Genomic DNA, 144,179 nt, shown 5'->3' with positions numbered 1-144,179 from the left:
AAATTAGAAAGAAACAAAGGGCACTGAACCTTAGACGTTTCTTAAGAGAGAAAACCTAAGGAGTCGCCTCGGCTGAGGGACTCGGCAAGAAAAGAGAAAGAAACACAGTGCACTGACCCTTAGACGTTTCTTAAGAGAGACAGCCTAAGAAGTCGCCTCGACTGAGGGACTCGGCAAGAAAAGAGAAAGAAACAAAGGGCACTGTCCCTTAGCCGTTTCTTAAGAGAAAAAGCTTAAGGAGTCGCCTCGGCTGAAGGACTCGGCAAGAAAAGAGAAATAAACAAATGGCACTGCCGCATAGGCGTTTCTTAAGAGAAAAATCCTAATGAGCCGCCTCGACTGAGGGATTCGGCAAGAAAAGAGAAAGCAACAAAGGGTATTGTTCCTTAGACGTTTCTTAAGAGAAAAAGCCTAAGGGGTCGCCTCAACTGAGGGATTCAGCAAGAAAAGAGAAAGAAACAAAGAGCACTAACCTTTAGACGTTTCTTAAGAGAGAAAACCAAAGGAGTCGCCTCGACTGAGGGACTCAGCCAGAAAAGAGAAAGATACAAAGGGCACTATCCCTTAGACGTTTCTTTAAGGGAAAAAGCCTAAGGAGTCGCCTCGACTGAGGCACTCAGCAAGAAAAGAGAAAGAAACAAAGGGCACTGACATTTAAACGTTTCTTAAGAGAAAAAGCCTAAAGATTCGCATCGACTGAGGGACTCGGCAAGAAAAAAAAAAAAAGAAACAAAGGGCACAGACCGTTAGACATTTCTTAAGAGAATAAGCCTAAGGAGTCACCTCGACTGAGGGACTTGGCAAGAAAAGAGAAAGAAACAAACGGCACTGACCCTTAGACGTTTCTTAAGAGAAAAATCCGAATAAGTCGCCTCGACTGAGGGACTCGGCAAGAAAAAAGAAAGAAACAAAGGGCACTGACTCTTAGATGTTTCTTTACAGAGAAAGCCTAAGAAGTCGCCTCGACTGATGTTCTCGGCAAGAAAAGAGAAAGAAATAAAGGGCACTATCCCAAAGACGTTTCTTAAGAGAAAAAGACTACGAAGTCGCCTCGTTTGAGGGACTCGGCAAGAAAAGAGAAAGAAACAAAGGGCACTGTCCCTTAGACGTTTCTTTAGAGAAAAAGCTTAAGGAGTCGACTCGGCTGAAGGACTCGTCAAGAAAAGAGAAAGAAACAAACAGCACTGCCCCTTAGGCATTTCTCAAAAGAAAAATCCTAATGAGCCGCCTCGACTGAGGGACTCGGCAGGAAAAAGAGAACGAAATAAAGGGCATTGACCTTTAGACGATTCTTAAGAGAGAAAGCCTAAGGAGTCGCCTCGACTTAGGGACTCGGCAAGAAAAGAGAAAGAAACAAAGGGCACTGACCTTTAGACGTTTCTTAAGAGAAAACGCCAAAGGAATCGCCTCGACCGAGGGACTCGGCAAGAAAAGAAAAAGAAACAATGGGCACTGACCTTTAGACATTTCTTAAGAGAATAAGCCTAAGGAGTCGCCTCGACTGTGGGACTCGGCAAGAGTGGAGAAAGAAACAAAGCGCACTGTCCCTTAGATGTTTCTTAAGAGAAAAAGCGTAAGGAGTCACCTCGTCTAAGGGATTCGGCAAGAAAATAGAAAGAAACAAAGGGCACTGAACCTTAGACGTTTCTTAAGAGAGAAAACCTAAGGAGTCGCCTCGGCTGAGGGACTCGGCAAGAAAAGAGAAAGAAACAAAGTGCACTGACCCTTAGACGTTTCTTAAGAGAGAAAGCCTAAGAAGTCGCCTCGACTGAGGGACTCGGCAAGAAAAGAGAAAGAAACAAAGGGCATTGTCCCTTAGACGTTTCTTAAGAGAAAAAGCTTAAGGAGTCGCCTCGGCTGAAGGACTTGGCAAGAATAGAGAAATAAACAAACGGCACTGCCCCTTAGGCGTTTCTTAAGATAAAAATCCTAATGAGCCGCCTCGACTGAGGGACTCAGCAAGAAAAGAGAAAGTAACAAAGGGCACTGACACTTAGACGTTTCTTAAGAGAAAAAGCCAAAGGAATCGCCTCGACTGAGGGACTCGGCAAGAAAAGAAAAAGAAACAAAGCGCACTGTCCCTTAGACGTTTCTTAAGAGAAAAAGCCTATGGAGTCGCCTCGACTGGGGGACTCAGCAAGAAAAGAGAAAGAAACAAAGGGTATTGTTCCTTAGACGTTTCTTAAGAGAAAAAGCCTAAGGGGTCGCCCCAACTGAGGGATTCAGCAAGAAAAGAGAAAGAAACAAAGGGCCCTAACCTTTAGACGTTTCTTAAGAGAGAAAACGAAAGGGGTCGCCTCAACTGAGGGATTCAGCAAGAAAAGAGAAAGATACAAAGGGCACTATCTCATAGACGTTTCTTTCAGGGAAAAAGCCTAAGGAGTCGCCTCGACTGAGGGACTCTGCAAGAAAAGAGAAAGAAATAATGGGCACTGACTCTTAGATGTTTCTTTACAGAGAAAGCCTAAGAAGTCGCCTCGACTGAGGTTCTCGCCAAGAAAAGAGAAAGAAACAAGGGGCACTGTCCCAAAGACGTTTCTTACGAGAGAAAGCCTAAGAAGTTGCCTCGACTGAGGGACTCGGCAAGAGAAGAGAAAGAAACAAAGGGCACTGTCCCTTAGACGTTTCTTAAGAGAAAAAGCTTAAGGAGTCGCCTCGGCTGAAGGACTCGGCAAGAAAAGAGAAATAAACAAACGGCACTGCCCCTTATGCGTTTCTTAAGAGAAAAATCCAAATGAGCCGCCTCGACTGAGGGACTCGGCAAGAAAAGAAAAAAAAATAAAGGACACTGACACTTAGACGTTTTTTAAGAGAAAAAGCCTCAGGAATCGCCTCGACTGAGGGACTCGGCAAGAAAAGAGAAAGCAACAAAGGGCACTGTCCCTTACACGTTTCTTAAGAGAAAAAACCTATGGAGTCGCCTCGACTGGGGGACTCAGGAAGAAAAGAGAAAGAAACAAAGGGTACTGTTCCTTAGACGTTTCTTAAGAGAAAAAGCCTAAGGGGTCGCCTTAATTGAGGGATTCAGCAAGAAAAGAGAAAGAAACAAAGAGCACTAACCTTTAGACGTTTCTTAAGAGAGAAAACCAAAGGAGTCGCCTCGACTGAGGGACTCAGCCAGAAAAGAGAAAGATACAAAGGGCACTATCCCTTAGACGTTTCTTTAAGGGAAAAAGCCTAAGGAGTCGCCTCGACTGAGGGACTCTGCAAGAAAAGAGAAAGAAACAAAGGGCACTAATTTAGACGTTTCTTAAGAGAAAAAGCCTAAAGAGTCGCCTCGATTGAGGGACTCGGCAAGAAAAAAAAAAAGAAACAAAGGGCACTGACCTATAGACATTTCTTAAGAGAATAAGCTTAAGGAGTCGCCTCGACTGAGGGACTCGGCAAGAAAAGAGAAAGAAACAAACGGCACTGACCCTTAGACATTTCTTAAGAGAAAAATCCTAATGAGTCGCCTCGACTGAGGGACTCGGCAAGAAAAGAGAAAGAAATAAAGGGCACTGACTCTTAGATGTTTCTTTACAGAGAAAGCCTAAGAAGTCGCCTCGGCTGAGGTTCTCGGCAAGAAAAGAGAAAGAAACAAAGGGCACTGTCCCAAAGACGTTTCTTAAGAGAAAAAGCCTATGAAGTCGCCTCGTCTGAGGGACTCGGTAAGAAAAGAGAAAGAAACAAAGGGCACTGTCCCTTAGACGTTTCTTAAGAGAAAAAGCTTAAGGCGTCGCCTCGGCTGAAGGACTCGTCAAGAAAAGAGAAAGAAACAAACGGCACTGCCCCTTAGGCATTTCTCAAAAGAAAAATCCTAATGAGCCGCCTCGACTGAGGGACTCGGCAGGAAAAAGAGAACGAAACAAAGGGCATTGACCTTTAGACGATTCTTAAGAGCGAAAGCCTAAGGAGTCGCCTCGACTGAGGGACTCGGCAAGAAAAGACAAAGAAACAAAGGGCACTGACCTTTAGACGTTTCTTAAGAGAAAACGCCAAAGGAGTCGCCTCGACTGAGGGACTCGGCAAGAAAAGAAAAAGAAACAAAGGGCACTGATCTTTAGACATTTCTTAAGAGAATAAGTCTGAGGAGTCGCCTCGACTGTGGGACTCGGCAAGTGTGGAGAAAGAAACAATGCGCACTGTCCCTTAGATGTTTCTTAAGAGAAAAAGCGTAAGGAGTCGCCTCGTCTGAGGGATTCGGCAAGAAAATAGAAAGAAACAAAGGGCACTGAACCTTAGACGTTTCTTAAGAGAGAAAGCCTAAGAAGTCGCCTCGACTGAGGGACTCGGCAAGAAAAGAGAAAGAAACAAAGGGCATTGTCCCTTAGACGTTTCTTAAGAGAAAAAGTTTAAGGAGTCGCCTCGGCTGAAGCACTTGGCAAGAATAGAGAAATAAACAAACGGCACTGCCCCTTAGGCGTTTCTTAAGAGAAAAATCCTAATGAACCGCCTCGACTGAGGGACTCAGCAAGAAAAGAGAAAGAAACAAAGGGCACTGACACTTAGACGTTTCTTAAGAGAAAAAGCCTCAGGTATCGCCTCGACTGAGGAAATCGGCAAGAAAAGAGAAAGCAACAAAGTGCATTGTCACTTACACGTTTCTTAAGAGTAAAAGCCTATGGATTCGCCTCGACTGGGGGACTCAGCAAGAAAAGAGAAAGAAACAAAGGGTACTGTTCCTTAGACGTTTCTTTAAGGGAAAAAGCCTAAGGAGTCGCCTTGACTGAGGGACTCTGCAAGAAAAGGGAAAGAAACCAAGGGCACTGATTTAGACGTTTCATAAGAGAATAAACCTAAAGAGTCGCCTCGACTAAGGGACTCGGCAAGAAAAAAAAAAGAAACAAAGGGCACTGACCTTTAGACATTTCTTAAGAGAATAAGCCTTAGGAGTCGCCTCGACTGAGGGACTCGGCAAGAAGAGAGAAAGAAACAAACGGCACTGACCCTTAGACGTTTCTTAAGAGAAAAATCCTAATGAGTCGCCTTAACTGAGGGACTCGGCAAGAAAAGAGAAAGAAACAAAGGGCACTGACTCTTAGATGTTTCTTTACAGAGAAAGCCTAAGAAGTCGCCTCGACTGAGGTTCTCGGCAAGAAAAGAGTAAGAAACAAAGGGCACTGTCCCAAAGACGTTTCTTAAGAGAAAAAGCCTACGAAGTCGCCTCGTCTGAGGGACTCGGCAAGAATAGAGAAAGAAACAAAGGGCACTGTTCCTTAGACATTTCTTAAGAGAAAAATCTTAAGGCGCCGCCTGGGTTGATGGACTCGTCAAGAAAAGAGAATGAAACCAACGGCACTGCCCCTTAGGCATTTCTCAAAAGAAAAATCCTAATGAGCCGCCTCGACTGAGGGACTCGGCAGGAAAAAGATAACGAAACAAAGGGCATTGACCTTTAGACGATTCTTAAGAGAGAAAGCCTAAGGAGTCGCGTCGACTGAGGGACTCGGCAAGAAAAGAGAAAGAAACAAAGGGCACTGACCTTTAGACGTTTCTTAAGAGAAAACGCCAATGGAGTCGCCTCGACTGAGGGACTCGGCAAGAAAAGAAAAAGAAACAAAGGGCACTGACCTTTAGACATTTCTTAAGAGAATGAGCCTAAGGAGTCGCCTCGACTGTGGGACTCGGCAAGAGTGGAGAAAGAAACAAAGCGCACTGTCCCTTAGATGTTTCTTAAGAGAAAAAGCGTAAGGAGTCGCCTCGTCTGAGGGATTCGGCAAGAAAATAGAAAGAAACAAAGGGCACTGAACCTTAGACGTTTCTTAAGAGAGAAAACCTAAGGAGTCGCCTCGGCTGAGGGACTCGGCACGAAAAGAGAAAGAAACAAAGTGCACTGACCCTTAGACATTTCTTAAGAGAGAAAGCCTAAGAAGTCGCCTCGACTGAGGGACTCGGCAAGAAAAGAGAATGAAACAAAGTGCACTGTCCCTTAGACGTTTCTTAAGTGAAAAAGCCTATGGAGTCGCCTCGACTGGGGGACTCAGCAAGAAAAGAGAAAGAAACAAAGGGCACTGATATTTAGACGTTTCTTAAGAGAAAAAGTCTACAGAGTCGCCTCGACTGAGGGACTCGGCAAGAAAAAAAAAAAGAAACAAAGGGCACTGACCTTTAGATATTTCTTAAGAGAATAAGCCTAAGGAGTCGCCTCGACTGAGGCACTCGGCGAGAAAAGAGAACGAAACAAACGGCACTGACCCTTCGACGTTTCTTAAGAGAGAAATCCTAATGAGTCGCCTCGACTGAGGGACTCGGCAAGAAAAGAGAAAGAAACAAAGGGCACTGACTCTTAGACGTTTCTTTAGAGAGAAAGCCTAAGAAGTCGCCTTGACTGAGGTTCTCGGCAAGAAAAGAGAAAGAAATAAAGGCACTGTCCCTTAGACGTTTCTTAAGAGAAAAAGCCTACGGAGTCGCCTCGTCTGAGGGACTCGGCAAGAAAAGAGAAAGAAACAAAGGGCACTGTCCCTTAGACGTTTCTTAAGAGAAAAAGCTTAAGGAGTCGCCTCGGCTGAAGGACTCGGCAAGAAAAGAGAAAGAAACAAACGGCACTGCTCCTTAGGCGTTTTTTAAGAGAAAAATGCTAATGAGCCGCCTCGACTGAGGGACTCGGCAGGAAAAAGAGAAAGAAACAAAGGGCATTGACCTTTAGACGTTTCTTAAGAGAGAAAGCCTAAGGAGTCGCCTCGACTAAGGGACTCGGCAAGAAAAGAGTAAGAAACAAAGGGCACTATCCCTTAGATGTTTCTTAAGAGAAAATGCGTAAGGAGTCGCCTCGACTGAGGGACTCGGCAATAAAAGAGAAAGAAACAAAGGGCACTAACACTTAGACGTTTCATAAGAGAAAAAGCCTAAGGAGTCGCCTCGACTAAGGGACTCGGCAAGAAAAGAGAAAGAAACAAAGAGCACTGTCCCTTAGACGTTTCTTAAGAGAAAAAGCCTAAGGAGACGCCTCAACTGGGGTCTCAGCAAGAAAAGAGAAAGAAACAAAGGGTATTGTTCCTTAGACGTTTCTTAAGAGAAAAAGCCTAAGGGGTCGCCTCAACTGAGGGATTCAGCAAGAAAAGAGAAAGAAACAAAGGGCCCTAACCTTTAGACGTTTCTTAAGAGAGAAAACCAAAGGAGTCACCTCGACTGAGGGACTCAACAAGAAAAGAGAAAGATACAAAGGGCATTATCTCTTAGACGTTTCTTTCAGGGAAAAAGCCTAAGGAGTCGCCTCGACTGAGGGACTCTTCAAGAAAAGAGAAAGAAACAAAGGGCACTGTCATTTAGACGTTTCTTAAGAGAAAAAGCCTAAAGAGTCGCCTCGACTGAGGGACTCGGCAAGAAAAAAAAAAGAAACAACGGGCACTGACCTTTTGACATTTCTTTAGAGAATAAGCCTAAGGAGTCTCCTCGACTGAGGGACTCGGCAAGAAAAGAGAAAGAAACAAACGGCACTGACCCTTAGACGTTTCTTAATAGAAAAATCCTAATGAGTCGCCTCGACTGAGGGACTCGGCAAAAAAAGAGAAAGAAACAAAGGGCACTGACTCTTAGACGTTTCTTTAGAGAGAAAGCCTAAGAAGTCGCCTCGACTGAGGTTCTCGGCAAGAAAAGAGAAAGAAATAAAGGCACTGTCCCTTAGACGTTTCTTAAGAGAAAAAGCCTACGGAGTCGCCTCGTCTGAGGGACTCGGCAAGAAAAGAGAAAGAAACAAAGGGCACTGTCCCATAGACGTTTCTTAAGAGAAAAAGCTTAAGGAGTCGCCTCGGCTGAAGGACTCGGCAAGAAAAGAGAAAGAAGCAAACGACACTGCCTTTTAGGCGTTTCATAAGAGAAAAATCCTAAGGAGTCGCCTCGACTGAGGGACTCGGCAAGAAAAGAGAAAGAAACAAACGGCACTGACCCTTAGACGTTTCTTAAGAGAAAAATCCTAATGAGTCGCGTCGACAGAGGGACTCGGCAAGAAAAGAGAAAGAAACAAAGGGCACTGACTCTTAGACGTTTCTTTAGAGAGAAAGCCTAAGAAGTCGCCTCGACTGAGGTTCTCGGCAAGAAAAGAGAAAGAAACAAAGGGCACTGTCCCTTAGATGTTTCTTAAGGGAAAAAGCTTAAGGATTCGCCTCGGCTGAAGGACTCGGCAAGAAAAGAGAAAGAAACAAACGACACTGCCCCTTAGGCGTTTCTTAAGACAAAAATCCTAATGAGCCGCCTCGACTGAGGGACTCGGCAGGAAAAAGAGAAAGAAACAAAGGGCATTGACCTTTAGACGTTTCTTATAAGAGAAAGCCTAAGGAGTCGCCTCGACTGAGGGACTCGGCAAGAAAAGATTAAGAAACAAAAGGCACTGTACCTTAGACGTTTCTTAAGAGAAAAAGCCTAAGGAGTCGCCTCGACTGAGGGACTCGATAATAAAAGAGAAAGAAACAAAGGGCACTGACACTTAGACGTTTCTTAAGAGAAAACGCCTAAGGAGTCGCCTCGACTGAGGGACTCGGCAAGAAAAGAGAAAGAAACAAAGAGCACTATCCCTTAGACGTTTCTTAAGAGAAAAAGCCTAAGGAGTCGCCTTGACAGAGAGACTCAACAAGAAAAGAGAAAGAAACAAAGGGCATTATCCCATAGACGTTTCTTTAGAGAAAAAGCCTAAGGAATCGTCTCAACTGAGGGATTCAGCTAGAAAAGAGAAAGAAACAAAGGGCACTAACCTTTAGACGTTTCTTAAGAGAGAAAACCAAAGGAGACGCCTCGACAGAGGGACTCAGCATGAAAAGATAAAGAAACAAAGTGCACTATCTCTTAGGCGTTTCGTAAGAAAAAAGCCTAAGGAGTCGCCACGACTGAGGGACTCGGCAAGAAAAGAGAAAGAAACAAAGGGCACTGACCTTTAGACGTTTCTTATGAGAAAAAGCCTAAGGAGTCGCCTCGACTGAGGGACTCGGCAAGAAAATAAAAAGAAACAAAGGGCACTGACCTTTAGGCATTTCTTAAGAGAATAAGCCTAAGGAGTCGCCTCGACTGAGGGACTTGGCAAGAGAAGAGAAAGAAACAAAGGGCATTGTTCCTTAGACGTTTCTTAAGAGAAAAAGCCTAAGCGGTAGCCTCAACTGAGGAAGTCAGCAAGAAAAGAGAAAGAAACAAAGGGCCCTAACCTTTAGACGTTTCTTAAGAGAGAAAACCAAAGGAGTCGCCTCGACTGAGGGACTCAGCAAGAAAAGAGAAAGATACAAAGGCACTATCTCTTAGACGTTTCTTTCAGGGAAAAAGCCTAAGGAGTCGCCTCGAATGAGGGACACTGCAAGAAAAGAGAAAGAAACAAAGGGCACTGACATTTAGACGTTTCTTAAGAGAAAAAGCCTAAAGAGTCGACTCGACTGAGGGACTCGGCAAGAAAAAAAAAAAGAAACAAAGGGCACTGACCTTTACACATTTCTTAAGAGAATAAGCCTAAGGAGTCGCCTCGACTGAGGGACTCGGCAAGAAAAGAGAAAGAAACAAACGGCACTGACCCTTAGACGTTTCTTAAGAGAAAAATCCTAATGAGTCGCCTCGACTGAGGGACTCGGCAAGAAAAGAGAAAGAAACAAAGGGCACTGACTCTTAGACGTTTCTTTAGAGAGAAAGCCTAAGAAGTCGCCTCGACTGAGGTTCTCGGCAAGAAAAGACAAAGAAACAAAGAGCACTGTCCCTTAGACGTTTCTTAAGAGAAAAAGCTTAAGGAGTCGCCTCGGCTGAAGGACTCGGCAAGAAAAGAAAAAGAAACAAACAGCACTGCCCCTTAGGCGTTTCTTTAGAGAAAAATCCTAATGAGCCGCCTTGACTGAGGAACTCGACAGGAAAAAGAGAAAGAAACAAAGGGCATTGACCTTTAGACATTTCTTATGCGAGAAAGCCTAAGGAGTCGCCTCGACTGAGGGACTCGTCAAGAAAAGAGTAAGAAACAAAGGGCACTGTACCTTAGACGTTTCTTAAGAGAAAAAGCCTAAGGAGTCGCATCGACTGAGGGACTCGGCAATAAAAGAGAAAGAAACAAAGGGCACTGACACTTAGACGTTTCTTAAGAGAAAAAACCTAAGGAGTAGCCTCGACTGAGAGACTCGGCAAGAAAAGAGAAAGAAACAAAGAGCACTGTCCCTTAGACGTTTCTTAAGAGAAAAAGCCTAAGGAATCGTCTCAACTGAGGGATTCAGCTAGAAAAGAGAAAGAAACAAAGGGCACTAACCTTTAGACGTTTCTTAAGAGAGAAAACCAAAGGAGACGCCTCGACAGAGGGACTCAGCATGAAAAGAAAAAGAAACAAAGTGCACTATCTCTTAGACGTTTCGTAAGAAAAAAGCCTAAGGAGTCGCCACGACTGAGGGACTCGGCAAGAAAAGAGAAAGAAACAAAGGGCACTGACCTTTAGACGTTTCTTATGAGAAAAAGCCTAAGGAGTCGCCTCGACTGAGGGACTCGGCAAGAAAATAAAAAGAAACAAAGGGCACTGACCTTTAGGCATTTCTTAAGAGAATAAGCCTAAGGAGTCGCCTCGACTGAGGGACTTGGCAAGAGAAGAGAAAGAAACAAAGGGCATTGTTCCTTAGACGTTTCTTAAGAGAAAAAGCCTAAGCGGTAGCCTCAACTGAGGAAGTCAGCAAGAAAAGAGAAAGAAACAAAGGGCCCTAACCTTTAGACGTTTCTTAAGAGAGAAAACCAAAGGAGTCGCCTCGACTGAGGGACTCAGCAAGAAAAGAGAAAGATACAAAGGCACTATCTCTTAGACTTTTCTTTCAGGGAAAAAGCCTAAGGAGTCGCCTCGACTGAGGGACACTGCAAGAAAAGAGAAAGAAACAAAGGGCACTGACATTTAGACGTTTCTTAAGAGAAAAAGCCTAAAGAGTCGACTCGACTGAGGGACTCGGCAAGAAAAAAAAAAAAGAAACAAAGGGCACTGACCTTTACACATTTCTTAAGAGAATAAGCCTAAGGAGTCGCCTCGACTGAGGGACTCGGCAAGAAAAGAGAAAGAAACAAACGGCACTGACCCTTAGACGTTTCTTAAGAGAAAAATCCTAATGAGTCGCCTCGACTGAGGGACTCGGCAAGAAAAGAGAAAGAAACAAAGGGCACTGACTCTTAGACGTTTCTTTAGAGAGAAAGCCTAAGAAGTCGCCTCGACTGAGGTTCTCGGCAAGAAAAGACAAAGAAACAAAGAGCACTGTCCCTTAGACGTTTCTTAAGAGAAAAAGCTTAAGGAGTCGCCTCGGCTGAAGGACTCGGCAAGAAAAGAAAAAGAAACAAACAGCACTGCCCCTTAGGCGTTTCTTTAGAGAAAAATCCTAATGAGCCGCCTTGACTGAGGAACTCGACAGGAAAAAGAGAAAGAAACAAAGGGCATTGACCTTTAGACATTTCTTATGCGAGAAAGCCTAAGGAGTCGCCTCGACTGAGGGACTCGGCAAGAAAAGAGTAAGAAACAAAGGGCACTGTACCTTAGACGTTTCTTAAGAGAAAAAGCCTAAGGAGTCGCATCGACTGAGGGACTCGGCAATAAAAGAGAAAGAAACAAAGGGCACTGACACTTAGACGTTTCTTAAGAGAAAAAACCTAAGGAGTAGCCTCGACTGAGAGACTCGGCAAGAAAAGAGAAAGAAACAAAGAGCACTGTCCCTTAGACGTTTCTTAAGAGAAAAAGCCTTAGGAGTCGCCTCGACAGAGGGACTCAACAAGAAAAGAGAAAGAAACAAAGGGCACTATCCCTTAGACATTTCTTAAGAGAAAAAGCCTAAGGAGTCGTCTCAACTGAGGGATTCAGCTTGAAAAGAGAAAGAAACAAAGGGCACTAACCTTTAGACGTTTCTTAAGAGAGAAAACCAAAGATGTCGCCTCGACTGAGGGACTCGGCAAGAAAAGAGAAAGAAACAAAGTGCACCGACCCTTAGACGTTTCTTAAGAGAGAAAGCCTAAGAAGTCGCCTCGATTGAGGGACTCGGCAAGAAAAGAGAAAGAAACAAAGGGCACTGTCCCTTAGACGTTTCTTAAGAGAAAAAGCTTAAGGAGTCGCCTCGGCTGAAGGACTTGGCAAGAAAAGAGAAATAAAAAAACGGCACTGCCCCTTAGGCGTTTCTTAAGAGAAAAATCATAATGAGCCGCCTCGACTGAGGGACTCGGCAAGAAAAGAGAAAGAAACAAAGGGCACTGACACTTAGATGTTTCTAAAGAGAAAAAGCCGAAGGAATTGCCTCGACTGAGTGACTCGGCAAGAAAAGAGAAAGAAACAAAGCGCACTGTCCCTTAGACGTTTCTTAAGAGAAAAAGCCTATGGAGTCGCCTCGACTGGGAGACTTAGCAAGAAAAGAGAAAGAAACAAAGGGTATTGTTCCTTAGACATTTCTTAAGAGAAAAAGCCTAAGGGGTCGCCTCAACTGAGGGATTCAGCAAGAAAAGAGAAAGAAACAAAGGGCCCTAACCTTTAGACGTTTCTTAACAGAGAAAACCAAAGGAGTCGCCTCGACTGAGAGACTCAACAAGAAAAGAGAAAGATACAAAGGGCACTATCTCTTAGACGTTTCATTCAGGGAAAAAGCCTAAGGAGTCGCCTCGACTGAGGGACTCTGCAAGAAAAGAGAAAGAAACAAAGGGCACTGACATTTAGACGTTTCTTAAGAGAAAAAGCCTAAAGAGTCGCCTCGACTGAGGGACTCGGCAAGAAAAAAAAAAAAAAAAAACAAAGGGCACTGACCTTTAGACATTTCTTAAGAGAATAAGCCTAAGGAGTCGCCTCGACTGAGGGACTCGGCAAGAAAAGAGAAAGAAACAAACGGCACTGACCCTTAGACGTTTCTTAAGAGAAAAATCCTAATGAGTCGCGTCGACTGAGGGACTCGGCAAGAAAAGAGAAAGAAACAAAGGGCACTGACTCTTAGACGTTTCTTTAGAGAGAAAGCCTAATAAGTCACCTCGACTGAGGTTCTCGGCAAGAAAAGAGAAAGAAACAAAGGGCACTGTCCCTTAGACGTTTCTTAAGAGAAAAAAGCTTAAGGAGTCGCCTCGGCTGAAGGACTCGGCAAGAAAAGAGAAAGAAACAAACGACACAGCCCCTTAGGCGTTTCTTAAGACAAAAATCCTAATGAGCCGCCTCGACTGAGGGACTCGGCAGGAAAAAGAGAAAGAAACAAAGGGCATTGACCTTTAGACGTTTCTTATAAGAGAAAGCCTAAGGAGTCGCCTCGACTGAGGGACTCGGCAAGAAAAGAGTAAGAAACAAAAGGCACTGTACCTTAGACGTTTCTTAAGAGAAAAAGCCTAAGGAGTCGCCTCGACTGAGGGACTCGATAATAAAAGAGAAAGAAACAAAGGGCACTGACACTTAGACGTTTCTTAAGAGAAAACGCCTAAGGAGTCGCCTCGACTGAGGGACTCGGCAAGAAAAGAGAAAGAAACAAAGAGCACTATCCCTTAGACATTTCTTAAGAGAAAAAGCCTAAGGAGTCGCCTCGACAGAGAGACTCAACAAGAAAAGAGAAAGAAACAAAGGGCATTATCCCTTAGACGTTTCTTTAGAGAAAAAGCCTAAGGAATCGTCTCAACTGAGGGATTCAGCTAGAAAAGAGAAAGAAACAAAGGGCACTAACCTTTAGACGTTTCTTAAGAGAGAAAACCAAAGGAGACGCCTCGACAGAGGGACTCAGCATGAAAAGATAAAGAAACAAAGTGCACTATCTCTTAGACGTTTCGTAAGAAAAAAGCCTAAGGAGTCGCCACGACTGAGGGACTCGGCAAGAAAAGAGAAAGAAACAAAGGGCACTGACCTTTAGACGTTTCTTATGAGAAAAAGCCTAAGGAGTCGCCTCGACTGAGGGACTCGGCAAGAAAATAAAAAGAAACAAAGGGCACTGACCTTTAGGCATTTCTTAAGAGAATAAGCCTAAGGAGTCGCCTCGACTGAGGGACTTGGCAAGAGAAGAGAAAGAAACAAAGGGCATTGTTCCTTAGACGTTTCTTAAGAGAAAAAGCCTAAGCGGTAGCCTCAACTGAGGAAGTCAGCAAGAAAAGAGAAAGAAACAAAGGGCCCTAACCTTTAGACGTTTCTTAAGAGAGAAAACCAAAGGAGTCGCCTCGACTGAGGGACTCAGCAAGAAAAGAGAAAGATACAAAGGCACTATCTCTTAGACGTTTCTTTCAGGGAAAAAGCCTAAGGAGTCGCCTCGACTGAGGGACACTGCAAGAAAAGAGAAAGAAACAAAGGGCACTGACATTTAGACGTTTCTTAAGAGAAAAAGCCTAAAGAGTCGACTCGACTGAGGGACTCGGCAAGAAAAAAAAAAAGAAACAAAGGGCACTGACCTTTACACATTTCTTAAGAGAATAAGCCTAAGGAGTCGCCTCGACTGAGGGACTCGGCAAGAAAAGAGAAAGAAACAAACGGCACTGACCCTTAGAGGTTTCTTAAGAGAAAAATCCTAATGAGTCGCCTCGACTGAGGGACTCGGCAAGAAAAGAGAAAGAAACAAAGGGCACTGACTCTTAGACGTTTCTTTAGAGAGAAAGCCTAAGAAGTCGCCTCGATTGAGGTTCTCGGCAAGAAAAGACAAAGAAACAAAGAGCACTGTCCCTTAGACGTTTCTTAAGAGAAAAAGCTTAAGGAGTCGCCTCGGCTGAAGGACTCGGCAAGAAAAGAGAAAGAAACAAACGGCACTGCCCCTTAGGCGTTTCTTTAGAGAAAAATCCTAATGAGCCGCCTCGACTGAGGAACTCGACAGGAAAAAGAGAAAGAAACAAAGGGCATTGACCTTTAGACGTTTCTTAAGAGAGAAAGCCTAAGGAGTCGCCTCGACTGAGGGACTCGGCAAGAAAAGAGTAAGAAACAAAGGGCACTGTACCTTAGACGTTTCTTAAGAGAAAAAGCCTAAGGAGTCGCCTAGACTGAGGGACTCGGCAACAAAAGAGAAAGAAACAAAGAGCACTGTCCCTTAGATATTTCTTAAGAGAAAAAGCCTAAGGAGTGGCCTCGACAGAGCGACTCAACAAGAAAAGAGAAAGAAACAAAGGGCATTATCCCTTAGTCGTTTCTTAAGAGAAAAAGCCTAAGGAGTCGTCTCAACGTAGTGATTCAGCTAGAAAAGAGAAAGAAACAAAGGGCACTAACCTTTAGACGTTTCTTAAGAGAGAAAACCAAAGGAGACGCCTCGACTGAGGGACTCAGCAAGAAAAGAGAAAGAAACAAAGTGCACTATCCCTTAGACGTTTCGTAAGAGAAAAAGCCTAAGGAGTCGCCTCGACTGAGGGAATCGGCAAGAAAAGAGAAAGAAACAAACGGCACTGACCCTTAGACGTTTCTTAAGAGAAAAATCCTAATGAGTCGCCTAGACTGAGGGACTCGGCAAGAAAAGAGAAAGAAACAAAGGGCACTGACCTTTAGACGTTTCTTAAGAGAAAAAGCCTAAGGAGTCGCCTCGACTGAGGGACTCAGCAAGAAAATAAAAAGAAACAAAGGGCACTGACCTTTAGACATTTCTTAAGAGAATAAGCCTAAGGAGTCGCCTCGACTGAGGGACTCGGCAAGAGAACAGAATGAAACAAAGGACACTGTCCCTTAGATGTTTCTTAAGAGAAAAAGCCTAAGGAGTCGCCTCGTCTGAGGGACTCGTCAAGAAAACAGAAAGAAACAAAGGGCACTGAACCTTAGACGTTTCTTAAGAGAGAACACCTAAGGAGTCGCCTCGACTGAGGGACTCGGCAAGATAAAGAAAGAAACAAATTGCACCGACCCTTAGACGTTTCTTAAGAGAGAAAGCCTAAGAAGTCGCCTTGACTGAGGGACTGGGCAAGAAAAGAGAAAGAAACAAAGGGCACTGTTCCTTAGACGTTTCTTAAGAGAACAAGGTTAAGGAGTCTCCTCGGCTGAAGGACTCAGCAAGAAAAGAGAAATAAACAAACGGCACTGCCCCTTAGGCATTTCTTAAGAGAAAAATCCTAATGAGCCGCCTCGACTGAGGGACTCGGCAAGAAAAAGAGAAAGAAACAAAGAGCATTGACCCTTAGACGTTTCTTAAGAGAGAAAGCTTAAGGAGTCGCCTCGACTAAGGGATTCGGCAAGAAAAGAGTTAGAAACAAAGGGCACTGTCCCTTAGACGTTTCTTAAGAGAAAAAGCCTAAGAAGTCGCCTCGTTTGAGAGACTCGGAAAGAAAAGAGAATGAAACATAGGGCACTGACCCTTAGACGTTTCTTAAGAGAGAAAGCCTAAGGAGTCGCCTCGACTAAGGGACTCGGCAATAAAAGAGAAAGAAACAAAGGGCACTGACACTTAGACGTTTCTTAAGAGAAAAACCCTAAGGAGTCGCCTCGACTAACGGACTCGGCAAGAAAAGAGAAAGAAACAAACGGCACTGTCTCTTAGACGTTTCTTAAGAGAAAAAGCCTAAGGAGTCGCCTCGACTGAGGGACTCAACAAGAAAAGAGATAGAAACAAAGGGCACTGTCCCTTAGACGTTTCTTAAGAGAAAAAGCCTAAGGAGTCGCCTCAACTGAGGGATTCAACAAGAAAAGAGAAAGAAACAAAGGGCACTAACCTTTAGACGTTTCTTAAGAGGGAAAACCAAAGGAGTCGTCTCGACTGAGGGACTCAGCATGAAAAGATAAAGAAACAAAGTGCACTATCTCTTAGACGTTTCGTAAGAAAAAAGCCTAAGGAGTCGCCACGACTGAGGGACTCGGCAAGAAAAGAGAAAGAAACAAAGGGCACTGACCTTTAGACGTTTCTTATGAGAAAAAGCCTAAGGAGTCGCCTCGACTGAGGGACTCGGCAAGAAAATAAAAAGAAACAAAGGGCACTGACCTTTAGGCATTTCTTAAGAGAATAAGCCTAAGGAGTCGCCTCGACTGAGGGACTTGGCAAGAGAAGAGAAAGAAACAAAGGGCATTGTTCCTTAGACGTTTCTTAAGAGAAAAAGCCTAAGCGGTAGCCTCAACTGAGGAAGTCAGCAAGAAAAGAGAAAGAAACAAAGGGCCCTAACCTTTAGACGTTTCTTAAGAGAGAAAACCAAAGGAGTCGCCTCGACTGAGGGACTCAGCAAGAAAAGAGAAAGATACAAAGGCACTATCTCTTAGACGTTTCTTTCAGGGAAAAAGCCTAAGGAGTCGCCTCGACTGAGGGACACTGCAAGAAAAGAGAAAGAAACAAAGGGCACTGACATTTAGACGTTTCTTAAGAGAAAAAGCCTAAAGAGTCGACTCGACTGAGGGACTCGGCAAGAAAAAAAAAAAGAAACAAAGGGCACTGACCTTTACACATTTCTTAAGAGAATAAGCCTAAGGAGTCGCCTCGACTGAGGGACTCGGCAAGAAAAGAGAAAGAAACAAACGGCACTGACCCTTAGAGGTTTCTTAAGAGAAAAATCCTAATGAGTCGCCTCGACTGAGGGACTCGGCAAGAAAAGAGAAAGAAACAAAGGGCACTGACTCTTAGACGTTTCTTTAGAGAGAAAGCCTAAGAAGTCGCCTCGATTGAGGTTCTCGGCAAGAAAAGACAAAGAAACAAAGAGCACTGTCCCTTAGACGTTTCTTAAGAGAAAAAGCTTAAGGAGTCGCCTCGGCTGAAGGACTCGGCAAGAAAAGAGAAAGAAACAAACGGCACTGCCCCTTAGGCGTTTCTTTAGAGAAAAATCCTAATGAGCCGCCTCGACTGAGGAACTCGACAGGAAAAAGAGAAAGAAACAAAGGGCATTGACCTTTAGACGTTTCTTAAGAGAGAAAGCCTAAGGAGTCGCCTCGACTGAGGGACTCGGCAAGAAAAGAGTAAGAAACAAAGGGCACTGTACCTTAGACGTTTCTTAAGAGAAAAAGCCTAAGGAGTCGCCTAGACTGAGGGACTCGGCAACAAAAGAGAAAGAAACAAAGAGCACTGTCCCTTAGATATTTCTTAAGAGAAAAAGCCTAAGGAGTGGCCTCGACAGAGCGACTCAACAAGAAAAGAGAAAGAAACAAAGGGCATTATCCCTTAGTCGTTTCTTAAGAGAAAAAGCCTAAGGAGTCGTCTCAACGTAGTGATTCAGCTAGAAAAGAGAAAGAAACAAAGGGCACTAACCTTTAGACGTTTCTTAAGAGAGAAAACCAAAGGAGACGCCTCGACTGAGGGACTCAGCAAGAAAAGAGAAAGAAACAAAGTGCACTATCCCTTAGACGTTTCGTAAGAGAAAAAGCCTAAGGAGTCGCCTCGACTGAGGGAATCGGCAAGAAAAGAGAAAGAAACAAACGGCACTGACCCTTAGACGTTTCTTAAGAGAAAAATCCTAATGAGTCGCCTAGACTGAGGGACTCGGCAAGAAAAGAGAAAGAAACAAAGGGCACTGACCTTTAGACGTTTCTTAAGAGAAAAAGCCTAAGGAGTCGCCTCGACTGAGGGACTCAGCAAGAAAATAAAAAGAAACAAAGGGCACTGACCTTTAGACATTTCTTAAGAGAATAAGCCTAAGGAGTCGCCTCGACTGAGGGACTCGGCAAGAGAACAGAATGAAACAAAGGACACTGTCCCTTAGATGTTTCTTAAGAGAAAAAGCCTAAGGAGTCGCCTCGTCTGAGGGACTCGTCAAGAAAACAGAAAGAAACAAAGGGCACTGAACCTTAGACGTTTCTTAAGAGAGAACACCTAAGGAGTCGCCTCGACTGAGGGACTCGGCAAGATAAAGAAAGAAACAAATTGCACCGACCCTTAGACGTTTCTTAAGAGAGAAAGCCTAAGAAGTCGCCTTGACTGAGGGACTGGGCAAGAAAAGAGAAAGAAACAAAGGGCACTGTTCCTTAGACGTTTCTTAAGAGAACAAGGTTAAGGAGTCTCCTCGGCTGAAGGACTCAGCAAGAAAAGAGAAATAAACAAACGGCACTGCCCCTTAGGCATTTCTTAAGAGAAAAATCCTAATGAGCCGCCTCGACTGAGGGACTCGGCAAGAAAAAGAGAAAGAAACAAAGAGCATTGACCCTTAGACGTTTCTTAAGAGAGAAAGCTTAAGGAGTCGCCTCGACTAAGGGATTCGGCAAGAAAAGAGTTAGAAACAAAGGGCACTGTCCCTTAGACGTTTCTTAAGAGAAAAAGCCTAAGAAGTCGCCTCGTTTGAGAGACTCGGAAAGAAAAGAGAATGAAACATAGGGCACTGACCCTTAGACGTTTCTTAAGAGAGAAAGCCTAAGGAGTCGCCTCGACTAAGGGACTCGGCAATAAAAGAGAAAGAAACAAAGGGCACTGACACTTAGACGTTTCTTAAGAGAAAAACCCTAAGGAGTCGCCTCGACTAACGGACTCGGCAAGAAAAGAGAAAGAAACAAACGGCACTGTCTCTTAGACGTTTCTTAAGAGAAAAAGCCTAAGGAGTCGCCTCGACTGAGGGACTCAACAAGAAAAGAGATAGAAACAAAGGGCACTGTCCCTTAGACGTTTCTTAAGAGAAAAAGCCTAAGGAGTCGCCTCAACTGAGGGATTCAACAAGAAAAGAGAAAGAAACAAAGGGCACTAACCTTTAGACGTTTCTTAAGAGGGAAAACCAAAGGAGTCGTCTCGACTGAGGGACTCAGCAAGAAAAGAGAAACAAACAAAGTGCACTATCCCTTAGACGTTTGTTAAGAGAAAAAGCCTACGGAGTCGCCTCGACTAAGGGACTCGGCAAGAAAAGAGAAAGAAATAAAGGGCACTGACCTTTAGACGTTTCTTAAGAGAAAAAGTCTAAGGAGTCGCCTCGACTGAGGGACTCGGCAAGAAAAGAAAAAGAAACAAAGGGTAGTGACTTTAGACATTTCTTAAGAGAATAAGCCTAAGGAGTCGCCTCGACTGAGGGACTCGGCAAGAAAAGAGATAGTGGCACTGACCCTTAGACGTTTCTTAAGAGAAAAATCCTAATGAGTCGCCTCGACTTAGGGACTCGGCAAGAAAAGAGAAAGAAACAAAGGGCATTGACTCTTAGATGTTTCTTTAGAAAGAAAGCCTAAGAAGTCGCCTCGACTGAGGTTCTCGGCATGAAAAGAGAAAGAAACAAAGGGCACTTTCCCTTAGACGTTTCTTAAGAGAAAAATCCTAAGGAGTCACCTCGTCTGAGGGACTCGGAAAGAAAAGAGAATGAAACAAAGGGCACTGACCCTTAGACGTTTCTTAAGAGAGAAAGCCTAAGGAGTCGCCTCGACTAAGGGACTCGGCAATAAAAGAGAAAGAAACAAAGGGCACTGACACTTAGACGTTTCTGAAGAGAAAAACCCTAAGGAGTCACCTCGACTGAGGGACTCGACAAGAAAAGAGAAAGAAACAAACGGCACTGTCTCTTAGACGTTTCTTAAGAGAAAAAGCCTAAGGAGTCGCCTCGACTAAGGGACTCAACAAGAAAAGAGATAGAAACAAAGGGCACTGTCCCTTAGACCTTTCTTAAGAGAAAAAGCCTAAGGAGTCGCCTCAACTGAGGGATTCTGCAAGAAAAGAGAAAGAAACAAAGGGCACTAACCTTTAGATGTTTCTTAACAGGGAAAACCAAAGGAGTCGTCTCGACTGAGGGACTCAGCAAGAAAAGAGAAAGAAACAAAGGGCACTGACATTTAGACGTTTCTTAAGAGAAAAAGCCTAAAGAGTCGCCTCGACTGAGGGACTCGGCAAGAAAAAAAAAAAAAAAAAAAAAAAAAAAACAAAGGGCACTGACCTTTAGACATTTCTTAAGAGAATAAGCCTAAGGAGTCGCCTCGACTGAGGGACTCGGCAAGAAAAGAGAAAGAAACAAACGGCACTGACCCTTAGACGTTTCTTAAGAGAAAAATCCTAATGAGTCGCGTCGACTGAGGGACTCGGCAAGAAAAGAGAAAGAAACAAAGGGCACTGACTCTTAGACGTTTCTTTAGAGAGAAAGCCTAAGAAGTCGCCTCGACTGAGGTTCTCGGCAAGAAAAGAGAAAGAAACAAAGGGCACTGTCCCTTAGACGTTTCTTAAGAGAAAAAGCTTAAGGAGTCGCCTCGGCTGAAGGACTCGGCAAGAAAAGAGAAAGAAACAAACGACACTGCCCCTTAGGCGTTTCTTAAGACAAAAATCCTAATGAGCCGCCTCGACTGATGGACTCGGCAGGAAAAAGAGAAAGAAACAAAGGGCATTGACCTTTAGACGTTTCTTATAAGAGAAAGCCTAAGGAGTCGCCTCGACTGAGGGACTCGGCAAGAAAAGAGTAAGAAACAAAAGGCACTGTACCTTAGACGTTTCTTAAGAGAAAAAGCCTAAGGAGTCGCCTCGACTGAGGGACTCGATAATAAAAGAGAAAGAAACAAAGGGCACTGACACTTAGACGTTTCTTAAGAGAAAACGCCTAAGGAGTCGCCTCGATTGAGGGACTCGGCAAGAAAAGAGAAAGAAACAAAAAGCACTGTCCCTTAGACGTGTCTTAAGAGAAAAAGCCTAAGGAGTCGCCTCGACAGAGAGACTCAACAAGAAAAGAGAAAGAAACAAAGGGCATTATCCCTTAGACGTTTCTTTAGAGAAAAAGCCTAAGGAATCGTCTCAACTGAGGGATTCAGCTAGAAAAGAGAAAGAAACAAAGGGCACTAACCTTTAGACGTTTCTTAAGAGAGAAAACCAAAGGAGACGCCTCGACAGAGGGACTCAGCATGAAAAGATAAAGAAACAAAGTGCACTATCTCTGAGACGTTTCGTAAGAAAAAAGCCTAAGGAGTCGCCACGACTGAGGGACTCGGCAAGAAAAGAGAAAGAAACAAAGGGCACTGACCTTTAGACGTTTCTTATGAGAAAAAGCCTAAGGAGTCGCCTCGACTGAGGGACTCGGCAAGAAAATAAAAAGAAACAAAGGGCACTGACCTTTAGGCATTTCTTAAGAGAATAAGCCTAAGGAGTCGCCTCGACTGAGGGACTTGGCAAGAGAAGAGAAAGAAACAAAGGGCATTTTTCCTTAGACGTTTCTTAAGAGAAAAAGCCTAAGCGGTAGCCTCAACTGAGGAAGTCAGCAAGAAAAGAGAAAGAAACAAAGGGCCCTAACCTTTAGACGTTTCTTAAGAGAGAAAACCAAAGGAGTCGCCTCGACTGAGGGACTCAGCAAGAAAAGAGAAAGATACAAAGGCACTATCTCTTAGACGTTTCTTTCAGGGAAAAAGCCTAAGGAGTCGCCTCGACTGAGGGACACTGCAAGAAAAGAGAAAGAAACAAAGGGCACTGACATTTAGACGTTTCTTAAGAGAAAAAGCCTAATGAGTCGACTCGACTGAGGGACTCGGCAAGAAAAAAAAAAAAGAAACAAAGGGCACTGACCTTTACACATTTCTTAAGAGAATAAGCCTAAGGAGTCGCCTCGACTGAGGGACTCGGCAAGAAAAGAGAAAGAAACAAACGGCACTGACCCTTAGACGTTTCTTAAGAGAAAAATCCTAATGAGTCGCCTCGACTGAGGGACTCGGCAAGAAAAGAGAAAGAAACAAAGGGCACTGACTCTTAGACGTTTCTTTAGAGAGAAAGCCTAAGAAGTCGCCTCGACTGAGGTTCTCGGCAAGAAAAGACAAAGAAACAAAGCGCACTGTCCCTTAGACGTTTCTTAAGAGAAAAAGCTTAAGGAGTCGCCTCGGCTGAAGGACTCGGCAAGAAAAGAGAAAGAAACAAACGGCACTGCCCCTTAGGCGTTTCTTTAGAGAAAAATCCTAATGAGCCGCCTCGATTGAGGAACTCGACAGGAAAAAGAGAAAGAAACAAAGGGCATTGACCTTTAGACGTTTCTTAAGAGAGAAAGCCTAAGGAGTCGCCTCGACTGAGGGACTCGGCAAGAAAAGAGTAAGAAACAAAGGGCACTGTACCTTAGACGTTTCTTAAGAGAAAAAGCCTAAGGAGTCGCCTAGACTGAGGGACTCGGCAAGAAAAGAGAAAGAAACAAAGAGCACTGTCCCTTAGACATTTCTTAAGAGAAAAAGCCTAAGGAGTGGCCTCGACAGAGCGACTCAACAAGAAAAGAGAAAGAAACAAAGGGCATTATCCCTTAGTCGTTTCTTAAGAGAAAAAGCCTAAGGAGTCGTCTCAACTGAGTGATTCAGCTAGAAAAGAGAAAGAAACAAAGGGCACTAACCTTTAGACGTTTCTTAAGAGAGAAAACCAAAGGAGACGCCTCGACTGAGGGACTCAGCAAGAAAAGAGAAAGAAACAAAGTGCACTATCCCTTAGACGTTTCGTAAGAGAAAAACCCTAAGGAGTCGCCTCGACTGAGGGAATCGGCAAGAAAAGAGAAAGAAACAAACGGCACTGACCCTTAGACGTTTCTTAAGAGAAAAATCCTAATGAGTCGCCTAGACTGAGGGACTCGGCAAGAAAAGAGAAAGAAACAAAGGGCACTGACCTTTAGACGTTTCTTAAGAGAAAAAGCCTAAGGAGTCGCCTCGACTGAGGGACTCAGCAAGAAAATAAAAAGAAACAAAGGGCACTGACCTTTAGACATTTCTTAAGAGAATAAGCCTAAGGAGTCGCCTCGACTGAGGGACTCGGCAAGAGAACAGAATGAAACAAAGGACACTGTCCCTTAGATGTTTCTTAAGAGAAAAAGCCTAAGGAGTCGCCTCGACTGAGGGACTCGGCAAGATAAAGAAAGAAACAAATTGCACCGACCCTTAGACGTTTCTTAAGAGAGAAAGCCTAAGAAGTCGCCTTGACTGAGGGACTGGGCAAGAAAAGAGAAAGAAACAAAGGGCACTGTTCCTTAGACGTTTCTTAAGAGAACAAGGTTAAGGAGTCTCCTCGGCTGAAGGACTCGGCAAGAAAAGAGAAATAAACAAACGGCACTGCCCCTTAGGCGTTTCTTAAGAGAAAAATCCTAATGAGCCGCCTCGACTGAGGGACTCGGCAAGAAAAAGAGAAAGAAGCAAAGAGCATTGACCCTTAGACGTTTCTTAAGAGAGAAAGCTTAAGGAGTCGCCTCGACTAAGGGATTCGGCAAGAAAAGAGTTAGAAACAAAGGGCACTGTCCCTTAGACGTTTCTTAAGAGAAAAAGCCTAAGAAGTCGCCTCGTCTGAGAGACTCGGAAAGAAAAGAGAATGAAACATAGGGCACTGACCCTTAGACGTTTCTTAAGAGAGAAAGCCTAAGGAGTCGCCTCGACTAAGGGACTCGGCAATAAAAGAGAAAGAAACAAAGGGCACTGACACTTAGACGTTTCTTAAGAGAAAAACCCTAAGGAGTCGCCTCGACTGAGGGACTCGGCAAGAAAAGAGAAAGAAACAAACGGCACTGTCTCTTAGACGTTTCTTAAGAGAAAAAGCCTAAGGAGTCGCCTCGACTGAGGGACTCAACAAGAAAAGAGATAGAAACAAAGGGCACTGTCCCTTAGACGTTTCTTAAGAGAAAAAGCCTAAGGAGTCGCCTCAACTGAGGGATTCAGCAAGAAAAGAGAAAGAAACAAAGGGCACTAACCTTTAGACGTTTCTTAAGAGGGAAAACCAAAGGAGTCGTCTCGACTGAGGGACTCAGCAAGAAAAGAGAAAGAAACAAAGTGCACTATCCCTTAGACGTTTGTTAAGAGAAAAAGCCTACGGAGTCGCCTCGACTGAGGGACTCGGCAAGAAAAGAGAAAGAAATAAAGGGCACTGACCTTTAGACGTTTCTTAAGAGAAAAAGTCTAAGGAGTCGCCTCGACTGAGGGACTCGGCAAGAAAAGAAAAAGAAACAAAGGGTACTGACTTTAGACATTTCTTAAGAGAATAAGCCTAAGGAGTCGCCTCGACTGAGGGACTCGGCAAGAAAAGAGATAGTGGCACTGACCCTTAGACGTTTCTTAAGAGAAAAATCCTAATGAGTCGCCTCGACTTAGGGACTCGGCAAGAAAAGAGAAAGAAACAAAGGGCACTGACTCTTAGACGTTTCTTTAGAAAGAAAGCCTAAGAAGTCGCCTCGACTGAGGTTCTCGGCATGAAAAGAGAAAGAAACAAAGGGCACTGTCCCTTAGACGTTTCTTAAGAGAAAAAGCCTAAGGAGTCACCTCGTCTGAGGGACTCGGAAAGAAAAGAGAATGAAACAAAGGGCACTGACCCTTAGACGTTTCTTAAAAGAGAAAGCCTAAGGAGTCGCCTCGACTAAGGGACTCGGCAATAAAAGAGAAAGAAACAAAGGGCACTGTCTCTTAGACGTTTCTTAAGAGAAAAAGCCTAAGGAGTCGCCTCGACTAAGGGACTCAACAAGAAAAGAGATAGAAACAAAGGCACTATCCCTTAGACCTTTCTTAAGAGAAAAAGCCTAAGGAGTCGCCTCAACTGAGGGATTCTGCAAGAAAAGAGAAAGAAACAAAGGGCACTAACCTTTAGACGTTTCTTAAGAGGGAAAACCAAAGGAGTCGTCTCGACTGAGGGACTCAGCAAGAAAAGAGAAAGAAACAAAGTGCACTATCCCTTAGTCGTTTGTTAAGAGAAAAAGCCTAAGGAGTCGCCTCGACTGAGGGACTCGGCAAGAAAAGAGAAAGAAATAAAGGGCACTGACCTTTAGACGTTTCTTAAGAGAAAAAGCCTAAGGAGTCGCCTCGACTGAGGGACTCGGCAAGAAAAGAAAAAGAAACAAAGGGTACTGACTTTAGATATTTCTTAAGAGAATAAGCCTAAGGAGTCGTCTCGACTGAGGGACTCGGCAAGAAAAGAGATAGTGGCACTGACCCTTAGACGTTTCATAAGAGAAAAATCCTAATGAGTCGCCTCGACTTAGGGACTCGGCAAGAAAAGAGAAAGAAACAAAGGGCACTGACTCTTAGACGTTTCTTTAGAAAGAAAGCCTAAGAAGTCGCCTCGACTGAGGTTCTCGGCATGAAAAGAGAAAGAAACAAAGGGCACTGTCCCTTAGACGTTTCTTAAGAGAAAAAGCCTAAGGAGTCACCTCGTCTGAGGGACTCGGCAAGAAAAGTGAAAGAAACAAAGGGCATTGACCCTTAGACGTTTCTTAACAGAGAAAGCCTAAGGAGTCGCCTCGACTGAGGGACTCAGCAAGAGAAGAGAAAGAAACAAAGGGCAGTATCCCTTAGATGTTTCTTTAGTGAAAAAGCCTAAGGAGTCGCCTCGTCTGAGGGACTCGGCTTGAAAAGAGAAAGAACCAAAGGGCACTGACCCTTAGACGTTTCTTAAGAGAGAAAGCCTAAGGAGTCGCCTCGGCTGAGGGACTCGGTAAGAAAAGAGAAAGAAACAAAGTGCACTGACCCTTAGACGTTTCTTAAGAGAGAAAGCCTAAGAAGTCGCCTCGACTGAGGGACTCGGCAGGAAAAGAGAAAGAAACAAAGGGCACATTCCCTTAGGCGTTTCTTAAGAGAAAAAGCTTAAGGAGTCGCCTCGGCTGAGGGACTCAGCAAGAAAAGAGAAAGAAGCAAAGGGCACTGTCCCTTACACGTTTCTTAAGAGAAAAAGCCTAAGGAGTCGCCTCGGCTGAGGGACTCGGCAAGAAAAGAGAAAGAAACAAAGCGCACTGACCCTTAGACGTTTCTTAAGAAAAAAAATCCTAAGGAGTCGCCTCGACTGAGGGACTCGGCAAGAAATGAGAAAGAAACAAAGGGCACTGACCCTTAGACGTTTCTTAATAGAGAAAGCCTAAGGAGTTGCCTCTACTGAGGGACTCGGCAAGAAAAGAGAAAGAAACAAAGGGCACTGTCCCTTAGACGTTTCTGAGAAAAGAAAAAGCCAATAGTCGCCTCGACCTAGGGACTCGGAAAATGAAACAAGGGTTCCAGCCCTTAACTTTTCTTAACGAAAAAGAGATGTCACCGCCAATAGTCGCCTCGACTGAGGGACTCGGCGAGTGAAGTTAGAAGCCCGGGGTTCCGACCCTTAGACGTTTCTTATAGAAAATAGAAGAAGCTGCCACCGAGAGTCGCCTCGACTGAGGGACTCGGCGAATAAAGAAAGAATCAAGGGTCCAAACCCTTAGGGCTCGTTTGGTTCGCGAAAAATATTTTAATGGAAGTGGAATTGGAATTCCATGGAAAAACAATTACTAGGAAGATGAATTTCATTGTTTGGTTCATGGAAAAAGAATTACTGGGAATACTAATTCCATTGTTTGGTTAGATTTAGAATTGTAAGAAATAATCAGTATAAAGACCTATATGCCCCTACAAATTAATAAAAGTAATATAATTAAAAAAGAAAGCAAGGGTAAAATAGGCAATCTATTCACTTTTTCTTCACATCTTTCATGGAAAACAAAATCCTTGGTCCAACCAAGGATTTTGTTTCCCTCAAATTTGTGGAATTCATTTCCCAATGGAAAATGAATTCCATGAACCAAACACTATAAAACAACATTTTCCTTCACTTTAAGGAAAATGTTTTCCTTTGGAAAACATTTTCCATGAACCAAACATCCCCTTAGAAGTTTATTAGGGAAAGAAAAGTGACAGTCGAGAGTAAATTCGATGGAAGAAGAAAAAGGGGCTCGAAGTCAGAGGGTCACCTCCATTGAACCAGTCAGTTATATAGCAAACAAAAAGAAGTCAAGAGTATAGAATCAAGGAAATCATAGGAAATCCGGCCGTGATCCGGCCATTAAGATGGGGAGATTGAGGTCATGCAGTCTACATTGAAGAAAATCATATACTTTTAATTATTCAAGCTAGAGAGGGCTCAATATTGAAAAGTGAGGGACTAGTTGATGGGGTGTGGACCCAATGGTCTTAGGGCCCAAGAAGGGGAAGAAGACGCCCAAAGATAGACCCATGCCAGCACAAGTAGTCGGCTTGAGTCAAAGGTCGGGGCGAGCGCAAGGTCGGCACGAGTAGTAGGTCGGCCTGGAAGTAGCCGTTATTCTTACATTATCACCCATAAAACCTATTTACTACCCTATTATTACCCCACTTATTACCACTAGTTAATTACCTAATTATTAATATTATTATCCATAACCTCCCAATGTAAATATCATATTAAACACCCTACTAAATTACCCAACGGCTATAATCCCATCCTACTACTATAAAAGATGGTTCAAGGGCACAAGAGGGGGATCTCACTCATTCACCCTCACATGGGGGCACTCTTCCTACACCACTCTCCCAAGAAGACTCCATTTCACAATACACAAGAGAAAGACTCCATCATTCCCCCAAAGAGAAAGTACTCTTCCACAACCACTCTCCACTCATCTAAGCAAGAAAACCACATGAATAAGACTCCATTTTACCACATGAGAAGACCCTACCACTCTTCCACGCATGAAGAAGATTCCCTCTCAATGTACAAAGTATAGTAGCTCTATCTCTACACAACATCACATACACAAAATAGTTCTACAATATGTACAAAAGTACCTACAAAATACATAGTGAATTTAGGCTTGGCACTGCCCAAAAAGGCCCGTGGGTTTCATCTTTCGGTTTCCACATAAAAAATCATCGAGCCCATATTTTTAGCAATTTTAATTGAAAGGTGAATCCACCAACCAAGGTTGTGTTGGACCTCCCTGGGCCCAAAAACCCTAAAACCAAAAATAGACAAGCTTAGTATCTTTCCCTGGATTTGCATAACTTCGTGACATTTTGATGGGTTATAAATCATCAGATCTGCATAAAAAATTATCCCCAAATTGAGGGAAAGATGAAGTACCACAACTAAGAGATGACATCCTATAATTAATGGTTAAATGTTCATCAATACGGAGAATATAGATTATTTATTTAAACATATAAAATAGAGAAACAACTTACTGTGAATTTTGCAGTTTGGAAGTGGACAAATTTGAGATTTTAGAGCTTGGAGAAGAAAAAGACCTTCGATTATAGGTATAGGAAGAAAAGAATGATTGTTGCGCAATGGGTTTCAACATAAGAGGGTGATTATAATTTGAAATTCCTATTTTATCCCTCTATTATTAAATTACTTTTACATTTTCCATTAGCTGCAGACGGAATGTTAAGGCTAGGGACCAAACTCGCCACTTCGTTCATAATTGAGGGACTAAACTCGGATACAGCCATAACATATGAACTAAGTCAGAACTTGGTTATAACTCAGGGACTAAAGATGCAATTTTCCCTAAAAAAATTTACATAATTGTATAAAAAAAATGTACATAATTGTATACCATAATGTACATAATCGCGTCAACTTCCTACACAATTTAACAAAACGACGTCATTTTGAGAGGTGCAGGGCGCACAGTTCTGTGTGCGTCGTGGTGCAGCGTATAACGATTGATGTATCACTCTAAAAGAATTGTTTTTTTTTTTCTTAAAATTTATGGCCTAATTTAGAAAAAAAAATCATTTTTCATGTTTAAAATGATAAAGTTTTCCAATTTTTTTTCAGTCAAAATATTATAAAAATATGCCTAAATTTCACTATTTTTTTACTTATAAAAAATTAAATCATTTAAAATTCTATTAATTCGTTTATAAAAGTACATGAGTAATGGCATATCCCTTTTATATTCCTACTACAATCTTCTCATCTTGATGTGGCATCATTTTATTGGAGGAAAATTTTATAAGGGGTAAAAATCATTTTTCAAAGTACATATATTGATAGGAGTTCTAAGTACATGGACTCCCAATCTCTACTCCCTAATGTGACAAGAGATGATAAGTTATCTTCATCATGTGGATCCTAAGGAAAATGTCAACATCAAAAGTTTGAGTGTGGGGTAAAAATAGGGAGTAGAAATTTAGAGTCCAAATAGTATTTTCCTATTGATTTCCTAAGTTAGGATAACCTTAAGAACAAGTGTATATTACTAAAGAAATTGTGCCATAAGCATTGGTTTAGTGGATCAAAAGTCGTACTTAAGACTTGCTTCCAACAATATGGTGAGGATTTGATTTCTGCCACGAATATTAGGGATTTGAGTTTTGGGTTAGGTTCATTGTGAGTAGTGTTGGTTTTAGGGTTTTTGGGTCCACGGAGGTCCAACACAACCGTTGGTTGGTGGATTCACTGGAAAATATGCTTATGAGAAATCCCTTGAAAAACATGAAGGTAACTAGCGAAATAGGCTATTCTCGGCTATAGTTTCTGGATATTTCTTTGTATTCTTAGAGTTATGTTGCCTTTTTCATTCCGGGGAGGGGCCCTTTTATAGGTGACCCTCCTCCACTAATTAAATACAAGTTTAAATGTGCTATAATGAAGAATAAAGGGGCTAAGAGTCGTTGGGTCGCCGTTACATGACCCTCCCAACAGCTGGATTGGCTCGTATTAATGGCGGGCTTTTAAAGCAGCAACGGTCACTGGCTGGGCCGACTCTTGTTGCTGCCGCCCTGGACTCGGCTCCTCACTCGGCCGCACTTTCCTCAGGGCCTGCCCACGACCCTCAGCGTAAATTCCTTTTATCCCTTTTGGGCCTATTACGGCAAGCACATTCTGTTGGTCCATCTTTCCTTGGGCCCCGTAGCCCATTGGATCCATACCCTATCAACAAGTCCCTCACTTTCTAGTACTGAGCCCACTTGCACTAGTGCTGGAAAGTACTCGGCTCTTGAATACCCCGCTAATTTCCTCTTCCTTCACTTGGATTTGATGGCCTGAATCCCCTTTTTCCCGGCCATTTCGATTTGCAGCAATCTCCTCCTGATTGCCTGCATTCAATTTCTCTCCCTTTCTCTACTTATAAATTGGACAAGTGTTCTTCCTTCTTCCATCACTTCTTCCTCCCACTCCACAATAATCATGGGTCGTTCGAGCCTTGACGCCAAGAAGATCGATTTCGATTCCCCCGCGAACTCTCCAACTCCTCCCGCTAAGCGGGCAAAACTCAGCAAGAAAAAAGAGAAAAAGGCTCGAAGGGCGGCTTCTCAGAAGTGCTCCACATACCCCTCTTCAGGTTCCCGCATGGCTGAGGATGTACCTCCTCCCGGTACAAGCTCGCCTCGTCCGACTACTACCAAGGTCACCGCGGAGGACGGAACGTCGGTGGAAGTGGTCGTGCCCGAGCATATGATGTTTGAGATGACCTTCACCATCCCCCTGTATGACCCGACTGAAACTCCAACCGAGCGCATGTCTGATGCTGACTACGCTCACTTCCTAGAGACCTACACTGGGGTTGAGCTGAGTGTGGCGCCGCCGATGATGCCGGCATTCTGGGAGTCAATCTTGTGACAACCCAAAATATTTTTCCCCAAATTCCTATTTTATAAAGTTTCAAAATAAAATTATTTTATTTCTACGATGATCTATTCTAGAATGTTAACCCAAAAATCTATCTGAGACGAACCTGAGAAATCATGTTACAACTATCAAAGCCAAAACGCAATTGTATCTTATAATTAATCTTAAACCAATTATCTACCCCAAGTCCATGTATTTAATTCCTACCTAGTTTTGACCCAAGTATCTAAGACCAATATATATGTATTCTAGAGATGTTCTTGATCCAAAAGAAAATACCCAACCCAATTATCTTAGCCCAACCCAATATAATAATAGAAAACCTACTCTATTTGTGTATTGTGTATATGTTTGTATGCAATATATCTAGCTAGCATTTTCTTCCATCAGACAAAGGGCTACTCAGCAGCCAAATACCCCTCTTTTCCCGTCTCTCCCTCTCGGCCTCTCGTCTCTCTCTCTTGATGCCGGCAAAGCAGCCAACTCCAGTGACATTGGAGCCATTCCTCCGGCGACGACCAGCAACTTCACCAACGAGACCACCTCCCGGCGAGCTCCGCTCTCCTCCGTTCATCTTCTTCGCGACCAAATGCCGACCGGAATTGGTCTGGAGCCAATTGATAATTCTTCTTCTTCACAAAAGCCTTCCATTTATACTGCTTCCCTAACTAAACTCCACCATAATTTTTGTTCTGAATCTCTGGCCATAGCCGATGAAGGACCTCTTCTCTCGCAGTGTTGTTGACGGCTTCAGTTGAATCGCCGCACAAAGAGCTTCGACCGAGACTCAAAAGTAATTATTCTTTAACTTAAATAAATTAGAAATCAATTATAATAAGTCTATGTTTATTAAAGCTCCTATTATACTATTAAGACTATTATTATTATTATTAAATTAGGACCAAGGAATTATTAGACTGATAGAACTCAAATAATAAAATAACTTTAGTAATTAAAACAACCCAAAATTGAATAATATTAACAAAGTAACTTAATAAAAATAATAAATAAAAAAATATATAAATTAATTAATTAATACAAATTAACTATAAAAATATTATTAAAAATAACACTAAAAATAATGTTTATCAGTGGCTAGCAGAGTGACAGTGTCGGGCGAGCTCCAGCAAGGCTCCCTCCTTCTCCCCTGTTTTTCACAATTCGTGAAGTTCCTACCTCGCCCACGAGTTCAGAAAGAAAGCAAGAAAGAAGAAGGAAGAGAAAAGTGAGTCAAGAGACTCAACAGAGATCCTCCACAGAAAAATGTTTCTTTTTATATAAAGAGCGAGAGTATATCTATATATTTATAGCATCATATCCTTACTTGTATCACGATATAGCATATGTTTCATTTAGAGCATTTGAGAAGTACATTCTTATCGTTGTTTAAGTGTTAGCATGAAAGCATGATTTTATTTGTTAAGCTTGAGTTGTTTCTTTATCTACCAGCATGATTGTGAGTAGTGCATAGAAGACTATGGTTGGTTTATATCTGTTTATAACATGTGAATGTGTTTTAAGTATGAGTTATTAGTTAAAGCATGTTTATATGTTTTATAGGTTGCAAGCATATAGAAGTATTTATGCATATCTATTGAGATTCGTTGACTAAGTGTCTTGATTGCTTATATTCATACTTGAGAATATGTTTGAATGCAAAACGTTTTCCAATCTATATCTATAGTACTTTACAGGGTTGAGTGGCTTTATACTTAGCATTAATTGCTAACGGGTTTATTTTACTATATGTTTTATAACCCCTTTCAGGTGGGCCCAGTGCATGAGAGCGCGCGTTGATAGACTAGTGCGTAGCTCTAGTATAGTAGTAGCTAGACTAGTACCCCTCTTCCCTTAGATGTATTTTACTGATGGTTGTAGTAAACTACTTTACTGTTGTTGGTGCGTAGACACTGGGGATTGCTTCCCCTTTTTGTCGTTTTATTGAGATTGACTCTTTGACTTGTTAGTTTTGTTAGCCTGTGCAGTCACCCGCAAGTGGGTGACTGTGGTGGTGACACTCCCCTTAGTTATTGAATCGAGTTATTATTCTAGTTTATCCAACCTACCCTTGTTTAATTCCATTTAAGAATGATTATTTTCGGGTTTTAGAATTTAGAAAAAGGGGGTATCACAGGTCTGCCCTTCCCCCAGTGGCTCAGAGTCTCCAAACGATCTGTCGTTTCTGGACGAACTTTCTTCCCCGAAAAAATGAGAGTGCTGGTTGTTGGTTTGTTTCTAACTTGGGAAAGTGTCAGGGCTTTTAAATAAAGCTTTCCTAAGTACTGAATTTGTAAAGCCCTTTATTTAAATAAGATATAATCCCTTTTTATTATTGCCTTCTTAACGTTCTTTTGCTCGGGCGGATACGCCTTTACTCTTGCACGGGTATGGCATGTCGCGTACCGTGTACCCCCTTTAAGATGCGTCCGACCTCCAAACGTCGACTCTTTGAGGATTTCCTCGCTCGTTACCCATTCATTTCCAGAGGATCCCATGTTATGACAATCTTACCTAATCACGGTACTTCTCCATATCTATAGGAGATTTTATCTTCATTCAAGGCAAAAATATTCCTTACAAAGTTTTGATTGATGGAAACTTTTACTGATGAAGATTCTCGCCTTGATTCGCCTCCTTAATGCCGTTCCGCGCGCCTGCTTTAAAATGGCAAGCTCCAACTTTCGCTCCCTTGATTTTCTCCTCGGAAATCAATCCGCTCCTCCTATAAATGGAGCTCTTTGTCTCATTCTCTAACTGCACCGCTTTCCTTCATCTTTTCCTCTTTGCTTGCCCTTTTCCCTTACCTTATGAGTACCAGGGACGGTGGCCGGCGCTCATCCAAGCGTTTAGCAGAGAAGGCTCAGCGTGAAATGCTGAGGCAGCGTAAGTTGGCTCATGGGGGTCATGAGGTGAGAGACTCCTATTCAGACCCTATCATACTTTCACCGGACATGCTAGACGTGGTGTCTGTTTCCCCCACTGACCAACGAGTTGAACCATTCATGGAGGAGCTACCTTTAGGCGAAGAGGCGGAGTGAGTTGCTCCTCCCTTGTTTGGCGTGGCATTGTCTCCGAGCGCTCTAGAGACTCCCCTCCAGATGATTGACGACGGGGCGCCGTCGGTCTACGTGGTTGAGCCACCGAATCAGGCCCCAATTCCAGTTCCAACTCCCCCCATGCTTCTGCTTGAAGGTCCTCCACCGCCGGTGGTTGATCACCCCGACTGTCCGACTAAGAAGAAGGTCAATCCTTGATCTCGGCATCTCTCGCGTTTGCTTTATTTGATTGTTTTCAAATTTGTACGTCCGTTGTTTTCCTAGAATAAATGGAATTTGCAACTCTCGTTATTTTTTTTTTTTGCCATTGTTGTAGCAATTGTCCGTATCCCTAGGTGGGCTGACCGCCTGAGGTCCGAACGCTAAGTGGTCGGCCCAAGGGATAAGCGGGCTGACCTCACTGGTTCAGACTCTCAGTGGTCTGCCTCGAAACTAGGTGGGCCGACCACCCAAGGTCCAACGCTAAGTGGTCGGTCCAACGGATAAGTGGGCTGACTTTCTTGGTTAGACTCTCGGTGGTCTACCCCAAATTTGATGGGTCGACCGCCCAAGGTCCAACGCTAAGTGGTCGGCCCAACGGATAAGTGGGCTGACCTCCTTGGTTAGATTCTCGGTGGTCTACCTCAAACTACATAAGCTATCCTTCCTGGCTTCAAGACTCGCGGGTTGACTTCGTAACAGGCCGAGTCGTGGCGACGTTTTCGATCCGCCGGAGGGCTTCGTCGGGATCCATCTACATTCGGTCTGTTTCGATTTCCGAGTTCCACCCCATTCTTTCCTTTCACTCTTCTTTCGTTATTACAACATTGTCCCTGGGCAACTCGTCCCGAATTCGCACCGATTCCTCGTATGCTTCTTGACCCTCTGTCACTAGATGTACATTGAACCGACTATAGAGCTGTTTCGGCGAATATATGTCGTGGCCAAAGTTGGTCCTCATTCCCATGGTTTTGTCCAAATATCCCATTGTACGGGTTACGTTCTGTTCGATGGTCTTCTCGACTCCGTGAAAATTGGAAACCTTACTTCTTCTTTGTCCGACCGACTCCCCCACTTCTTCCTTTCGACTTTCCTACCGCATGGTCCTCTACTCTCTTTAAGTTGAACACTCGGCGGTCACGCTATACTGCAGAGGCGACTAGGGATGCCAACACCCTGAAGGAGCTGGAGCCTACCTGCTGGGGCGGCCACCACAGGTACCTGCTGAGCCTACCTGCTAGAGCTCTAGGATGGATTGGGGATTTGTGTTGTAATGTTCTTGATATATATTAGGTGGGAATTCACATGTTCGCGTGTTTTTTATGTTTAGAAGTCGTGATAGGATGAGTTATACATGATTCTTGCTTTTGATCCATTAATTGACTATGTGGTGTCGTTAATTGCGTTTAAAAGTTTCTAAGCATGGTTTCGGGTTCCAAAAAGGATCCCGGGACGAATTTGTGATGAAAGAGTCAGTAGGGGGTAGGGGTACCCGCAACCTACCCGCTGCCCGAAGATCACCGCCGGGCAGCGGGCAGGCGCCGGGCAGCGGGCAGGCGCCGGGCAGGCGTCCGCCCGCCGGCAACCCGCTGCCGGGCAGTGATCTCCGGCGGGCAGCTGGCGGGTGACCCTCCACCCACCGGCTACCCGCTGGCCCGTACCCACCCCGAGTCTTTGGCTTCCCCGTTTGATGTTCCCCATTCCCCGTGGTTTCCCAACGGACCCCGTTTGTCGTGCTTGAGTCTAGTTTGATGTTTCGGGTGCCGTTCGTAGGATAAAAGAGTCTTAGAAATTGCATGCTAGTTGAATCGGTAACCCGTTGACCTAGGTGGAAGTCATATGAACCCCTTAGGACTATTCTTAGTATGTGAATGATCACACGTAAACTTAATTATATGTCTCCCCCTTCCCAATGTGCTATTATGTGCTATTGCGTGTTATGTGATGCATGATTCCCCAACTTGGTTCCGATCAAGTTGGCTATACGGGCAGTTGAATGGGCTGAGAACCATCCCAAGTGTTAACCAGGCCGGTTAAGATCGGTCAGGTATATAAATATTATATACGGCTGCGGTCCACTATACGGGCAGTTGAATGGGTTGAGAACCATCCCAACTGTTAACCAGGCTGGTTGAGATCGGTCAGGTATATAAAGATTATATAGGACTATAGGTCCACATGGGCCTCGGTGATATGACCCACCGACCTGGACGCGGCAGGCGGTGTGTAGGGCCAATAAGCCGAGGAAGGCTGTAGTCCACCGACCTGAGTAATCAGGCGGTGTGTAGGGCTACGGCTGGCTACGATCCACCGAGTGATGGGACAGCGGTGTGTAGGGCCGTAGTCTCCGAGGATCTTCACCCACCGACTGAGTCCCTCAGCGGTGTGTAGGGATTGATCCGCTACAGTCCACCGACTGTACGCATCAACGGTGTGTAGGGTCGTAAGTCCCCCCTTGTAAAGGGGATCACGGTCCACCGACTGTGCACGTCAGCGGTGTGTAGGATTGTGGTCCGACGTTGAGTTTGTCAGCGGTCCTCTATGGGTTGGTTGCGATCAACTCCCTTCATGCCGTGGTATGAGGTAAGGTGCTGCGGGGCCGTGTTAATGCTATACGCATTAACCCTCATGTTCCGGGCATGCGATTGGTCCCGTGGCGCCAGTGCAGTGTGATTGAGTGTCACAAATGATGATTGAATGATGATTAAATGATGATATGATTGATGTGGATATAGACTGTGACCTTAGCTGCAAATTCTTTATGATGATCCTCCTTAACTATTATTATTGATTGTGTGCTTACCTTGTTTGCTGAGTCCATTCCTGCTTTTAAAACTAGTGTCTCTTAAGTATACATCTTCCTGCTTCAAAATGATTTTCGTATATCTATATATATCTATCTATAATGTATTTCAACGCATTGGAGTGGGTTACCAGCATCTCTCGCTGAACAGATATATTTGGCTTTCAGGCACAGATGAGTAGACACCGGAGCGCGCTAGAGACCCGAAGTGTAGAGTAGCTAGTTTCCCTTTTTGGCATGCGTACCATGCTCATATACTGGACATTATTTTGAGGATTTTAGTTAGTTTGCGTGTGCACCTGAGTTCTCTAGCTCAGGTGTGGCATAGCACCCCGCACACTTATGTTTAGCAATACTCTATTTTGAGATTTAATGAGAATTTACCTTTACTGTATAAGTTTTAAAAGATTCAAAATTTCGGGGTGTTACAAGTTGCTTCTCGAGGGGTCCACTCTTCACTCCTACCGGGTAAGCCAACCTTATGACCTTCTCTTTTTGTTTCTTCGTGTGTGCTACTGACACTTCTTCCTTATCCCTAGAACATTTCCTTCCAACTGGAACTGAGGAAGCGGATACAAACTCTGAAGGCCGGCACCGTAACCCTTCACTACCGGCTCCTCCAAGAGCGTGAAGGCCAAACGCAAGATCAAGAAGATTTCACTAAAGAGAGGGAAGCCTTTCTGAAAAAGCGAGGAGAGCTGTAACACCCCAATTTTCTAAAACCTTATAATTAAACACTTAACTTAAATAATGCAACTAAACATTCACATAAATTTACTAAGCATCAAAACAAAGGGATGTCACCGCCACAATCGTCGTACCCGGAGACTGCACAGGCTAAAAAGGAACTAACTATCCAGAACTTACTACATTAAGTAAACTTGGGGTAAAAATACCCCGGTGTCTATCACCAACAAAACAACAAATGTCTACATCCATAATCTCAAAAACATCAATATAGATCAAAAGAGTTTATACTAAATAGCAACTAACTACAGTAGTTTAACTTGAGCACTCTCAAGAGCTGGGCCCACCTGAAAGGGATTTTACAAATAGACAAATAGAAAACACACGTTAGCACGAAGCTAAATATAACTCCACTCAACCCTGTAAAGTACTACAATATATACTTTGGAAAAACATTTGTTCACATTTCCAAATTAAGCAATCTCAAACACTTAGACAAAACCTTATTATAAACCACAAAGCTTTCTATATGCTCACAACCTAAATTATCAAATAGGCATACTTCAACGATATCAAACCTATCAACATGCTCATACTACCACATAGTTAACATAGCGAAACTCAACCATGTATAACAACTCAATAACAATCTCATACTAACACATAAACTTAACAAACAATCCCATGCTACCAAGTTCTCGTCATGCAATCAGGTGCGATCAAATATCCATCGTATAGTCTATCCTATACATATCATACAAACTCGTACAATCACACATCTATATGCAATCTAGTGCAAACATTCTCGATATGCAATCTCGTGCAAGCATTCTCACTATGCAATCTAGTGCAAAACTATACTCAAATGCAATAAGATGCTATAGAATAAATATACATATACACTCGTTTGTAAATATAATACTTTTCTGTGGAGGTTTCTTAGAGTCACAATGACTCGCTTTCTTTCTCTTGAGTCTCTTGACTCAATTTCTTTCTTGCTCAAACTTTCTTATACTGCTCGTTTGTCATTTTGTGCGAGGCAGGTACTCCGCCGCAGCGAAGCCCTAGCGTACGGTGCAATCTCGTGCATCCGCCACATCTGTAGCTATGGAACCTCTAGCTCGTGGGGGATGTAGGACCTTCACACTCGTGAATGGACCTAAAAATGCTTGGCAATCTAGCCGGCTTAATACTCAACTCGCCCACAAAACCACTCTCTTGGTTCTTAATCTTTCTTTCTTGCTTGCTTCCTCTGTGGAATCAGGTATCGTACTTTTAGTGTGCACACCCCCTAACCAGGATTCCAAGCCTAGCGGGCAGTCTCCAACCTCGTAACGTGGGAATGCCCCGCGTTACATGATAAATCTGTCGGATTGCAATGTCCGTTTTCTTCCTCTCCGAAAGGACATTGTCCCAACGGGTCCTCCAAAACCTCACTTATATAGATAGCATAAATATCTCATGCAACTCGTCTACTTATGCATGTAACTTCTCAAAAAATTCTCAATGCAACAAGATAATGACTTTCCACATGCTCATGAGTTTTGGAAAATAATACTTAGGCTCACGTTGGCCACTTATGCACTTTTAAAACATGATATGCTTGAAATGCAATTTACTGTACAACATACTTTAATTCTGTATTACTGTGAATTCTCAAAAGACACATAATCATGCTTGAAATTCATAATCTGACAAATACCCTCATCAAACACTTAGCAATCATTCATCATGCATTTGGAACTCAACTACATCAACTTAGAGTCATTCTCTGGATGATAACATTCAAGACTAACATGCTCTGTACACTTCAATACTTGGAATTTGACAAATAATCTCTATGAATGATAACATACACCTTAGGCATGCTTTTTTAACAAGACTTAATCAATTAATGATCATCCTTCTCAATTTAACAATCAAATAGTATCAAGCAGTTCACATAGGCAAAACCAAGTCTGATACTTCTCATTTTCAAACACTGGAACATTACTATGACACATTTGCTTCACAAATTCTATCATAAAATGCTCATTTCTAATCCAAATTCAACGAAATCAAAGTCCAAACGTGCGTCATGACGGCCCCAAGGTTCCGAGCCACAAGGGCCAGCGACTCCCGGTCCGAAAAGACATGTAGCTGAGCTGCAAGGGCCCGGCCACTACACAGACAAAACCAAACGAAGCTTGCGGTGGAGCTAGAGGAGCCCCGCCGCCTGGGACCGCCCGGCGGCGGCCTAGGGCTACGGCTGTAACACCCCCGATTTTACCAACTTTTTAAAACTTAGATTCAAAGGTAAACAGCTAATCATCAAGAAAAACGTTAAGTGGAAGCTATATTAGAATCGGGAAAGCATTATGCCACACCCAAAAACCATGGGTGCACAGGCTAAAGACTATCAAAACATTAAACAGCAGAATTCTAGGCACACAGGCCACTAATCTAGGCACATAGGCCAACAAAAAAGATAAACATCTAGCATGGGATCTATACTATCTAGAGTCCACATCTAGCGCGCTCGGCATCTACTTAAAACCTGTAAAATCAAGGGATAACACCCGGTCAGCGAATAATGCTAGTAACCCATCAATACGCGTTAAATAGTATAATATAGATCTCTCTATTAAAAGGATGATTCCTCCTAGGCCGGAGTTTGGGGTAAGCTCGTTTCCTTCCTTGTTTGTTTGTTTGCCGGCTTGGTGGTCGTTGCTTGTTTAGTTGTGTGTTTAATTGTGCTCTCTTGTTTGCCTTGGTTGTAGCTTGTTATTTGAGTTGTTTGTTAGTGGCTTTGCTTTGTTCGAGTTTAGTTTTTTCTTGGCTTAGGATTAGTGTAGAAGGGTAATAGTTGTCCTTAAGGTTGTGTTAGTGGTGGTGTTGCTTGAGAAGTCTCTTCCGTGACCTTGAAACCTTGCATTCCTTGATTCTTGAAACTTTACATCTCTTGATCTTTGGAGCCTTGTTTATTGGTGTTTCGCTTTCTTTTGTCACATATTTGATTCGTTGTTATCTTTTGATTGTACCCGTCGTGCCCAAGCTTCGGGGATGAAACTTCCTGTTAGGGGGAGAGGATGTGACATCCCGTAAATCTAAACACTAATCGATGATTAATTGAAGAATTAATCCAAGTTCCCTTGCTAATTCATTTCTAAAAATCCTGAAATTTGATAGTCGATGGACTAGATTTTGACTAGTCACTTAAGTCAAAAGGGTGTACCTTGTGCTTCTTGAGTTATGCCATTGTTCCCTTGTCTTTCCAACAAGATGTGAAAAGAGCACAATGTAGCCAAAAGAGCACAATGCGTCAAGTCAAAGAAGCAAGAAGTGCCAAGTCAAACAAGTAAGATCTGATTTTTAAGCACAATGCGTCTCAAAGAAGCAAGATGACAAACAAGCAAGATGATCAGAAAATAGATAAATTCGAAATAATTTGTTGGTTCATCTCACATGTCACAAGAATCCAAATTGCCTGAAGATATGATCAGAACGGTGGAAAATTTATGAAGGCATGAATAAAAGATCTTATCCTAGAAATAAATTCTATCAGGAGGATTTATTGAAAAAGAGACGTTGGAAATTCAAAATGGACAAGGAAAATAATATTTTAGAAACAACTTGAAAATCAAGTTGAAATAAAAATATTATCTTGTCAGGCAAGTTGACAATTAAATCAAATTGAAGACCTACCATTGTCAACAATATCAGGCTACAAGATTCAAACTTCAAATATCAAAATATCCCACTCCAACGGATATATTTGATAATCTATAAAAAGGCCATGAAGACTTGAAGATACAAGAAGTGAAGCGAAGTGCGGAAAAGAGACTACAAGTATTCTATACGAGCAAAATTCTCTTGTGTCGAAATATTCTTTGAAATATCCAAAAGAGAGACTTAGTCTGACTAGTCTCAAAAATAGTTGGAGAGAGATACAATTACCTTTGTATTTGTAATTGTAGAAAGAGAATAGTTGTGTGCAAAATACTCTAGTGAGTGTAGTTGTGTGCGAAACACTCGTAGTTGCTAAGTGTAGCTGTGTGCAAAACACTTAGTTGGCGTTTGAGTATAGCTGTGTGCAAAATACTCGGAGTTGAGTGTAGCTGTGTGCGAGACACTCGGAGTTGGGTGTAGCTGGGTGCAAGACATCCGGAAGAAGTGCTTGTGTAGCGCTTATTCACTATTGTAACTGTGTGTGGAAAATAGTGAATTACTCCTAGAAGTGTATGGAGTAAAGTGGACTAGGAAGATTACGCCACTTCCGAACCACTATAAATTGCCTCTCTCATTTACATACCGCACTTACATAATTCTCTTTATCTATTTATCTTATTTGACTAACCCGTTTACTATTCACTGTTAATCCTAATCTTTCGGGTTTAGTGTGTTTTCACGTATGCATGTAACTCTAATGGGTGTCGATACCAACAAATAATAAATTACTTACTCTATAATTTGCAATAGTGATGAGTAAGGTCGTACCCACTGAGATTGGTCAGACTTATTTTTAATCAAAGATTTAATAAAGAAAGAGATGAGAATTGAAAATTAAATAGCAACCATAAAAAGGCAAACAATATGAAATGTCAAATAATAATAATAATAATCAATAGCAACTAGTATCCAACTCAAGGCATAATATCAATTTAATTCTAACAAGACTGATCATTGATTTCCAAAAATAAATTACTCTACTCTTTACCAAATTGGTTATGGTTATGAACAAGCTCAAATAACCTATCTTTCCTTACTTTGTCGATAATCAAAACAAGCTCTTTGATTACTTCCCTAGTTAATAAACAATCCTAAATAGGCTCTTAGGATTTAATTTACTAACAGCATTAAAAGAATTAGAAAGATTACCAATTCTAGCCAACAAACTCAAAAGCATGCTAGACTATATATCTTTATAACACAAAACTGAAAATCCATATATAATCAAATTGTGCTATTTGCTACCGATTTTAGAACACTTAAACAATTACGGATTCAAGGTTCTAATTAGCAACTTAACGACTTGACAATTGAACAACGGGCCCTTTGCAACAATTACTCAAGCAATAACTAAACTCATATAACAGGAGATAAATAAATAATAAAGTGTAAAGAATAAAATTAAGCTAAATAAATCTCACTGGTCTCGTAGAATCAAACTTCAATAATCCTTGAGTTGGAAAATCAATACTCAGCAGTACATTGCAGAGAGTGTTTACAGTAAAATAAAGTAATTTTCAAAAAACTGAATATCCTATACTGAAAAATTCAGCCCTATTTATACTAGTTTAGGATCCCTAATCAACTCAAAATAACCCAAATTTCCCTAATCATAGAAAATTAATAGAGTAGCTATTGTTGTTCCAACCTCTGCTTCAATTTGATTTCATCTGTTCATAGGAATTATTCGCGGACGAACGTGGCTACAAATCACAAACGACGAACACAGAAAAATTCACCGCAGTAGCCGAAGAAGTCATGGACGAACGAAGCAATCGCCGATGAATACGCTGCAAATCATGAACGACGAATGAAGTTGCTTTCTGGACCTCAATTACGAATTGCATACATAACTCACAGGGAAAGAAAAAAAAAAAACAGATTAAGTTTAGGCATAGGATTTGGGCTTAAAAATAAAATAACAAATAACATTTGGGTTGGGTCAAACTAAATAAGAAACATAAAGAGCTCACTTTAATCTACCTAGCCCAACTCTTATTAATAATGATATCAATATGTATATTCCTAAAGGTCCAAAAATAACATTTAAACTTAATTATTCAAATAATTATTATATTATTGCAAAATATAAAATAAAACACAAAATAATATAATGTAAAATAAATAAAACTAATTTATTATAAAAACTAATCAAAATTAAATATATAAATAGTGCTTATCAAAATTCCCCACACTAATCATCTGCTTGTCCTCAAGCAAAAACATTATTCAATAGAACTTAAATATATAGAAACTCATAACATTTCACGAACATTGGTCTCAAACACATTATAAATAATTAGCTAGAAATTTATTTGAAAATAGCGTTAACTAAATAACCAAGCTCTCACGGGAATATCACTCATATCGCACAAGTGTTTGAAAAGTGTGTATATTTCACTCAATTCAATTCCTATAGAAATGCTCTACCATAGGCTTGCATATCTTCTCATTCTCTACTACAAGATAACATGCATGATTAAATCATAAGGACTTTTTCATGGTTGTAATGGGGCTAGGGTAAAGGGTAGGAATTATTTTGGAAAGTAGTTCAAAAAAGCCTTCAAAACTAGAGCATAGATTGAATGAACATATAACTCAAAATAAAGACCAAGTGAACCAAATCTCTCTTGTTGTTTGATACTTCAACTCCAACCAATATTTTAGGCAAGGTTAAGGAAATCAATTTCAGGTATGAGGCTTATAATGTGGTTTCATAACAACAAAAATACAGTTAAAAAGGCTCAAAATGGCTAACAAAGGATAAATCAATCACGGTATGAATAGGCTATTTGGCTAGTGAGGCTAAAAATCAACGATGGCCCTAATCATATTTGATACTGCTAATTCTACGTAAGCAATATAAAATAAACCCGAGACCAATTAAAGCAAGTAAAATCTTTATTGATCACGGTAAAGGCCCTAAGTACAATCTACTTGGTTGCTCTGAGTACCGACTGACTGCGGTCGGGATTCTCTAGTAACAACCTATCGATCGTCCAAAAAGTCCTCTACACTGTAGCTACTGTGGGTATTTATAGCCGCTGTGCCGGGGACAAGAATCTGGTCGTTCGGCATGTTCTCCACGTAGCCACCACGTGTCCTCCTCCCGGGTGCCCTGTCTGTCGTCGTAAAGAGCTGCCACGTGTCCTTCGTCAGCTCTCTCGCCAAAGGGCTACCGCTCGGTGGTCGACACTACTGCTCGGGCAAATCCCGGTCAGATCCCGACCGGGTTCTTCGCATGAAGCCTGACCTGTTACCTGCAAAAACAAAGAGAGAAAAAACAAAGGCAAGTCGGTCGTGGTAAAGCTTATGTCGGTCGGGATATTCCCTACCAAAAGTCCCCCAGCCCGGGCCTTTTTTGACCGTCCGGGAAGAAACGGGACGGGATGAAGAAGCCCAAACGTCGGCCAACAAACCGACCGACCAGCTGTCATTCCTTCCCTCGCCATGTGTCGGCCACTGCTGGCCTCGACGACTGCAACGGTCGCCTCGGAATCAGTGCGGGTCGTGTCACGCAAGTGGATTGGTTTCCCGCCTAAATGCTCTCCTATAAATAGGCCCTTGAGGCCTTCAAATGAACTTTCCTCAATCTTCTGATCCAATCGGCACCCTCTAAGAGTCCCGAGTGAGCTACTCAGCAGATCAATCGAGCAACTTCTCAACAAACTTCAGCCAAGTTTCTCCAATCGGTAAACTCTCTACTCTTTAGCTTTTACTTAGCTTTTAACTTTGCGTAGGAGTAGCATAGAACTAACTTCGAACTAACTTCCCGAACCCTGTACTAACCTCGACCGACCTTTAGGTAGAACTAAATATGTCGGACTCGGATAGCCAGAACGCTTCAGTCGCAGACTACGACAACACGGTCGAGCAGAGCAGCGAAGAGGTGGACATCATGTCCTACTCTCCAGAGGTCGAGCAACGACCACAGCACATACCCGACCGAGCCCCCGAGCCAGAAGGGTCATCGAGCTCGTCGGGGACATCCAGGTCGAGCTCCAGCGGGTCGGGGAGCGATGAGACGTCCACAAGCGGACGAAATTCCCTGGATGCGGGCGTTAGGGAAACGCCTACGAGGGTAATAGGGGATTACCCTCAAGCTGAGCCCGAGGTGGAACACCAGGCAAATGAAGCGGAAGCAGTCGAGGAAGACTCGGCTGGGCCGGCGACGCCAAGCGAGGACGGGTTTGAGTTCCTCAACAGCGAGAGCGTCGAAGGCCAGAGGAGCTTGCTGACGAAAGGGGAAGCAAGCAGAATCGCGGCAACTCTCGCTGGTCGGGTCGAGTTCGACACCAGCAGGCAGCTCGGGAATATAATCGAGCGGCATCAGGGGAAGTGGATCGGGATGCATTACGATTCGTTAATGGCCCCGATCACTTTCCCCTTTTCCAGCCTCCTCACCGCATTCCTGGGCTACTACCAGGTTATGCCGGGGCAGATTTGCCCGAATGCACATCGTATGATCGCCTGTTTCCCCCAGATCTGCAGTCGGCACCACTTAGCCTGCACCATGGAGCTCTTCAACTATGTCTACCAGGTGAAGGTGCTGGCAGCCGCGTACGGGGGTGGATTCTTGATGACCTAGTCCCGAGCGGATAAATGCTCGATTGAGGGGCTGCCCGGGAACAACCGGGGGTGGAAGAACCGGATCTTTTCAGTGAAATACGATCCGTGGATCCTCCCGGTCGAGAGGGTCTGGAGTCAGCATTTTCGAAGGCAAGTCGTCCCAGTCGAGACCCAGGCCCTCATAGATGCGGTGACCAAGATCTCGAGCGAGATTTACGAGTACCGCATCTTCAAATTGCCCGAGTGCTATGAGGCGGCTCAGCTTCCCGCTCCGGTCTACGACCTGACCGAAAAATACAAGCCCGAGCCGGCGGGTGTAACAATTGTAAGGATGCCCGCTCGGGCCAAAAGGAAGGGTAAAGGTTCGAGGCTAACTACTTTCCCCGACCCTTTATATCCCGACTGCTCTTTTATCTTCTCGACCTAACTGTTTCTTTTTTATTTTGCAGAAATGGCCGGATTTGGGGATGACGACACTTCCCTTCCCCCACCCGTCAAGATTTCCCTTGGCGGTAAGAAGAAGGCGAAGGGGAAACCAACCGGGCAGAAAGAAATTCCGGTGGCCCGACCCCTGGGGACCTCGACCATCACGACGGCCGAGGGTTTTGTGGTTGAGCCCAGCGACGTGCTGGTCACCCGGGTGGAGGTCGCCCGGGACAAAGAAAAAGCGCCCGAACGGGGCGTAACTGAGGTGGGCGGTATGAAACGCCGCCGGGAGCAACATAGCCCGAGCCCGTCGACCGGGCGAAACCAGGACGAGTCGTCCATACTGGCCCGTATCGGGAACGCCGGGCCAGTCAAAGAAGATTTGGGGAAGATGACCCCAACTCAAGTGGCCGAACGGATTGGCCACGACCTGGCCGAGGTAAGCACCCTTTTCTCGTAAACATTTTTCAAGGGCTTCTGGTCGAGCTGACTAAACATTATTCTATTGTAGATCTCCCGAGCGGCTCAACTTCTTCAAGGTCGGGCAATGCTAGCTGGGGAAACTGACCGTCACAAGAAGATGGCCGCTCGACGTCTTCAGGAGGTTAAGGACGTCCAGGCCGAGCTGGAGAAAGTCCAGAAGGCCTTGAAGAAGAGTGAGGAGGACCGGGTCCTGGCCGAGAAGGTCGCCCAACGGGCGATCGGGGAAAACAAGGAGCTGAAGGCCCGGATGGAGAATCCGGACGAGCTGGCACAATCAGCCTTCAAGGATGACAAGGTAGGCTCGGCCTTCCTCACAGCCGCTCGACGGACCAAGGTCGGGGAGGATCTTATTCTGTCCTTTGGTCGGTGGGCCTTCAAGGCCGGCCAAAGGAAGATGCTGGAGAAGGCCCAAAAACGGTTGGGGCAAGCTCTCGAAGGAGACGACCTCCAACTCGTGTTGTCTGCGCTCCCTCCCGACTTGGCTGATCCCGGTCCTTCCCCTTTTGCCTCAAAGGAGATCACTGCCAACCCAACCACGTCAACGGGAGCCACCCCGAGCGAGGCGGGTACTTCTAGGAAGGAGGAAGCGAAGGAGACGAAGAAGTAGGATAGGTTGAATTCTGCTTCTTTGTATAAGTGATGTTAATCGGGAGCCCGGTCCCGAGTTGTACCGGGCACGTTATTTTTTTTATGAATGAATCTCTTTTTGTTTAATAACTTGTGCCGTTCATTTTTTACTTTATATCTTGGTTTTCAACGTGCGCACACCGACCGTAAATGCTCGACCTAACAGCCTTTAAGCCCGGTCGTGCACTATTCCTACTCAGTCGACATCCGACCTTGCGGCCTTATGGCCCAGTCGTACACCCCAGATCTCGACATCACATTGGCCTACCCGACCGAGTTTACCCGATCCTCAGACCTTGTCAAAATTTTGAGAGTAGGTAGGCCTACACGTTCAGGATATCCCCGAACGACAGACCTATGTCAGCGTCATATTGGCCAACCCGATCAGGTTTACCCGATCTCCTGGCCTTGACGAAATTTTGAAAATGGGTAAGCCCCCACGGTCGAGTTTTTCCCGAGCGATGGGCCTACAGACACTTCCTTTTCCCGAGCGATGGGCCTACAGACACTTCCTTATCCCAGCCCCCACACTATTGTGCTCTCGAGGCACGAGTGAGTGCGATAGTGGAAAGAAGTTGAGTGGGTCGGGGAATTATGCTGAATGCTCCTGGCTTCCCCGATCAAATGGCGTGACCCGAATGTCCGCCGAAGAGGAGCGTATTTGACCGGTCGATAAACTCGCTCGGTCGATGTAACTTGATCTGCATGCACTAAAGGTATAGAAAATAACCGACCGGGCCGCCGTATACAAACGGTCAAGCAATCACCGATCGTATATACATTAAACCTTCCCGCTCGCAGGCGGTTAATAAATATTTACAATAATAAATTTAATTACAAATGACGACAGGGACCAACTCGCAGGTTGAGCCCCCACTTCGTCCAAAGATTACAAAAAATAGGCTAGTGCCTAAACATAACGAGGTGCTCGGAATTCCAAGTCCCCTCGATTATCCGACCGGTTGTCGTTTCCAGTCGGTATGTACCCGGCCGTATGATAGCGCTGATGATGTACGGCCCTTCCCAATTTTGAGCTAGCTTTCCGCCTTCCAAAGGTTGACTGGCCTCCCTTCGTCGTAGAACGTAATCTCCCACCTGGAAATAACGAGGGTTGACCCGAACATCCTTTGAACTCTTGACCCGTTTCTGATACTCAGCCATACGCCGAGCGGCTAGCTCTCTTTTTTCCTCAACCCCGTCGAGATCCACGACCATCGCATGTTCATTCTCCTCCGCATTGTAGGTTCTCTCTCGATCGGTCGGGATCCAAGCCTCGATCGGGAGTCGGGACTCTGCTCCATAAACCAGGGCGAAAGGGGTCTCCAAAGTAGCTTCCCTCGGGGTCGTCCGATAAGTCCACAACACATATGGTAACTCATCGGCCCAACTACGACCAGCCGAGTGTAGCTTCTTTTTTAGACCTTCCAAAATCGTCCGGTTAACGTTCTCCACTTGTCCGTTTCCCTGCGGGTAAGCCACCGACGACCGGACGTGGGTCGTCCCGATCGTGGCCAAGAAATTTTGAAAATATTGGCTCACAAATTGGCGGCCGTTGTCGCTGATAAGATACACGGGCACGCCAAAGCGAGAAATCACATTGTGCCAAAGGAACCGAGCACACTGCTGAGAGGTGATCGTGGCTAAGGGCTCGGCTTCGATCCACTTGGAAAAGTAATCGATGGCGACAATCACAAACTTTCTCCGACCGGAGAGCTGAGGGAAGGGGCCCAAAATGTCTACTCCCCACCTAGCGAAGGGAATTGCAGTCGTGACCGGCTGATAGAAAGTTGCCGGTCGTCCAGGCATCCGGGCAAACAGTTGGCACGTCTCACATTCCCGAGCTAACTTCTCGCAGTCTAGCTGGAGGGACGGCCAATAGTACCCGATCAGCATGATACGACGGGCTAACGATCGCCCTCCTTGATGTGAAGAACAAATTCTGGAATGCAATTCCTTCATGACCAGATCGGCCTTAAATGCGGTCAAGCAACGCATAAGAGGTCCTCCGTATGATCGCCTGTAGAGACGACCGTCCAAGACTTGGAACCTTGGGGCTCTAAGCTTGGCCTTTCGAGCACGGTGGGGGTCGTCTGGGAGTCGACCGTGCTCGAGGAACTCCTTTAGATTGGTGATCCAACTGTCTTCTACCGGTTGGATTGGATTGACCGGTAGGCGATGGATGCTATGTCTCGGGATCACCAAAATTCGTGCTATCTTCGATATATGTTCCGGGGTGTCTTGAGCCAACTTTGACAAGATGTCCGCGTCGGCATTATCCAATCGGGGTATGTGCCGGACGGTATACCCCCGGAACTGAGCGAGCTTCTCCGTGGCTAGGTCTCGGTATAACTGCAGACGTTCTCCATTGACTTCATAATCTCCGAGAACCTGCCCGACCACGAGCGCAGAATCTGTTTGAGCTCGAATGTATTCAGCCCCCAAGTCCCGAGCGCGCTGTAAGCCATTAACAAAGGCTTCGTACTCGGCTTCATTATTGGTCGGATGGAACTGATACATGAGAGCAAAATAGACTTTGAATCCCTCCGGGCTCGTGACCACCACTCCTCCTCCTGCCCCTTTCTTGCTACTTGACCCGTCAGTAGCCAACGACCACCACTCAGCCTCGGGATCCGCAACCTCGGGGGGTCGGGTATCTCGGGCGGTGCACTCGACCAAAAAATCAGCCAAGGCCTGACCTTTGATAGCTGGTCTCGGTCGGTATTCGATCGCGTACTGGGTCAGCATTAGCGCCCACTTGACTAGGCGACCGGATGATGAAGCAGTTCGGAGGACTGGCCCGATCGGCTGATTGGTCAACACGTGAATTGCTCGACCCTGGAAATAGGGAGCTAACTTCTTCGCGGTAATGTATAATGCGTAGACGACCTTCTCTAACCGGGAGTACCGGAGCTCAAGACCATGTAGCGCGTGGCTTACATAGTACACCGGTCGCTGGACCCCTTCCAGATCGGTTCGGCACAAGACTGCGCTTACTGCACGATCGGAGACGGCGAGGTACACGTCTAGCTCTTCTCTGAGCTCAGGCTTTGAGAGCACGATTGGTGACATGAGATACTCCTTCAGCTCATCAAAAGCCGCTCGGCATTCTTCGTCCCAGACGAATCCATTAACCTTTCGCAATACCTTGAAGAAAGGTAAAGCGCGCTCGGCTAACTTGGAGAGGAATCGGCTAAGGGCTGCCAACAGACCGGTCAATTGCTGGACTTCCCGAACGGCAGAAGGTGGTTGCATGTCCAGAATCGCTTTCACTTTGGCCGGGTTGGGCTCAATTCCTCTCTTAGTCATCATATAGCCGAAGAACTTGCCGGTCTGAACCGCAAATGTACACTTGGTCGGGTTCAGCCGCAACTGGTACTTCCTCATGATCTGGAAGCACTCCCGGAGATCTCGAGTGTGGTCGGATCGGTCCCGACTCTTGACCAGCATATCATCAATATAAGCTTCCATCGTTCGGCCCAGCAGATCGGCAAAGAGCATATTGACCATTCTTTGGTAGGTCGCTCCTGCGTTACGGAGGCCGAACGGCATCACTCGGTAACAATACAGCCCGTCCGGGGTCACGAAGGCTGTCTTGCTCTCATCTTCATGGTGCATCATGATTTGATGATAACCCTTGAATGCATCCATGAAGCTCATCAATTCGGCCCCGGCCGTCTCGTCGACCATCTGGTGGATACTCGGTAGAGGATACGGGTCGAGCGGACAGGCCTTATTGAGGTCGGTAAAATCAATGCACATCCTCCAAGCTGGGGGCTTAGGAACGAGGACTATATTGGCCACCCACTCGAGATAAATCACTGGTCGGATGTGCTCGATCGCCGCCATCTTCTTGACTTCTTCTCTAACAAACTCACGGCGATCGGAAGAAAGGTGCCGGGTTTTCTGCACGACCGGCTTTGCTGCGGGATCAACGGCTAGCTTGTGGCAAATTACCGATCGGTCGATCCCGGGCATGTCTTCGGGCCCCAAGGCGAAGATATCGGCATACTCCCGGAGTATGGCCAAAATTTCTGCTCGGAGCTCGGGGGTGAGGGCCCGGCCAATCTTAATCTTCCTATCCGGTCGGTCCTCGGATAGGGGAGCTTCTTCTATCTCCTCGGAAGGCTCAGGCTGTTCCTTCCGATCTTTAGCCTCTTCTTTGGCTATGGTGTTCACCCGAGAAGATGAACCGGAGTCGCGTCTGTTGACCGCTCGGGTGTAACACTTCCGGGAGGATTGGACGTCGCCGCGGACTACACCGACCCCATTGGGGGTGGGGAATTTCATGCACAGGTGGGGCATTGAAATTATCCCACCGATCTTCATAATGGCGGGTCGGCCCAAGATAATGTTGTGGACACAGTGGAGGTTGACCACAACGAATTCTAGCTCCGTCTTGATCGACTTCGGGGCTGTGCCGATCTCGACCGGGGGCGTTATCTTTCCCTCGGGGTAAATAAGAGCCCCGGTAAAGCCAGACAGTGGTACACCAACCGGAGTCAGCTCCTTCCTGTCTAGTCCAAGCTTTTCAAACACGTCCAAATAGAGGACGTTCACACTGCTGCCAGTGTCAACCATAACCCTCTGGACATCCGTCCCTTTCACATCAATTGCGACCACGAGCGCCTCCATGCCGTGGTCGCCGCTGCTGGGTTGATCTTCCAGGGTGAAGGTTATGGGCTCCATCTTTTGCCTCTTCCCGGTCTCCCGGGAATCCACTATGGCGACCGGGCAATTACTCCGCGGTCGGGAAGCGTCTTCCAATCCACCGAAAGTGACATGGATGGTCGGCTTTCCTGCTGGTCGGCTGCTAGATGGAGGGTCAGGGTCCCGTAGGTCGTCGCGACGATCATCCCTTCGATCGTCTCTTCGGTCCTGACCTGACCGATCGGAGCGGTGATGGGGGCGCCGCTGATCTCTCCGATCGGTATTCCTCTTGGGGTCTTCTCTTCTCCCTACACACTTGTCCAACTTCCCAAGATTGAGAAAATCCTCCAACAGTTGGCGCAAGTGGGTACACTCTTCGGTGTCATGCCCAGCACATCGATGGTAAGCGCAATGCTTACTTTTGTCAGGACCATCTCGATCGGGATGGGGAAGCTTGATGAGATTGCAAGACTGGGCATACTGCATGGCCTCCGCTGCAGATCGGTTCAAGGCCGTAAACTCACCAGGCCTGGTGCGGGATCGGGGGTGGTCATCACCCGATCGGTGTTCCGCCCGCCCGGCCGGTTTACGGGACGAAGACCCGACCTCCTGCGAGCGCTTTACGGTGTTCGCCTCGCCAGCATTGGCATAATCTGTGACCCTTCGAAGGGCCTCCTCATAAGTGGCCGGGGGATGTAGAATAAAATCTTGATATAAATACCCCGCCCGGAGAGAGATGTGTAACATGTGAGTGGCGGTCGCATCATCCATGGGCTCAACCTCCCCGACTGCCGCCTTCCACTTGATGAGGAAGTCGGTCAAGCTCTCTCCTTCAAGTTGCTTGGCCTTCTCTAGATACATATAGGACTTCCTCACCACTTTGGAAGTAATGAACTTCCTCACGAACTTGATCGCCAAGGTGTCAAACCTGTCGATCGAGCCCGGCTGCAAAGTTCGAAACCATTCCGCCGCCCGACCGGTAAGCGTGGAATAAAAAGCCCTACACATTACAGCGTCTGACATGCCCTTCAGCGTCATATTGCTGTAGAAGTCATTAACGTGAGCCTCAGGGTCTGTCCGGCCATCATAACTCTTCTCTCCAGAGAGCTTTAAATCAAGCGGGTAAGGCTGAGCCATCACCGCCGCTGTGAAAGGCGTCTGGTGTAGGGTTGGTTGGTCGACCGGGGGTGCTGCAGGGTGTGCGTTTCTGAATTGCGCACACTCCTCCTGGAGGTTATAGAGTAATCCTCGGGTCTCATTGAGCTCGGCGGCTTGAGTAGCTTGGGCTGTATCCCGAGCGCGTCGCCGTCGGTGAGATCTCGACCCGCTATACCCGGATGAAGCCTCCTGGCTGGCCTCCTGCATTTGTACGTCTTCTGGCTGGCGGTTTGGGTCTTGGGGTCCCAAACGCTGACGCATCTCCGGTCGAAGACGATCAAAAGCTGCCGCTCGGGCAGTTTCTTCGGGGTCCTCCGCTTGGACGGGAACCTCGGCCGCTTGCTGGGCCTGCCCCGGTGCCTCCATCGCATCAGCACCCCCCGACCCCAACCGCGAACGAGCCGAGCGTCGAGCCCGGGAAGCGGACTGACGCTGCGGCTCTACCTGTGCGGTCGGGTAAACTGGAGGGGCGGCGGCTGGAGCTGTGTAAGCAGGCGTGTATGGCGGATACCCAACCCGGGGAGTGTAGTACATCGGTTGGCCAGGCCAATACCCGTACGGCGGAGGTGGGACCGGGTATGGATATTGGCCGGGATACATTACCGGCTGTTGTTGATACGGCTGACCGGGTGTTGGGTATCCCGGTTGAATGTAGTGTACCGGCTGTTGGGCAACCGGGTATGTGTTAAACGGATGCGGTGGTGAGAGATTAAGATTCAGATCCACCGTCTGACCTTGCTGTTGGGTGGCATGGTGCTCAGATGAACTCGCTGCATCCGCCTGGTCGTCGGCGAAGTTGTTGTAAGCCCACGGATACATGATTGCAAAGAGACCGGGTGCTCGTCAAAACGTTGCTTTCTCGCACGGGTCCCCACGGACGGCGCCAAAATGATACTGCTAATTCTACGTAAGCAATATAAAATAAACCCGAGACCAATTAAAGCAAGTAAAATCTTTATTGATCACGGTAAAGGCCCTAAGTACAATCTACTTGGTTGCTCTGAGTACCGACTGACTGCGGTCGGGATTCTCTAGTAACAACCTATCGATCGTCCAAAAAGTCCTCTACACTGTAGCTACTGTGGGTATTTATAGCCGTTGTGCCAGGGCAAGAATCCGGTCGTTCGGCATGTTCTCCACGTAGCCACCACGTGTCCTCCTCCCGGGTGCCCTGTCTGTCGTCGTAAAGAGCTGCCACGTGTCCTTCGTCAGCTCTCTCGCCAAAGGGCTACCGCTCGGTGGTCGACACTACTGCTCGGGCAACTCCCGGTCAGATCCCGACCGGGTTCTTCGCATGAAGCCCGACCTGTTACCTGCAAAAACAAAGAGAGAAAAAACAAAGGCAAGTCGGTCGTGGTAAAGCTTATGTCGGTCGGGATATTCCCTACCAATATTAAAAATCATGCATGCATCAAATTAGCTTTAAAGAGAATCAAGACAAGTTTTAGAGATACAAATCTATGGAAGATATCACACAAGAACAAAATAATTAGACTGAAGTGTTAGTCAAAGGCTCAAAATCTCACAGGTTCATGCTTGCTTAGTTTAGCCACCACCATATCAAACAAAATACTAAACTAAATAATCATAATATGCCAGACCAATTATTTAATTATGTTATGAATTCTAGTAAAAATACTATACTTTTTGAAAAATTCATTAGTAAAATTTTTTGAAGGGAAGAATTAAATATTGAATAATAGTTAAATCCCCTCCCCACACTTATTCTTAACATTGTCCCAAATGTTAAATAGAATTTAAAATTAAGGCACGTAAACAATAAAGAATGGATCAAACTCCCCTTGTTATATGTAGCATGTCATTGGTTGGACATCATATCTTTTCAATCTTCATAAACTGGGCACTGCAGACTAATTTCTTCAACATTATATGCCTGAAAACCTTCATAAAATGGCTTTAAATGATGTCCATTAACTTTAAAAAAATTTCCGGTCTCTAAACTGTGTATTTCAATTGCACCATGAGGAAAAACATTAGTGACAACAAAAGGTCCTACCCATCTAGAACGCAATTTACCAGGAAAAAATTTCAAGCTAGAATGATAAAGTAAAACTTTCTGACCAATAGCAAAAATTTTCCTAGAAATCTTTTGATCATGAAATTTCTTTTGTTTTTTCCTTATAAATTCTAGAGCTCTCGTATGCATCATTACGAATTTCTTCAAGCTCTTGCAGCTGCAACTTTCTCAACTCACCAGATTCATCCATCCTCATGTTACATTGCTTAACAGCCCAATAAGCCTTGTGTTCCCACTCAACAGGAAGATGACACGGTTTATCAAATACCAAACGATAAGGAGACATACTTATTGGAGTTTTGTAGGTCGTTCGATAAGCCCATAAAGCACCATCAAGTCGTGTACTCCAATCTTTCCTGTTCAGGTTAACAGTCTTCTCTAGTATGGACTTAATTTCTTTGTTTGAGATTTCTGCCTGTCCATTGCTTTGTGGATGGTAACCTGTAGAAACACGGTGAGTAACATCATATATTTTCATCAATGCTTCCACTACTCTGTTGCAAAAATGAGTTCCACGATCGCTTATCATTGTTCTTGGCATCCCAAACCTGGTAAAAATATTAGATTTAACAAACTCAACAACAACTTTAGCACAATCAGTCCGGGTAGCCTTAGCTTCAACCCACTTTGACACATAATCCACAGCAAGAATAATGTAAACATTATTGTAAGAAGAAGGAAAAGGACCCATGAAATAAATACCCCAAGCGTCAAATATTTCACAAACAAGAATAGGAGTAAGTGGCATTTGATCCCTATAACCCAAATTTCCAGTTTTTTGACATTGCGCACATGTTTTGCAAAACATATAACAATCACGAAATAAAGATGGCCAAAATAAACCACATTCCAACACTTTACGAGCAGTTCTTTTTGGACCAAAATGTCCTCCACACGCATATGAATGACAAAAATTCAAAATGGAAGGAATGTCTTCTTGAGATACGCACCTTCGGATTATTTGATCAGAACAATGCTTCCACAAATAAGGGTCATCCCAAACATAGTATTTAGCATCACTCTTTATTTTATCTTTTTGAGATTTAGATAAATCAACTGGTAATGTTCTAGTAACTAAGTAATTCACAATATCAGCATACCAGGGAATCGTCTTTTGAACAGAAAAAAGATGTTCATCAGGAAAATCATCTTGCAATGGCGAAGGTTTTTCACTTGTAATTATCCTACTAAGATGATCAGCAACTAAATTTTCTGCACCCTTTTTATCTCGTATCTCCAGGTTAAACTCTTGTAGTAAGAGCATCCACCGAATGAGTCTGGGCTTAGCTTCTTTCTTTGAAAGCAAATACTTAAGAGCTGCATGGAACTCAAACTCTTGCTGGCATCACACATAAGTTCGAATGGAAGATCCCAATTTGGTGGCTGAATTATTGGTGCAGATGTTAACATATCTTTTAGCTTATCAAATGAATCTTTGCATGCTTCATCGAACTCAAATGCCACATCTTTTTGCAACAATCGACACAATGGATTGCTAATCTTTGAAAAATCCTTCACAAATCTCTTGTAGAAACCTGCATGACCAAGAAAAGAACGAATCTCTCGCACACTAGCAGGGTAAGGCAAAGATTCAATAACTTCTATCTTAGCACTATCCACTTCAATCCCTTTAGAAGATACCACATGACCCAAAATAAGGAAGGAGTTTTGTGCATGACCCAAAATGATCTTTTCGAGTTGATGCATTTAATTTTCTGTAATCTACACACATTCGCCACCCATTTTGAATACGAGTGGGCACCAACTCACCATTATCATTTTCTATCACTGTTATACCTGTTTTCTTTGGGACAACGTATACAGGACTTACCCACCTACTATCTGAGATTGGATATATTATACCTGCATCAAGAAGTTTCAATATTTCTTTTTTAACCACTTCCATCATGGGTGAGTTCAATCGGCGTTGGGCCTGTTTAGAAGGCTTACACTCATCTTCCAACAATATTCGGTGCATACAAGTAGAAGGGCTCAATCCCTTATTGTCGGCTATAGTCCAACCTATAGCTTGCTTATATTCCCTAAGCACTCGGACCAATACTTTCTTCTTCCAATGTAGATAGTTTTTTGGAGATTAGCACGGGAAGAGTCTCTTCATCCCCTAAGAATGCATACTTTAAATGATATGGCAATGGTTTCAATTCTATCTTTGGAGCTTGAACAACAGAAGGAAGGAGTTTTGTGTCAGATATAGGCAACTCAATACAATAAGCATTATATTTCATTGGCTTAAGTGACTCCAACTCATGTACAATATCTTGCAAATCAAAATTCAAAGAAAACTTATTCATGATTTTCTTCAACCAATCAGGGGTAAGATTCATGTTTAGTGCAACCTCTAAGGCATTATTATCAGTCAAATAAGAAATTTTCTGCACAAAAGGGTCAACAACATCTACTAGAGAAACAGACGACACATCATCAGGATATTTCATAGCATTATAAATGTTAAACTTAATGAGTTCACCATCAAATTCCATTGTGAGTGTACCATCATGCACATCAATTTTAGTTCTAGATGTTTTCAAAAATGGCCTTCCTAATAAGATTAATGAAGAATAAGTAGAATTATCTTCTTCCATATCTAACACATAAAAATCAACAGGAAAAATCAACCCATCAACTTGCACTAAAACATCTTCTAAAACCCCCACAGGATAAACATTAGATCTATCAGCAAGTTGAACAATTACATCAGTTTCTTTTAAAGAACCAATATTCAAAGATGAATAAATAGATAAAGGCATCACATTAATTGAAGCTCCTAGATCTAACAAATTTCTTTCAACATTAACATTGCCAATTTTGCAAGGGATAGTAAACATACCAGGGTCTTTGCATTTAGGAGGCAACTTCTTTTGTAGAATAGCTGAAACATTTTCCCCCATGCTTACCATTTCATTGCCTTTAAATGTCTTTTATTTGTGCACAACTCTTTAACAAATTTAGCATATCGAGGAATTTGTTTAATAGCATCAAGTAAAGGAATATTTACCTCAACCTTTCGAAATGTGTCAAGTATTTCTTTTTGTTCTTCATCCTTTTTTGATTTTGCCAATGTACTAGGGAAAGGGGGAGGAATTACCACTGCCTCCGGATGTTCTTTGACAAGCTTTTGATCATTTTGGGGTGGATGGACTTCTTTTTCCTTTTCTTCATCTCAGTTGTGTCTGCTTTTCACTTGAGTAGGTTCTTGCAGCTCTTTTTGTAACACCCCGTGTTACGGCCTCTAACCCAAACTAATTATTTAATTGCTTACCCTAAAAACAGAATTAAATTCCATTAATTAACTAAGAAGGGTCCACCATAGACCATTGACCCTTATCCCTAAACCAATTCCTTAGTCCTATAAGAAATAGAAATAGCAACACATACCCCTTGGACCCTAATTAGGACTCATAGATATATAAATAGGGACATAAGAGGCACCTAGAAAGGCACACCACAATAGATATCACCACACAAGAATTCTCTTATCACCAACATAGGGTAAATCAAGAAGAGGAGACCTTAGAGAAAGACCCTTAATAGCCAAGGAATTTAATTAAGGCTAAGAGGTAACCCATGTCTCAACAAAACCTATTTTCCTTGCTATAATCTTCTTCTTTGGCTCCTTCTCTATTACTTAAAATCTTGATAAAATCTTTTATGATGATGATATGATCTTGATAATTGATGAGATGATTTTATGTGTTGATCTTGATAATCTTGATGATTATAAGAGGGTCTTGATGATTGTGAGATTTTCTTGATAAATCTTGATGTTCTTGATTTTAAAGATAAACTATGATTTGATGATTTGAATATGATTAGAGCCCTAGGATCAATTGGGGATTTCGTATTATGATATTATTGATATAATTGGGTGGGATTTCGCATGTTCGGGTGTTATTTATGTTTAGAAGTCATGTTAGGATATGTTCATTATGATTCTTGGTTTTGATCCATTATTTGACTACGTGGTGTCATCGTCTGCGTTTAAAAGTGTCTAAACATGGTTCCGGGTTCCACGAAAGATCCCGGGACCAAAATATTGAAAAAGAGTCAGTGGGGGTAGGTGGGGCTAGGGGGACCCGCCACCTACCCGCTGCCCAATTTGGACATCCCCGGCAGCGGGCAACCGGCGGGTGGTGCCGGTGGTTCTCCACCCGCCGGCCACCCGCTGGATTTCCCCCACCTTGGGGTGTTGGCTTCCCCGTTTGATGTTCCCCGACCCCCGTGGTGTCCCGGCGGACTCCGTTTATCGTGCCTAAGTCTAGTTTGATGTTTCGGGTACCGTTCGTAGGATAAAAGAGTCTTGTGTATTGCATGCTAGTTGAATTGGTACCCCGTTGACCTAGGTGAAAGATGCATGAACCCCTAAGATATTTCCTAGTATGTGGATGACCACGCATAGGCTTCGTTATACGTTTTCTCCCCTCATCCAATGTGTTAATGTGAATTGCATGTGCTTGCTACGTGTTATATATGCATGATTCCCCTGGTTGCGGTCAAATTGGTCTACTTGGGCCACAGTCCACCGACTAAGCTCGTCAGCGGTGTGTAGGGCTGTGGTCCATGGGCTGCAGTCCACCGACTGAGCTCGTCAGCAGTGTGTAGGGCTGCAGTCCACAAAGAGGGCTATAGTCCACCGACTGAGCTCGTCAGCGGTGTGTAGGACTATGGTCCGCCGCTGAGCTCGTCAGCGGTCTTACAGGGGCTGCGATCCACCGACTGAGCTCGTCAGCGGTGTGTAGGGTCGCAGTCCACAAAGAGGATAACAGTCCACCGACTGAGCTCGTCAGCGGTGTGTAGGGCTGTGGTCCGCCATTGAGCTCGTCAACGGTCTAATCGGTTGGCTGCGGTCAATCCCTTCATGCTGCGGTATGAGGTAGGGTGCTGTGGGGCCCTGTTTAGCGCTATATGCGCTAACCCTCATGTATGGGCATGCGATTGGTCTTGTGGCGCCACCAAAGTGTGCTTATATGATAAAGATGATTGGTTGAAAGATGACATGAATGAAGTGAAGTTAAATTGTGACCTTAAGATATAGAATGATATCTTTATATGCTTGATTATAATTGTTGAATGTGCTTATCCCTACCTGTTGAGTCTATTCCTGGTTTTAAAGCTAGAGTCTCCTAAGTATATATCTTCCTGCTGCAAAATGGTTTTCCTATATATATATATATATATATACCTATATTGTATTTTAACGCGTTGGAGTGGGTTACCAGCATTATTCGCTGAACAGATATATTTGGCTTTCAGGCACAGAGGATTAGCTACCGGAGTGCGCTAGAGGAACTCAGCTTAGATAGTTAGTCTTTCCTTACGGCCTGCGTGCCTTGATGATGTAATGACAATTGTTTGAGGATAGTTAGTTAATGTAGCTTGTGCATCTGAGTTCTCCAGCTCAGATGTGGCATAACACCCCAGACCCTTATGTTCAGAATACCCCATTTGGGATTAATTAATAGAATTTCTTTCATATTATAAGATTGAAAAGTTTTAAAAATTTCGGGGTGTTACAGATGGTATCAGAGCCTAAGTTTCACCCTAGGATAAGACTTTTAAGACAAGACTTTAGGACATTAGACTTAAACTCTAGGTATTTAGGAACATAGGATCAGGAATCTTAGGACGCGCGGTGAGATTGTGAGCCCACCTATCACACTTTATCTTTCATTAATTTAAAGAACCCCCTTCGCTTATCACATCAAGGTAAGGGTGCAACACACTAACTCATCGTTACAATAAACATTAGCCTTGTAGACCGACGACATGACACCAAACAGAAGACAGTCAAGGACTCCGGAACCCTCCACCCACGATCCCCTGGCTAAAACTCTACAGCAACTGACACAGGTCGCCCAAACACTAAGCGATGTAGCATTCCGCAATAACAACAGACCACCGCCACCACCAAACACAAACACGGAAATCACACGGCAAGTTTCAAACAATCGACCACCCATCTTTTCGGGGGAAGAAGACCCCGCAATCCTCGAAGAACGGATTCAAACCTTCGACAAGATCCTGAGATTGGCGGAATGCCCAGAAGAACGTCGTGTAGAGATAGCCTCGTTCTACTTCGGACACGAGGCTGATCTTTGGTGGATCCACGAAAGGCCCACTTACAGACAAGAACCAGGGTTCAACTGGGAGAACCTAAAAACACGACTACGAGAGCGGTTCTACCCAGCACACGTAAGAGCATCCATGTACGAAGAGTTCCTCCACCTAAAACAAAGAATGACCACCGTCATGGAGTACCATAAACGGTTTGTAACACCCCAAAATTTTTCAACTTTTAAGACTTATATAATAAAGGTAAATGCTCATTAAATCCCAAGATATAACATAAAGAGTACGGGGTGCTATGCCACACTTGAGCTAGAGAACTCAGGTGCATAGGCTAACTGACTAATATCCTCAATAATGTAAATGCAAAAGCATGGCACCCAGGCCGAAAGGGAAACTATCTACTTCTACGCTCCAAGACTCTAGCGCGCTCCAGTGTCTACTCCTCAGTGCCTGAAAGCCAAATATATCTGTTCAGCGAGAGATGCTGGTAACCCACTCCAACGCGTTGAAATACAGTACATATAGATATATACATAGATATAAGAAAAACCATTTCGAAGCATGAACATATATCCTAAGAGACTCTAGCTTTTAAAGCAGGGAATAGACTCGACAGATAGGGATAAGCACAGTCAACAGTCATACGATTCACAAGCATAGGGAACAGACTCGACAGATAAGCACAGTCAATAGTCATAACCAAGCATATACGATTTACAAGCATGTATCCTATGGTCACGATTTTATAGCATTTATAACATCAAACCATCCATATCTCATCACATAGTACACTTTGATGGCGCCACAGGACAAATCACATGCCCATACATGAGGGTCAGCGCATATAGCTCTGACACGGCCCCGTAGCACCCTGCCCCGTATCGCAACACGGAGGGGTCGATCGCAACCGACCGATGAACCGCAGCTCATCATATTGTTTGATCGCAACCAAACAGTGGACCACAGCCCAAGAGTAGTCATCTGACCGCAGCCAGGAATATGAACCGCAGCTCATGTAAAACGTTTGATCGCAACTCAACGGTGGACCGCAGCCCGATAGTGTAAATCTGACCGCAGCCAGCTTCTGAACCGCAGCTCAGGAATAACCAATTTGATCGCAACCAAATTGGGGTATCATGCACACATAACACATAGCAAACACATGCAACCCACATTGACACATCGGGAAGGGGGAGAAATCGCATAACGAAACCTATGCGTGATCATCCACATACTAAGAATAATCCTAAGGGGTTCATACTTCTTACACCTAGGCCAACGGGATACCAATTCAACTAGCATGTAATATATAAGACTCATTCATCCTACGAATGGCACCCGAAACATCAAACTAGACATAGGCACGATGGACGGAGTCCGTTGGGACACCACGGGGGTCGGGGGAACATCAAACGGGGAAGCCGGGATCTCGAAGTGGGACAATTTTCAGCGGGTAGCCGGTGGGTGAAGGGTCACCCGCCGGTGACGAATTTCCGGGCAGCGGGTGCCCGGCGGGCAGTCGCCTGCCCGCCGGCTGCCCGCTGCCGGCGACGCCAAACCTGGCCGCGGGTAGGTGGCGGGTCCCCTACCCCCACCTACCCCCCACTGACTCTTTTTCACAAATAACGCCCCGGGAACCTTTGTGGAACCCGAAACCATGCTTAGACACCTTTCAACGTAATTGATGACAACGCGTAGACAATTAATGGATCAAAAGCAAGAAACATACGGCACATATCCTATCATGCTTTCTAAACATAATTGACACCCAAACATGCGAATTCCCACCCAATATATCAAGAATAACACCACACGAGTTTCACGATACAACCTAGGGCTCTAATTATATTTAAATCATCAAGAACGCAATTCATCTTTTAACATTAAGCAACAATGTGATTTATCAAGAATATCACACAATCATTAGGAATCTAGGTTTATCAAGAATATCACACAATCATCAAGAATCTCTTTCCATCATCAAGATTATAAGATTACCCAATAAATCATAACATCAATTATCAAGATCACACCATCAATATCATAACCGAATCATCAATACACAAGAATGTAGAGGGATGCCTAGAAGGAGATCATAGCTAAGAAAATAGGTTTTGTTGAGACATGGGTTACCTCTTAGCCTTAATTGATTTCCTTGGCTATGAAGGGTCTTTCTCTAAGGCTTTCTTCTTTCTTGATTTCTTCTAGGGGAATTCTTGGAATTCCTTGTGTGGTGAGAGATTATTGTGGTGGGGGTTCTAGGTGCCTCCTATGTCCCCTATTTATATATCTAGGAGTCCTAATTAGGGCCCAAATACTATAGGCTTGCTACTCTATTCCTTTTAGGACTAGGGGTTGGGTTTAAAGATGAGGGCCCACGGACTATGGTGGGCCTTTTCCTAATTAATTATTGTAATTTAATTCTTTCTTTGGATAATTGGTTAAGTGATTAATTGGTTTTAGGGGTCGTAACACGGGGTGTTACACGGTTCCTCGAACTAGCCCGTTTCGCACCAGAACTGGTCCCTACCGAGACAACCAAGATAGAAAGATTTATATCGGGCCTCAACTTCGAAGCCCGGAAGGCACTAATCGTAAGCGGACCCCGGACCCTCAATGAGGCTTACTCCAGTGTCGCCAACCTCTATCGAATCCAACTACTACAACGTGGGGTCCAGGAACAGATTCGTAAGAGAAACACAGGAGGCGGGGCGCCACCCGTAAAGAGAACAAGAAACGACGCTAACACAAGGCCAGGCAACCTGGCTGGCCAAGGGCCGCCTCTAGGGGAACAACGAATCTAATACAAGGCCCTCCCTTTGCCAGAAATGTAACAAAGACCACAAGGGCACGGACTGTAGAGGAAACCCCTGGCGATGTTTCAACTGGGAGGGGAAGGCCACAGGTCCTTCCACTTCCCCCAACCCCCAAACTCGCGCCCTACAGTCATGGGCCAGCATGGAGGCTCGACCAACCAAAGAAATTTCGGTACTTCTGGAAAAGTATTCGTCATGAGCCGCACCTAGGCCGAACTTGAAAACGAAGGCAACTTCGACGAAGAAAACGTGGCCCCAGGAGACCAAGACCCCACAAACCAATCAGGAGGAAACCAAGAAGACGAATTCTATTTAGGTTGATTAGCAAACCCCCTGTAATCACCCTCGTAGTAAAATTTCTTGTTTAGTTTAGCTACTTCGGAATTATTATAAATAAAGAAGCAAAATCAAAATAAATTAGCATGAAAGACTGGACAATCCCGAGAACCCATGATGTGACCAAAGTCAACATCCACACACACAAAAAAAAAAAAAAAAAAAAAAAAAAAAAAAAAAAAAAAAAAAAGAGAGACAAAAGTCCAGCAAGGAGGAAACTTCCTACCACTAGAAGAAGAGACAAAAGAATCCAAAGGGTGCATAACTAAGAAGACTATTGTTATCAATGGGGATTGAACCTTAGACCTCTCACTTATAAGACAAAGTTCTTAACCACTAGATTACAAGTGTTTCTTGAACCCTTAAGGGAACACTCCCTTCTTAAACCCCCACAAATCCCTAAAACCCACAAAATTCCCAAATCAAAAACCCTTCTTCTTCCTCCTTCCTCCCACTCCCTCATTCCTCTCTCTCCCTCTCCCCACGCCGCCGGCACCACCCGAGCACACCGTAGCCCACTCCGCCGACAGCCGCCACCAAGCAGATCACCAGCGACCGCCCATGCGACCTGCCTCCACTGTAACACCCCGTGTTACGGCCTCTAACCCAAACTAATTATTTAATTACTTGCCCTAAAAAGAGAATTTAAAACCCATTAATTAACTAGGAAGGGCCTGTGACACCCCGAAATCCAAATTCGGTTAAGGGATTAATTAAGTTATTAATCCTATTTCAATTTGTAATTTAATTCCTTAAATTCCTGAACTTTAATAGTCGGGGACTAGTAATTGACTAGTCAACCCCATAGTCAAAGTTGCACCTTGAGCTTTGTAAGGAATTCCCTTGTTCCTTACACCTTTCCATGTTAGTAAGGGTATTCTTGACCATTCACCTTGTGTTAGTATTGTAACCTAACCTAGTAAGAACACCTCATTTCTATCCTTACACTTTCCAAAATCCTAGCTCCATCTTCTCTCTAAAAAGGTGGATAGCTTTTCTTCCAAGCCAAGTTGAAGCTTTGTCAAGACTTCAAGAGTTGTCTCCAAGATTCTACCTTTCATACATTTGGGCATCTAGGAGGGTAAGATCCATGTTCATCTTGTGTTTTCAGTGTTTTCTTAGGTGTCTTTTCTTAAAGATAGGATCTTTATGATCTTTTGGTATGTTCTTGAAGTGGGTTTGGAAGGTGAGCTTTGATAGGAGCTTGGTGTGGTGTTAAGTGAAGGTTTTTGGTCTACAGGAGGTAACCCATGCTCTACAAAATCTATTTTGCTTACCTATATGAATATTTCTTGGATTCTACATGTGTTTTGCTATGAAATTTGAGTGTTTATGCATTGTCTTGTGAAAATGCATATCTAGAGCTTGTGTTTAGGGTTCTTGTATGCCATTGCTTGGCTATTCCTTTGATTCAAGTCACTTTGTTGTATTTGGTGAGTTTTGGCATGTTTTGGACTTGAATTTGAGCTTGGAGTTGAAAATCCCCGAAGGGATTATTTTGGTACAGGTTGGGTACCCGCGGGCGGAACGGCGGGCAGAGCCCTACCCGCCGCCCCACCCGCGGGGAGAGAGGCTTGTGGGTGTATGTACCCGCGGGCAGGACCACGGGTAGGGGCCTACCCGTGGGTCCACCTACGGGGTACACTTTGGTGATTGGCGGGGATTTGTTCCCCGTGATTCTTTTGACTCGGTATTTGGTGTTTTGACTTCCCGATGTTCTTTTGTGGAACTATTTGAGCGTCTTCTTGATGTTTCATATGTCTAGAACTATGTGGTAGGTATCCATGTAGGTTTTGGTGTCTTGAATCGTGCTAAGTGTTCAACATTGTGTTTTGTTGAACCGTGATGAGTCTTGTGTGTTCTTCGGAACTACGTTTGGTTTACCCGTTTGATAAGCATGCTAGTTCGGTGTTTAAATGCTATGGTTGATGATAACTTGTGTTATTCATCGTTGTTGTTGTTGGGCTGTGACCCATTCCTTGATAGAGTATGGTTTCATATCTTCGTTGTGATCCGTTAATTGATTCCTGTTGTGGTGTGATGTGTGTGTGGCTTTATCTGGATTGCACGATTAGTGGTATGGGACACTAGTCACCAAGGTATTGCAGTGGTCCTCGTGGTGGCCATGACGTGATTATGGAGTTGTGACCTGTGTGTCAGATTCACATATTTTGGGAGAGGCATGTGTTGCCGTGTGTGTGAATGGTACCCTCGTGTACTATGAAATCGGTGGTTTTGTTCGCGGTCGTTGGCGGATGGGGACGACGGTCCTCGGAGGGAAAAGGTTGGACTTGGTGTACAGGGGTCCTGGAGGTAATGGTTGGAAGAAGATACAAGGTTGGGGGTAGCCATAAGGTTGGAACCGGGCATAAGGAAGGCATATCAACTCGTGATGGGTGATGTCACGAGGGCTTGTGTAGCCGTTGTTGTGAGTTCTCTTCTTGTGACGTATGTAGTCACAAAGGCAGGTGTTGCCTTGGCATGTGTTGCCGTTTGTCGTGTCTTATTCCTTTGAGTTATGCATTCGCTAAACAGATATATTTGGCTTTCAGGCACAGATGAGTAGACCCCGGAGCGCGCTAGAGATCCGAAGCATAAATTAGTTAGTTTCCCTTTCGGCCTGCATGCCATGATTATGTATTGACATTGCTTTGAGGATATTTAGTTAGTTTAGCCTGTGCATCTAAGTTCTCCAGCTCAGATGTGGCATAGCACCCCGTACTCTTATGTTTGATTTTGGGATTTAATGAGAATTCACCTTTATTATATAAGTTTTAAAAAGTTTCAAAATTTCGGGGTGTTACATTGCTGGTCGGTTATCCCAGAGATCATTATACAGCTTTTCCGATCGAAGCGACTCGATGAAAAATGTGAGCGCGTTCTGGTCTTCGACTCCTTCAATGGCCTGGATCTCTTTTTGCCATCGCGCCAAGTAGGTTTTGAGCGACTCACCCTCGTCTTGATGGATGTCGCCAAGGTGTGTTAGATCCTTTTGAAGCCTGATGTTCGCCGCATAGTGGCTCATGAATCGATCAGCCAAGTCTTTGAAACTACGGATAGACCCAGGTGGAAGAGAAACAAGCCACCTCTGAGCAGGACCCTTTAAGGTCGGCAGGAAGGCGTGACACATGACCGGGTCCTTCACCCCCAATGTAACACCCCGTGTTACGGCCTTCAATTCCGGATTAATTATTTAATTAATCCCGTTAATAATAATTAAATATGATTTAATTCTGTTAGGTTTCCCTTTAATTAATTAATAAAGGTCCACCATGAACCGTGGACCCTTGCCTAAACTAGAGTCTTAAGCCTATTAGGAATAAAGAAAGTAAACCTTTTACTATTCAGATTATGATTAGGATTCTCTTTAAATTAATTAATATGGTCCACTATGGACCATGGACCCTTATCCCTAAAACAAGCCCTTAGTCCTATAAGGAATAGAATTAGTAAACCCATACCATTCAGGCCCTAATTATGAGTCTTAAATATATAAATAGGGATATAGGAGGCACCTAGATCTTTCACCACAATAATCTCTCACCACACAAGAAGTTCCAAGAATCCCCTTAGGAGGAATCAAGAAAGAAGAAAGCTTAAAGAAAGACCCTTCATAGCCAAGGAATTAATTAAGGCTAAGAGGTAACCCATGTCTCAACAAAACCTATTTTCATAGCTATGATTCCCCTCTTAGGATTTCCCCCATATTCTTGTGTGTTGATGATTCGTTATAATGATATTGATAATTGGTGTTATGATTCCATGGGTGATTTTGATGATAAGAGGTTCTTGATGATTATGTGGTGTTCTTGATATTCTTGATGATTATATGATGCTCTTGATGTTTATGTGATATTCCTATCAAATCTTGATATTAGAAGATGAATTGTGTTCTTGTTGATTTAAAAGTAATTAGAATCCTAGGTTGTATCGTGGAACTCGTATGGTATTATTCTTGGTATATTGGGTGGGAATTCGTATGTTTGGGTGTTGATTATGTTTAGAAAATCATGATAGGTTATGTGCCGTATGTTTCTTGATTTTGATCCGTTAATTGTCTACGTGTGTTATCAATTGCGTTTAAAAGTGTCTGAGCATGGTTTCGGGTTCCACAAAGGTTCCCGGGACGTTTTTTGGTGATAAAAGAGTGAGTGGGGGGTAGGTGGGGGTAGGGGACCCGCCACCTACCCGCGGCCGTTATTGGCGTTGCCGGTAGCGGGCAGCCGGCGGGCGGGCAGTTGCCCGCCGGGCACCCGCTGCCCAGAATCATCGTCGCCGGCGGGTGAACTCTCACCCACCGGCTACCCGCTGGAAAAATACCCAATTTGGGATTTTGGCTTCCCCGTTTGATGTTCCCCCGACCCCCGTGGTGTCCCAACGGACTCCGTCTATCGTGCCTATGTCTAGTTTGATATTTCGGGTACCGTTCGTAGGAGGTATGAGTCTTATATATTGCATGCTAGTTGAATTGGTATCCCGTTGACCTAGGTGAAAGAGGTATGAACCCCTTAGGATTATTCTTAGTATGTGAAGGATCACGCATAGGTTTTGTTATACGTTTTCTCCCCCTTCCCAATGTGTTAATGTGGGCTGCATGTGCTTGCTATGTGTTATGTGTGCATAATACCCCAATTTTGTTGCGATCAAATTGGTTATACGGGCAGTTGGATGGGTTGAGAACCATACTGACTGTTAACCAGGCCGGTTGCGATCGGTCAGGTATATAAATATTATATAGGGCTGCGGTCCACCGTTTGGTTGCGATCAAACGTTTCTACATGAGCTGCGGTTCATATTTCCTGGCTGCGGTCAGATGACATACTCTTGGGCTGCGGTCCACTGTTTGGTTGCGATCAAACTATGATGAGCTGCGGTTCATCGGTCGGTTGCGATCGACCCCTCCGTGTTGCGATACGGGGCATGGTGCTGTGGGGCCGTGTCAGAGCTATATGCGCTGACCCTCATGTATGGGCATGCGATTGGTCCTGTGGCGCCAACAAAGTGTGCTTGTGTGATGAGATGTGGATAAGTTGTTGTTATGAATGTCTTGGGATGTGACTTTGGGATTTATGTCGGGAATCGTATATGTTGGGTTATGAGTATTAACTGTGCTTACCTTGATTTGTCTTGCCTATTTCCCCATATTATGTATGCTTGGTATAATTGTTGTCTGTGCTTAGCCCTATCTGTTGAGTCTATTCCCTGTTTTGAAAGCTAGAGTCTCTTAGGATATACCTCATGCTTCGAAATGGTATTTCGTATAACTATGTATATATCTATATGTATTGTATTTCAACGCGTTGGAGTGGGTTACCAGCATCTCTCGCTGAACAGATATATTTGGCTTTCAGGCACAGAAGAGTAGACACTGGAGCGCGCTAGAACCGTGGAGCGTAGAAGTAGTTAGTTTCCCTTTCGGCCTGCGTGCCATGATTATGTATTTGCATCATTGAGGATATTAGTTAGTTAGCTTGTGCACCTGAGTTCTCTAGCTCAAGGTGTGGCATAGCACCCCGTACTCTTTGTATTATGTTTGATAAACAGGTTGGGATTTATGATCATTTACCTTTGCTATATAGTCCTTAAAAGTTTTAAAAATTTCAGGGTGTTACACCAAGACCTGCATCTTTTCTTGGTAACCTAAGAGGTGCTCCCGTGGGTCGCCCGTTCCATCGAAGGTAGCTTGCTCGAGGAATTTGAAATCCCCAGGTATTCTGAATGACATGATCTCAGCCGAGAAGGGTAAGGCGGTGAGCAAAGCTCGACCAGGTGATTTTGAATTTCTCTCCATTTGATCCTTCAATTGCGTATCTCTTGTGCTAGGTAAGCTACCTCATCGGGATTTTCCATCTGATTCCCCGTGGACTCGGTACTTTCTCTCTCTTGAGATTCGGCCTGACGTCTTTCCTCCACTACCCTCTTCCTGATTCGTCGACTCTGGGTCCTAGTCGGTCGCGTGGAGGTCACCCTTTCTCTAGTTCTCTTGATCTGCCACGGGGGCGGGGCTCGGCTAGGTAGCTTTTCGCCTAATCACTCTCGCACAGACCGTCGAGTGGCGTCAAGGCCCAACCTCGAATGCACGGATCGAGCCTGCTGACTACCATGCCCTTGATTCTCCTAATCTCTCCCACTCTGCTCAGAAGGTTGGATTCGATCATTCCGGGGTATCTGGGGGCGATTGAGAGGTCGATGGGGCCCTCTGCCTTTGCATTTGGGCTGCCACTACTCGAGCGATAGCGTCGATCTGTGCAGGCGTAAGCGGAACCATAGGTGGTGGCGAGGGTCGGGGTGCTGACTCACTCTCCCGTTCTCTCGAACTGCGTTGACTTAGCTGTGCTCGCCTATCACCTCCTGCGTTACGGGCGTTGTTACTTCCAGAGGCATGACTCTGCTCTCCTTCTGCCATTATCTCGACTTTCCGTCCTTCGCCAATTTCTTTGGTTGGACGTCTTTCGACTAGTTCGTGTAAAGTTCGAGACGCAACTTTTCGTTACGTCCCCACAGACAGCGCCAATGTTGGTTTTAGGATTTTTGTGCCCACGGAGGTCCAACACAATTGGTTGGTGGATTCACCGGAAAATATGCTTATGAGAAATCCCTTGAAAAGCAGGAAGGTAACTAGCGAAATAGGTTATTATCGGTTATAGTTTATGGATATTTCTTTGTATTCTTGGAGCTATGCTGCCTTTTCATTCCGGCGAGGAGCCCTTTTATAGGTGACCCTCCTCCACTAATTAAATACAAGTTTAAATGTGCTATACTGAAGAATAAAGGGGCTAAGAGTCATTGGGTCGCCGTTACATGACCCTCCCAACGGCTGGATTGGCCCGTATTAATGGCGGACTTTTTAAGTAGCAACGGTCACTGGTTGGGCCGACTCTTGTTGGTGCCGACTCCCTGGACTCGGCTCCTCACTCGGCCGCGCTTTCCTCAGGGCCTGCCCACAGCGTAAATTCCTTTTATCCCTTTTGGGCCTATTACGGCAAGCCCATTCTGTTGGTCCATCTTTCCTTGGGCCCCGTAGCCCATTGGGTCCATACCCTATCAGGTAGAAGTGCACAGTTTGATGCTCGATTTATGAGTTTGGATGCGAGTTCACGGAATCCAATATATAGCCTAGTGAAGCCAAAAACCTATTATATTGTAGTGGCCCTATTGGACAAGATCATGCAAATTGTATTGTGAATCATTAATAAATGTTTATTTTTAATATATTGAATGCACATTATTTATGTATTGATATACCGAATAATGAACCTTCAACATTCAAATAATATATTTTTAAAAAATCAACATTTAGTGTATTAAAAATGTACATTTAGTATATAAAAAATGTACCTTAAATCAAGTGTTTACCTTACAAGATACACCATGGTCTATGGTATAATAATTGACAAGGTCGCCACCAGTCCATCATTTGGTCTTGGGCCCTGACCCATTTCTACCAAACTCAACCCTCACTTCTCCTTTTTTAAAGATGTCATCTCCAAGCCCATTACACCACCTTGGGCTAACCCACATTTTAAGCCCAGAAATTTGACCCACCATACATGGAATAGTTATGCTGTGCATCTGTATGCACCATGCATGGTGCATACAGATGCAAAAACGACGTCGTTTTATTAAAAACGCGCGTCTCCCCTTTAAAAAAAAAAAATCAGGTTCGATTCCTAGTAACAACATTATTTTGTTCATTCATTATGGAATTTTAGTTCATGGATTATGGAATTATAGTTCATCGATTATGGAACTATAGTTCATCGATTCTGGAATTATAGTTCATCGATTATGAAATTTTAGTTCATAAATTCTGGAATTTTAGTTCATTTATTCTGAAAATTTTAGTTCATAGATTAGATTATGGAATTATAGTTCATCAATTATGGAATTATAGTTCATCGATTATGGAATTATAGTTTCGAACCTTTTTTTGTTTTTAAGGGGAGACGCGCTTTTTATAAAAACGACGTCGTTTTTGCATCCGTATGCACCATGCTTGATGCATACGGATGCACAGCATAATTTGCCCCATACATGAACCAAATAATTCAACAACTGAACAGCAATAAGAACCTTGAGGCCCAACTGTTCATAACAACTCAAAGAACAAAGGCAAATTATGCTGTGGAACTGTGTCCACCTTGTGGTTCCAAAACTGTTCATAATTATGAATATATAGTTTAAAAATTATGAATATATAGTTTTATAATTATGAACATAGAGTTGTGAACATAATTATGAACATACAGTTCTGTAATTATGAACATAGAGTTATGTAATTGTGAATATAGAGTTCAATAATTATGAATATGAAGTTAAACAATTATAAATATATAGCTTTATAATTATAAACATATATATAGTTCAGTAATTATAACATAGAACTGTGTCCACCTTACAAGGTGGACACGGTTCCACAACATAACGATTGAAGAACAAAACAGCAATCCATGCCAGTTTGGGCTTTCTCAAGTCAACTCTAATGTATGTATTGTTGTCTTTGTAAAATTTATCAGCCTCCCTCAGGCAGAAACCCACATTACCGATCACAAAGTGAGGTAACTTGTCCCAAAAAAAACTGATCCTGTGAAATATAATTTACGTACTAAAATATCTTCAATTATTATCAACATATTCTTGTTCAAAACTATATAGTACCCGACCAATCCAACAACTAGTGTCACCTCAACTTATGCAAACTGGGTTACGACAACAATGTTCCTAGCTAGCTAGGTAGCTAGATTTCATTAGTACCGTTAAAACTGACTTGTATAGTAACATGCATGTGTGCGGTGTGCCTGTTCCCGAATATAATTGTGACATTGCAGAACATATATAACAGCCGCAGACGCTTCAATTCGTAGACATATATGATTTAGACCGATGACGAGCTATTGATGCATATATAGACCAGGCCAGATTCATCCCATTTAATTATTATACCTAGCTAGCTACAACTAACATCCGACATTAGTTCAAGCCGTAGTCTTAGGAACATCCTCGCTCGCTAATAATCACGAGGTTGCAATATAATAATCGCATATATATATATATATATATATATATATATATATATATATATATATATATATATATATATATATATATATATATATATATGCATCATCAAATTATTATTATTATTATTATTATATATATATGTACGACGTTTCATGCATGTATATAGTCGCAGAGAGTTGAGGTATGTAGTGCCACTAAACTAGACCATATATTTGGACAAAAGTCGAATTGAAGATGGTAATGAGAGTCAGCAGATCGACTATATATATATAATATAGAGAGAGAGAGAGAGAGAGAGTAGCTAGCTACAAGTTTTGGAAAATGATTGGGGCGCCATATTGAGGGTGCAACAGCATGGAAACAGTGGGGGCGTGCTGGTAAGACGGGGAAAGGTGGAAGGAGAAGCGCTGCAAGATGATGGCGATGGCTAGCTTGGCTTGCAGGATGGCTAAATTCTGGCCAATGCAGCGGCGGGGGCCTTGGCCGAAGGGGAGGAACGCCATTGGGTGTTTTGGCGCTTGGGCGAATCTGGCGGGATTGAAGTCGTGGGCGTCGCTGCCCCACAGCGCGGGATCATGATGGATGGCTACAATTGGTATGAGAAGCTCAGTCCCTGCCGGCACGGTCAGCTCCCCGAGGCGTACATCTTCTTTCGCACGTCTGATTGTCGCCACGGCCGGCGGGTACAACCTTAACGACTCCTTTAGAATCATTTCTAGCTGCAATTAATTAATTATTATATATATATAATTAAACTTATAGGCCGGTAGGGTTGGAATGAATTGAAGGCCGGGGCGGGGCGGTTACCGTTTTGAGGTTGGGAAGGTGGTGTTTAGAAGGGATAATATGACGTGCGCCACAGACCCTGAGGACCTCCTCACGTGCGAGTTGTTGCCACCGAGGATGCATGGCTAATAGCACGGTGGTCCACGCCAGCAGGTTGGACGTGGTGTGTTTCCCCGCGAAGAATATGGTCTTGCACTCCTCCACAATGTCATCGGCCGACAACAACAACAACACCGTATTTGAACCCCCAACAATAACCTTCTTCCTCTTATAATTATTATAATAATTATAATTCTCCTCTTTTGCTTCTTTCGAGCTGGCTTTGATCATCACTTCCAATAAATCCTTCGGACATTCCCCTGACACTCCCTCCCCTCTCCCGATCCTTTCTTCTATCAGCTTCATCAAACATTTCCTAACCTCTTTGTCCACTCTCCAAAATATTCTATTCTTTTTTGTCGGCAAGAACCTGCGTGCCATCCACCACACGTTCAATTCGTTAGTTAAACAAATTCAAATTAATTAATTAAACACCTAGCTAGCTAGCGAGCTCTATTATATATATATATTTTAAAACCCGGCCAATAGTACTATCCATATACTACCTACCAAATCTTATTCCAAGTCTCGTGAACACCATTATAATAATCAAATCAATCCATTAGTATGAGTAATGGGAAATTAAAAACAAATTATTTTTTGTTTATTTGAATAACAAGGGAAACCATAAGTATTACCGGAGGGTCCTTACTTTGTAAACAAAGTTAAGTTGATAAGGTACCACAAGGAGGTAAAACAAGTTAAGTTGCACATAATTAACAGGCTCAAAACAAGCTAGAATGCAATTAAATAATAGAGTATTCAGTTTGAAATTGAATTTGTAAATTTGTGTTTACCATCCAATTAAATGAACAATTTAATTAATAAAATGGTGGTGGTACCTATAACCGGGGATGAAAACCTTGTGAAAAGCCTCGGCGGCGTAAACCATTTGTTGTGCCTGCAGCTCAAAGATGGCTCTTCCACGTTCGTAGCTGCTCCCAAAAACCATGTGGGTAATCACGGATTCTGCCAAGGACTGGAACCACTGGCAGACTTCGATTTCCACCTTGCCGCCCTTGGACATGTCCGACCATTTGTCCAACATCTCCGTCACACCTTTCCCCATTGTCGGAATCATTAGCTGTACGTACGTACGTGCAGTGGAAACAGACAGACAAACAACTAAGTACAGTACAGTAAATACATAAATACATTGGCGCATGCATATGTTTCTGACAACAAATTAAAAACATGGGATGGGTTAATTACCATTACCTTGAGATTTTCTAGGTAGAAAGTGGGAGTGATTATTTTCCTATGGTGAGCCCATTTTTCTCCCTTGAGACTTAGCAGGCCGTCGCCTTCCAGCTTCTTCACCAGCGGCGGCGACTCGTTCTTCTCGAAATATTCCGATTTTACCAAGAATATTTCCCGGAGGAGAGCCGGATCGGAGATGGTCACCCGAGCCGTCGGCCCAAACCATACCACAAAGGTCGAACCTACGTACATACGATTACGTTTCTGACGTAAATCATCCAACGCGTTTCGCAAATCATATCGCATATAGAAAACAGGAAAATTAAATGACGTAACGAAAAAGTAAACTACTATGGAGCTCCAAACCAAAACACCATTAACTTACAACTTCAACTTTCTATGGGAGTGGCCTATAGGCCGGCTTTCCCGGCCTGTACGTGGTAGTTACAGTAATATAATCACAAAACAAAGCAAAAAAAAAAAATTAAAAAATTAAAAATACCATAGATTTTCTTCCAGTGGGAGTAGAAGGAGAGGACTCTGGGGAGTATGTCATGGGAGAGGGACATGGGCTGATGAGAAGAAGACGACAAGCTAGCAATCTCTTTAAGGTTGCCGAAGAGGAAGTTATAACTGGGGCCGTTTATTCCCTGCTTACAGAAGTGATTCTGAAACCTTCTTGGAATCCACCAGAGATGCAAGAGTGCCTTGAGTGCAAAGAACACACAAACATAAGCAATGATAAGGAACCACAACCAGGAGGAGAAGCAGTCTTGTTCCATGTCTGCCCAAAGCTCTGTATGTAGAGAAATATGGAGAGAGAGAGAGAGAGGGGGAGAGGATTTATTGTCTGTCATATTTAGGAATTATATATATAATTAATGTTAATGGGAGAGTATATGTAAGACGTTGTACTCTTGCTTTAAAAATCTCGTCGATCTGATGACACCATACATTATTATAATCGATCAATTATCTAATATATTCAAATATTCCATGTCATCATCTTATAATTAACTAATCATAACATATGTGGTGGAACAAAATTTTTAAAAGCAATGCTAGAGACTCTACATAAGAGCATCCACAACTATTGCAGTTTTTGTATATGTGATTAGGAAAAAGAAAAAGAGAGAACAAAAAAAACAAAACAAATTTCAAAATAAATTTACTATACTAATAAGAGTTCATGAGAGTTAGGTCTATATCTACTATACTAATAAGAGTCCAGGGGAGTTAGGCCTATAATGGGTAGAAAAAATGGCGGTCAGGCCTATAATGGGTAGAAAAAATGGCGGTCAAATTTTTTAATCAAATGAATGGCTCAGATTGATCAAATTTTAATTTTTCCTTAAGATTTCCTAATTGATCCTTAATGAATATGAATATCCGTTAACTTTTCCGTTAAATATTTTCTTTTCCGTTAATTTTTGTTAGTTCACCGTTAACTTACTCATTGATTTTAAGAAATCTTAGGTTCGAACCCCATCCCAATCAAAGTTGGCATAATTAGTACTCTATTTTATTTTTATTAAATTATTAAATAATAATTTAGTAGCTACACCAAAAAATAATACATATGCATTTCTTTAATTTAGAATTATGAAAAAATTATTCATTATCAACAAATTAAATAAGAGAAATAATTTCATTAGTTATATTGTATTTATTTTTCTCCAATATAAAAATTCTTTACATAGAAATTCATCAATTGATTATATTCGGTACATTGTCTCAACAATGTCTTTATTAAAAAAAAAATTATTCATTATCAATAAATTAATTAAGAGAAATAATTTTATTTGTTATATTGTCATTATATTTCTCCTATGTAAAAATTATTTACATTCAAATTCATCAATTGATTATATTCACTACATTGTCTATTATCTTTTTTATGCACTATTTTTTAATTAAATATCAAAGTTATAATACAAAATAATGCTATATATTTATTTATCAAGTATTTTATTAATACCATGAAAAAATTAAAAAAATATATAATTAATAAAGACAATCATATTAACTACTTGAGGGATTTGTTGACAAAGAGAGTATTCAAATCACACAACAAATTGAAGTGAGAACTCCTCGCAATGTCCTTGTTCGACAATCAGCAGTGTGTGGTTAGCGTTAGCGGATTATATTAGCGAATTATATCAACGGTTGGTAAAAAAATATTTGAAAAAATTAACTGTTTAGATTAACATGTAAAATGACCTAAGGGTATAATAATAATAATAATAATAATAATAATAATAATAATAATAATAATAATAATAATAATAATAATAATAATAATAATAATAATAATAATAATAATAATAATAATAATAATAATAATAATAATAATAATAATAATAATAATAATAATAATAATAATAATTTTTTTTTAAAAAAAAATAATTAAGCCAATCATATTAACTACTTGGGGAAATTTATTGACAAAAAAAGTATTCAAATCACACAACAAATTGAAGTGGGAAACTATCTCGCAATGTCCTTGTTTGGTAATCAGCAGTTAGCTCTTCAATATTAGTATATATTTAATATTTTATGCCCTAATTTTTATTTGTTCTCCCTTATGTCCCGTATTTGGTTTCAACCATATACAATTATTTTATTGACAATTATAATCAAACTGGACTATATTATCTTGCATTTGTAAACTTAGAATTATCTATTTAAATACGCAAATTTAACATTCAATTATCTATTCAATAACAATTTTAATATAATCTTGCCTGGATATACTTAAAAGTACTTATTTAAAAAAAAAAAAAAAAAAACATTGGGCATTATCTCAATCGCGCAATGCGCGTAAAAAACTACTAAATAAATAAAAGCTTAAAAGTCGTCGTTAACTTGCCTGCACGCGCTCATATAATCTTGCCTTGTTATTATTATTATTATTATTATTATTATTATTATTATTATTATTATATAGCCTTAGATCATATAATTCATATGAAATGAAAATTTTTCCTTCCAGCTTGAGACATTGTGACATGCTCTAATATAAATGATTATGATTATGTGCTCACCACTAGGGCACAAGTTATAGCTGGTAAGAAGTCACGTTTCAATACTAAGATGTTAAACATACCCCTCCAAGTCGCGTTGCCTAAATATATTCCTTAGCTATAGATGAACATTTATTGCGAGTTTGACTTATAACTAATTGTTATACTCCTTCATTTAAGCTAAACTTTTATTGAGAATTTGACTTACAATTTAATTGTTATAATCCTTAATAAAGATGAACATTAATCAGTGCAAACTTGAGGTTGTTATACTCCTAAATTAGAAATGAACATTTAATGTGAATTTGACTTATAACTTAATTTTGTTTTTATATACTTTATAAGAAGATATAAATCGTTCAAGCAATCTCAATTGAGAGCAACATACAAATACATGCAACCCCATTTCGAAATTTTAAAATTGTGTCTACATCCAATTTGTAAATGCAATTTTTTTTTTTCTTTTTTAAAACAAATATGACAATATTACACATAACCAAATAGAGACATCGATCAACTATCCTCTACAATTTGGAAAGGCCATGGCAATCATCGAACAAGATCTTCTCAAAGCCAGTAAGAACTCAAGCAAAGATATTAAGACCTCTATCATATTAGAAGGACATGCATCTTAGCAAGAAAGTCGGCCATCATATTTTACTTTCTGTAGACATTCAAGTTTACAATTAATCCACGGGGTAAACTTCCCCCTTCAAGCCATCTTTAAGGGGGTTCATCAATTGAGCTTGCGTGAGAAATGGACTCCCTTCAAACTATGGTTATCAGTGATTGTGAGAAGGTGATAATACAATAATTTATCTCTTTGTAGATATGTTGAATTCAACACCTCCAATCCCGATTCAAAATCTCTAGGATTGCCTCAATTAAGTTATACTGTGGTGTTTTCTTATTAATTACCACTTCTTCACTATCTTATTGTGTCAAGGTGTAGGGCCTTGCATTGAGAGCGAGAAAATTTAATATTTTATGGTGGACAAGATTTTAATTAAGTTATATTTACTCTCTTAATAATGATTAAAATTTGCACTTCTAGTTAATTATATTACACTAATTACTAGGCACATTATACTAATATATACAAATACAAATAATGGTCAATGTCTGACCCTTATGTTATAACCAAATAGTCAATTTTGTCTTACCTTATCTTACCTTTTCTAGTCAATTTTACCTCATGATTTCGACATTGCATTCAATTGGATCATTTCATTACCGAGATTAACCATCCAATATATTTGCTTTTTTTTTTTTTAAAAGGCAAAATAAACTATCGATTATTTGTCAAGCACCTTGTGATCAGTTGGCACCTCTGTGACTCTCCTTGAGGGAATGTTACAGGATCAGATTTTGGTGGTGCGGTATTGACTTGTTGGCTATAACAATAGAAAAAGTATATTGAACAAATACTATCTTGTAATAGAGTCAATAGTACTCAAAAAAAAAAAAAAAAAAAAAAAAAAAGGCTATAGAATTATTTAATTAAGAAAAATCCATTACACCCTTAAACTATAAAAAGTTTGATATTAGCCCTTAAACTGTTTTAAAAGGTGTAATTAGAACATTTTTACTTGCAAGTTATATTTATGTATCTTTCATATGCAATTTTATTTGTATACATGAATTCTACGTCAATATAATTTGTAATTTTATTTGAATAGACAATTTTTTTTTTAAATAATTAAGATAGTCTATGCTACATTATTCATGTATACAAAGAGAAATTACACATGAAAGCTATGTCAACATAACCTATGCAACATCCATGCATGTATTCAAAGAGAAATTACACGTGAAAAGCTATGTTAACCTAACCTACAATAACATGTAACTTACAGGTAAAAAAAAGTTCTAATTATACCTTTTAAGAGTTTGAATGCTAATATACAAAATGTCTTTTCAAAAATTAAAACAATATATGCAACATCCATGTATACAAATTAAAGAAGATTACACGTGAAAAGCTACATCACTACATCAGTATATCCTACAATAACATATAATTTACATGTAAAATGGTCTTAGTTATATTTTTAAAAGAATTTGAGTATTAATAATTTAATATACAGTTTTTTGTCATTTGAGAATGCAATTTACTTTTCAGTTTGAGTTCTTATTTGAACATGTTCAATTCCTTTTTTATTCGACTATTTTCCATATTAAAAACTTACCCACAATTGAAGTGTAAATATATAAAATGAAAAAGGTCAATGAATCATGTATTGCGAATCATGTTTGGATGCTTGTGACATTAGGAATGTGTTGGTTCACTATGTTAAAAGATCAGCGAATCATGAAACTCATGTGCTTGCACAAGCAATTGGTTCATCCTCTGTCGAGGACGTCTTTGGGGAGTTGTTTTCTTCTCCTCATTTCTGTTTTGGGGATTTGATTTAATATATGTTTTGATGTTTCTTTTCAATATATATATATATATATATATATATATATATATATATATATATATATGGAGGTTTTTTTTAAAGAAAATATTTAAACTATATATTATTTATTATGTGGACTGCAATTGAAGTAAAAGCATATATGTATGTATGTATATGTGTAAATGCAAATAATTAGGCGGTGATGCATGCACAAGTGGGGGCGTCCCTGTAGGAGTCTCCGATCCGCAATTTCTGAAGGGATCATATGGAAGCTAGTCACACCGGTGGTGATCTCCAATTGCTTTTCTTTTTTTCCTTTTTTTAGATAACATACAGGAAAAATTAACAGTTATTATCTGATGGTGTGTATTAAATAAACTCTTTCCCTAAAAGAAAGGTAGAGTACATTATGAATAATTTGTGTAAAAATTTAATCAAAAGAGTATTAACTAAAATTAAATTTATAACATTCTATTAGGAGAATTATATTTCACTGATTCAACCACGGGTTTTGAGTGATTTGCTTTGCTGCACACAGCTTGGGGTAAGCTAATTAAGAAGAGATCGAGTCAACGTTACTGTGGATAATGTGAAGTGATGCAAGTCTTTCAATCGCATTCTTCAAGCAATTATGATTTCTAACCTAACTTAGCCCCACCCCAGCTCACAACATACATTTTCTTCTTCTTTTTATTTATTTATTTTTTAAAAAATTTCTTTTAATTGAATATTTTATATTTGTTTAGTTTCAAATGGTTTCTCTTTTCAACTAGCCTAACCCTGTTAGTGATGTTAATATTATTAGTATTATTGTTATACTAATTGTTGTAACTATTGTATAGGATTTAGTCTATAACTAATAGCCTGTTATGTAGGCATGGTTTAAGACTCTTATTTCTGATGTAACTTTATTGTTGAGAATTTAATTCACAAACTTATCACTTCATCTGGTATCAGTTAGCGATAGGTACTTTCTCTCTCCCAAAATGTCGACCAATTTCAGGGAATGCACCGTCACCGTTGCCACTACTGCTTCTCCGGCCACTCTGACGTCTCTATCGGCGGCACACCACCTAGTGTCGTTGAAACTGACGTCGAAGAACTTTCTCTTCTGGCGAACGCAGTTGATACCTTTCCTCCGCGGCCAGGGGCTGCTTGGGTACGTCGACGGCGAGCTGCCGTGTTCACCGACGGTCCTCCCCACCACCAGCGACAACGGTTCCGGCGGAACAGCGTCCACGACCTCGCCAAATCCGGCGTACACCTTCTAGGTCCACCAGGACCAGTCCATACTCTCCCTCCTTATCTCGTCTTTCTCCGAAGAGGTAATGCATCTCGCCGTCGGGCGCAAAACATCCCGCGCGGTTTGGCTCTCCGTGACAGCGGCATTGGGCTCATCCACTCGTGCACGCTGCTTGACTCTCCTCGGGCAATTGCAGACTCTCCGACAGGGTGACAGCTCGCCGACGGACTACCTCGGCCGGGCATAATTGATTGTGGAGGACCTCGAACTAGCTGGCCGTCCAATGAGTCTAGACGAGCAGAACCTCTACATGTTCAGAGGCCTTCACCCAGAGTTCCGCGCCATGGCCGCCTCCCTTGCCGTCGCAGGTACTCCAGTGACTATTCCCCAGTTATCTGATTTTCTCCAGGCCCGAGAGTTTATTTACGCCGACGATTTCCCGGCGAATGGTTCTCCAATGGTGATGGTCGCCGCATGTGGCCGTATGCAGAACCACGATGGTGGCTACGGTTCCAGGCAGCAAGGTGGCCAGAATCCAGTGGGGGTTACGGTTCCAGGCAGCAAGGTGGCCAGAATCCCAGTGGGGGTTACGGATCCAGACAGCAAGGCGGCCAGAACCGCAGTCACAACGGTGGCCGAGGACGCGGTGGCCAGGGCCGTGGCCGTGGTGGCAACCCCCGATGTCAGATATGCACGTCTCACGGCCACACCGTGGTCTATTGTTTCAAACGCTACACTGATAAGCCGCCGGCCCAGGCAAACATGGTGGTCGCCGGTGATGAAGCGGAAGTCGCAGGTGGTGATACGTGGTTCCCGGACACCGGGGTTTCATCTCACGTGACTCCGGACGCCTCTATGATAACTCAGTCCGAGCCCTACGGTAGTGGCGATGTCTTACGGGTCGGCAACGATACAGGTTTGGGAATTTCTTATGTAAGCCATACATCGTTTCCTTCCGTGTCTAGAAACCTACAATTGTCAAATATATTGCATGTCCCTCAATTATCTATACCGCTTTTATCTGTTAATCGGTTTACACGTGATAATGGTGTGTTGTTTTTTTAATTTCACCATGATTCTTTTATTGTGAAGGACTCAATTACCAAAACGCTACTCCTTAAAGGTCCCAGTTCAGGCGGTTTGTACCAATTGTCAGTTCCCCAGGCACATCTTGCGTTCATAAGTGCCCGCACATCATCTAGTATCTGGCATTGCAGGTTGGGGCATCCCCACACGTGTGTTCTCCAGCAGGTTCTCAAAAATGTTCCGGTCACGTCAAATAAGCCAAGTCACTCCGGGTTGTGCTCCGCGTGTCAACTTGGCAAGTCAGCGCGTTTTCCATTAGATAGGGTTCAATCTAGTAGTAGTGATGTTCTAGATCTTTTGTATATACACATTTGGGGCCCCGCGCCCGTTATTTCAACGAACGGGTTTCGCTACTTTGTATTATTTGTGGACGACCACTCACGGTTTTGCTGGTTTTACCCCTTACGGTTAAAATCAGATATTTATAAAGTTTTTCAATTGTTTCGTGTGATGGTTGAACGTCGTTTTTCGCGTTCTATAAAAACCATCCAGTCTGATCTAGGTGGTGAATATCGCCGTCTTCACACTATTTTTGAGTCTCTCGGGATTGTGCATAGGCAGTCTTGTGCCTATACCCACGAGCAAAACGGGCGAGTTAAGCGCTGGAATAGACATGTTGTCGAAACCGGGCTAACTCTACTCGCAGAGGGCTCTGTACCCCACCAACATTGGGATTCCGTCTTTGAGTTTGTCACGTTTCTTATAAATTGCATGCCCACGTCTGTTTTGTAAAACAGTAGTCCATATGAGCATCTCCACAAAACACCTCCGCCATACACTTTCTTATGTGTCTTCGGGTGTCGTTGCTACCCTTATCTTAGGCCCTATAATCGGCATAAGATAGAGTACCGCTCGTCACCCTGTGTATTCCTAGGATATCCCAAGTCCTTTAGGGGTTACCGATGTATGGATTTACACACGGGAAATACCTTTATCTGTCGTTACGTGAGATTTGACAAGACTGTGTTCCCTTTTGCAGCTAAACCGTCATCGCAGGCTATAACTCCTATACCTACGGCTACTTCACCTTGGGGTTCCGGGCCGTTAATGCGGTTGTCGGCCCGGTCAATCCTGAACCCGTGGCTCCAACACCGCTTCTAGCTCTACTTGGACCAACAGAAGTACCCACAACAAGATGGCATAATGCGCCTACTCAGCCAACCGACCGTGCGCATGTCATGAGACTGCGACACATGACACGAGGTACAAATGAACAATTCCATGCTCTAACCACCATGGTTGATCCTACATGTTATTCCCTGGCAGTAGCTTACCCACAGTAGCGTGATGCCATGGACCAGGAGTTCAACGCCCTATTACACAACGACACTTGGCAGCTTACCCCAGCCAAGCCGGGTATGAATATCATTGGCTGCAAGTGGGTGTATCGAACCAAGCGCAAAGCCGATGGTTCAATTGAGCGCTATAAAGCGCGCCTAGTAGCCAAAGGGTTCAATCAGGTGGCTGGTGAGGACTTCTTCGACACTTACATCCCGTAGTCAAGCCGACTACGGTCCGGTTACTTTTGTCTCTTGCAGTTTCCAACGGTTGGACGCTCTGTCAACTTGACGTACACAACGCCTTTTTAAACAAGAACCTGGCTGAAACCGTGTACATGCGGAAACCACCAAGCTATGAGGATCTAGCACATCCTGATCACGTGTGCCACTTGCAACGGTCCCTCTATGGCTTGAAGCAAGCACCACGTGCGTGGTTCAAACGCCTACATGATTACTTATTTACTGCGGGTTTTCTGGCGTCCAAGACCGATGTATCCCTATTTCATCACTCCACTGGGGCTTCACGGGTGTTTTTACTGGTATACGTAGATGATATCATCATGATGGGTAATGACACTGCCTTGCTCAACAGATTGCTTCTTTGACTTGCTACTGCCTTCAAAATTCGGGATCTCGGATCACCTAGTTTTTTTCTTGGCATCGAGACTGTGACAGTTGGTGATGGGTTGCTACTCTCACAGCAGTGCTACATGGCCGACATCTTGAATCGGGCAGGTATGACCGTTTGCAAACCCCTATCTACTCCAACGTCTTTGACGAAAGTTGCGACACCCTCAACTGAACCATTCGAGAATCCCACGCAATACCGTACCGTCGTCTTGCCCGGGCCTGCAGTACTTGACCATCACCCAACCAGATCTCTCTTATGCTGTGAACCGGTTGTGCCAGTTCATGCATGCTCCTACTACTGTGCACTGGGGTCTCTTGAAACTTGTCATTCGATACGTCAAAGCCACTCTCACATATGGTCTACAAATCACGCGGTCAAACTCTACTGAAATCCATGCGTACTCTGATTCTGACTGGGCTGGCTGCCCAGTTGATCACAAATCTACCGGTGGTTATGCAGTCTTTCTTGGCTCGAATTTGGTTTCTTGGGTCTCCCGTAAACAGCGGATCGTGGCCCGTTCATCCACAGAGAGCGAGTACAAGGGGTTAGCTGATGTTGCTGCTGAGGTCACTTGGGTTGTATCTCTACTTCAAGAGCTGGCGCTGCATTCTGGGACTCCTGCAACGCTATGGTGCGATAACCTGAGGGCTACCTACTTATGTGCCAATCCAGTTTTCCATGCCCGCACCAAGCACGTGGAAATTGACTATCACTTTGCCGGGACAAAGTAGCACCGGGTGATTTTTTGGTCAACTTTGTGTCTACCAAGGATCAACTCGCGGACATCTTCACAAAACCGTTACCCCTAGCACGGTTTGGACCTCTGCGGACCAAGCTCAATGTTGTCCCCTTACCACCTTGATCTTGAGGGGGTGTGTTAGTGATGTTAATATTATTAGTATTATTGTTATATTAATTGTTGTAACTATTGTATAGGATTTAGTCTATAACTAATAACCAGTTATGTAGGCATAGTTTAGGACTCCTATTTCTGATGTAACTTTACTGTTGAGAATTCAATTCACAGACTTATCACTTCATCAACCACATTCAAATTATGGTCTTTCCCTGTAACTTCACCAAATGCCCATTGCTCTTTGTGCGTTCTTCATTTGGTTGTTATCAACTACTGCACATCATCATGGGACGTGATATAGTCTAGTTAATTAATGATAGTAAATTTATGACTTTATTTTTAGCTTACGCCCAACATGAACAAATATTGTTAATTTCAACTAGAGATTGATGATATTAATCTAAAGGCGAAATTGGGAATGAACTATATGAAGGCAAGCATGACAATTGCCTTCAACCCTAAAAAAAAATGGAGGCATCAAAGTTAGTTATGGAGAGACCTTCATCTCTAGATCCATAGAAGATCAGACAAAAGTATAAAAGTAACCATGACAGTTGTCTTCAACTCAAAAAATAATAAAATAAGTGACATATTTCTTCTTCATCTGGAGATGAATGTTTTGTCTATAAATGGAGACCATCATTCTCAGATTGAGACATTCAATTCCTGGTGAGGTTGAAGGTCTCCAGTAGAAGGTAACTAGTTTTGTTGTCTCTTTTTTGGATTGTTATTTTAAAAATTTCTTATATTAAAAATATTTCAAAATTTATGCCATGCATATAAGCAAGGTAACTCGTCACTAATGAGGGTAACCGATTTTTTGGTGTATACAAATACAACTTCTTTTTTGCGGAGAGCAGTTTGATACCCCTCTCCCTTTTCTTGTGAACTGTCTTATTATTACTGATTTAATGAATTAAGCTTTTATCTCAAAAAAAAAAAAAAAAAAAAAAAAAAAAAAAAAAAAAAAAAGAAAGAGCAAATACAACTTCTTTTTAATCCTTTATTCTAAATGAATAAAATCACAACCATTATTGTGATTTTTCTATTTAAAAATGGTTATATGTTTGTCTCTTACTGATAAAATCACAATTGGACTCAATAAACTCTTTAAAAATATCACACACACACGCGCGTTAAAATGACGCACCTTAAGTACACAAATCACGCACCTTAAGCACACAAACAAAGCACCTTAAGTACACAAACCACGCACCTTAAGAACACAACAAAGCACCTTAAGAACACAAACCACGCACCTAAGGTTTTAACGGCTCACCTTAAGTTTCACACAATTGACGCACATTAAGCACAAAAACCACGCACCTTAAGTTTCAACAAATACTCACATTAAGCACACAACTCACACACCTTAAGCACAAAAACCACGCACCTTAAGTTTCAACAAATACTCACATTAAGCACACAAACCACGCACCTTAAGCACAAAACCCATGCACCTTAAGCACAAAAATCACGCATCTTAAATTTGACCTAGATGCAAAAATTACCAAATTTTCATCGCCGGAAATTAGGAGGCGTTGAAAACAAAGAAATTGTTGGGGTTCTCTTATCATTTCTATCTACGTTATTTTTAAAAAATTTTTGGTAATCTTGGATGTTGATTTAAGTAAGATCAATGGCTCAGATTTAACCGCACAACCACACATGGGCACACCAACCACATTTGAACACACACACACACACACACACACACACACACACACACACACACACATATATATATATATATATTAGGCTCTGGTGCGAAGAAGTCATAAAGTGTGCAAGTGAGGAGAAATCTGAGCCTTTGATATGTCCAGATCAACAGCTTTAAAAAAAAAAAAAAAAAAAAAAAAAAAAAAAAAAAAAAAAAAACGCTTCTAATCTACACGACGTCATGATGCCATCTTCTCCAGTAAACCATCTCTGGTCTATTGTCTTTGCATTTTGTTCAAATCATGAAAGACACAAAATTGTCTATTGGAAAGCACAAACATATGCTCTGGAAGGCTCAACAATGTGCACTCCAAGGCAAAACAATGTGCACTTCGAAGGTACAACAATGTGCTTTGGAAGGCTCAACAATGTACTCTGGAAAGATCAACAATGTGCTTTGGAAGGCTCAACAATGTACTCTGGAAAGATCAACAATGTGCTCTGGAAAGCACAACAATATGCTCTGGAAGGCTCAACAATGTGCTCTGGAAGACCAATAATGTGCTTTGGAAGGTCAACAATGTGCACTGGAGGACACATCATTGTGATCTGAAAGGTACATCAGTGTGCTCTGGAAGGCACAACATTATGCTCAGAAGGGTACAACATTGTATTCTGCAAGAAAGGAAAAATGTTCTGAAAGATATAAAAAGAAATTAACTTACACAAAATTACCATAATGCCACTGCATTTTTTTTTTAAATAGCTTCATTATGGGCCATTGACCTGGACTGGATCAATGGATGAGATTAAACCATATTTTTCACGTAAGGAAAGCTTTTAAATGTGCAATTTTATTATTGGAAAATGATATTTACCCCTTCTAAAATTTTTGTAACACTTTCCCTCCATGATGTTGCTTATATTCATTGAGTGTCATTAATTGGCTGACCCCAAACACTTTTAATTAATAAATTATAAATAATCCAATTAAATTGTGACACACCAGAAGAGAAAATTGGGAGGGAAGTTTTTAGGAGTACATAAGTACCTAATATTACTCTTTACTATTATTTTTTTTTTTTGAATGCTACTGGCTCTATAATTTAATATTGAATTTGTTCATGAATTATATGTTGGAAAAAATAGCATAAAATGACATTTTAATTGACTATTTTGTAGTACAAATATTAGTGGGGTTTTCACTTTCGATTTGGGTCGGGTCAAAATGAATTCGGGTTCTTCATAGTGAGACAAAGAGATTGACATATTGTACGCTCAAAACAGATAATGGGTGAATGAGAAATTGATTCTCAAAGTAGACCCATTTGAGTTGGAAAAATGAAGGGGAAAGACTTTAAAATAGCCTTTCTTCCACATTGGTTTGAGAATTGGGTTTGCACCACTATTTATACAGAGCCTTTCTAGGGGTTATTGAATTATATAGCATAAAGGTTCTCTATCACAAAATGAGCCTAGGTATGTTATGCCAAACTTCCAGAATGGTAAGCTAACGATTCGGCTAATGGCTCGGGGCTAACAATCCGTTGGCTCGGCTCGGCTCGCCATTCAGTCGACTCGAGTTTGGCAGAATGGTTAACCTCTTGTCTCGTAGGAATTACAGAATTAATTACTATCAGTTTGAATGTCATGAATTAAATGTTATTTAATCCTTCAACTCATATATAAGTTGTTTTCTGGGACTTACAGAATTAATTATTATCAGTTTGAATGCCATGAATTAAATATTATTTAATCCTTCAACTAATATATAAGTTGTTGTTTAACAGCAGATTTTACACACAACAGAAATCAGATTTTTCTCTCTCGAAACTTTGTTTCTCCTTCGTTCTTAACCTCCTGTGTTCATCCCACGTTCTTGTTCGTTGAGTTCTAAGTTTGTGTGCTCAAAACTTAGAACCGTAGTACGTTTTATCCTGGGAAACCTAGGCTGCAACGCTCCTAATACTTTTTGGAGGCGATAAATAAGATTTGAAAGAGAGAATGCAATTTGACTCGTACTAAAAACCTACCCAATTATCCCTTCGTCCCTGTGGTTGTCTTTTCCCAAAAATTTCCAGATTTTCCAGGAAAAATAATATCCTTTTTCGTATTATTATTATTTTATTATTGTTATTATTATTATTATTATTATTATTATTATTATTATTATTATTATTATTGAAAATATGTAATGCAGATATTTAACGCAATATCTAAAAATAAATGAAGCGCCAAAATAAGTACACAGCTGAATTTTTTAACGCAGTTGGAGAACACCTCCTAATCTGCGGGTCCACGCCCAAAAACCTTTTCACTAAATTACAAGGCTCAATGAATTATAAAACTAGGTCTATCACCTATTTATACATTGACCTTATAAAAACAACTCTATGAAAAAGTATACAATACAGTTTGAACTAATTCTACCAATTAAACAAACTGTAACCAACCTAAATTTTAACACAACTTGTACTGAATAAAGTGCAGCTAGACTCTCCGGATAGTACACCAATCCTTCCCTGTTTTGAAGTTCCCTTGTAGCGTCTTTCAAATACTCATTTGTAGCACCTTTCTGAATGATACTGCTCTTCTTCTATTTTTGGAAACTTCAATTTTTTCTATTACATGAATCCGAATTTATAGTAAAGGTCACCATGAAATTAGGCAAGTTAATTTCCTAATTTCATGCCTTATACGCATGTTCGCATCCACGTACAACACCACTCCAAATTTTGATGCTTTCATGTGTTTGTACGCCACTCAATTTTCTTCACATTTCATACACTAATCACTCACATTCCTTAAATCTCTCTTTGCATATCACACACACATTTCACCACTTAATTTGCATAATGCATTAATTACCATTTATTTAATTTACAGGCATGCATTAATCTATTTGTATGTTTAACATATGCCAATACATATATACTAGTAAATACAATATATATATATATATATATATATATATATATATATATATATATATATATATATATATATATATTTATTTATTTAGTACTAACAATCTCCCCCTTTGGCATATGTTAATCAAACACCCATACAAAAAGTTCTCCCCCTCAGCTTTTACTTTTTTGCCCCCTCAATTTATACACTCTCCCCCTTAATATCATCTGTCTCTCCCTCAATTCTTACACATTCTCCCCCTCAATTCATATCGTATTCCTTCAATTCAAATCGTCTCCTCCTTTTGATAAACATTAGCCAAAGGTAACATAACCATAGTAGCATGTATTGAACAATGCAAGTAACTTCAACTAAGAGCATGCAATCGATAAGTTGTAGATAGATTCTGAAATTGGAAGTTCACAGCGGAAGGATATGAGAGGTATATCAACACTGAAAAGCTTTCACACCGAACTCTTCTCAGGTCCTTGTGGAGCCTTAGTAAGTACCAGGTAGCCCTCTTCCAGGTGAGTAGCTTGAGGAACATCGAATACTAGAAAGCTTTCACTCCGGGCCGTTCTAGGGTTCTGTAGAACCGTAGTAGACACCGGGTAACCCTCTTCTAGTTTATGAAGCGTAGTACACTAGACAACTTTCACTCCGGGCTGTTCTAGGGTGTTCTGTAGAACCGAAGTAGACACCAGGTAACCCTCTTCTAGGTAAACATGATTAGCATGCATGGGTTCAAAAATGACATATACAGCTCAAGTGTATTGTATTTTCGGAGTGGAAAACCAAGAGCACATGCTATTATGAGTGGAATTTGTAGTGGGAAATGAGTAACAAGCTCTTGAATCATGTTTAGAGTGGGGCTAACAAGATAGACTATCCACAAACTATCAATAGTATGCTATAGAGGAAATACTTGCAAATTGAACAACAGTACTACTGAAAGTTAAACATTACCAGTGACCTCAATAGAACTGATTCGATGAAGAGCTCGCGGATCCAGAAAAAATGTCATCATTACACACAGGGTTGTGCCTATCACTATTTTCAGTACCAAAACCCTGATCAATAAACTCTGGCACACCGAGGTCAGCAAAATGTGATCCTATGAGAAGGCGTTGATCGATCTTTATAAGTGATGGCTCGGCTTCATAAAACTCAGACTGTCCCTTGTTAAAACCTTGCATCACTTAGTAATCCATAACACAACGACGTTCTGTTTCCAAATTTTATTTTATTTTTTGTTGTAAAAAGACAAAAAAACAAAAAAAGAGAATTTTGTTAGAAATAAAATCCTAAGCTAGTTTTTTTTTTTTAACCGAAAAAAAATCATTTCGTTGTAAGTAAGTTTGCTTAGGTCGCCACACTTGTCGGGGTTTGTTTTGCCTGCAACGCCTCCAACCATGTCCTTTCGTGTGACACCTGAAATAGATTTTGTTAAAAAAAATTGTTCACGTGCTTTTTCACTTCTGTGTTTCTCCTTGACTCTTTTTCTGGCACCCATGCGTTTGTTTGATTTCCTTGCCCGCTTGTGAAGCCTAGACCTTCTTTGTTATGGTTAACCCTTCTTGACTGAAGAATTTCATTGAGACTACTGGTGCCTGTGTTCAACATTCTCACATGTTTTTTGAAGTTTTCCAATTCATTTTGTAAGTATTGTTCATTTAAGAGTTTAGCAAGCAATTCAGTCTTAAGTTTTTCTACAATGGTTTTTAGGACTGAATTTTCCAACTCTAAAGACTCAACATTCTTAATTAACACAAGGTTCAACTTACTTATCTTACACCGGTTCTTGTACATATCTCCATATGCTTCAGCTAGGTCAATATCCTCATTGTCAGTCTGTATCTCTTCATTTGCCTCATGTGTAAGGTCGATATCCTCATCGTCAGCCTGTATCTCTTCAACTGCCTCATGTGTTTCTGGTGTGGTAGGTTGCATCTGATTTGAGTCTCTCCTTACCTCACTATCTTCCACATCTTCTTCTACAATTTTGAAGAACTTCTCATAGTTTGCACATTCTTCCACATCATCAGGGTGGCACATGTAGCCATGGAGTGCAACAAAATTGCTTGTTTGTTGTTCTACATGTTCATCATTATCAGAATCTTCAAAATCACTCCCTGTAAGTGTGTAAGATTTCTTATCTTTGTTGTTTCCACAGTCCGCTGCAATGTGTCCATAGCCTCCACATTCATAGCATTGAACGCCATTGAGCTTAAAATCTTGATTTGGACCTTTTTGCTTTTGAATATTTCCAGTTCCACCCCCTTTGCTATTTGTTTTCATCCTTCTGTGTCCATTGGATTTCTTCAGCATTTTGTCAAATTTCTTTGACAACATGACCATGACCTCGTTCATTTCTATATTTGAGTCAGCTTCTGTAGGTACCGCAACGTCGAATGCAACTCCTTTGTTGTCCTTGTTCAGGTACCTATCTTCCTCTTCCATTTCTAACTCAAAAGTCTGCAAATTTCCCATTAGAGCATCTAAAGTTAGAGATTTTAGATCTGCTGATTGCTTGATAGCAACAACTTGCATCTTGAACTTCGGAGGCAGTGATCTCAAAACTTTGCGAACCAGTTTCTCTTCTTCAAATGGTTCACCCAAGTTCCGTGCGCTATTTGCAAGGTTCTTTATCCTTGCACTGAACTCAGAGACTGACTCAGTTTCTTCTATCCTTAGACTCTCATACTTGGTCATGAGTAATTGCAACTTTGAGACTTTGACAGATCTTGTTCCTTCATAGTGAGTTATAAGTGCATCCCAGGCAACTTTTGCAATATCCGTGGCTAAAATCAACTGGAATTGACCTTCTCCAAGAGCACTATGAATCGCATTCATATCTCTATTGTTCGCTGATGATTTCTTTTTCTCGTCTGCTGTTCACTGGTTTAGTGGTTTTTTCTTCTCTTCGTTCTGGACCACCATCATCGTGGGTGGAGTCCAAACATTTTCTACGGCATCCCAACATTCTTCATCCAAGGATTTGATAAAGGTTTTCATCCTAACCTTCTAATAAGCATAGTTGCTTACTCCTTTCAACAATGGTGATCTTGTAATTGAGGCACCCTCTTCCATTCTGCAAAACAATACTCGAGTATCCCTAGGATCTCGCTAGCAAATTAAGCAACACTGTTTTGATACAAATTGAAAATATGTAATGCAGATATGTAACGCAATATCTAAAAATAAATGAAGCACCAAAATAAGTACACAACTGAATTTTTTAACGCAGTTGAAGAACACCTCCTAATCTGCGGGGCAACGCCCAAAAAATTTTTCACTAAAGATCAACCCACGGTTTTTACAATTACAAGGCTCAATGAATTACAAAACTAGGTCTATCACTTATTTATACATTGACCTTATAAAAACAACTCTATGAAAAAGTATACAATATAGTTTGAACTAATTCTACCAATTAAACAAATTGTAACCAACCTGAATTTTAACACAACTTTTACTGAATAAAGTGGAGCTAGACTCTCCGAATAATACACCAATCCTTCCCTGTTTTGAAGTTCCCTTGTAAAGTCTTTCAAATACTCATTTGTAGCACCTTCCCGAATGATACTGCTCTTCTTCTATTTTTGGAAACTTCAATTTTTTTCTATTACATGAATCCCAATTTATAACAAAGGTCACCATGAAATTAGGCAAGTTAATTTCCTAATTCCATGCCTTATACGCATGTTCTCATCCACATACAGCACCCCTCCAGATTTTGATGCTTTCATGCGTATGTACGTCACTCAACTTTTTTCACTTTTCATACACTAATCACTCACATTCCTTAAATCTCTCTTTGCATATCACACACACATTTCACCACTTAATTTGCATACTTGCATTAATTAGCATTTATTTAATTTACATGCATGCATTAATCTATTTGTAGGTTTAACATATGTCAATACATATATACTAGTAAATACAATATATATTATATATATATTTAGTACTAACAATTATTATTATTATTATTATTTTTTTTATTTTTATTTTTATTTTTATTTTTATTAGTATTAGTATTGCTATTATTATTATTATTATTATTATTATTATTATTATTATTATTATTATTATTATTATTATTATTTTTCCACCAACATTATATACAATTAGTACGTGGTATAGTATTTTGATTTTCGTTAGTTTGCTGTATCCTAGCTATGATTTGCATAATACGAAGGGCATAAAATTAAAGTTTCCGATGTCTAATGTATGCAATTACGTTTGAAGTTTTCTACTTTGTAGACTAGACTTTTAGCGATGCAAGTAGAAAGTGGTTCCCAGCTTCTTTGTTTGCTTGCTTCAATCCAAAGGAATAATAATTGATGATCAGTATTGAGAAGACAAAGGGGAAGAAAAAGAGGATTAATGTAAGGAAAGACCGACATAAATTTATGATAGTACTTAAAATATGTATCATAATCTGATCGACAAAAATAACATAAATAATAATATGTTTATGATTGATTTTTTACTAATGATCATATTTTTTATAAGATGTTGTCATATTATGCGATGTAATTAGTGTTTGAATTTAAATCATTCAATCCGTCAAGTTAAGTAGAAATAATTATTGGTTTATGTTTGCACAAATTGTATTGTTATTAGCTAGGATGGGTAGGGTGGGGTGTTGGGGTGAGGAGGGAGGTTGAATTGAATTTTAGCACAAGGAAACAAAAGATTGAAAGAGGTTGTGGGTTTATGGTAATGGGGAGATCGATATGCGTTGGTTGTCCCCAAAAAACTAGGTGCCCCACGCTACAACGTTTCTAATCTTGTCTTGATAGCACCAAGACATGTTGGCCTCATCATATCCCTCTTCAATGTCATTGGTCCTCCATCCCCTCCTACGTACCACCACTATTTTTTGGTCTCTCATCATCAAAATAACACGGTATTCTACATCTGCTAGTAAATTAAAGCAAAGTTTATGAGTTTATTTTAGATTGGTTACGTTGATCAATTTGGATGTGTTTCAAGAGCGACTATTTTAAAAAACAAAATTTTACTATGATACTGGGTGTTTGGTAAATAGTTGTTAGCTGATTTGGTTAGTGTCTTTGACTAGTTGATAGCATTAGTTGATTTAAAAAAGATTTTTGGTAAATTAGTTGTTAGCTGATAGCTGATAACTTATTACATTTAAAATGACTTTATCAAAAAGCTGATCGGTTGAGCAACTTTTTCAATTTTAGCATTTTGGAACAATAAGTTGTTACAAAAAACTAATTAATCAAACACTTATATTGGCTGTTTAACCAAGTCAAACAACTATAGTAGTCAAATAATCTTAAATTGGCTGATAAGCTAACTATGTTACTAAATAGGGCCACAATCTTTTGATTTGATAAATTTAATTATGAGTTAATACCCAAAATAGTCTTCGACTATGATGATTGACGGATATATTAGGAACCGACCCGCACCGACCCGAGGGCGCGGACAAGGACGGGTCCCGGGGCGGCGCCACGTACCCGCCCCAGACGGGGCCTCGCCACGTGGCCCCGCACGGGCCACGTCGGAGGCCGGGCCGACCTCCAAATGGGCTCGGCCCGAGCCCATGACGGGCTCGGCCTGGCCCCGCAGCACGGCCTGGTCGCGAGACCGGGCGCGGTCAACTCGGATCTAACCACCCCCCGCTTTAGGGGGTGGCGGTTAGGGGCGGGTGCTGTATAAAAAACCCCCACCTTTTCTAGTTAGGACACGATCTACATTTCCTACATACTTTGTCCTAAAATACTATTGTAATAGCCAATTCTACGGCATTTAATACAACCTACGGTCTCACGGCCTTTACTATATCATTGTATCATTTATTTACTATTCGTATTCTTATTCGGGTTAGTTAAGTCGGACCCCCGGTTTAATTAAATCCATCAATGATTTTTCTCAATTTCGTCCTAAACGACTTTGGTGACCTAATGTAGTCACAGACTTTTGTGTTTTTCTCAATTTAGTCCTCCGTTTGTTATTCCATCCACTTGGTGTTAAAATAGAGAACAATTCAATAATTTCATATTGGCATCTCTTTACTCCAAGACCTGCAAAGTACGAAATCCCACTTTCTTTACGAATTATTCCAAGAATTACTCCCAAACTCGCGAATATAAAATTTGATTCACAGGTCTGGGAGTAATTTGTAAAAGAAAGAGAGATTTCGCACTTCGTAGAGTTGAGAGTAATTAAGAAAGACCAATACTATGATTACTGAATTGTCTCTTTATTTAACACCAACTTGACGAAATAACAAATCGATGACTAAATTGAGAAAAAACACAAAAGTCTGGGACTACATTAGATCAGCAAAGTCGTTTAGGACGAAATTGAGAAAAACCACTATAGTCGAGGACCATTTTGGTATTAACTCATACATTTATAGAATAGTGACTTTGTGACCATTGAAACTATCTAGTGATCATTGAGAAGATATTTGAAAGTGAAAGTGATGAGAAGGATCCACACTTGCACATTCTTAGCTATTCGAGAGCTGGTGATGCGTGCAAGACTAGCAATCCAAGTGCAATATTTACCACTAGGAAGCTAACTACAGCTCGATCGGGTTAAATGTTAACTATGAGCTCTTTTAATTTTGTTGTTGGTTCTTGGATAGTAGTTATAAGTTTTCAACAAAATCAAATCCAAATTAAGTTTTAGAACATGGCCTAAGGAAGACTTTTGGAATGAGAAATTCATGTTCCATAGTTTGTTGAAAAATACCCCCTACATCCATCCCCCATGACAATGTAGTCAGCAGACATATCTCTAATAACATCAAATTAAAGACATGCAGGCAAAAATGAGAAAGATATATATATATATATATATATATATATATATATATATATATATATATATATATATATATATATATATAGATTTTGGATCCGGTGCACACCCCCCTTGGCAGATGAGCTCGTGAGCACCTTTTCTGACCCTTAATTAGTTTAGATGAATTGGGCTTTTTTGCCACGTGCATCAGACTTAAGAGTACATTAGGGATTGTTTTGTAATTTTCGCAATTACTATAATTATAACGTGTAATTAATTTTACCTCGAAAATCTGCGTAGCTTCTGACCCTTCTCTGCGTCTTCTCCATCACAACTCTCCCTCTCCATCACAATTCTTCTGCGTCTTTCTCCATCTCCATCACAACTCTCGCTCTCCATCACTGTCTTCCTCTCCATCACAACTCAGGCGTTCAACATGGTTGGGTCTACTGTCCGCCGATCGAAGAGGCAACGGAGGTCAAACGGTGTTTCCATTGAAGGTAATCTCAATCCCCCTTTTTTTGCTATTGTTTTTTTCTCAATCCCCGTTTCGGGGGGTTTTGTGTGTGCCTCCGTTTTGGGGGGTTTTGTGTGTTCCTTCTGTGGGAGTTTGGTGTCTGGACCGCCGGCTCTGGGAGGCGGGATGGGAGGGGGAACTGGGGAGGCGGGCTGGGAGGGGGAATTGGGTATGTACAGTTTAGGGTTTGTGTTATTATTTAGGTTTTTTTTTCTTTTTTTTTTTTCTTTTTTTGGGTCTTTGGGAGGCGGGGACTGAGGGAGGGGACTGGGTAGTTACGGGTTAGAGTTTGGGTTATGATTCAAGTTTTTTTTTTTTGGTTAATCATATGTGTATTCTAACAATGGAGTTTTTTGGGGGTTTTGGGGATGCATGTCTGTGGTGGTGTTGATTTTCCGGCGGAAACGTGTTATCCGCCGGCCTTTTTTTTTTTTTTTTTTTTTTTTTTTTTTTTTTTTTTTTTTTTTATCAACACCAATATGAATTGTCAATTTTTGTTGTTTGAAATGCATACTTTTTCATTTGTTTTGTTGTCCCATTATGTATATGATCAAACAAGAGATATTCAGTTAGACCGAAAGAATCGACACCTCAATCTAATATTACTTGCCGACAGATAATGCTGCGGCACCTAAAGTAGGAAAAATTAGCCTATATAACTTGGTATTTAAAGTGATCCCCAGAATAAGAAATGTGAGTTGAATTAGTAATTTCTTGGAGTGTGGTCTAGTGTGAAGTTTGGGGTGCAAAATTATTAATAGTATTGGGGTCAATATGAGTTAGTGAGTTGCTGTTCAACTTATTTTAGTTTTTTAATGCAAATGCATGTCTTTTGTTTGTGAAAATGAGGTGAAAGCATGCTTCTTTAGTCATCTAAATTCATTTCTTACTTCCATCTATTCATCTCTCTTATCCTTACAGAGAGGGATACAATATGGTAAAGAGTTATCTCACTATGTATGTGTCACTATGCTAGTGCATTTCGTGTATATAGTATGTGCATCGTAGGTACATAATATCTGCGTCCAGTGTAGTCGGTGTATAATGTTGAGTAGTATGTGCATATAGATGTTCTGGTAGCTGCGTTATACATGTTCATACATAATTATGTAGATTTATTATTGTGGTTTTTAAATTTTAATTTTTTTGCATTTTAATTCTTCAGTGCTTTGTTTGTAGTTTAATGCAGTGCCATACACATGTTTTTCAAATAAAGAATATATTAGGGATGTGTCACAATGGGTATGTGCGAAGAAGTGTCTATGCGAGTGCATTTCGTGTTTAGCCTTAATTGTTTTCATTGTTTCCATGTTAACAGTTTTTCCATGCATATTTTGTGCATTTAGATGTTATGGTATGTGCATTTTTATGTGATGCGTTATACATGTTTGTGCGTAGCAGTATGTTCCTTTGTGCAGGTAAAGTGTAATGTACAAGCTAATTGGCATTAGTTTTTTTAACGGGGGTTTTTCATTTTGGTTGGTGCGCGTCTGGTATTCGGTCGTTGCGTGCTTTTTAATTTATTTATTATTTCTTAGGGGTTCAGGGGGGTCGCGGCTATTGATGGTGGTTTGTGCGTTTGTGTCTGTGACCGTGTGCAAGTTAGATTTAAAGTGTGGTTGGGGAATTGCTACTGCTTGTTTTGTTGTTTTTTTTTTTTTTTTTCTTTTTAGGGGGGTGCACCACTGTTTTTGGGTTGGTGCGTGTTTTTTGTTTATTGGTCGAGGTTTTTGGGGTTTGCCTTGTTAGTTGTGGTGGTTTGTGCGTAGCAGTGTCTTACCATTTGCAAGATAGGGTGTGGTTTAGTTGCTAATTGGCACTATTATTTATATTTTCCTGTATTTTCATTTAGGTTGGTGCGTTTCTGTTGTTGGGTCGGTGCGCCTTCATTTACTTATTTTTTGCTGAGCCGGTAGGTGCTGCCAATGTGGTTGATCCTTTGCCTCAGGCTGAGGTTGCTAATGTTTTTGGTGAACCCGCACAACCAACCCCGGATTTGGATGTTGTGCCGGATGAGGTTGATGAAGTTTTATTCCCCCCTCTCAAGTGTCGGATGAGGTTGATGAAGTTATGACATATCAGCATCATGATAGTTTTCACCCATCCATATTGTAAAATACACATTATTTCTTTATGGCCTCACTCTGAGTCATGACTTGTTGTACGCCTTCTCTAAATTGCTTGGGTGTCAATCTCATTTTTACTTTTTAAAAAATCCAGTCCGTGTTACGTGTATGGTGTAAAAATGCATGTTACGAATGCTAATCACTACGCACATGTTGTATAAGCTTTCACGCATGGATGGGTCGCATGACGGTAAGCCTATATTAGTAACGGTCCTATTGGTAATATGCACATACCAATACACGACTACACACGTCAAAACCAGGAAGATGCACAGACATAAAGGTGTTTATGCACTGACTGGTACAACCCAAAAAAAAAAAAAAAAAAAAAAAAAAAAAAAAAAAAACAAAGCCACGAACACAGTTTATTTTGACTATTATGTAGTACGCCGTACGGACGGGCCAATGTATCTTTACGCTTAGGCCGTTGGATAGACGGGTATCGAACACCCCCCACCCTCGTTAAATTTTCAAACGTTTTACAAAACCATTGAATTTGCACAGACGCAAAAGTGTATATGCACTTACCGAACCAACCCAAAGAAAAGACAAAAACCCAGACACCTCCTACCTTGCCTATTAGGTAGGACGGTGTACGCACAGGTAGGTGTCCCTTTACGCTGCCGAAGTCGTTCAGTTAATAACCATTCGAAATAACCAGGAAGATGCACAGACATAAAGGTGTTTATGCACTGACTGGTACAACCCAAAAAGAAAAAAAGCAAAGCCACGGACACAGTTTATTTTGTCTATTAGGTAGTACGCCGTACGGACGGGCCAATGTATCTTTACGATTAGGCCGTTGGATAGACGGGTATCGAACACCCCCCACCCTCGTTAAGTTTTCAAACGTTTTACAAAACCATTGAATTTGCACAGACGTAAAACTGTATATGCACTTACCGGAACAACCCAAAGAAAAGACAAAAACACAGACACCTTCTAACTTGCCTATTAGGTAGGACGGCGTACGCACAGGCAGGTGTCCCTTTACGCTGCTGATTTTTTATAGTCAGCTATCGCCCACCACCCAACCTGGTTCAGTTCTTAACCATTTCGGAAAAACAATGGAAATGCACAGACTTAGAGGTGTATACGCACTTACCGGTAATGCTAATATCCATTTGCTGAAAGTCCTAAACTGTTGCTCCTGCCATCAACCGCGAAGCCTTCACACATCTACCATTGTTAACGCTAATTAATTCCTTTAATCTTTTTAATATTAGAATCTTTTAATTTCCATCCTCAAAAGCATCAAAAAATGCTTCATATTCCATTAAAATTATCTCCTTAAATAAATTAGGCTTACAATTACTAATATAACCTTAACATTGATGATAACTGACATTATTTCTTTTAATCTCAACCATAGATGGGAATTTAATCAATGGGTATTAGTGGGCCTCATGGTCTCATCTATTAGAAGGGTGCACTAGATCCAAAGCCTATATATATATATATATATATATATATATATATATATATATATGCGGAGGGTCACGGACAACATTATAAGCAACAACCATGATGTGTTCCTTTGAGCCCTAAATTTTCAAAATACGATCATCAAACGTTCCGCTGAAGGGGACTTTTGAATGTGTTGCACATGGTTTATGGCTTCTGGGTTGTACTATTTTCTCACTCAAACTGGTGGGTAATTCATTAAATTTCCTGGAAATTGTTGTTGTTTGCCTATGTTTGGCGTTTTACCATTTTTAGCCTAGCAAGGACAACATTATACTCATATCTCCTACAAAATTATCCTCATCAATTTGTATTAAAATCAAGTACGGTATATATATAAGAGGGTTCAAATAGCTGGAAACAGGATCATCTAGTAAAAAGTAATGATTAATCATAGTCACCTAGTTCATGTTTTAGTAAAAAAATATGAGTCAATTATATATATATATATATATATATATATATATATATATATATATATATATATATATTTTGAAATGTTACTGGCTCTATTACAATATAGTATCTGTTCATATACTTTCTCAACCTACTAAAACACAAAAAATCAATAACGCCTCCACTGAAGCTCAAACTCACAACTTTTCAAATAAAAATCCAACCCGGATACCATTAGACAACATAGTCTTGGTCTAGTACGAGAATTATGTTTTATCTACTCAACCAGCCTTTGGGATTTTCAGTTACATATCTTTGTGTGATTATTTAATTTAATGAAGCAATGCTATTTTACAATAATTAATTGGCACTTCATTAATGAAAAAAAAAATGAAAATATGTTAACTACTGATAGTAGGCCAGGTTCACTAGCTCACATGGGTAAATAAATATGAAATTAGAGATAAACTATTGTCATTAATAAATCAACGAAATAAAGTAATTATACACTGGAGAAAATGGTTAAGAATGAGCATTTTTGTATATTGGATACATCACATCATAAACTTTAATTTCCTGAAACATTTCATTGAAATTTATATAATTAAAAAAAAAGTAGTTAAGATGAATGCACTTATATATATATATATATATATATATATATATATATATATATATATATATATATATATATATATATATAATTAGGTTCTGGTGCGGTTGGCAGTCCCAAGTGTGATTGTGCGATGAGAGGAGAGCCATTGATTTTGTTTAAATCAACGTCCAAGATTACCAAAATTAAAATTAAAAAAAAAATGCGGTGGTAATTTGGTAATTTTTGCAACTAGGTCAAATTTAAGGTGTGTAAGTTTTGTGTTTAAGGTGCGTGTGTTTTGTACTTAATGTGAGTAGTTGTTGAAATTTAAGGTGCGTGAGTTATGTGCTTAAGGTGCGTGGATTTTGTGCTTAAGGTGCGTGAGTTTTGTGCTTAAGATGCGTCATTTTTCTTCTTTGCGCACCATTCTCTGTGAGTCACGGGTAGTTCAGACCCTCAAGAAGAACAAAACTTTTGAACTGAGGGGTGGTTCAGACCTACAAGAAGAACAAAATTTTTGAACTAAGGGGTGGTTCAGACCCTCAAGAACAAAATTTTTGAACAAAACTTAACGTACGTCATTTTAACACTTAAGGTGCGTGAGTTTTGTGTTTAACGTGCGTGGGTTTTGTGATTAAGGTGCGTCCTGTTTCTTCTTTGCGCACCCTTCTCTGTGAGTCACGGGTAGTTTCGACCCTCAAGAAGAACAAAATTTTAAACTGATGGGTGGTTCAGACCCACAAGAAGTACAAAACTTTTGAACTGTGGATGGTTCAGACCCTCAAGAACAAAACTTAACGTGCGCTATTTTAACACTTAAGGTGCGTTGTTATAACACTTAAGGTGCATTGTTCTAATACTTAAGGTGCGTGTTTCTATCACTTAATGTGCGTCATTTTTAGCTCCTTTCTTCCAAACACACGTTTTTTTATATTTAATTTTCATTGATTTGAGCCTTTGATTTAAATTTTAATGCTTAAGGTGCGTAAACCGCACAACTGCACGGAAAGCTTTTATATATATATATATATATATATATATATATATATATATATATATATAATGCAACATTATGATGTCAAAAGGGGGAAAAAGCTAAGTAAGAAAATTAAAATGAGAGCTGTATGTATGCATATGGCACACAATTCAACTTTGGAGTGGATGCATGCATGTATACAGCAAAGTTGATATTCAGACTCTCATTTTGGCACTATACCACAAGTCAACTTAGCCTTCATGAATTGTGCATCCAAATGATCAAATAGTCTATATATGAATGTATATATCATTCTCTTTTTTTTTCTTCTTCTTTTTCTTTCTCTTTTTGGGCAACCACATATCTTAAAAATATAATATTTCTATTAAATAATAAAATTTTAGCTTGACGTATCATTACTATTCTCATCAATTTTATATTTTCTTCTAACAGTGACCCATTTTGTTTTTTGACCAACTACCACATATTACATATGTAGCATGAAGTACGCAAAAAATAAAGTTGATTAGTTAGCTTTGGGTATGAAGCATCCTTAAATTTTCATGCCAGCTGTCCTACGCAAACAGATCGGTGCCTACAATTCAGCAAGGAAATTTGTGGTTCGATGGTAGAAATTCTGGATACACTAAAAAAATGTACAAATATATCTATGTACTCATGATTAATGTAACTATTTGTGTATGCATTATTAGATACCACTGCAAATTTTACTAATTTGAAGGGACAGATATTATTTGATGTTCTTCTCTCCTCATCCACAACATATGGTTAACGTTGTTGTGGCCTGTGGGATTTCTGTTGAATAATAATGAACTGAAATGACGTGCATGTGATGCGAGGCTAGGCGTGATCACACTAAGTGCCTCGTTTGGCTTTTTAATTAATTATTATTTTCTTTCTTTTTATACTAAAAATCATGCATGCTTCTTCTTCGTCTTCCTTTCCACATGATTATGAGGGGCTGAGTTGCCAACTACCTATACAAAACACCACTCATATATCTAGCCCAAAGAAATTTTGATCCATTCTAATCATGCTTTAATTTGACATTTATACTTATGATGAAACGATGGGTTGGCTTTTATTTAAGTATAGCTGGTATTGTTATTCTTTCCAAAAAGTTGAACCTCAACCCTAAGGCCCTACACCCCGGCCCGATATAGTATCTGGGAGGATGTAAATCATGATAACTCAACTGAACATGAACCATAGAGGCTAGACCTTTGCTTACTGCGCACAAGTAAGACTTGATCCCTGGTCATTCTTTCTAACTTTCACCTCTATGACCTGTTGAGCTGCCCATGCAGGCATAGCTGGTACTGTTATGCTTGGATGGCTGGTTATTGGGTGGTGGCTCAGAGAGCTGAATCCTAACATCCTAATATCTTATCATTGAAATATGTCTTTGACTATTACGTAAATATAAAGAAATAAAGTTACGCATTCAGTATTAGTTACGGAGTATAAATTTTAATATAATGGTAATCGCTTGATGTGACAATTGGTATCAAAACAGCCCGACAAGGGCTGGGAGAGGCTAGAAGAGCCGAATCTAGTATCCAAACATAGAAATAATTATTCTTATGAGGGATACGTGGTGACACTCGCCTACAGGCCAATTAGGTCGTTCCCATCATGTGTTTATGGTAATGAGAATCGGATTGGTGTTATGGCTAAAAGCACACTCATGTGCAATTTAATCATGAGTCCACTTTCCTGTCTCGCAGGTTGGGGAGTACTCCATTGAGGTCAGACATAATCGGAAACCGTCATACACACTTTGTATAGTATATCTTCTTTACGTTAGTTAACGAATGAAAAAAAAATATCTAAGAGATAAAAATTGAGAATTAAATTACGCAGACATGATATCGTTGTTTAATTAAAGATTTTTTGTAAACCGAAATTAAATATTAAATTTTAATGGCAACTCGACCACATGTCCACATACAAATTTAACATATGCAAGCAGAGAAGCTTTATATATAATTAGCAGAGATGATGAGTTAATTAAATTAATACAAACGAAAGCTGCTAACTAACTAAAGTGTACGTGTAAAAGGTTGTTGCTAAAGGAACAATCAATCACACATGCATTAAGAATCAATTGAAACCAGACAACTAATTTATTATTATGTACTATGTGGTGTTGCACATGAACCAACCGACACAAACAAGATCGCTGGATGGATGGGTACATATATGATAAACCTATTGAATAGAAAAATCGTAATTACTATTTAAAAGTATACATTGAATATATTTTTGTGTAATAATTTGATCTACAAATACAAGAAAAGTAAATTAAATAACACTAAAAAAATTATGTACAGCAAATTCAATCGAGAGAGAGAAGTTAAACATTATTGAATTGAAAAAATTAAGTAAAATTGTTTTTTATTGACTAGAATTACAAAACAAACTTTACCCAAACATGCCCTTCTACACCGCGGTTACAAGTTTTTTTTTTTTTTTTTTTGGGAACCGCGGTTACAAGTTTTTGTAACTCAAAATATTGTAAAAACTTTGAGAACACCAATCCTAAAAGAAATGGGAACAGCGTTAAGGGTTTTGTCTGTTTGTACCGACCAAATAGAACAGCTTTGAATCATGTTGTCCCATATTATCCCTACCATTTTTTCTTATTATTACTGTATGTAAATCCACAAACCCTCTTCTGATCTTCTTCCCCTCCTTACAACCTAATTATATATCCTCAGAGCTCCGGCATACCTTTGAGCATACAGTCTGGCCTCAACACCCTCATTCTGTTCTTGTACAACGTTAATCTTTATTATATTTATATAATTATAATATGGGCTTTTGATGATAGTATATATATATATATATATATATATATATATATATATATATATATATATATATATATATATATATATATATGTGTGTGTGTGTGTGTGTGTGTGTGTGGGTGGAAGAAGCTAGTAACAAGCTAAGGCAGATAAGAATTTCTGCCAAATGTTTTGTCTGTTGTAAGCAACGCTTGTGTCCGAATTCAGGCCGTGTCTTCCGACCTAGAAAACAACATTTTATTATCATATCCCGTGCTTAGCAACATGCAAATTAAATGATAATTAATACAAGTAAGTATTTTTTAAAAAATTTTTAATTTAATACAGAGAGTTAGCATTCCACATTTCTGATCGGACCGGCGGCTCAGACCCGGTCCCCCTTGGTCGCCACCTGTCAAATCTGTTTTACTTTCCGTCTTATTCCCGCGTTTCCTGGACGGCCACTTTATGTCCAGTTTCGTCTTCCTCATTATTATTTTAAAGAAAAATCAATTTTTAGCTGTTATACGTAATAATTATAGGTAAGGCAAATTCAAGAAAAAAAAAAATACATACTACGGACTCTTAAAATTTACTCCCACATTATATTTATTTACACAAATTTTAGATGTAGGACATCTTTATTGGTACTTGTAGAGTAAAGATAGCTTATCGTTATTTATCATGATAGATAGTAAAAATGAGAAAATAGAGTTTGAAAGTTCATGTAGTAAAACTCATTCAAGAATAAATTTATGAACATTTGCTTATATTGTTCGAGAGTATATCACTGCTGGAAATTATGAAATTTTCGACCACCTAAAAGTGATCTTAAATCAAATCAAAAGCAAAAAGTGGTCGGAAATAGCAACAAAAGTTTTTCCGGATACCAAAAGTGGTCGGAACAAGGCTTTCGACTTGATTTAGGATCACTTTCAGGTGGTCGTAAATTCCATAATTTTCAGCAGTGTATTATAACTAGATACGTTACACCCAATTTATGTTAATAGATATTGCTCGAGAGTATATTATACTAGCGCAGCGGACCTGCACTCGGACTGGGATTTTAGGTCGGCCAAGTGCGCAGCGAAATCGACGATGCTCGAATTTGGCCCTACTCGAAAGGTGAACCTGGTACCAATCAAGTATACACTACAAGCACTGCTGGAAATCTCGCTATTTCCGTCCACCATTTCCGTCCAACCGTAAGTTGGTCGGTATTTTAATAAAAAATCCAACTTTCTATCACAAAAGAAGGGTGGACGGAAAGTTGGTCGGAAGTTCCGTCCAACATTCGCGCGTTGGACGGAAAATCCGTTCAACATCCAATATTGGAAGGAAATTCTATCCAACCTGTAGTGTTGGTTGGTGAACTCAAATTGACTAATAGGTAAAAATTAAAAATAGTAAGAATTTTAATTTCCGTCCAACATGTTATTGAACGAAAATTTAAATATTTTAACCTTCTCTTCTTTTACTTCAATAAAATTAAATTCCCACCAAAATTTTATTGATGGGCGCCATCTTATTACATAAAATTTTACAACCCACATATCTTCCTCTCTCTTCTATTTCCCCTTGGACGCCTAAAATTTTAGTACATCAAATTTTACAGCCACATCTTCCCCTTCTTCTCTTTCCACCTCTCCTAAATCCCTAAGTCGCCAGACCTAGTCATTGCCTCTTCCTTCAAATCGTCGCAACTCGCTCGCCGCCGTCGCCGCCTCCAGCCATCAGGTATTTTCGTTTCTCTGGTTTTATTTTTCATTATTTTTCTCTTCAATCAGATGTGCCAGGTTGAGGACGCAAAGAGGGAAATCTAGCTCGCCATCGGCCGCCAAGCGGGAGATCCGGCGCGCCAAGCTCGTGGACGGCTGCAACGACGTGAATATAATTCTTTATGGTCAACATTTTTCTTCCTTAGTTCGTTTTTCTATCTCTTTCCATAATTTGAAATGTAAGTTGTGGATATTGAGGGTGAGATGGACAAGCTTGCAATGGAAGAAGCTGGCTTTCGTAATTGTAAAATCCGAAACCCCTAAAGCTCAAAGAGCCTAAGTGATAGCACCAGCTGCCTCAAAGCTGAAGGAGATCTCTCTCATTCTGCCTCACCATGAATGACCTTCTATCGGTACTTTCTCTGAGCTTCTCTATCTTCTAAATTTCAAAATTGTCATCACTTTTTAGCTTCTTTTTCTTTGTTGGCACCGGGAAAATTGCTGATAACTCAACTGAGAATCAATGAATTCCTTACAGTTTCGAAATCTCATAGCAGTGTATCATATCGATATTTGTAGTTGTATGGCAGTGGTAGGATTTTTGGGCAATTTTTTCTCTGTTTCATTCAATATGCGAAGTTTTATTGTGTATCAGATCGATCCTTGTCCGTGGACCTCTGGAGACTTATTATTAGCTTTTGATCTAAACATCTAGTTCATTGATAAGTTGGTAATCAGAATTTAGTTTTGTTTGTATGTATGCAATAGAGTTTATGTTTGTTCTTTAAAGTACATAAATTTAAAATTCCACAATTGCAAGCATGGAGAGGATGGTTAGGGGGGTGGACACATGAAAAAAGCAGCAAGATGATTTGTAGAACTGATATGAGCAATACTTCTAGCTGCTTTGCTGATTTTCCATGTATTTATGCTCTTGAGCAATGATTTGAAATGAAGTTAGTCTTTACAGTGTTAGGGTAAAAGTTCTAAAGAAATTGTTACTTTGAGAGCTTGACATCTGTGATCTTTTATAATATGGAGTAATACAGTTCTTGATTATTCAAACACCTTGCAAAATAGCATTAGTAAGACATCTTGTAACATTGCATCACTTGTATTGCATTTTAAAATACTTGTCATCTTTTATTTATTTTTGTTGTATTTCATTCAAGAAGGTTGTTTTTGATTGAGGAAGAAGCTAATTGGTGGCAGTTTTTTGATTGAGGAAGAAGCTTGATCAGGATAGTGTTTTGATCTCATTTTGTTTTCTGCATTATTTTTCACATATCAAAATTCTGAAGTTCTGGATCCTAAATATGATGAATCACTGAATACACATACAGAAGTGTCCTTGTAAGAAGACTTGGAATATGGTATGTGTTAATCTACTCTCTCAGGTTGCCTCCAACATCCCTTAGTGTAAGTTCATTTTGTCATCATCTTATGCTTCTTTACTATAATAGGTTAAAGTGTTTAATTAAGTAGGTAAATTTTTATATTGTTAATAAATCAATAAATTAGTGATTAGTCTTAGTTAGTGCATGCTGCTTTCAAGAATTCTGTTTTATTTTATTTTATTTTTTAAAAACTGGTTCCAGTTTTAATTAGTCATAGTAGAAGTTGTTTACTCCAGACTATGTATCTTTTTTTGAACTTGGCATAATGTGATTTGATATTATGATGAACATCAAATTGTCATCTGTTCAATGTACTTCGTTGGTGCTAATATGTTTAGGATTTTGTCTACATATTTTGGTATAACAATAAGTATTTAAGTGTTTAATTAGGTGTTGTAGTAATAATACTAATATATAGATTTATTATATTATTTCATTTGATATTTTGATAGGTTTGAATGAATTGAAGCTTGGAACTTGAAGCAGGCAGTAGACAGTGTGCTTATTGTTTATCACTTTATTGGCACTTGAAGCAGGGGCAATGAAGGAGGCAGTGTGCTTATTCCTTGTCTACCTTCTGTTACATCCTATTGGGGCATTATTGTAGTCAATTATGCTTAAATAGTTAAATGGCTATGAGGCAAGCATATTTGCCACTTTTACTTTTTTGCAGCGACTAAAGAGAAGTAGGGATCCAAGATGGATGTGGAGTTCACTTTTATGTTGGAGTAGGCTCAAGTGGATGATTAGCTGCACATAGAAATTGTCAACACCTCAATGAGATTTGATTTACTGCATCCTAAGGTAGTTGGTTATATGTTCTTTGTGTTCTTTTTGAAGTAAAGGGATATAATATTTGCAGTTGCAAGAGAGAAAATACTTCTAAGTTTGTTTTTCCAAGTGTTGTTTATGTTTTCTGTATGATTTTTGCATTTTGAAATCTATCACGGTCTAATTTTGGTGAAGGTCTACATTTGATCAGTCATTGAAGAAGAAGGTTGTGGATGCTGCATTGATCAAAGCCATTGAAGTAGTGCCGGATTTGAAGGCTCATTTGGGTGCAGCATACTTAAGTAGTATCAATTAAGTAGTATATATTTTCATGACTTTTTTTTTTATGAACATGACAATAATTTTTGTTGTAAAGAATTTTGTTGTTTAAATATATTTTCAATTTGAAATTTAGTGTGTCCAATAATTTGTTGATGACATATAATTTATTTACAACAGATATAAATAAAATTTTGGTAATATAAAAATAATAAAAACATTCCATATGATTTAAGATTTTCCTACCAACAGTTGGAAGGAAAATTACAAAATATAATATGTGAGTTTTCTGTCCAACATTGGTCGAAATTTCTGACCAACGCACATAATTGGACGGAATTTCCGACCAACGCATATGGATGGACGGAAATTCCCACGTTTTAAAAATGGTGGGGTACTTGCCGGAATTTCCGTCCAATTGTTGTTCGTTGGACGCTATTTCCGACCAAAAGTCGTAGTTGGACGGAATTTCCCACGGAGGTTTTTCCGAACGTTCTTTTTGGTCGGTATGTTGGACGGAAACGTTGTTTCCGACCAATATATCGCGTTTTCCGTCCAACATTTGTTGGATGGAAAACGCGAGATTTCCAGCAGTGAAGTACGATCGGGGATTATCCCTATATGATATTGATAAACTATTGGGGGAGAGAAAATGCATTTCCTACTCCACTTAATTGGGAATTGCAATTCTATGAAATTACAATTCCACAAATTTGAGGAATTGAAAATCCCACATACTCTCTAGGAATTGCAATTCCATAGAGCATGGAAATAAATTTTGGAGTATGAGGACCAAATTACCCTCCCTAATAATCTAACATTTTTTTTAGGAATTACAATTACACGAACATTTTGTTATTTATACTACTTAATAGTTTTACACGCGCATTACGTGAATGTGCTAATGTGCAATGTTTATATTTGAATAAGTATTTTAAAGTATATCAATGCAAGATTATATAGGAGAAGTTTATACATATAGGTAATTGAATGTAGAATTTATTTATTTAAATATGTAATTCAAAGTATAAGAATGCAAGATAATATAGGAGATTCATTATAATTGTCACTAAAATAAATGTTTGCAACTTTGTAAACTCGATAGTCTAAATACTTAGTCTAAAAACGATAGTCTAAATAAATAATACTTTTTGTTTAAATTTTTCTAAGTCTTCTTAATTCTTTTTGAGTAGCATTGTTATTTTCCTCATCTTCACTATTTGCCCTCTTCTTTTTTGTTGGTAGTGTGTTATTTGCAATTGGGTTATTGGTGGTAGCATAGATGGCTACGTTATGCAATGAGATTATGGTGTAGGAAGCTGTGGATTTGCATTGTTGTTGGTTGCAGAATATTTCTCAAACAAATAATGACCCAGAGTATCGGGTTATCGATCCACAGGGAAGTGAGGTGTATCAAGCACTAGCTACTAATTTATTATTGTGAAGCTAATCCTAACGAAAATCATGGATGATTGATTAATTATATATAAAACTAATTTAAAAAGCAAAGTAGCAGATTTGTGAAAACAATAGAGAGATTGAGATTCCTAGTATTCAAGTGTTTAATCACCTAGTGCCAATCTAAAGAACAATATTAAATCTGAGTTTAAACAAGTGTGAGAATGCAAACAAGGGAAAGAGTTACTCCCGTAATCTCTAACCTAAGTGAATAATCACTCCCTTGATATAAACACTCATCAATAAAAGAACAAACATTCATAATAAATTCCTAACTACTACCATCTCCCGATGTGCAAAAATCAAGAATTAACTTCCTTAACCAATATGTCATCTCCCAAGGTGCAATAGTTAAGTGCAATTGTGTGTCCTCTAAATTATGTCTAACTCGACACAAAGATAGCTATGAAACAAGTAACTATGGCCGCTAATTCCAAGCATCGATAATATGAATCACAATTGCAACACAAGTTATAAAATCCAAATATAAATATATTAGACAAATCTGAGAACTAGGCACATAAGTTTATAAACACCTTTACCCAAGAATCTCTAAGAAAACTTGGCCACACATAGCTAATATAGAATTCATAGCAATATTATAAAGACTTTACAAGCAATCAAAGAAAGTAAAGGAATAAACCAAGTGATTCTCCCAAATCTCCTTAGCTTTTATTCTTTCTTCCCAAGGCAACTTGTAGCTCTTGATTATCCTCTTTTTATCTTCAAAACGCAGCTTAGAGGTCTTCTAGGGTTGAGGAAGGCGGGCTTTTATAGCGGGAATCAAGTGAGGGATGAAATAGGAAATTTCCGCGCAAAACATTTCAAAATCTGCCCAGAGTTCTCGATGCGTCGAGTTTCAGCATCAATCTTCGCGCTACTTTCTGGAAGATTTCGACATGTCGAGTTTGGTGATGCATCACATATTGTAGCCCTTCGAGTCTTCTTTCCAATGGTGCAAAAATCACTTCAATTGGACATTCCTAGAGTGAGATATGATCAAAATACTAAGGTGTCATCAAATTCAGCGGGAATTACAACTCTTTGGTCTTTTGCCCCACTTTTCCCTTGTTTTGTTCTTGTGATCAAATCTATTGAAAGTACCACTATTTGGCTCTCTTTGAAGTATTTTAGCCACCTCATAGCTTCATCTTGACTTTGTTTTGGCTCCAAACTTGTCTTAGAACTTCCCTTGCTTTTGCAATTAATCTGCAATGATTTCAAAACACTAACAAAATCATAAAAACTCTCAAATCAAGCATTAAACCATATTTTCATTAGAAATCAAGGAAATATGTATTGAAAGTAACAATTTAACGAACTTAAGCTCACAAATAGCATACTCAAACTAACAAGAAAAACATGTACAATTAAGCTCGATCACATCAGTTGTGTATATGATTCGGATCTTAGTTGTACTATGAATTTTTGATCTTGCAAGCGCCTATTGATATTTTGCAGTGGTAATTTTTTTCATTTTCATGTTTTATGTGGAAGTATTGAATAAAAAATTAATATTTACTATATTTGTATAAGGTTCATGAGTAGTACCTCTTGTTCTATTTTCATAACTTGTTTACTTGATAGTAACAACAATAACTCTGTAAGTAGTCTGAGTACTGATGTCGCAACATGTCTAGTTTCATCAACAATTTCTACATTCATTTTGCACCTGTAAATTTTCAAGTTCATATTTTTAGAATTAGTATGAATGAATGTAGTACTTGATTTTGTGTGTGTGTGTGTGTATTTTTTTAATTTTTTTTATTGAATTGATACTAACCTTGGAGTTAAATTGTTTTCCACTAGGTGCATAAACTTTTTTTAAATAGTGACTACATCCTATATACCAAGTGTTTTTGTTGTCAAAGGTTGATGCTGATTTTGCCTGTAATCTAAGCAAGTTGAGTCTAGAAGATGAAATAAATTGTAAATTAATATTAGTTCTAATTTACATAAGTAATTTACATGCAGGACCAATGAATGCATCAACTGTGGTTATTTTGAAATTTCTTCATTTTCTAGGTTTGCCAAATTGATTGCAGCGTTGTTGTAGTCTAGACATCTTTTCAATACATCAAGTGTGTTACAATGTTCTATTACGAATTGCCCTACATTGACCGTTTTAATAATGCATTTTAAATGTATGTTGTAACAAAACACAACCTCGGATCGGACTAACTTAAGGGCCTCAACCCGACCTACCGAGTCGATAACCTTTTGTGCCTAGGAATAAGAATCGTGAAGTGACATTGTGACCAATCACATCATCTTAGGACTGCTAGGCATCTCAAGGCACGTGGACTAATCTATGCGGCTGCCGAGCCCACCAAATGTATGTGGAACACGTGGCAGGCATGCCAGGAGGACAACATGTGCTTCATCCTCACTCCTATAAATATCGCATTAAATGCTTGATGGGGGACTTTTGGGGCATTTCCAACTATCTATAATCAGCTCGGGACTCTTTGACCCAATGTCACATTTCCTGAGCTCAGCCACTTAAACCAACAAGCAGACCCACTTCGGTAATAATACAAATCAAGCTCGAATACTTATCCATTCGTAGACCTCTACATATTAACTACACCAACTTTGTTGCTTCATGGGTTAAAACTGTAACTTTTTTGAAGAATTAAGAGTGTATATTGCAATGATAACAAGTTATGAACTAAAATCATTAGTAAGGATTAATTGAGGGACTAAAATTACATTTTTTCTGATAAAAAAAATACTATCCTTCTAAAGTTTTGGTGCATAATAAGTAACCCATTAAAATATACTTCGTATTATATTGAGTATAATTTATCTCCCTAACTTTGAAAATATCTCAAAAACTTTCATTATTGACTTTCTATATATGCATTCTTTTGTGATGAATCAAGTAGTGGGGTGTCTTCAAGTGAAGCCATTTTGTTCAATGTCAAAACACACCAATTATTTTGTCACAATACTTTTGTTCCAATTATTAACATGCATGCATTTCACTTTTGGATAAACTCATAAATCCTCTTTCAGCTACATGTAATTCCTCCCCACTTTTTATATGCTTGACTAATGACTAGACCACTACACACATAACATTCGTTTCGCATGCAAAGGTACAGCTTAGAACATTATGGGAATGATAGTGACAACCCATGACAACTCAATTCACCTAAGAAGAATACCATATTATGTGCATTAGTTTTCAACTAATTATCATTTCGGAGTATTCATTTGCTAGCTTTTTCTTTTATGATTGAAAGCGAATACTGAGCGTACTGAGTATTTTCTAATTTTATCCTAACTTTGTAAGTGCGTGTCTCGACCTTTGCGGTACTAAGCCTACTCGAGTGAACATAAGACTTGTGAAATGTTTTTTTAACCATACATTAACTTTTATCCTTTCAATGATGATTCATGACACGTCCGATTTAACTGGCCGGCAGCTAAGTGCCATGTATCCCTCGTTAGCAAGATTATCGGCATGTTTTTGTACGTGTACCACTATACGCCACGTATGATTTTTTAGATATGGCAAATTCTTATGTGGATCATGGTCCACATGGTACTGCGAAGACCATAAAAAATATATTTTTAATATACTAAAAGTACATTATTTGTATATTGAATGTACATTATATAAAATAATGTACTTTTAATACCCAAATAATATACTTTCCTTAGATATAAAGTACATTTTAATATACTAAAAGTACATTATTTATGTACTAAATGTATTATTTGATAATATACAAAATAATATATTTTCAAAACTCAAATAATATACTTTATGTATATCAATAATATACTTTTTATTTATAGTCTATGCAAGTGTACGTGTGAACTGATTATGATTGTTTAGATATTCTCTCAATTTTTTTTTTTTTTTTGGTGGGGTTAGATATTCTCTCAATACAATACTATAAAGTCAACTAAAACGCCCATTTGAAAGGCAAATTATATAGTGTATAGTACCGTTTGATTATACGCCGAGCTTCAAAATGACGTCGTTTTGTTTAATGAAAGAAACGACACCTGTTTCCCGCCGCTCCGCGCTGTCCTGCAAAAAGTAACTCTGTTATTCAGTTTCATTTTGTATACACTGCAGTTTCAGTTCAACAAAATTACATTTTCATTTCGATATAACTACAGTTTCATTCGATATTTATACACTCAAATATGTGAAAATGTTATTTAATTTTATTTTGTATAAACTATAGTTTCATTAAAACACAACTACATGATCATTTCGATATAACTACAGCTTCATTGCACAATATACACTCAAATATGTGAAATATTATTTAGTTTCATTTTATATACACTATAGTTTCAGTTCAACACAACTACAATATCATTTTGATATAACTACAGTTTCGTTGGGTAATATACACTCAAATATGTGAAATTGTATTCAGTTTCATTTTGTATACACTGCAGTTTCATTTCAATACAACTACAGTTTCATTTCATTTCAATTGCAGTTTCACTTGATAATATAAAAATAATACGTGAGGCAGCGTCAGTTTAGATACACTATAATTTCAGTTGGTAATTAATACTCAAAACACACTCTGTTAACGATAACGGCGCGCAGTTTCTTTACTTAAAGAAACGGCGCCGTTTTTGACTGCGATGCACGTACATCGCGGTCCACGATATAACGACCGCATTTGAAATACTCTAGTGTATAAAAACTAAAAGCCCATATACACAATAATAGGAATCCCAACCAAATTGGGCCAACTTATTAGTTAATTTAATGGGCTATAAAAGGGTTCGCGGGTGTTAGTGGATGGGCCTGAAAACTACCCGAATTGTCAGAGACCCAGATTATGCAATTCAATCCGAATTAAGGTCGGGCCGGATGACTCGATCAATCCCAAACCGTTCATTCTGAAGGAAATTTGTGAGGTTCATTCCCCCCACACGCCCGCCCTATCTATCATCTCCAGTACAAAGACAAATCTCCAGTATAGTCTATACTCATCGCGACGCAGCACTTCCTCCGTATCTGATATTCGTCTCTCTGCATCATGAGTACTTCACTACTTTCTCTCTCTATACGCGCTATATGTATTCGTATATGAGGTTATCATGTGTGAAGCGCTTTGATTTTTGTGTGAAGCGAAATGAGGTTATTCTTCTGATGTGTGCAGGTTTGGGGAATAAGATCAGGATTGGAGCTGACGGTATTCACTTAAATTTCTACATTAGCTTCTGCCGATCTTAATTTGTATTTTGCTTATTTGACCGGCTAATCATCTCTGCTTATGACTGGAAACTTCTGATTTTAATAATTTTGTACATCAGGATTTGGGAAGATCAATCGGTTTTTATCCAGAATTTCTCGCCGAAAAGATGATTCTAAGCAGCTCTCTGGTGTCAATGATTCGCTAAAAGCAGCCAGTTACAAGGTATTTGCATATTCGATGTCATTTAAGTTCTGCATTGATTTGTTCTTTTTTTTTTTTTTTCTCTCAAATAAGCGATCCCTGAAACTGTGGTATGTATGTCTTTGGTGCTTTTTTGATCCTGACATCCTGTAATGTGGAATTTCATTGGATATATTACATCTTTGATTAAATTAGATGCAATTATTTTTTGAAACCTAGAGAGTGAGCTGGAGCAAATTTAGTTACTAGTGATTGCTGAATTGGCTTTGGTATCTATATTAAAGAATGTAAACTCTGTTATTCATTTAAAGCTAAATAATTTTGAACTTTCTGAATTGAATGATCTTAATCTTCATTATGTAGGTTCTTAGCAAATATATAAGTTATAGCTGTTCTTGCAGTTTCAAACCTAGCAAGTTGCTTGCTTAATTCTAGTGTTGAAACTTGAAAGTGGTACTGATTGAGTGATTGTTATTCCTCAAACATCCCCAATTGTTCTTTTTTGGAAGTTGTGAAATACATGATGTCAAATATTTTTTGCAGCTCGGATAGGTTCATCATATTGCTTTTGTCTGACCTCATATTAAGCATGACACTATTGACTTGACTTTCATGATATGCTTTAAAATGTAAACAAAACAGAGCATCTTTGCATGCCATCGGATAGGGGTTTGAAGATTGACAATTAAGCTCGTACTGGTAGATAGGGAACTAACTTAACACTATGCCATGGAAGTAAACTTTTTAATTAAAAGCCACCAATCCACCATCTGAGCTTCAAGATTCTAGGTTTTTCTGTGTCTTGTGCTCCATTGAATGAAACAGATACCAAGACTTTTTCTTATCATCACTTAATCTATAAATCTATTAGCTACCATCCTGCTTAAGGTATTTCCTTAAGGTCCTCTGTTATCCTCATGGTTTCTTTTTGTGTCTTGGTTTACTTAATTAATATTCATGCATTAACCATGGAAAGAGAATGCATTGTAGTTTGGTGTGCAGAGGGAAGTGATGGTTCCTTTTTGCCTTTTTATGCAAAATGCTAATTACAGTGAAATCTTACAGACTTGCTTTTAAATTACTATCAAAGTTCTAGATGCTCATCCAAGTCTTAATCACTATGTAATTGTTTACTGACAGATAAGAGTCTGAAAATTAGCTTGAATAGATAAGTATAGCCTATAGAGAACAAACATTATTGCCTGAATGGGTGCATTTCAGAAGGAAAAATAAAAATTGAAGCCTCAAATAAACTGGATGTCTAGGTTTGTAACATTGTGTCAGACACGTTTACATTTTGCACATCACAACAGAACAGAGATCACAATGATTTGCATCATAGTATTTGAATTTGTTCTTATGCTATAAAATTTCCTTAAATTTATGCATCCAATAGGTTAATATTTCTACTGACTTAATTCCTGGATAGACTATTCAAATAACCATTTACTTTTGTGCATTGAATCATACATATATTATTTGCTCTATTTTTTTTCAAAAGATTGACCAAGATGGGCTTGGATCTGCTGGTACAAAGTCATTTGGAGCATTAGCTCTCTTCGGTGCTGGAGTCTCTGGGCTTCTTGGTTGTGCAACAGTTTCCTTCTCAGATGAGGCAGAGCATGGGTTAGAGTGTCCGAGCTATCCTTGGCCTCACAAAGGCATCATCAGTTCATATGACCATTCTTCGTAAGTAGATTCGTGGCTGCGTCAAAGTTTTTGAAATGTTCTTGAGAAAAGTGTCATTTGGGATTTAGGGTCAACTTAAGATTGAGTTTATGTTTAGAACTTCTTCATTAGGTTTAACAAAAAAAATAATAATAATTGCAAGGGTGAGAAATTGTGATATTTTTATTTTTGTAGCGTCTTGACATACACAGGTATAGTGGCATGAACAGGACGCAATTAGTTTAGGTTTAGCCATCATTTTGGTTGTCTAGCTTAGCTGACCTCTGTTAGAAGTAGCACCCTTTTCTAGTTTCATTAACTTAGTTTGTGAAACAGAATTCGTCGAGGTCATCAGGTTTACCAGGAAGTGTGTGCATCTTGCCACTCAATGTCACTAGTTTCTTATCGTGATCTTGTTGGTGTGGCATACACTGAGGAAGAAACCAAGGCAATGGCTGCCGAGATTGAAGTAGTTGATGGCCCTAATGATGAAGGTGAGATGTACACACGTCCTGGGAAGCTGAGTGATCGGTTTTCACAGCCTTATGCAAATGAAGCTGCTGCAAGGTTTGCTAATGGAGGAGCTTATCCACCTGATCTAAGTCTTATTACAAAGGCATGCTCTTTCGTTTAATACTTTTTAACAATTTTGATAAATGGTTATTCATTTAATATCTGATTACTCTTTCCCAAACCTGGGTTACAGGCCCGGCATAATGGTCAGAATTATGTTTTTGCTCTTCTAACTGGCTACCGTGATCCTCCTGCTGGTGTCTCGGTAATTTTGCTCCTCAAACTGCTTTTAGTTTTGTTTTAAATGAGAAAATAGCATGCAGAAAAATATATAGTGATTGAGGGACAAACATTAATTTACATAATTCTTCCAAATTCATTTTAATGCCTCAACCAAATGGGAACAAAAATGTCAAATTTATGATTGATGTAATCTCTCTCACTACAGATTCGAGAAGGGCTTCACTATAACCCTTACTTCCCTGGTGGTGCAATTGCTATGCCTAAAATGTTAAATGATGGTGCTGTTGAGTACGAAGATGGTACTCCTGCAACAGAAGCACAGGTACAGATCTTTCGTCTGCTTTTCCACTATCTTATATTTTTGTCTAGCCAAGTTACGCATCTCATAGTTTGCTAAATTTACAGATGGGAAAAGATATTGTAACATTTTTGTCATGGGCTGCTGAGCCAGAAATGGAAGAGAGAAAGCTGGTATGTCACAATGTTACCTCCTCCTTTCTCTTCACATCATCTCTTTAAAATCCTTTTCCATTCTTGTTCTCTATATGTCATTTATTGTATAGTACATGAGAAATTGGTAACTTTCATCTCAATTCTAATTACTAAACCGCTAATTAGCGCATCAACTATAGTGTTCATCTATGGCTGAAATTAAGAAAGATCCATTTTTGGACTCATAAAATCTTTTATATTTTTCTCTAATCAACATGATGTTTGACACTATTTATATGCTGTTAGTTACCGTAACTCGTGGGGCTGGTGGATTCAAATCTGCCTTCCCAGTTATGTCAAGTTCATACCTGTAGTGTTAGAAAAATGGGACCAAGAAATTAGATGGAAAATGAAGATGCAGGAAGGGTATATGTATGCCATTTGACTTGTGCATGAACCCTAGTTTTTGTAGGCCTTATTCCCTTGATGCGTTGTCTCTTTGATTGTTTGGATTCAAAATATTACTAACATTGATTATTGATCTTATGCCACATTGACTTTGTCGTCTCAAATATATTATAAAAATGGATCATCTAATCCTGTTGCAATTTGAATACTTGCAGATGGGTTTCAAGTGGATATTTGTGCTATCACTTGCACTTCTCCAAGCAGGTTTTTACCGTCGGTTAAGGTGGTCAGTTCTCAAGTCAAGGAAGCTGGTTGTGGATGTTGTGAATTGAGCCTTTGAACCTTTTTTTCTCCAAATTTGTATCCATGTGAAAGGATGAAAAAATAATACTCCGTGATTACTTTGATGAATGATTTTGACCTGTAAAACTTCTATTGAATAGCGTAGACCGCTAGAAAAAAGCCAGATAGAGAGAAGAATCTCTCGAGTATTCTTTATCCTTTTTGGGGGGGAAATAAGTCGCTGATATACAATTTTCACATTTTCTTTTGCAGTATTCAGCTATCTCATTTATTTCAACTTTAATTTTTTTTTTTTTTTTTTTTTTTTTTTTTTTTTTTTTTTTTTTCACATTTGGACTTGCGGTGTTGCGTTTGTGTTCAACATGTGTAATTGCTAGTCTACATGCTGGAGTTGCTTCACTTGCTTGTAATGCTTTGTTAATGGATTCAGAAATCAGAATACTAGGGGTGTGTTTGGTTTGCACATGGAAATTAGAATTGGAATAGGAATCAAATACTTTTTTTTTTTTTGAACCAAATACTTAGTAGTTAGTAATAGTAATGAGTTTTGGTGAAGTATTTTGTATGTTTGGTAGTATGGTGGAATTAGAATGATTACCAATATTGATGTTTGGTTGTGTATGACCTTATAATGAATAAATATTTTTAAAATATGAAAACAAAAAATTAAGGCAATTGATGATCCTAAGATAATGACATCCAAAGCATCAATATGGAAAAAAAAATCAATAAAAATATAAAAGTACTAATCTAAACTTAAAATTAGATTACCAATAAAATGAAATGATACTATTTTTAATTAGAGAATGATATTTTTAATTAGAGAATGATATTTTTAATTAAAGTGTAATTAAATCTTTTAAAAAAATTATTAACCAAACACTAATTATGATTTTGATTTTCATTCCTAGTGTGTAAACCCATGAACCCATAGATTATGTAACTAATGAAATTTCATACAAGGATAAAAGTCTGCAAAGGCAAGAATTGAACTCATGACCGATCATTCAAGTATACAAATTATGATTCACTCACTTAGATATGTAATGCGACTTGCTTTGCTTCACTTGGTATCCACCTTATTCCCACACAAAACAATTGGAATGTTGTCACACACCCACCAGATATGAAGATCGAGAAAATTAAGTAAGAGTCTATTAAAGGCATTGAAGCTTAAAGCAGTTGAAGATGATTGTGGTGCAGTGAAGGAGATTGGACCTCAACCAATTAAACACTAAAAATAAAGATCCTTTTGAAGCAGCGTGCATAGAACTACAGAAGACCGATCGAGTAGAACCTGGTGAGATGGTGATAACCTGGTGAGATGGTGATGCCATGTGGGAACATTCTTGTAGGTCAAATATGAAGTTACAACATTATGATAGCGCATTGCCAATGGGTACTGCAATTTAACATTAAAAGAGAAAAGAATTGAATCCCTTAACAAAAAAAAAAAAAAAAAAAAAATTAAAAGGGATTAGAAAGCTTAACACCACCCAGATAGGGCAAATGAAAAATGTCATACATGATCATGGAAAATATAGGGGGTGTTGGGTAAATAGCTGTTAGCTGATTGAGTTGGTGAGCTTGACTAGTTGATATCATTAACTGATTGTAGAAAAGTATTTTGTAAATGAGCTGTTAGCTGATAGCTGATTACATGCAAAATGACTCTCTCAAAAAGTTGATCTAAAAAGCTATTTTGAGCAATTTTTTAAATTTTAGCATTTTGAAACAACAAATCCTTATACCAATATAGCCAGGAGATTTTGGCTCTCACATTCTCTTGCCCAACAACTAAATATTTTGCTTATTTTTTTACTTTTTTTTTTTTAATTTTTTTATTTTTATTTTAACCTTATATGTGTTGAGCATATAGCTATTAATGTACAATCTAACTATTAACTTAGACTTTTAGTTGAGATGGAGCACATGCTTCAATTTGGTATTAAAGCCATGCCAACGGTTAATGTGCAATTCAACTATTAGCTTAGGCTTTTAGTTGAGATGGAGCACATGCTTCAATTATATGCAGTAGTCGTATGAGTGTTTTCGTTGATTTTCATAGCTATTTTAATGTGAATGAGTGTTTTTGTTGGTTTTGGAGTCCAACTTTATATAGGATACTAATTCATTTGATTGGTTTTGGGGATAGTTTCATTTCCGATTCATGTGATAGAGGAAACATGTGATATATGAATTACAAACCTGAGTCTTATCTACTAAGCTAATCCTCTAATCTTCTAATTTTTCTCTTTCTATAAGTATACTACTGCTGCGACTTTGTGTTATCTCCCTAAGCCGACTACCATGTCTTGGAACTATCAGCTCTTCTTCTTTTTCACTCAGCTGTGGTGATTACTTACACAGCATAAGTGATGGCTTTCAGTATAAATACACTTGTTTATACAAGCAATTTCACATTACAACCTCTCAGTATTAGTCTATTCGAATCACAAGCTCTTCTTCTTTGATGGCTGGTCAGTTTGTTCTTGCTTCCCAGCTCACTCCACTGTGTAATAGGAAGGCCATTCGAGTTAGGCTGGTGCGAACATATGCTGTTTATGAAAACAGAGAAAACAAGGGGATTAGCAGTCTGGAATGCGTTTTCCATGATGTAGAGGTGTAGTATTTATGATTTTATTAACATAAAATTTCTTTATATTTACTTATGTTCACTAATTTTCAGTTTAATACATTTGAATGTGTTCATCTAGGGTGTGTTTGTTCATTGTACTATACCTAAGGATCAAGTGTAAAAATGGACCAAATTCAAGGAAAGTTGTGTTTATGGGTTAAAGAACTTCCTTTGCATTACTAACTACTTGAAGTTACGTTCAAGACAAGTAATCATCGTTACATGCTCAAATTTAAGCATGATACGATGGTTAAGGAGTACAAGAAATGCAGTTTTCCTAACAAGATTTTTCGTTTAAAATCGATATCTTCCTTGGTTAAAATCGATAGAAGATATTGATGAGAAGATGCTCATAGGTATATTCTTATTCTTAAATACAACCTCTTTTACTTATAAATCTATTCTTATTTAATACCTAACTTTTTCTATTTGTTTTTTTTTAGATGTGATTGGAAGGGTCACTTAAATCTATTCTCCAGTGGAGAGGGTTGTAGCTAGACAGAGAGCTAGGCTTAATGATTTTGTTCTGGAAGATATCAAGTGAGTGTACATGTTTATATTACATTTTTGTTTTTTTTTATTTTTTTATTTTTTTGTTTTTTTGTTTTTGTTTGTTTTTTTTTTTTTAAAGTTTTAATGGAATGACTTCAGTAAACTATTCTTTTTAAAATAAACTTTTCTTTTATTTCTTTTAGTCAAGATCAGATTCAATGTACTCTTTGGGGGATCATGGGACAGTTTGTTGACTATTTATAGCTCAACAGTCACTGAAGAACCCGTGATTGTTTTGCTGCAGTTCTGTAGGGCAAAGATCTTTGATAGTATGTGTTCTCTTATTCTTCTACTCCATTGCTTCAAGTTTTATTAATTTATTCTTTTATCTTTTAGCTTAGTGACATTATCCTGAAATTCTATATTCTTTATTTCCAGATGGAGATGTGCACATATCAACTTCATTTAATGCAACAAAAATTTGGATCAATAAGAGAATGTCAGATTTTGAGGAGTTTAAGAAAAGGTTGAGGTATAAATCCTACATTCTGTTTCTATTTTTAAATACCACAGTTCTTAATTGCATCTGTTTACTTTTATTTCTTCTATTCCAGTCTGTCATATGACAAAACTCCTTAAAGAAAGTTGGACTCAAGCTCTAGACTGACTGGATTTAGGCCAAATCGTAACACTCTGAGTGACGATATTGTCATAACTTCTCTAAGTGAGATTTACAACAGGAAGGAGGTAATAAATTATTATTATTATTATTATTATTATTATTATTATTATTATTATTATTATTATTATTATTATTATTATTATTATTATTATTATTATTATTATTATTATTCTTTTTTTTTTCCAGATTGACTTACTAACTTCTTTTTGCCATTACACAGCTCTGTGAGTATTGGGTGGCTGCTAGGATTATGGATGTTGATAGTTCAGATGGTTGGTATTGCATGTCCTGTAAGGGAACTAACTGTGGGAAAAAGCTAACTCCAAGAGAATGGTATGATGTACTGTTCTAAGTGTGACCGTAGCTGGTATGAGGGGTCTGTCAAGTATAGGGTGGTTGTTCGTGTAACAGACAGTACATCTGAAGCACTTATGTTTATTTGGAATAAGGAATGCTATGATTTGGTTGGTGTTTCAGCTTCATCTCTAAGAGAGAAGTATGCCGAGGTGAGAATGGTTTTTCTAATCTAATTTGGGATTGTGAATGCTATAGATGTTTCTATGTTTATTTCCTAATAAAATTTATGTTTTTTTTTTAGAATGCAAAAGGTTGAATCCCACCTGAGTTGCAGTCTATTTGTGGGATGCCTATACTATTTAGGATTTCTATGAAGAAAGATCAAGTGGACAGTCTGAGCTTTGCATTTGGGGTGTTAGGGTTCTGTAGACAAGCTGACATTGTTTCAAAGCACTGTGAGATTATAGATTGTGATGTAGATGCAACAAAACAAACTCATGAGGTTTAACTATTTTCCTATTTACACTGTTTTCTTCTTTATAAAATTGAATAACACTAGGTGTATTATTCAATTTTTTTTTTCAGGATTCATTTGGCCTGGATGACTTTGGTGATTTTGAAATGGTTGGGTTTGATGAGGGGGGTTCATCTGGAAATGTTGCAAGCACACTGAAGAGGTCTCTAATGGATGAATTCAATCAGTCTGACGACTCTAAGAGACTTAAGATTTCAGTGATTAAGTTGAAAAAAATGTAATGCGATTGCGGTTTCTATGCAGCACACTGAAGAGGCCTCTAATGGATGAATTCAATCAGTTTGACTACTCTAATAGACTTAATACTTCAATGATTAAGTTGGAAAAAATGTAATGCTTTTGCGGTTTCTATTCTATGTTTTACAATGTTTTCCTAATGGGGCCAGTCTATGTACTACTTTTAAATTCTGTCTTATGTTTTGGGACTCTATGGACAATATGAATATTATGTCTACCTATTTTTATTTGGTACTTCTATGTTCAAGTTTATTTTATTTATGTTTCCAGTTTAAATAGTACTAACTAATGAGGTGGTTTTAGGGGTACATACCTTTTCATATTATGATACTTTAGGACTTCTATCTTCATTTGATAACCTTATTTGGAATGAGATAATTAAATACATATTAGTGAAGTTATAACATTATAAGTAAATGTAAAATTTTTTGGATTATTTGAAAATAAACTTACCTATTGAAAAGTGAGTTTAGCGTATGTAGTTAACTAAGTTGGATAACTGAAATTAAATAATTTATATACAGTTCAAGGCGAAATTTGATATTACAAAGTAGTAACTAATTAAACAAGATGTGGAAATTCAAATGCAACACCACTGAAATGTTACATTCCTAATAAAAAGGTTAGTCAATCACAACAACATTACGAATACAAATTGCAGTGGGTAGACTATAACTTATCAGCTAAAAATAGGGATATTTTATAAGTAAATTAGGTTGGAATGTAGCTGTGAAAGAAGAATACAACTCATGAATCAGGTTTTGTGTAAAGATATACATTAAAAAATCAGTGAACATTGTAACGTATACCATTATTTGCAAATAAGAAATGATAAGGAGGTATGTAGTTTAGCTTCCACATAAACACAGTTGTAATCTATAGCCTCATTTGGAAATTAGAAATGGAACAAAAATATTTATAAACTACAACTAAAAAAAATTTGACGCTGAAAAAATAGGAATAAATAAGATTCTGATTAGATTAGGGAAACAAGACTTAGAGTTCAAAACAGTCAGTTTGACATAGATAATTAACCATGTTCGAGAAATGAGATTAAATAATTTATATGAAGTTCAAAGTAAAATTTCATAATACAAAATAATAAGTAATTAACGAAGATTGGGGAATTGAGATCTAATTTCATTACAGTGTTACATTCCCAACAAAAATGTATTTCAAGACTAACAATAAAAAAAAATAAATACAGTGTACTAAGGTACAAATTGTCATCTAAAAATATAGCTAATTTATAATTAAATTAGGTTGGCATGCAGTTAGGAAATAAGAATAGTCAGGAATCAATTTATGCCTAATTAATACAATAAAAAGACAGTAATTGATTTCAGTAAATTGATGAAGAAGGACTGGCAGTTCAACTTTCAGAGCAGTTATTTGGTAATCTATGTTTGTTACTTGCAAATAAGAAATGAAAAAATAATTATAAACTATAACTACAAACAATAAACAATGCAGAGTGGAAAAATAGGAGTAATTTAGATTTAAATGAAGTTCAAAGCAAAATTTGATATTACAAAGTAATAACAAATTAACCAAAAGAGGGGGATTTGAATTCAAAGATCACTAGGCTATTACATTCCCAATAAAAAGGCAATTCAATCCTAACAGCAGTCTATAAAGTATTAATCATTCACATGTATTCAGCATTGTTCCACTAGGGTAATCATATTCTATTCCTCCTATAAAAAAACAAACAGAACTCCAAGGGTACTTTCAAACTTCATGTTCTCTTTAACTGTTCATGTGAGGCAGCAACTTAAAGAAAGATGAGAAAGTTAGAAAAATCCACTACTATTGATTGCACGAGAAAGTATGATCTCATCCAAATAAAGGTATGAAAGCCATTTTTAGACATAAGTTTCATATACATGCTGAAAATTATATCAATTAGCAAATAATAAGGCAAATCAATTAATAATTATACTGACATAGAGAGAGACTATAGTATGGAAAAAAAAAAAAATCAGAAATGTACTTATCTTTGAAAATCGTGTATTTTTCTTCTATTTTCTAACAGTACACATGACTGAAATTTGTTCATTCACACAGATTGTTCTTCTCAGTGTTAGGAACCTCCGTCTAAAAGTCATCAGTTAGGATTTGATATAATTAGTAAATAAAAAAAAATCATGTTATTCAACAATGTAAAGTAATAATAATCTAGAAAATGGAATACAAAACATTTACAAGATTTTTTTTTTAAAAAAAAAATATTACACTTATCTTCTAGGCAGCTGTTCTTTGTGTCTATCTTTTAGGGGTTTTAAGGCTTTGAATCGATCCTCTGAGACATATTTGTTCTTCTCAAAGTCTAGGTATGTACATCTACAAACACATAAAATAGGATTATAGAATTACAGAGTTAAATAATTACATTTTAGAAGAAGTGAAATTATAACTTACTGCATGTAGGAGCATCGTGTTTTCTGACAGATTTAAACTCAGATTCGGCTTAATTTTCCATCGACATCGGTACTCCTTGGCCGGAAGTTGTATTGCTTTAGGGTTTCGAATTTGGGTTTAATTTATCTATGATGAGAGTTTGTCTTGGTTTCTAAGTTGAAGCTTGAAGGATTAAACAAAACTGTGGAGGATACCAGACATCTTTTGGCGGAAATTCTCTCGGTTTAGGGCTTCGATTTAGGGGATAAAACTTCAATGTGGAGAGGTTTTCGTGTTTTGAAGGTCGGTTATGGCTTCGATTTCCTAAAGCGTTCATGTGTCTTGATTAGGCAATCGGACTAGAATCGCGAAGAAGGTGGAAGGAGAACCGGGGACGACAGAGCGAGGAGGAGAGTGGATGAGCGAGAGATAGTTGGGGGAATCTGTCGAGTTGGGTGGGTTTAGAGGCAAATTATTGTATGGACCATGGTCCACACAATGTTATGTGGACCATAATAAAAAGTACATTTTTAATATACTAAATGTACATTATTTTTGTACTGAATGTACATTATACAATATAATGTACACTCAGAACAAAAATAATGTACATCCCCTGAATATAATGTACATTATTTTTGTACTGAATGTACATTATTTTTGTACTGAATGTACATTATTTTACAGTAGATAAAATATGGTCCACACAACTTGTATGGACAATGGTCCATACAATTATGATTGGGGTTTAGATAGGTGGGCCACTGGTGGGTTTGGGCCGGGTAGAGGGTTAGGTAAATGGGCTACAGTCCATTAATTTATTTGTTTTATTATTATTATTATTATTATTATTATTATTATTATTATTATTATTATTATTATTATTATTGATATTGTTGTTATTGTTGATATTTAATTTATTAATAATTTTTAATTTAGTTTTTGTTATTGGTGTTAGTATTATTTATTATATTATATTAATTTTATTATTATTTTTATTATTACATTAATGAAACTTGCCTCTTTACAAACACAAATGGCAATGCTTAATAATTCTTTCATTATAATAAGTTACACAAATTCAAAAAGGTATGTTTAGCAGAAGCATAACACATAAATAATAAAGTAAAATTAATTCAATAATGTTGGTGTTTACAATGTTTGTAAATAGATTTACTACACCAACAAATTTACATGATTATGATATATATTTTATATTCAATCAAGTTTTACAAAATTTGGGAGATAAAATTATACCTCAATTCAATAATATAAAATATTCATCTTTCAACTGTATTGGTTTTTATTCTGATTTTTATTTGTAATGTAATTATTCTTATTACTAATATTTCTATTATTATTAATATTTCTTATACAACATAATTTCTTAACACTCTGAAATGTTCGGGCATTCCAAATCACTGTCTTAACTTGCAAGTTAGATCTCCAGTTATGGTTTTACGGAACATTACCATACTCTTAGTTTGTGCAATGGTATGAGATTGATCATTACTAAATTAGGAGATCGTGTTGTGGAAGTGAAAGTGATGTCAGGAAATAGTATGGGTACACGAGTTTTGATTCCAAGGTTGGCATTGACACCGTCTGATCATCGATTGGCATTTTAAGTTTCAAAGGAGACAATTTCCTCTAATGTTGTCTTATGCAATGACAATAAATAAGGGTCAAGGACAAAGCCTTACAAAAGTTGGTTTACTTCTGAAAAAACCTGTGTTTGTGAATGGACAATTGTATGTAGCTTTGTCTTAAAGTGGTTGTCTTAGGTGAGAATGGAGAGTATTCTTCTTCAACAATAAATGTTGTATATCAAGAAGTTTTAAAAAATTTGTAATTGGATATATATAATTAATTCATATTTCGCATTAAATAATTATATGCTTTCTTGAGATGTGCATTAGTAATTCAATATTTAATTATAATATAGTTTAATTTTCATCTCGTGCATCGCACCAGTGCAGTACTAGTTGTTATAAAAAGCTAATTAATCAAACACTCATATTAATTGTTTAACCAAGTCAAACAACTAATAGTGGTCAAATAAGTCAAAATTAACTGATAAATTAACTATGTTACCAAACATGTCCATAATTTGAGAATGAGAGTTAGGCTTTTTAATCTTGAGAGTAATAAACTTATTTATGACCGCCAAGCACTTTGTGCTCAGATAGCATGTAGTGATCTCTCCCATGTGGAAGGTCATGAGATCGAGCCTTAGTTGAGGCGTTGTTAACTCTTTGAGCTTCATTAGGTAGAATAGTTTTGCGTAGATTACACAACTCAACTGTTACACAGAGATACAATAGACTTAGATGACTAGCCTAACTATCCCTATACATTAGCTAGTAACTACTAAATCAAAGTCTAACTATACTAATATAATGTTACATTTAAGAATACTAAATATAACATGTCTAACACACCCCCTCAAGCACAAGGTGGTGGAGACACAACATTGAGCTTGTCTCGCAAAGTGATGAACCAAGCCGCAGGTAGAGGCTTCGTGAAGATGTCCGCTAGCTGGTCTTTGGTTGAAACAAAGTTCACAAGGAATTCCCCTGACACAACTTTGTCTCGGACAAAGTGATAATCGATTTCCACATGTTTAGTCCTGGTGTGAAAAATTGGGTTAGCACATATATAGGTCGCGCCGAGATTGTCACACCACAACGTTGCAGGAGACCCAGAATACAGTCCTAGTTCCCGGAGAAGAGATACGATCCATGTGACTTCAGCCGCCACATCAGCAAGACCCTTGTACTCAGCTTCGGTAGACGAGCGCGCCACAGTATGCTGCTTGCGAGATACCCAGGAAATGAGATTCGAACCGAGAAAGACAACATACCCACCGGTTGATTTCCTGTCGATAGGACACTCAGCCCAGTCAGAATCGGAGTAGGCATGGATGTCCGAAGTTGGTGACGCCATAAGCCTAAGCCCGTGTGACAGTGTACCCTTAACGTAGCGCAACACCCGCTTTAGAAGACCCCAGTGCTCGTCAGTAGGTGCATGCATGGACTGACATAGCCGATTGACGGCATAAGAGAGATTCGGCCGAGTGATGGTGAGATACTGAAGAGTCCCAGCCAGGTGGCGGTATTGAGTGGGGTTTTCGTAGGGTTCAGTTGTAGGGGATGCGGCCTGAGTGAGAGCTGCAGGTGTCGATAGAGGTTTGCAGTCGGACATTCCTGCCCGATGTAAGATATCATCCATATAGTGGCGTTGAGATAGCAAAAGACCGCCCTCAAAAGGAAATGTTTCAATACCAAGAAAGAAGCTGGGAGTCCCCAAGTCACGAATCTTGAAGGTTACAGAGAGTTGACGCAGCAGAGTGGCAACAAGATTCGAGTTATTCGCGAGTATTATTATATCATCTACGTAGACCAGTAAAAACACCCGGGAGTTATCAGCTTTGTAGTGAAACAGGGAAACATCCGTTTTGGATGATATGAATCCAATAGTCAACAGGTAGTCATGCAGCCGCTTGAACCAGGCCCTCGGAGCTTGCTTCAAGCTATACAGAGATCGCTGAAGAAGGCACACAAAATCAGGATGAGTCGGGTCTTCATAGCCAGGCGGCTGGCGCATGTAAACAGCCTCCGCTAAATGCCCATTGAGAAAGGCATTGTGGACATCCAGCTGCCGCAGAGTCCAACCCTGTGAAACTGCAAGAGAAAGAAGCAGAGGTACCGTAGTCGGTTTGACCACAGGACTAAACTTGTCAAAGAAGTCTTCTCTGGCAACTTGGTTGAACCCTTTGGCCACCAAGCGAGCTTTATACCGCTCAACAGAACCATCCGCCTTGCGTTTGGTGCGGTATACCTACTTGCAGCCAATAACGTTCAAACCGGGCGGTGTTGTTATGTGGAGTGAGACACCAGGTGTTGTTATGCATGAGAGCATTAAACTCCTGGTCCATGGCATCACACCACTGGGGATGCCCAACAGCCTGAGTGTAGCAAGTTGGGTCCGCAGAGGCTGTTAGAGCATGAAACTGTTCGCCTGTCCCGCGTGTCATGTGGCGAAGACGCATGACGTGTTCTCTGTCCTGCGTCTGTGGCTGGCGGACCCGCCGTGCCAAGGGTTGCACCGTCTGCTGGGTTTGGATAGCCAGATGTGGTGCCTAGACGGCTAAGGGAACCTCGTTGAGTGGCGGTGTAGGAGGTTCATACGGGACTATAGGCGCTGGAGCCCATGGAATGTTCGGTTGCGTGACCGGGTGGCTACCCGGTCTTGTGAGCCTGTAGAAAAAGGAAAGACAGTCTCGTCAAACCGAACGTGCAGACAGATAAAGGTCTTCCCAGTATTTGGGTCCATGCATCGGTAACCCCTATAGGACGTAGGATATCCTAAGAAAATACAGGGCGCAGAGCGATACTCTATCTTTTGGCGATTGTAGAGCCGCAGATAGGGGTAACACCTGCACCTGAAGACATGGAAGAAAGTGTATGGTGGGTGTTTTTTGTAGATAGACTCATAGGGACTGGCAAATTGCAACGCCGACGACGATAGACAATTAATGAGATAGGTCGTTGTTTCAAACGCGTAATCCCAATATTTGACGGGAACTGAACTTTCGGCCAGTAGGGCCAGACCGGTTTCCACAATATGTCTGTTTCGGCGCTCTACGCGGCCGTTTTGCTCATGTGTATAGGCACAAGATTGCCTGTGCACAATACCGTGGGAATGAAAAATGGCGTGCAGGCAACAATATTCGCCCCCGAGGTCTGATTGAATAGTTTTGATAGAACGCGAAATTGGCGTTCTACCATCACACGAAAAGACTCAAAACATTTATAGATGTCTGATTTTAACCTTAATGGGTAAAACCAGCAAAAACGGGAGTGATCGTCTACAAATAAAAGAAAATACCGAAAACCCCTAGCAGAAACAACGGGTGCCGGTCCCCAAATGTCAGTGTACACTAAATCGAGTATATTATTACTAGAATCAAAAACCCTATCTAATGGGAAACGGGATGACTTCCCAATCTGACGTGACGAACACAATTGGGACGAACTTAATATTTGGGAGGTGACCGGACAACCCCGTAGAACACGCTCTTGAACTCGCCCATGAGGATGGCCAAGCCGATGATGCCAAACATCCGCCGACGCACGAGCAGTTATATACGCAACATGTGACCGAGACAGTGACAACTTGTACAAACCCCCCGTGCTAGGACCTTTAAGGAGCACCGTTTTGGTTTTGCAATCCTTCACAACAAAATAGTTATGGTGAAATTCAAAAAATACATTGTTATCGGCAGTGAAACGATTGACAGATAATAACGGAAGTGAAAGATCAGAGACATGCAAAATATTAGATGAACGAAGAGGTCTAGACTCGGAATACAATGATGCATGACCAATACCAGAAATCCCCAAACCTGAACCGTTGCCTACGCGCAACACATCGCCGCCAACATAGGACTCGGAGTGTGCCATCATCGTCGGGTCCGGCGTGGCATGAGACGACGCCCTGGTGTCAAGGAACCACGCATCAGCTGTGACCGTCGCCTCATCGCTGGTGACAGCCGAATACACCTGCGGCGGTGGATGGCCGGAATATCGCTGCCGGCAGTACATGGCCATGTGACCATGTGCCCTGCATATCTGACAACGAGGACCGCCTCCACCATGTCCTTTGCCTTGGCCTCCGCGTCCACGACCACCGCCGCGTCCTCGACACTTCCAGAAGTTCGACTGCCGATTGCCACCACCGCCCTCATGATTCTGTCTGTAACCCCTGCCAGCTACCATCGCCGTATGAGCGCCGCCGAAAGGAGTGAATTCGTCCGCCCAAATGAACTCCTGCGATTGAAGGAAACCGGCGAGTTGCGGGATGGACACCGGAGCTCCGGTCGGCGATAGGGAGGACGCCATACCACGAAATTCCGGGCGTAGGCCGCGGAACACGTAGAGGTTTTGCTCGTCCAATGAGACCGGACGGCCGGCTAGCGCTAGATCTTCTACCAGAAGCTGTGCTCGCCCAAGATACTCGCCGGCGGTGCTGTCACCCTGCCAGAGGGACTGGAATTGAGCCAGCAAATTCAGACACCGCACCTTGGTCGACAAGCCCAGAGCCGAGGTGATGGAAGTCCACACTTCACGGGAAGTACCTCGGCCGACGGCGAGGTACATAACCTCGTCGGAAAGGGATGACACGAGCAACGACAAGATCAATTGATCCTGTTGAATCCATTGGCATGCGCCGGATTGGCTATGGTGGTGGAGGTTGTGCCGCCGGAATTCGCCTCACTGGTGGCCGGAGCGGGGATGATCGCCGGAGGACAAGGCGTGTCGCCATTCACGAATCCCAGCAATCCTTGCCCATGGAGGAACGGGACGAGCTGCGTGCGCCAAAACAAGAAATTTTTGGTAGTCAATTTCATGGATACGAAGTGGTTTGGCGTGGATAGGTTGTTTGTGGTGGCCGGCGGTGGTACCGCGGCGATGGTGACCGTCCGCTCGCTGGAGTTGGTGGACATGGTTGGGGAGAGAGAGAGAGAGAAACCTGGACAAACTGATACCAGATTAGAGAATAGTTTTGCGTAGATTACACAACTTAACTGTTACATAGAGATACAATAGACTTAGATGACTAGCCTAACTATCCCTATACATTAGCTAGTAGTTACTAACTAAATCAAAGTCTAACTATACTAATATAATGTTACATTTAAGAATACTAAATATAACATGTCTAACAAATTGGACACTGCCCGGAGATTTAAACTAGACAGATACTACATTGCAATAAAGTATGTATGATTAATGGCCAAGATCGAGAAGTAAAATGGATCTGACCAGTATCAACACAAATTTTAGCATCCATTTGTAAAGCATGCATTACATATCTCTAATATTATTTAAAATAAATGTTGCAATACTTTATAATCATTAACTACTCAATCAATCACCTTACTTTATTTAAGGATCAGGATAAAGGTCAAATAGACCCTTCAACTATAAGCCAAAATGTAGTTAGTCCCTTAAACTAACAAAAGTTCCAATTAGAACCTTCATCTTTTCACTTTTATGCAATTAAATTAATTAACAGGTTACATTTAAGTCATAGATTTTATTTTTTATTTTTAAAATTTTGGTGATCTTCTCTTTTGGCTAGCTGGGCATCAGAGATGACAGCATATCTTTGAACCAATTCAACTGAACTCTCATGGACACATTGGTATAAATAGAGAAAAGCGTTAAATAGGCCCCGGAACATTTTGTGAAAAGTCAATTAGGCACATGAACTTTTTAAAAGTGTAATTGAACACATGAACTAACGATTTTGAATTATCCGACCCCGTTAGCAGGTTTCCTCTCTGGTGAGTGTTGGTAACTGCCCTCGTGGCTCGCCACATAAGCTATGTTTGGATTATTTGGATTGCCACATAAGCATAAATTAAAAAAAAAAACTTCCGGACGCCCTGTTATTCTTCTTCTTTATTCTGCTTCGTCTTCTTTTTTTTTTTTTTTTTTTTTTTTTTTTTTTTTTTTTTTTTCTTTATTCATTTCACCGCTTCATCATCTTCATCTTTATTTATTTCACTGCTTAATCATCTTCATCTTTATTATTATTATTATTATTATTATTATTATTATTATTATTATTATTATTATTATTATTATTATTATTATTATTATTATTATTATTATTATTATTATTATTATTATTATTATTATTATTATTATTTATTATTATTATTATTATTATTATTATTATTATTATTATTATTATTTAATCTGAGTTTGCGACGGTGGCAGAGCGATGGGGGTGTGACAAAAGCCGGTGAGTATGGAGTGACGACGGTGGTGGAGCGGCGGTCAGGATGTAATGAAGACGGTGGTGCGACGATGCTGGTGAAGTGAATGGGGTTGAGTGATGACACTGGTGTGGTGAGGATGGAGTGGTTCTTAATTAGATCTGAGTTCGGAGCGACAGTGATGGAGCGATTGTTTTCAGTCAAGTGAATGTTTTTGTTGTTGTTGTTGTTGACGTAGGCAAAGGTGGCGTTCCTGGGCACAAACAGAATGCCGAAGAAGAAGCCGTCGGACCTCTGCACCTCCGTGTCGGCACACGACAATTATACGTGGTTAGTGTTGCTGCTCGATTGTGCTAAGAGAAAGAGAGTCGAATGGAGCAGTAGAGAGTAAATTGCCCATGGCGAAGCCATTGCTGGTTTGGATTCGAGATCGAAGGCCGCTCTTGTAGACTGAAAAGACCAGATCCAGCTAAACAAGAAGAAAGAAGAAGCAGTAAAATGAATAAAGAAAGAAAGAAGAAGCAGTGAAGTAAATTGATGTTCATCATCGGTCTCCGAGGATGAACACGATGACGACGATGGAGTTTACTGATCCTCAGGATGATTCGTCTCCAAACTATTAATAATTGTTGGAAAAATAGCATTAAAATGGCATTTTAAGTGGCTATTTTGTGGTACAATTATCGGTGGGGTTTGCTTCCGATTTGGGTTAGGTAAAAGTGGATTCGGATTCTTCGTAGTGAGACGAAGAGATTGATATATTGTACGCTCAAAACGAATAATGGGTGAATGAGATATTGATTCTCAAAGTAGACCCATTGAGTTGGAAAAATAGAGGGAAAAAGTGAGTTTTTGTCCCACATTGGTTTGGGAAGAGGATTTGCCCCACTATTTATACAAGAATCTTTTAAAGGCTTATTGAATGTATAGCATAGGGGCTTTCTCTCGCGCGCATGGGAGGGGGGGGGGGGTGAAAATCAAATCCCAAACTGAGTTTGAAAAGGCTTGATTTAAGCCTAAGCTCATGTGCGCCGGCACCTGCGGGCACGAATGTTGGCTGGCCTTGCGGGCTAAGTTATGCCAACTTTCGGTATCATTTTTCCAAAGTCACTTCCTGGTTTCGACCTTGGTCGAGAGTTGCTGGTTTCGGTCGAAAGTTCGACCTTGGTCGAGAGGAGGTTGAATGTTCGGCCTTGGGCCTTGGTCGAGAGGAGGCCAAAAGTAACACAGCTGGGACAACACTTGTGAGATTAAATTCATCCGTTACAAAATTAATTGTATATTAACTCTAATTTTGAATTCTGAATTTAATCTCCAGGTAGTGGGCTATTGTTTCAGAGATTACAAAGATTGGCTTTATGCCAATATTGAATGCCTTAATGATGCTATCACTCCATCATCCCTATATAAGAAGGGAGTAGGACATCAGATTTTTTACACAGTGAGAAGAACAATAAGCATACACCCTTGCACGTTTTTCCAGCCCCAAAACCTCTGCTATATACCCTTGCACGTTTTTCCAGCCCCAAAACCTTTGCTTCTACTCCTTTCTTTGCCTAACTGTATTCAAGGTTTTGCTCTAGTTCGCTGGGTTCGTTCGTTTGGGTGTTCAAACGTCGAAACGTAGCATGTTTTATCCTGAGAAACCTAGGCCACAACGCTCCTAGAACTTTTGGGAGGTGGCAAATAATGTTTTAAGGAAAGAGTGATCTCTTGACTCGCGCTAAAAACCCTATATCCAAACACGATCCAATCTCCTTCTTCTTTCGGTTTGGATTATGCTTCTAAGCAAAAATTCTTTCTACTTTCTTGTCGGTTTGGAATTATAATCCGAGGATTATAAGTTCCAATTTTGGTTTGTATATATTTTTCGTAGATATATATGTATATATAACCTGTGGGTCCGTTTTATATATATTTGTGTGTATATATATATTTCAGATATATATCCAACAATATTTTATATATTTTCGTGTGTGTATATATAAATATTATTTTTGGGATATTAAATCGACTTTTGGTTCATTATTCCCAACAATCTTAAAACCTTATCTGTGGTTGAAGAGTATGAAAGAGAACCCGAGCTCAAAGCTAGACGTAGCAAGAGAGCTAGGATTGAAAAATCCTTTGGTCCAGATTTTCTAAGTACATGTTAGAATGTGATGCACACAATCTAACTTGTTTACTAGAAAATGAACTGAATTTTCTGACAAGGTTGTTAGAAAACAAGCCTCGAACGTATGTAGAAGTGGTGACTTCTACAGATGGACCAACCCGAGAGAGGCTACCGAGATGAAGTAGATTCCATCTTAGAGAATCACACTTGGAACTGGTTGTTCTTCCTCCGGGTTGTAAAACCTCTGAATCCTAAGTGGATCACTAGTCGGAAGATAAAACCGGTTGGTTATATTGAAGTAAATGGCTGGGCTTGTAATTGTAGATTACATGCAACTCGAGTGTATGGTTCGACCTGAGGGTTTGTGGTTCCACGCTATGAAAAGAAAGTGTGTAATTGGTGAGATCATTGTATGGTTCGAAACAATTGCCTTAGTGTTTGGCATGTGAGTTTGATCATACAATGATGACCAACGAGTTTAGTATAGACGAAAGTGAAAGTGTGTCTACGTAATGCGTACGATAGACAGAGATATCACTGTTTGTTATACAAGATGAACTCATCGTGGGTAGTAATGATCAATTCTACTAGGAACATGTTAAATTTGAGATTTGACAAGAGAGGTGTGAGTTTGGCAGATTTAATCTTCGATATTAAAATCGTGAGAAGACCGTATGGTCTCGTGTTAGGACAATCTAACTGAGTTGATTGAATCCTTGCAAGGATGATAATCAAGTGGCTTGGACACCGTTAGATACTAACGTACAACTAGCCAATAATCACGAAGATTGTACTTCTCATGGAGAATACATTCAGATTATTGGTAGTTTAATTGTATCAAATGGGTTGTACTAGGCCGGATATTGCCTTTGCGGTTAACGAACTCGGTAGACATACGAGTAACCCTAGTGTTACTCACTAGAAGGCAATAGTGAGAGTTATGAGATACTTAAGGTATGCTCGTGACTTTGGACTGCACTACGTGGGATATCTAGCTGTACTTGGAAAGTATAGCACATATATCAAAGGACGCTAAGTCCATTAAAGGCTACATGTTTACGTATGCTAGTGTAGTTGGTTATATGGAAATTCTCAAAATGATTTGTGATAGTTAAGATCCATGACGGGATCGAAGTTGAGAGCCTTAGACTCGTGTCGCGAGCGAGTAGGCCGAATGGCTATGCCATTTTTTTCGTGAATGTTCCTAGAGATAAATTCGTACCTCCAATTTGTGTGCGTTGCGATAGTCAAGCCAAAATTGGTTAAGTACAGAGTTAGATGTGGAATGGTAAGTCTAGACTTATAAGTCGTTGACATAATACCATTAAACAATTTCTCACAACAGGGGTTATCTCTATTGACTATGTGATGTTAAAAGATAACGTAGTGGCCGCTAACTCGCTAACCCAAGGGTAAGCAAATGGTTGTGGAGAAGTTGGAACGAAGAATGGGTCTAATGCCCTTAGACTAAAAGTTCTATAGTGGATACCCAACCTAGCTGGCACCTAGGTTCAATGGAACAACTAAATTATGAAACGGAGCGTGTCACTGTGGGGGTCTCAGACTCCCTACCACTCCTCGTTAGAAACAGTGACTCCCGCACGAGGCTAGCACGTTGATGATTTAATGATTCGAATGTCGGTTGAAATGTGTGAGTATGCGGGATACTCGAGAAAGAATCACCTATGTAAGAGAGAAGTGAGGGTCGCTTCAAAGGATGGGCATAATTCTTTAGAAACTCTCGCAGAACCAGGAACGGTGACCTACGACCAAAACGGGCACACTCATGAGAACAGAGCATGGTTGGGAGGTACCTGTGTGAGATATGTCATCGTCTACACAAACGGTAGTGGGTTCAAAGACATCGCATTCTACCGTACAGCCAGTAGATTAAACATGTTTTCACAAGGGAAGGTTCAAAGGGTAAAAACTACCTATCCTATGTAGGGATCGACCATTGAACACAGTTGTTTCCGATTTCAAAATACCCTGAAAATCAATTTTTCATTCATGTGGGGAATTGTTGGAAAAATAGCATTAAAATGGCATTTTAAGTGGCTATTTTGTGGAAAAATTATCGGTGGGGTCAGCTTCCGATTTGGGTTAGGTAAAAGTGGATTCGGATTTTTCGTAGTGAGACGAAGAGATTGATATATTGTACGCTCAAAACGGATAATGGGTGAATGAGATATTGATTCTCAAAGTAGACCCATTGAGTTGGAAAAATGGATGAAAAAAGTGAGCTTTTGTCCCACATTGGTTTGGGAAGAGGATTTGTCCCACTATTTATACAAGAGTCTTTTAGAGACTTATTGAATGTATAGCATCGAGATTTTCTCTCTCGCGCGCAGGGGGGTGCAAATCAAATCCCAAACTGAGTTTGAAAAGGCTTGATTCAAGCCTAAGCTAGAAATTTCTGGTTTCAACCTTGGTCGAGAGGAGGCCAACACTTGTGAGATTAAATTCCATCCGTTATGTGGAATTAATTGTATATTAACTCCAATTTTAAATTCTGAGATTAAATTCCATCCGTTATGGAATTAATTGTATGTTAACTCCAATTTTGAATTCTGAATTTAATCTCCAGGTAGTGGGTTGTTGTTTCAGAGGTTACAAAGATTGGCTTTATGCCAATGTTGACTGCCTTAATGATGCTATCATTCCATCATCCCTATATAAGAAGGGAGTAGGACAGCAAATTTTTTACACAGTGAGAAGAACAATAAGCATGATTGGCTTTATGCCAATGTTGAATGCCTTAATGATGCTATCACTCCATCATCCCTATATAAGAAGGGAGTAGGACAACAAATTTTTTACACAGTGCGAAGAACAATAAGCATACACACTTGCACGTTTTTCCAGCCCCAAAACCTGTGCTTCTACTCCTTTCTTTGCGTAACTATGTTCAAGGCTTTGCTCTAGTTCGCCAGGTTCGTTCGTTTGGGTGTGCTCAAACGTCGAACCGTAGCACGTTTTATCCTGAGAAACCTAGGGCACAACGCTCCTACCACTTTTGGGAGGTGGCAAATAAGGTTTTAAGGAAAGAGTGGTTTCTTGACTCGCGCTAAAAACCATATACCTAAACACGAGCCAATCTCCTTCTTCTTTCGGTTTGGATTATGCTTCTAAGCAAAAATCCTTTCTACTTTCTTGTCGGTTTGGAATTATAATCCGAGGATTATAAGTTCCAATTTTGGTTGATATATATTTGTATATCTTTTTCGTAGATATATGATGTAGCAAAAATAAGATGTGAGCTCGGGTGTGAAATATCGTCCTTAGGGGATTGGGGGATATGGCACGCAATATGCAATCACAATAAACTAGGCACTAGCATAAGGAAATCAACAAGAAGCTAAGCAAACTACAAGTTTAAGGAAATGATAAGACTAACACATATATACAAAGATAAACACAAAATAAAGAGATAGGACTCAAGCTTGGGAGCATTATCATCTAGATGCTTTAACAACCTAAGGGATTAGGGAGAACAAGTAACCAAGGAATCAAGCGGGAATGCACGTAGGTATCCTAGTCTATGAACCATTCTCGTGATTAATAAAAAAGGATTAGGACAAGGAAATGCCCCACTTTCGTGGTGAATCAATTCCAAGTCTATCAAGCACACAAAGCATCTAAAGCCCCCAATTTCCCCTATTTTCGTAGGAAGAAATCGGGTCTATGCAAGGGGTGGCTTGGATTCATCATCCAACTCTCATTGAGGCAAGGAATCCTCCAAAAACAAGCTAATGAATGTGTACATCAAACATTAACAAGATATAAATACAAAACCTTCACAAACACATGAACCCTTGGTTGGAGTTCTTCCCCTTTTTTGCAATAATCACAAATCAAGCATCAAGATAGATAATACAACCCTAACTCAAGTCCATAAACTAACTACTCATGATTCAATAGCATAAAGAACACAAAAACATAAATATAAAGCATAAACATTGAAAAATAAAGAGATAAAAGAGAGAAGAAAACTTCACTAAGAAATGGATGGTAAATCTTGGAATCCAAGTGTTGAATTCTTGATTACAAGCTTGAAATATGTTAAGAAACCTAAATCTAAACCTAATCTAACACTACAATATGAAAGGAAGTGAATGAGAGAAGCTAGGGCTCAACCATGGATCAAAAACCGAGCTAAAATGAGTGAAAAACACAGATTATAAAGTTGCAGAGGGCTGGCCACGGGTGTGGCCACGGGCGTGGCTTCACCCGTGGCCAGAAATGCAGTTTACACTGCCCAGTGGCCACGGGTGTGGCCACGGCCGTGGCCAGACCCGTGGCCACAAGGCAGTGTGCACTGCCTGTGCACTGAGTCTGTCTTCTAGGTCATTTTCACCTTCGAAATGTCTGAATTAGCCTTTGGTGCTTGAATCAAAGTTGTAGCCCTTCAAGTTAGCTTTCCAATGAAATAAGAATCACTTTAATTGGACATTTGTAGCTCAAGATATGATCCAAATACTATGACGTTGACGTGCAGGTCGGGAATTGCAATGCATTGATCTTTTGCTTCTCTTTTGCTTTGGTTTGCTCAAATGACCAAGACCATTCAAAGCACCACCCTTAGGCTTCCTTGGAAGTGTTTTATCCATCTCCATAGCTTCTCCTTGGCTCCCATGGACTCCTAATGCATCCAAAATGTTCCATTTGACTCCAATGTCCACCAAAATGCCTGAAAATACCCATCTTTGTTTCCAAACAAAACTCCTTGCAAAATAACACAATTTAATCATAATATCTTGAAATTTGGAATGATCTATAAGCAAAATGGCTTAGTGAAAGGGGGGAAAATATAGACAAATAAGCACTTATCAACTCCCCCACACTTAAACATTTGCTTGTCCTCAAGCAAAGACAATAAATAAATCACCAACCTAGCAATGAAATTGATCATACTCCCACTTTGCACAACCTAACAAACCACAAACCACAAACCAACTTGCTACAAGACAACTTGTTTCAAGAATCATTTTAGCCTTCCACACAAGTTCAATTCTCAAGCCAATAACCAAGCACCAAAATTATTTAAGTGCGTGATGATCAAGTGTGCACAAATGCTAAGTTGAGATTTATGCAAAACTTGGCTTTGAATGAGATTCCATAGGCTTGCCCTTCATACTCCCACTAGTTCAACTCCAAGATTGCATGCTAAGATCAAGTAGGTCTTTATTAGGCTTGTAATGGGGCTAAGGGTGAATGGCTAACAATGAAGGGGTTTGAAAATAAACAAAGGAGAGAATTTCACATTTATTCACAATTGAGGCTAGAAGAGATATGACATCGACAAACTAAGGAGCAATTTACAATTAAACACAAAGCAACACTCTAAAGAGGTGGGGGTTGAGTACAACTTTCAACACAAACTAGAATCAAGATTCAAACTTTTATTCTTCTTCCTTTTCTTTTCATTTTTCTCATTTCATCTCTTTTTCAAGACTTTTTTCTCAATTTTCTCATCATTTTATTTCTTTCTTTTTTTTTTTTTTTTTAAAACAATAAACAAACTTATTCCATGAACCAATACCCCCACACTTAGACAAAATTATCAAGAGGATTGCTAACAAAACAAGATCCAATAAAGATCTCTTCAAAGAAAAAGAATAAATGCTCTATTCTCTCAAGGGTGGAGGGAAACATTTTGACTAGGGGTTAAGGGTTAAATGATGAGGGTTAACACAAGGAAAAACAATCAAAATGAAGGGACACGTGCTTAGCACTTATTAAACAAACACAAAAGGCTCAACGGGGACAACTAGCGGTAAACACGTGTAAATGTTAGGCTTGAAAGGCTCGGGCTAAACAAAAATGGCCTAAATCATTTCAAAACATGCAAAACCTTAGACTTCACATGAGGAGTAATGAGGCAAGTTCTAGCAAAACAACCATGACCGGAATCTCACATAAGCCTTCACTAGCAATGTATAACACACAAGATCCAGAATTGATTCAATTATTAAGAGGTTAACAAGGCTATTGGCAAGAGAATAGATCAATCATGTATTACCCCTTGGCTCATCAATGACAAGTTGAATTGCAACAAGTTCCACCAAAACAAACCACAAACCAACAAAGAGGGAGTAATCACAACTTCAAGCAAGG

The 144,179-nt window shown here is 40.2% G+C and overlaps 6 protein-coding genes and 1 long non-coding RNA gene across 8 annotated transcripts; 3 read left to right on the top strand and 4 right to left on the bottom strand.

The window, feature by feature from the left end:
- Nucleotides 1-50,801: 50,801 nt before the first annotated feature.
- LOC109146926 (RNA-directed DNA polymerase homolog) lies at nt 50,802-57,097 on the bottom strand (the record flags this gene model as incomplete). Its single annotated transcript, XM_019294577.1, has 2 exons — nt 56,874-57,097; nt 50,802-51,057 (listed from the first exon to the last, which is right to left on the bottom strand). Coding segments are annotated over exons 1-2 (480 nt in total), but the record flags the coding sequence as incomplete, so codon positions are not given.
- A 136-nt stretch (nt 57,098-57,233) lies between these two features.
- LOC109146925 lies at nt 57,234-58,100 on the bottom strand. Its single transcript, XM_019294576.1, has one exon. The coding sequence runs from the start codon at nt 58,098-58,100 to the stop codon at nt 57,234-57,236; it is 867 nt and encodes a 288-aa protein (XP_019150121.1).
- A 9,130-nt stretch (nt 58,101-67,230) lies between these two features.
- On the bottom strand, nt 67,231-67,560 carry LOC109146924. Its single transcript, XM_019294575.1, has one exon. It carries the CDS (start codon nt 67,558-67,560, stop codon nt 67,231-67,233), a length of 330 nt encoding a protein of 109 aa, XP_019150120.1.
- Nucleotides 67,561-73,640: 6,080 nt separating this feature from the next.
- On the bottom strand, nt 73,641-76,399 carry LOC109146912 (cytochrome P450 734A1-like). The gene is made up of 5 exons (XM_019294564.1): nt 76,039-76,399; nt 75,555-75,778; nt 75,179-75,420; nt 74,259-74,706; nt 73,641-74,170 (listed from the first exon to the last, which is right to left on the bottom strand). Exons 1-5 carry the CDS (start codon nt 76,391-76,393, stop codon nt 73,757-73,759), a joined length of 1,683 nt encoding a protein of 560 aa, XP_019150109.1. The 5' UTR covers nt 76,394-76,399; the 3' UTR covers nt 73,641-73,756.
- A 9,083-nt stretch (nt 76,400-85,482) lies between these two features.
- LOC109146923 (uncharacterized mitochondrial protein AtMg00810-like) lies at nt 85,483-85,932 on the top strand. The gene has a single exon (XM_019294574.1). The coding sequence runs from the start codon at nt 85,483-85,485 to the stop codon at nt 85,930-85,932; it is 450 nt and encodes a 149-aa protein (XP_019150119.1).
- A 24,468-nt stretch (nt 85,933-110,400) lies between these two features.
- LOC109146954 lies at nt 110,401-132,491 on the top strand. The gene is made up of 3 exons (XR_002048534.1): nt 110,401-110,478; nt 132,151-132,155; nt 132,480-132,491. It is a non-coding gene; the product is annotated as an uncharacterized LOC109146954 (long non-coding RNA).
- Nucleotides 116,818-121,153, top strand: LOC109146953 (cytochrome c1-2, heme protein, mitochondrial-like). 2 transcript variants are annotated; one of them, XM_019294602.1, is made up of 9 exons: nt 116,818-116,953; nt 117,073-117,105; nt 117,227-117,330; nt 118,847-118,998; nt 119,314-119,593; nt 119,684-119,755; nt 119,939-120,055; nt 120,139-120,204; nt 120,789-121,153. In XM_019294602.1, the coding sequence occupies exons 1-9, from the start codon at nt 116,950-116,952 to the stop codon at nt 120,903-120,905; spliced, it is 945 nt and encodes a 314-aa protein (XP_019150147.1). In that variant the 5' UTR covers nt 116,818-116,949; the 3' UTR covers nt 120,906-121,153. The 2 variants fall into 2 exon arrangements, with proteins under 2 accessions (XP_019150147.1, XP_019150146.1); XM_019294601.1 differs by having other exon boundaries at nt 116,819-116,953; nt 118,811-118,998.
- Nucleotides 132,492-144,179: the final 11,688 nt, after the last annotated feature.

The sequence above is a fragment of the Ipomoea nil genome, unplaced genomic scaffold, assembly GCF_001879475.1.
Source record: "Ipomoea nil cultivar Tokyo-kokei standard unplaced genomic scaffold, Asagao_1.1 scaffold1952, whole genome shotgun sequence".
NCBI lineage: Eukaryota > Viridiplantae > Streptophyta > Magnoliopsida > Solanales > Convolvulaceae > Ipomoea > Ipomoea nil.
Note: the sequence above shows the minus strand (reverse complement) of the source record. Positions and strands in the feature narration are given on the sequence as shown.

Bases quoted from the DNA above. Each gene is read 5' to 3' on its own strand.
- LOC109146925 (XM_019294576.1), bottom strand. From the start codon at position 58,100: ATGGGGGAAAATGTTTCAGCTATTCTACAAAAGAAGTTGCCTCCTAAA.
- LOC109146953 (XM_019294601.1), top strand. The intron at 117,331-118,810 runs GTATTTGCATAT...TTTTTTCAAAAG, and splicing joins TAAAAGCAGCCAGTTACAAG to ATTGACCAAGATGGGCTTGG. The intron at 120,205-120,788 runs GTATGTCACAAT...GAATACTTGCAG, and splicing joins AAATGGAAGAGAGAAAGCTG to ATGGGTTTCAAGTGGATATT.
- LOC109146912 (XM_019294564.1), bottom strand. From the start codon at position 76,393: ATGACAGACAATAAATCCTCTCCCCCTCTCTCTCTCTCTCTCCATATT. The intron at 75,779-76,038 runs GTATTTTTAATT...GTATGTACGTAG, and splicing joins CCACTGGAAGAAAATCTATG to GTTCGACCTTTGTGGTATGG. The intron at 74,707-75,178 runs GTACCACCACCA...GATGGCACGCAG, and splicing joins GTTTTCATCCCCGGTTATAG to GTTCTTGCCGACAAAAAAGA.
- LOC109146923 (XM_019294574.1), top strand. From the start codon at position 85,483: ATGCATGCTCCTACTACTGTGCACTGGGGTCTCTTGAAACTTGTCATT.
- LOC109146924 (XM_019294575.1), bottom strand. From the start codon at position 67,560: ATGTGTCACGCCTTCCTGCCGACCTTAAAGGGTCCTGCTCAGAGGTGG.